The sequence below is a fragment of the Pomacea canaliculata genome, linkage group LG7, assembly GCF_003073045.1.
Source record: "Pomacea canaliculata isolate SZHN2017 linkage group LG7, ASM307304v1, whole genome shotgun sequence".
Classification (NCBI taxonomy): domain Eukaryota; kingdom Metazoa; phylum Mollusca; class Gastropoda; order Architaenioglossa; family Ampullariidae; genus Pomacea; species Pomacea canaliculata.
In genome coordinates, this window is record NC_037596.1 from 27,536,313 (window position 1) to 27,680,491 (window position 144,179).

The following is a 144,179-nucleotide window of genomic DNA, read 5'->3' on the forward strand; positions in this document are numbered from 1 at the left end:
TGGGGATTCTGCATGGCACCGCACCCTCGCCAGGTCAGAGCACCACCCTGGCTGGAAGGCAGGGCTGGGATTCTGGCATGCACCGCCACCCTCGCCAGGTCCAGAGCACCACCCTGGGCTGGAAGGCAGGGCTGGGGATTCTGGCATGGCACCGCACCCTCGCCAGGTCCAGAGCACCACCCTGGCTGGAAGGCAGGGCTGGGGATTCTGGCATGGCACCGCACCCTCGCCAGGTCCAGAGCACCACACCTGGGCTGGAAGCCAGGGCTGGGATTCTGGCATGGCACCGCACCCTCGCCAGGTCCAGAGCACCACCCTGGCTGGAAGGCAGGGCTGGGGATTCTGGCATGGCACCGCACCCTCGCCAGGTCCAGAGCACACCCTGGCTGGAAGGCAGGGCTGGGGATTCTGGCATGGCACCGCACCCTCGCCAGGTCCAGAGCACCACCCTGGCTGGAAGGCAGGGCTGGGGATTCTGCATGGCACCGCACCTCGCCAGGTCCAGAGCACCACCCTGGCTGGCTGGGGGCCAGGTCCAGGGCTGGGATTCTGGCATGCACCGCACCCTCGCCAGGTCCAGAGCACCACCCTGGCTGGAAGGCAGGGCTGGGGATTCTGGCATGGCACCGCACCCTCGCCAGGTCCAGAGCACCACCCTGGCTGGAAGGCAGGGCTGGGATTCTGGCATGGCACCGCACCCTCGCCAGGTCCAGAGCACCACCCTGGCTGGAAGCAGGGCTGGGATTCTGGCATGGCACCGCACCTCGCCAGGTCCAGAGCACCACCCTGGCTGGAAGGCAGGGCTGGGATTCTGGCATGGCACCGCACCCTCGCCAGGTCCAGAGCACCACCCTGGCTGGAAGGCAGGGCTGGGGATTCTGGCATGGCACCGCACCCTCGCCAGGTCCAGAGCACCACCCTGGGCTGGAAGGCAGGGCTGGGGATTCTGGCATGGCACCGCACCCTCGCCAGGTCCAGAGCACCACCTGGCTGGAAGGCAGGGCTGGGGATTCTGGCATGGCACCGCACCCTCGCCAGGTCCAGAGCACCACCCTGGCTGGAAGGCAGGGCTGGGGATTCTGGCATGCACCGCACCCTCGCCAGGTCCAGAGCACCACCCTGGCTGGAAGGCAGGGCTGGATTCTGGCATGGCACCGCACCCTCGCCAGGTCCAGAGCACCCACCCTGGCTGGAAGGCCAGGGCTGGGGATTCTGGCATGGCACCGCACCCTCGCCAGGTCCAGAGCACCACCCTGGCCAGGGCCTGGGATTCTGCATGGCACCGCACCCTCGCCAGGTCCAGAGCACCACCCTGGCTGGAAGGCAGGGCTGGGGATTCTGGCATGCACCGCACCCTCGCCAGGTCCAGAGCACCACCCTGGCTGGAAGGCAGGGCTGGGGATTCTGGCATGGCACCGCACCCTCGCCAGGTCCAGAGCACCACCCTGGCTGGAAGGCAGGGCTGGGGATTCTGGCATGCACCGCACCCTCGCCAGTCCAGAGCACCACCCTGGCTGGAAGGCAGGGCTGGGGATTCTGGCATGGCACCGCACCCTCGCCAGGTCCAGAGCACCACCCTGGCTGGAAGGCAGGGCGGGATTCTGGCATGGCACCGCACCCTCGCCAGGTCCAGAGCACCACCCTGGCTGGAAGGCAGGGCTGGGATTCTGGCATGCACCGCACCCTCGCCAGGTCCAGAGGCACCACCCTGGCTGGAAGGCAGGGCTGGGGATTCTGGCATGGCACCGCACCCTCGCCAGGTCCAGAGCACCACCCTGGCTGGAAGGCAGGGCTGGGATTCTGGCATGCACCGCACCTCGCCAGGTCCAGAGCACCACCCTGGCTGAAGGCAGGGCTGGATCTGGCATGGCACCGCACCCTCGCCAGTTCCAGAGCACCACCCTGGCTCGGAAGGCAGGGCTGGGATCTCTGGCATGGCACCGCACCCCTCGCCAGGGTCCAGAGCACCACCCTGGCTGGAAGCAGGGCTGGGGATTCTGGCATGGCACCGCACCCTCGCCAGGTCCAGAGCACCACCCTGGCTGGAAGGCAGGGCTGGGGATTCTGGCATGGCACCGCACCCTCGCCAGGTCCAGAGCACCACCCTGGCTGGAAGGCAGGGCTGGGGATTCTGGCAGCACCGCACCCTCGCCAGGTCCAGAGCACCACCCTGGCTGGAAGCAGGGCTGGGGATTCTGGCATGGCACCGCACCCTCGCCAGGTCCAGAGCACCACCCTGGCTGGAAGGCAGGCTGGGGATTCTGGCATGGCACCGCACCCTCGCCAGGTCCAGAGCACCACCCTGGCTGGAAGGCAGGGCTGGGGATTCTGGCATGGCACCGCACCCTCGCCAGGTCCAGAGCACCACCCTGGCTGGAAGGCAGGGCTGGGGATTCTGGCATGGCACCGCACCCTCGCCAGGTCCAGAGCACCACCCTGGCTGGAAGGCAGGGCTGGGGATTCTGGCATGGCACCGCACCCTCGCCAGGTCCAGAGCACCACCCTGGCTGGAAGGCAGGGCTGGGGATTCTGGCATGGCACCGCACCCTCGCCAGGTCCAGAGCACCACCCTGGCTGGAAGGCAGGGCTGGGGATTCTGGCATGGCACCGCACCCTCGCCAGGTCCAGAGCACCACCCTGGCTGGAAGGCAGGGCTGGGGATTCTGGCATGGCACCGCACCCTCGCCAGGTCCAGAGCACCACCCTGGCTGGAAGGCAGGGCTGGGGATTCTGGCATGGCACCGCACCCTCGCCAGGTCCAGAGCACCACCCTGGCTGGAAGGCAGGGCTGGGGATTCTGGCATGGCACCGCACCCTCGCCAGGTCCAGAGCACCACCCTGGCTGGAAGCAGGGCTGGGGATTCTGGCATGGCACCGCACCCTCGCCAGGTCCAGAGCACCACCCTGGCTGGAAGGCAGGGCTGGGGATTCTGGCATGGCACCGCACCCTCGCCAGGTCCAGAGCACCACCCTGGCTGGAAGGCAGGCTGGGGATTCTGGCATGGCACCGCACCCTCGCCAGGTCCAGAGCACCACCCTGGCTGGAAGGCAGGGCTGGGGATTCTGGCATGGCACCGCACCCTCGCCAGGTCCAGAGCACCACCCTGGCTGGAAGGCAGGGCTGGGGATTCTGGCATGGCACCGCACCCTCGCCAGGTCCAGAGCACCACCCTGGCTGGAAGGCAGGGCTGGGGATTCTGGCATGCACCGCACCCTCGCCAGGTCCAGAGCACCACCCTGGCTGGAAGGCAGGGCTGGGATTCTGGCATGGCACCGCACCCTCGCCAGGTCCAGAGCACCACCCTGGCTGGAAGGCAGGGCTGGGGATTCTGGCATGGCACCGCACCCTCGCCAGGTCCAGAGCACCACCCTGGCTGGAAGGCAGGGCTGGGGATTCTGGCATGGCACCGCACCCTCGCCAGGTCCAGAGCACCACCCTGGCTGGAAGGCAGGGCTGGGGATTCTGGCATGGCACCGCACCCTCGCCAGGTCCAGAGCACCACCCTGGCTGGAAGGCAGGGCTGGGGATTCTGGCATGGCACCGCACCCTCGCCAGGTCCAGAGCACCACCCTGGCTGGAAGGCAGGGCTGGGGATTCTGGCATGGCACCGCACCCTCGCCAGGTCCAGAGCACCACCCTGGCTGGAAGGCAGGGCTGGGGATTCTGGCATGGCACCGCACCCTCGCCAGGTCCAGAGCACCACCCTGGCTGGAAGGCAGGGCTGGGGATTCTGGCATGGCACCGCACCCTCGCCAGGTCCAGAGCACCACCCTGGCTGGAAGGCAGGGCTGGGATTCTGGCATGGCACCGCACCCTCGCCAGGTCCAGAGCACCACCCTGGCTGGAAGGCAGGGCTGGGGATTCTGGCATGGCACCGCACCCTCGCCAGGTCCAGAGCACCACCCTGGCTGGAAGGCAGGGCTGGGATTCTGGCATGGCACCGCACCCTCGCCAGGTCCAGAGCACCACCCTGGCTGGAAGGCAGGGCTGGGGATTCTGGCATGGCACCGCACCCTCGCCAGGTCCAGAGCACCACCCTGGCTGGAAGGCAGGGCTGGGGATTCTGGCATGGCACCGCACCCTCGCCAGGTCCAGAGCACCACCCTGGCTGGAAGGCAGGGCTGGGGATTCTGGCATGGCACCGCACCCTCGCCAGGTCCAGAGCACCACCCTGGCTGGAAGGCAGGGCTGGGGATTCTGGCATGGCACCGCACCCTCGCCAGGTCCAGAGCACCACCCTGGCTGGAAGGCAGGGCTGGGGATTCTGGCATGGCACCGCACCCTCGCCAGGTCCAGAGCACCACCCTGGCTGGAAGCAGGGCTGGGGATTCTGGCATGGCACCGCACCCTCGCCAGTCCAGAGCACCACCCTGGCTGGAAGGCAGGGCTGGGGATTCTGGCATGGCACCGCACCCTCGCCAGGTCCAGAGCACCACCCTGGCTGGAAGGCAGGGCTGGGGATTCTGGCATGGCACCGCACCCTCGCCAGGTCCAGAGCACCACCCTGGCTGGAAGGCAGGGCTGGGGATTCTGGCATGGCACCGCACCCTCGCCAGGTCCAGAGCACCACCCTGGCTGGAAGGCAGGGCTGGGGATTCTGGCATGGCACCGCACCCTCGCCAGGTCCAGAGCACCACCTGGCTGGAAGGCAGGGCTGGGGATTCTGGCATGGCACCGCACCCTCGCCAGGTCCAGAGCACCACCCTGGCTGGAAGGCAGGGCTGGGGATTCTGGCATGGCACCGCACCCTCGCCAGGTCCAGAGCACCACCCTGGCTGGAAGGCAGGGCTGGGATTCTGGCATGGCACCGCCACCCTCGCCAGGTCCAGAGCACCACCCTGGCTGGAAGCAGGGCTGGGGATTCTGGCATGCACCGCACCCTCGCCAGGTCCAGAGCACCACCCTGGCTGGAAGGCAGGGCTGGGGATTCTGGCATGGCACCGCACCCTCGCCAGGTCCAGAGCACCACCCTGGCTGGAAGGCAGGGCTGGGGATTCTGGCATGGCACCGCACCCTCGCCAGGTCCAGAGCACCACCCTGGCTGGAAGGCAGGGCTGGGGATTCTGGCATGGCACCGCACCCTCGCCAGGTCCAGAGCACCCACCCTGGCTGGAAGCAGGGCTGGGGATTCTGGCATGGCACCGCACCCTCGCCAGGTCCAGAGCACCACCCTGGCTGGAAGGCAGGGCTGGGGATTCTGGCATGGCACCGCACCCTCGCCAGGTCCAGAGCACCACCCTGGCTGGAAGGCAGGGCTGGGATTCTGGCATGGCACCGCACCCTCGCCAGGTCCAGAGCACCACCCTGGCTGGAAGGCAGGGCTGGGATTCTGGCATGGCACCGCACCCTCGCCAGTCCAGAGCACCACCCTGGCTGGAAGGCAGGGCTGGGGATTCTGGCATGGCACCGCACCCTCGCCAGTCCAGAGCACCACCCTGGCTGGAAGGCAGGGCTGGGGATTCTGGCATGGCACCGCACCCTCGCCAGGTCCAGAGCACCACCCTGGCTGGAAGGCAGGGCTGGGGATTCTGGCATGGGCACCGCACCCTCGCCAGGTCCAGAGCACCACCCTGGCTGGAAGGCAGGGCTGGGATTCTGGCATGGCACCGCACCCTCGCCAGGTCCAGAGCACCACCCTGGCTGGAAGGCAGGGCTGGGATTCTGGCATGGCACCGCACCTCGCCAGGTCCAGAGCACCACCCTGGCTGGAAGGCAGGGCTGGGGATTCTGGCATGGCACCGCACCCTCGCCAGGTCCAGAGCACCACCCTGGCTGGAAGGCAGGGCTGGGGATTCTGGCATGGCACCGCACCCTCGCCAGGTCCAGAGCACCACCCTGGCTGGAAGGCAGGGCTGGGGATTCTGGCATGGCACCGGCCAGGTTGGCTGGAGCAGGGCTGGGGATCTCTGGCACCAGGTCCAGAGCACCACCCTGGCTGCAGCTCTTTGGGGCTCTTGGCTCTTGGCTCTTGCTTGGCTCTTGGCTCTTGGCTCTTGGCTCTTGGCTCTTGGCTCTTGGCTCTTGGCTCTTGCTCTTGGCTCTTGGCTCTTGGCTCTTGGCTCTTGGCTCTTGGCTCTTGGCTCTTGGCTCTTGGCTCTTGGCTCTTGGCTCTTGGCTCTTGGCTCTTGGCTCTTGGCTCTTGGCTCTTGGCTCTTGCTCTTGGCTCTTGGCTCTTGGCTCTTGGCTCTTGGCTCTTGCTCTTGCTCTTGGCTCTTGGCTCTTGGCTCTTGGCTCTTGGCTCTTGGCTCTTGGCTCTTGGCTCTTGGCTCTTGGCTCTTGGCTCTTGGCTCTTGGCTCTTGGCTCTTGGCTCTTGGCTCTTGGCTCTTGGCTCTTGGCTCTTGGCTCTTGGCTCTCTTGGCTCTTGGCTCTTGGCTCTTGCTCTTGGCTCTTGGCTCTTGGCTCTTGGCTCTTGGCTCTTGGCTCTTGGCTCTTGGCTCTTGGCTCTTGGCTCTTGGCTCTTGGCTCTTGGCTCTTGGCTCTTGCTCTTGGCTCTTGGCTCTTGGCTCTTGGCTCTTGGCTCTTGGCTCTTGCCTCTTGGCTCTTGGCTCTTGGCTCTTGGCTCTTGGCTCTCTTGGCTCTTGGCTCTTGGCTCTTGGCTCTTGGCTCTTGGCTCTTGGCTCTTGGCTCTTGGCTCTTGGCTCTTGGCTCTTCGCTCTTCGCTCTTCGCTCTTCGCTCTTCATCATCAACATGATAGCTGATGGCCAAAATCACAATCATCATCAATCAATTCATCATCAATCATTATTATCATCAAGTCATCATTAATCATTATTATCATCAAGTCATCATCAACACGTCATCGATCATATCATCAAATCAACATCAAGACGTCATCAACATCAATGCATCATCATAAATGCATCATCAATCATCATCATCAATTATCATCATCACCATCATCATCAAGTCATCATTAATCATTATCAGCAATGCACCATCAGCGTTGCAACACCATCATCAATCATCATCAATCATTATCAGCAATGCATCATCAGCATTGCATCACCATCATCATCAAGTCATCATCATCAATCATCATCATCAATCATTATCAGCAATACATCATCAGCATTGCATCACCATCATCAATGCATCATCATTATCAACACCATTAAGATCAGCACATCATCGTCAACACATCATCAACATATACCATCATGAACAACCCATCATCAGCACCATCATAAACACTATCAACAACACATCATCAACACTTCATCAAGACCCATCTATCAACACCCATCCATCATCAACAATCATCATCATCAACAACGTCAACACAACAATTGCATATCAATGTTATAGATGACTTTGATGTTCTCCGTCATTCAGTTTAATTACACAACTTTTATTTCAATACTTCCCAAAATTCTCATTTATGGTTTCGATTCTGTCCAGGTAGGTTCACACCAATCATGATCATCGATATAAATTATCTTCCATATTTAATCATCATCCATTAATCATCATCACCATCGATATTAATCATCATCCATATTAATCATTATCATCATCCATCAATCATCATGGCAGATGGCAAATGTCTCGGCGCTCGTTTGTTTTTCAAGGTTGGGCAAGAAAGTTTTCATAACTTACATCAAAACACATACATGACTGTAAACCTTAAATAGCACATCAATGTCATAGATGACTGTCAACTTCTCCGTCATTCATTTTATTGAGACAACTGTCATTTTAATAGTTACCCAAATTCCCACTTACGGTTTGGATTCTGTTCAGGGACGTTCACACTAAACACACATCTTCAATTGCTTCAAATCTTTCTTCAAACTTCCTTGAAAAACCTATTTTGAAAACCCTCCTAAGCTGGGGTTGGCGAGACCAACACAACCCCCCCCTTCCCCATCCCACCCCCCACCCCCGGCTGCTGTTTTTTTTTTCCTCAACGTCTCAGTGAAGGGAAAAACTTCAGAAGCGTGACGTCAGCGACTACGATACTTCCGTGCTAAGCGAACGAATGAAACTTAGAATAAAAATTAGAATAAGTCGAAAAACACTTACAATTCATCTGCCATCTGCCATCCCCATGTAGGAGACTCTCACGAACCTCAGCGCCAGGAATGCTCTTCCTCCAACCAATCACTGCCAGGCAGGTGAGGTGCGCTGCCACGCTAGCAACTACACTAACACGTCACTGCACATGTTTCCATGGAAACACAAATGCTGGTAGACACTTCCAGAATCTTTGGCCAGGACATTAGTGGAAATGTCGACAGGATGCTCGATTCCTCGACGACCGACAAGGGAAGAAACTCCAGGTCTACTTCGGTTGACAGTCACCTCTGGGTGGGTCCGGTGTAGGGAGAAGGCTCTCCCGTAGTTAGGAATCCGTCTCAGTGGGTCCTCCTTAACTGCTCCTCCACAATAGTTCCTGAAACTTAATGACTAATGAGACTCTACCATTCACTGCTACTGTTAGTCTCCCTGAGTTAAACTCATCACCACATTAGTTCCTGTAACTTAATGATTAATGAGACTCTACCATTCACTGCTACTATTAGTCTCCCTGAGTTAAACTCATCACGTGATTTCTTATCGAGCGTTAAGATTTTTCCCACGAAACAGTTTAACAATACTTTTGCCGTGAAATCAGAATTTAGGAATTCCTGACATTATAAAAACATATTTGCTTACCTTGACTGGAGAAGGAACGAAAAGCACAGATTCCCCTGTCTGTATTTACACCTGCACAGGTAGGACCAACCGTCTCGGCGCCTGCGGTGGAAATGTCACACACTGTTTACTGAGCGATTTAAAAACCTGGAGGTGAGCTGTCGTCACTAGTGTCACGTGTCATCAGTTATGCTCCTGCACGGCGTTTACGCTTGCACGGGAAACAAGGCCTTCCCCTGACACAACATTATCCTTATCTTGTAATCATCTTGTAACTAGAACTTGTTTTGCTTAGTTTATTTTTTACTCTTTTGCTTATTTTTGTCTGTGAGCACACTTGCCGAGTATAATTGCCCGCTGGGATTAATCCCAATACAGTGAAGACTGGCTGCGCAGAGTTCGCGATCATTTCTCGTCTCGGGCACGCTGTTCTTTCTCTGCCAGTGACATCTGTTTACAGAGCTGGCTGCTTGCCGTGAGATAGCCTCAGTTGCTGACACGGCGTAAAACACCAATCCCCCCCCCCACTCCCGCTGGGTTTAATCAAGTTGGTCATTGTCTCTGTCACTGTGATTGTCATTGTAAGATCCATAACAGTGTCACAGTAATAGCCAAATGAAAATAAATTGCTTTAACTGAAGAAACACTTATATTCTTGCATTGGCCATGAATTTTAAAAAAAAAGTTGTGTGACAGGGTGAGTTCAGATGGTTGTCCCTAGTTTAGACATCACACTTTACACTAAGGACGGTCTTGACCTCATCCATAATTTATTTTCAGAAAAAACATTCAACATTTTCTATCAAACTACATCTTGACAACCATGAGAGGACAAAAGGACCAGAATATAGCAAGTTGTGGTCAAGGGGAGGTAACACTGGGAGAAAACTGTCATTCGGGGCGCCCGGTGGTTAAGACACTCGCTTGTCACCCCTGAACTGAGCGGCTCAGGGTTCAGATCTCGTCTCGGAAAGAAAATGCCTGTCATCATGTGACACGAACTGGTCTGACGAACAACTTGCACTGGCTTGTGTTTATCTTTTATTAACAATAATACACATGGAACAATTAACACAAATGCCCCCACTTGGTAACAGCATCATTAGTAACACTAGGTGCGCACACACAGGGACGAATGGCTGTGAGAAGAATGGTGGGAAAGAGAGTTAGTCTTTACTGACAGATGTCTATATACAGCGTGCAGCATTGGCCTGGGGTAGTTTACTAAATAAACTATAAGATGATCTGAAGGGAGAACAAAATGACCCTTTGACTAAATACACATGTATAAGGTTTGATCCTGGCGCATTCCACTTACTTCCCTACATTGTAGCACACGACGTAAATAAATAAAGAAATGGCACATGGATATTTCAGATGTTTAGACTTCCGATATCCCCAGACTTGTCTAAAAGGTCTGAAAGGCAACATTGGTCATTGGTCATAAACTCATAGGTCATACACTTCAAGCATGTATATCTGGCTATGTTTGTCGAGGTCAGTTCTTAGCCTATCGCCAAGTTGAATACTGCTAGGTCTCGACAAACCATTTAACATTATAATATTTTGAACCACGATAAAAATCTTAGTTAATTATCTCGTTTCCTATTAGGCAGTGGTGGAGGATAAAGGGACTCTCATATTGTTCTCGAGGCGAACAACCTATTCACCCTGTACAGGATTCTTTTTCATCACCGTCTGAGTGCATGAAGCGAGCGTATTACATCCCACTTCTGCACTGGGTTCGCGGTCATTGAAAAATGTATTCATTCATGAATCTGATTTTTTTGTTTGTTTGTTTTTGGTAAGGGGAAAAAAAGTTTTCGAAAATTTTTCATTCAAGTCTTCTGGCGGAGGCACCATTCAATCGCTGGCTTCCTCTCGCGGGCGGCAACTCCTACTGACTCCCGGAGTGGTCGGCCCTTGACGCAGCAGACGTCTGCTTCGCTAACGGTCCCCACTGTAGCAGACGAGAGGCTGCGCCGACGAAGGGGTGAACCTGAGGTCGCGGAAAATGTGTAAGTTTCGTGAATTTTGTTTCCACTGTATTTTTCTCGAGCAGTGTCGATGGCCTGTGTCTGAAAGCATGACTAACACAAGGAATTAAGTTCATGCGATAGATGAGCTTGGAGGTCGATGCCAGGCGCAGAATTATTTCGCCAGCTCGTGCAAACAGAAGATTAAAACCGCATCGTGAAGGAGGATATGCACGTGGGTGTAGGAAGTTCACGATTGTTGCCCTCATCATCGGTGAAAAACAATCTCACAGCATAAAAAATAAACAAACAAAAAAAAAAAAAAGAAAGAAAAACAAGAACGATAGAAGAAAACAATGTGGAGTCTGCCAAGAGGCAGAGGGAACAACACTTACATTGCATCATCAGGGTTGAATGCATAATTTGTGACACACTTATAGGTCTTTGAGGGCGTCTGCTGTGACCTAGTGGAGTTCACTGATTCAGGATGATTGTATATACATTTCAAAGTTGGATTATACTACAGTGCTTGGCTACAGAAACCACAGTTTGTGCTGAAAGCTACTCAAAACACAAGAGGATATACTTCGTACATTCCAGGTAGGACCTCTATCTCACTTATCTAGCGCTTCCTTTATTGAAAAAAAAGTTTGGTGCAATTTAGTTACATATTGGAGATGGTGAAGACTTTGAGAGTGAGAGAGACAGAGAAAGATGTAGTCTTTGCAACTTTGGCTCTCGCCAATGCTGTCAGTGTCATGTGCCATTGTTCTTTGTTTCTCCAACATTCTTCTTTATCTCTCTTTGTTGCGTGTTGAAACGTTTTATACGTTTTGAGAATGTGAAAATCAAATTGCAATACAGTCCAAATGGTTGTATCATGTCTTAAGATGTCATCCCAAAAGACACCTCGAAAAATTAAGAATCGACGTCTACCTGTGCCTGTGGGAAGGGACGTAACTCCATTCAAAAATGTTTTTACCTGGATTGTATTTTGTCTCCAGATTTTGTCAGCTTTTATTTAAATAGTTCAGGAGTAAACATTATTGAATACGGTGCACACACATGTTGAACCCACCGAAGGCAATCGGTCGACAGGAAGGAAACCAAAGGTCGCAACAGATTCCCTCGATGTAACCGCTTTTCCCATTTGTGTTGATGCTTTCATGTATTGACTTCGTTATTGTATAAACAATTATGATGTTCTGGGTATGTGGTCTTAAGTAATAGCAGAGATAGAAATGATCTATAGATTTCCGAAGTATTTGATGTGTGGCAGATAAACCAGTCAGCGTCAATGCTGTAAGAGGCTTTGGTGGAAGTAGTTCTATAAAAGTTGTCCCAAATATTTGTTACAAAATGTCTGACTGCTTTCTTGGCGACTGACTCTTTAACTTCACGATGTTGTTTACGACTTCTGTCATAAAGCCGGCTGACACCAGATGAACTTGAGCAAAATTAAGTATTTGAAGAATAGAAAATCCTAACTTTTATATACAGATTCAATGTGAAAAATAGGGTAAAATATTTGCAGGTGAATCTGAAAATGTAGTAAAAAAGAAAAAAAATTAAAAAGATAATTTTTTCATTATTTCCTGTTGCTGGCACACAAATTTTTTGTGTTAAACATCATTGACATTTAGAAAAAAAGAACCCAAAACCCCACTAGTTCATTGTTAGACCAACAGATCAGCACATCACAATTCCTATTCCACAGCCCACAATTTTTTTAAAACTTTCTACCAAAATCTTAATTTTTTTTTAAAGCAGGGGTTTTATACTCGTGAGTAATCTCTCTGTTGACCGAGCTCTTGCTCTTTTATGTGTGGAACATTGCAACAATGTAGGCAGACGTATGGAAGGAATTTCTTTACTTAACTTTCTTCCTTCATTTCAGAATCTTACTATAATTGTCAGGCTTCATTTAGCCGTATCGAACAATAACACGCGCGTGATGCTGTAGAAACGCTTGTATGTATATACAGGTGCGCAGCATTTAAACTCAAAGTAAATTATATATATATATTGGTAAATAAAAGCGGAAGCAAATAGGAATACACCTCTGTTGACATACCAACAAACTTTCTCAACACACACACACGAATATTATAAAAAGTAATTATTCTCGCTGTTGTATACACTTTGTATAGCTTCAAGATACCAAAGAGATTAAACAAAGTCTATGAAACTGTAGGCAGCACCGATTATGCACACACTCCTCTTGTTATTTTGGATGACAACACCAGTCTCCACGTTTTAGTTGCTTTGCAAGATGTGCTGCGAGGCAGATGACTTGACCTTAGTCGGGAACATGTCCTCCATCTACAATGGCTCTCGACAATTTCAGACCTTGGGTAGTCTCGCTGCTTTCAATAGTTTTCAGGCTTGCGAGACCAATTCCAGAATAGTGCATTGTGGTCTCATGCCTCCTCTTTTCTTCATCGGTGCTCCTGCCAACATCCTCACAATGATCGTCTTTTATCGTCAGGGACTGCGAGACCGGATGAACCTTTGTCTTTTCTCTCTTGCCCTCGTCGATCTCATGTACATCACAGCTCTGTTCATTCCAGCCCTCCACTGCTTCATTGGCATCTTTACACCAGACCAGAAAGAGTTTTGGAGACTTACTTTCATCAAACATGTTGTCAATTTTACCAATGGTTTCGGGTATCCATCAGGACTTCTGACAATGATTATTGCCACGGAGCGGTGCGTGTGTTTTGTTTCCGATGAGGGCCACACGACTGATGAAGACGAAGACGATGGGAATAACTGTGACGATGTCGATGATGTTGATACAGATTCTGTGTGGCGTATATGTTGTCAAAGAAACTCTAGCATGTGTACAAAGCACAACAACTGGACAATATCGTTTCGTTCTTACAACTACCCAGTTGTTTCTCGGCAACAGCTTTTTTAGAATTATCGAGAACATCCTCCTATCATTTATTTCTTTCTTCAGTTTTGCTATTGTGGTTTTGGCCACAACCTTAACTGTGATAAGACTGCGCAGTGCTGCCGTCTGGAGGAAGTCCACTTCAAGGTTAATGCATTTGTAATTTGATAATCTCATTAAAAGTGTTTTTATTTAAACTGTTTTGCTGTGTTTGTAGAATTCTTTCTTGTAGGATTAGAACCTATGTGTATTGTAACACGAAAAACTCAAAGCTTACAATAATTTATTGAACTTCGTGAAGGTAACCATGTTTGAATGATATTCATTGTATTTATCTCATCTGGTGTTATAGTTCTGAGGCCTAGATGACTGTTAAGCCACATGTGAATGACATTTGTCCTTTTTATTAAATTTCTTATTACTTTCTAAAATTCAGCCTGTTCACCGCTCATTGCTCACTCCTTGGTACTCTCTTGTATTGCTTCGTCTTCTCTTTCTCTTCTTATAACATCTCTTCCAAAATATATATGGCAAAACATTTTTGAAAACGCCGTCTCAACGCCCTAGCGAATAATTATTTATTATATTCACAGTGCAGGATCGCACCAGAAAGGTCAGGCGGTGTTGATGAAGATGTTGCTGGCCGTGTCGTGTATCTACATCCTGTGCACGGCTCCTAATGTTTCTCTGGCCCTGACCAGGTACACTGTCCCAGAGTTTCGCGCAGACGGTCTGTACTGCAACATCTTCTCCACCACCCATCTCAACGGTTTTTTGATCAGCATGGTCAACTCCTCCTTCAATTTCTTCGTCTACTTAGCGATGTCGTCCCGCTTTCGCCACGAAGTAAAGATGCTGTTTAGTAGAAAAGGCTTGATGTTCTATACTTATTCCCTAGATTATACTACTTATCATTTTAAACTATAAAGAACGCTGACATCTTATATTTCTGTTTTAAACCAAAAAATTCAGTGCACTTTCAGAGTCACAACTTTCACACACACCTTAAGGTTACATATTAACACAAAGCTGCAATGCTTTGATTGAATATAAGGCAGATTTTATTTCGTATAATAATAACTGTCACATGTCGCTTGCTGCTGAGGTGGTTGAGGTGGGGGGAGCCAGGGCCCAGGTAGGGGTCAGCGTAGCGAGTTATTTCCGCTTGTCTCGCATCAGTGGGCAGAGACCTTTAGTAGGTAACATACCCGTGTGTAGTTCGTCGTAAATCAGGGTCGCTGGGGGGTCGTGTGGGGCACACCTGATAGGGTCTATTGTTGCTGGTTTTGCTGCAGTAATGGGAAAGCTAAAGGCATGTTACAGGTGAACGTTCTCTTTTCTCTCTCTCTCTTCTTCCTCTCGTGTGCGGTGTCGGACTACTAGGGCACCCATTAGTTTATTTGTTTTGCAGGGTATTAACTTGTATGTGTGTTTTATAACATTTCCATTGGCGGAGTGGTTTTCTTCTTTTTTGTTTTTATTATCTGATTTATGAACTATTTTTTCCGTTATCATTTTCCTTTTGAGTTGATGGTTCGCACCTTGTGACCGCTAACAAACTTATGTTCTGTGCTGTTCCTACCTCTGTGTTTATCTGTTCACTGAGGGGCGAAACATTACATTGCTCTCAGAAATATATTTTTACTTTTGTATGTGCGTTATCGTCATGCATTTATTTATACTGCAAAATGCAGCATGCAAACAATATCGCAATGATGTGAGCAGCGCATTAATTGTCATAAATACTGTTTTAACAGTCGACATTTAAAATAGAACGAGGAGGGAAACTCTATCCTCCCTGTTCACTCTACGGTTACCTTTACCGAAGGAAAGGTTGAAACGAAAGTTTGTTCTGTGCCATGAGTGGAGCTGGTGTTACCATGAATTGTGTAGACCTTCAACCATTTCCTAAATATTATACGCTTGTCAAGAAACGAAAAAAGGAATGGAGATATGGAGACTGTGGATGGTGTTCGGCGTTTGCCTACTTTTTATAAAGTCAGCCATTCAGGTAATGCAGTAATTATTCGTTTAACTCACAACGTACATAGCGACAAAGTGTGTGTTGCTAACAGTAGACGAAGCGCTGAATGCCTGCTATAAAATTTCGACCGGTATTTTTCTTTTTTAATTATATCTGTTAACCTACAAAGTTTTCAATTATCGGTGATACTCCCTTTTAAAGATCATTTCTAAACATTTATGTGGTGTAAATTTTAAGACATAGATTTTGTCTACTGGTAGTAAAAAAAAAAAATAAAAGATTGGAAGTGTATGCGACAGAGAATTCACGAATCGGGAAGTAGGTCAACCGTTAGAAATTTTTAAAAATATATTTACACGATATCAACAAAAATACAGTATCAAACAAACATATTTTTTAGAATATGCATTATATTTGAAATAGTAATTACTGTCGTCTTCTTATTTTTAGCTGTTTAAGTACAAATTCTTGTTGAATTGAGTAACCGGTGACCTACTTTAACATGGCGCTTGATGACAGAATCTTTGCCTACTTTTAAATATCACAAAATACCTGATTGGTTAATTTTTTCAGCTGCGAAGGGGACGTAGTCTATAATGAAACAACTCGTAAAGGTTACAGTTCTTGTCCCCCACCCCCTATGTATTCATTTATATACGCACAGAGTGGTGTGTTCTAAGAAGCAAGATTGTGTCCAATTTATAAAATGTAAAGTTGTCATACCTCGCCGCCGACACCAAGCTCACCGGATTTGGATGGGGTCAGCTGGTGACGGTAGCCCAGGACAGGAGGCGTTGGAGGGCGGTCGTCGATGGCCTATGCACCAGGAGGGGCGAAAGGCATAACTGAAAGTTGTCATACTTCAGTTTTTCTGTAAAAGGTGAATGGATAATTTTTTTATTTCACGACGAAGTTTTTATTTCAAGAGAACTGCTAGGTTATATTAACCCTACGCAACTCTCTAACTTTGTCTCCAGTAACCCACACAGTTTATGGATAGCGTAGAATAACATAGGGAATAGTTTCATAAGTTCCTATATAGCAACGGAGAACCTTTCCCACATGGGATTAATAAAGGCCATCGTGATTTTCATGTCAAGCCGTTTACTGAAGATACATAATAATAATAACTAATACTAATAACTAATAATAATCCTCCTCCCTCCTGTTACCGATTTTCTTGACTTAAGAAAACTTTTTCAAAACTATGAAACATCGCATAATTTATTTACAAAAGACAATTTTATAATGTTAATTCTGTAATAGATATTCTGTTTCTTAAAAAGGTTTAGTTAATGATACAACTATGATTGTGATTGTTTGTGTCAGGTTCGACTATCGTAGGCTGTGAGCAGGGCAAAGTGGACGTGGAGGAAGGCACAAACCACTCATTCTCGTGTGTTGAATTGCCAGGGATGATTTATGATAGCAATGGACGTGCTCTCTGTTACTGCAGTAGTTATTATTATTATTATTATTACGGCTACTTGTGTCAGCTTGTAATATATTTTGGTGTATCAGAATATTTATACAGCTGCTATCAAAACTCCTACTTAACTGTGATACCAAGAGACTCGGCTAGCAGGATTATGTGGGATTACTATGGGACACGTGCATATTGCAGTTTAAACATATATGGTATGTAAAAAAACAATTTTTATATACCTTTATATACCTTTTATTTCCATGTAAAATCTATCTCTAATTTTGTATCGTCATACATAACCCTTTTCAATATCCATCTATATTTTTTTTTCCTTTTTTAGTGCACTTAAGCTCAAAATCAAATTTATGTTTGTGATATTGTACACGGTTAGTGATGGTTGGACAGATTTAGATGTTTTAGTAAATCCCTAAACAGTGTAGATTTAAAATGTAAAAACTAACATGTACTATTTTAGTTGCATTCATATGTTATCTATAATGTGTCTGGTCAAGCTACCCCAGTGTACCAGAATGACAGCTGCGATGTAAGTATTTCAGACTGGATGGTTACCGGAAGCTGCAACATAACAGGAATGTATTCTTCCGACAACAATTACACATGCAGCTGGAGAGAGCAAAATAACACCAGGGAGGTAAAACATATTTTTTACATTTTTACCACTCGTCTTTTCTTAGTCTCTGCTATGCATGTGTGCGTGTTTGCGTTAGTAGGCGTGTGTGTGTGTGTGATCACTCATCCAATTAAATATAAAGATACTGTGTTGCATTAATTCATTAAGTTTTATCAAATGAACTATGTTATTCAAACTTAATTTATAACATAGATTGATGTTTAGTGCCTTTTAAACGCTGAAATTGTTTACTACCAAACTATTTTTTCAGGAATTCGGGGGTTGGAATGTGCTGGAAGGTTATAAGTGCGGCTAACACAAGACTCTACATGCGGGGTGTTTGCTCATTTACAAGACCAATTCCTTGTCTCAACGGCTCCTATAACTACACATGAGAGTATCACCCGGCTCTGATGAGTTTTACCATAACACAATAATTATAGGCAAGAAACGCTTTTTGGAAATGGATTTAATCCGAACAGAACAACTGTGTTTACAAATGTAATCTTTAAAGATGACTTTATGAAAAAAAAATAGGAAAGTTATTACTAAACTAGTTTATTAAATCTGTTTTCTAGGAAGCCAAATTAAGGCATTTACGAAATCATTTGCTTGTTATTAAAGAAAAAAAAACAAAAAAAAAAAACAACATACACACAAAAAGTTCCAATCAGAGAGTCGATAAAATGTCGATATACGAGAAAGATCCTTCCTTTTTACCTGTACGATTTGTTATTTAAACTAGCGCAACATGCAATTACTTGAAAAAATCTGTAGGTTAATAAAAAAGGTCAAAGTCAATATAAAAAGTAAATAAAAATTATAAGTTTTAATGACCAATTACTTTTTCTTCTATTTAAAGCTTCACCTGATCAGGTGCAACTCAACCTACAGTTGTCCGAGTTATGTTTCTAGAAGGATCAAGTGTAGTCTGTACATGCAATGCTTCAACAACGGGAAGTCCACCTGGACTTTTGGCTTGGTACGAAATGACAGACGAAACACTATTGCTACTCACAAATGTTAGTAGGAATCACAAGCGGAAAACAATTTACATGTCGATTTGAGTGGGGTTCAAATGGAGCCATCAAAGCATTTATTTCTTACATACCTGACTGTTGCTTGTAAGTAAACTTTTTCGATTGGTTTAATACATACCATCCTTGCAACAATTATATATTTTATCTAATTCATCATTATATGTAACTTCCGAACATTTTCCACAAAAATATATTTTGTCTTGTCAAAAAAGGAATATTAAAAATCCTATTGGAGAAGTAACTTCTGCCATATTTTTTTATATTTATTGATTGAAGAGATAGGTTTCACGCATACTCTCACTCAAATATATATGCAGACAATAATTCATATATTTACTGTATCCCTGAAAGACTATGCTGTGCTCAAAACAACTGTTTCTATGTTTAGATGGACCATCCGATGTGATCATAAACAGAATTGCAGAGACAGCTGATGATCAGTCCGGGAGAATACGTTTTATCTGTTCAGCTATTTCTTTCTATCCTTCGGTTATGTTTCGATGGAACATTACATGTGAAAGTCAGACTGACTATACACACTTCAGTGTGTGCTCCATGAACATCATTCACACAGCGGACCGTGTGGTGATAGAGTGTACAGCCAACAACACCTACTTCCCTGAGGTGTTCTTTTCGACTGTCTATGACTTGACTATTGAAGGTAGATAGTTATTGCTTATTGCATATGGCGTAAAAAAGTTTTTGTACATATTAGAATCAGTAATAACAAAACTAACAAAAGTCTGAAAATTGTGACAATTGTCTATGCTTAGAACTTTCTTTTATAATCGTATTCCTTTTTTGCAAGAATTGTAAAATATCTTGTTTTAGACAACGATGTTATCTGTTATTTATCGAGTCGTGCAAACCGAAGCATCTGTAAGAAAAAAGTTGCGAAAAACAATTGTTGCACTCTCAAATGAACAATATTATAATCGACACATAATAAGTAAAAAGTTGTGTACGTTTCTAATTTTGATCATGATAAAGCTTCTACTGTTATAGAAAACAAGGAATCATCAGCACAAGGTGTAAACACAGCCGTCGTTGGTGGTGTCGGAGCAGCTGCTATTGTGTTACTAATCATCGTCAGCAGTCCTCGTTGTGTTCATCATCAAACGACAAGGTTGTTGGCATGTACATAATTTTTTTTACTGTAGACTAATATGACGGCTGTACTAGTCACGTACCGCTCGAACTTTGTATATCTGCGCAAGCAAACAATAAAACTGAAAATCTTACTTTTACTCCCATCACACGTGCAACATTTAATTGTTCTATCATTTTGTATGATCAATTTACACATTTTGGGTATAGTTTTTTTCCATGTAAAACTTAGTCATATATAATTGCTATAACGTACCCATCTTTACCAATTTTTGTCTCAATTCTTTTAGGACTTTGATCTCAGTCCGGTTATATTATATTTTATATTTGTGTTAACATATTAGACCCCAAAATATGAATCTAAGCATAAAAAAGAAGCAGCACATTTAATAAGTGTGGAAACATCAGCACAAAAATTGTTAATGAAAATTTATGTTGCTTATGAATGGCGAAGAAAAAAAAAAAACCACTAATACTTCTTTATGCAGTCTTCAAGAGACCAAAGTCGCACACTTCAAATGACCATCAGTCAGCTTATTCGGAGGAAATTTACTCTATCCCCGACTTTTACTACTGCTGGCCACGGAGTGGACAATGCAGCATTCAATGAGATGATAGAAAGCAGCGGGACCAGACACGTGACTTACGACAATCGCTGCGTGACACAAGAGATTGCCGGATGTGAGATAGCAAGGAATCCTCTAACAAAGCAAACGCCAGCCATAGCAGGGAAACACAGCTGTGAAGATGTATCTCAGGTAAAAATATTGTTTTGTTTGTCATTACCTATAAATAATTCAACCTTGGAGAGGTACACACCGACCTACATAAGAAAACGAGTCTAAATGCTCTTCCATTATTACTCCCAGGGGATATAAAGCAAGTCAATCCTCAGGTATTGAGTTACTTGCCCTTAGACTCCAGCCAGCTTTTCATACATTAACCCTAATTATTTGGTTAACTGTCTGCTTATTTTACTTTTGAGGCAGTGTTCTCTGTAGTAAGGGTGAGTGAATAAATCGTACTTAATTAATATTGATGTTGTTTTTTAGTTCGTGTTGGTATAGTTTGTAGTGCTTGTAGACAAGCTATCATAATGCTAAACTATTTCTTGGCTCAGATACTTCCTGTGCCCATGTTGCGAAGTGTAACGAAGATGAAAATATTTATGAGAATGTGGGCAACTGAAAGAAGCAAGGGTCTTATATTGCAGGTATGTGAAAATTAATGGTTGTTCTGTTTACAGTGTAAACATCGAAAGAAGTGTAAAAAAATCAGTAATATGATTTTTTCTGCACTGAAACTTTATACAAACTATAGTTTGAAAAAAGCTTTTTAATGACTATATAATGTAAGGAAAAGTTGAAACACAAAAATTTACATCTTTTTTTGGGGAGGCTAAATTTTACATTACTAGAAAACAATTCAAACGCGAGCAAATAAAACTTTATAACGAATAAATTTTTGATGCACTTTGATAGGTATGGGATTGCAGAAATCGTGTTTATATATACATTTAATATATTTTTTCTTTCTCTTCCCTTTATGCAGTTTATGTTGCGACAAAGTCTACTTCCTGTTGGTAAAGGCCGCACACTTGTGTTTATAAAATGTTGCATAATTATGTTACTCATCGAAACTTTTATGATGAAGTAATTAATATTTAGTAACATGCAGGCTCAAAATTAACCAACACTAGTGATTTACTTTGAAACGTTATCGTAATTTTGTTAAAGGCGAATTTGATGTCCTCATCCTTTACATATTGATATCATGATGACCGATAAGAAGCTGCACACTTGCTGAAGAAAGCCACGAGAGAGATCGGGATAGAAACCCACATCCTGTATTAAATTTGATGTTTTTGCATTTAGTAGTAACTCTATTTATGCAGAAGTAGAATTATATTTAAATGTAGGTATCAGTAACAATGTGGATTAGAGTGTTCTACAGAATATGCAGCCTAATATGGTAACATATTTAGAAAAAAATCCTTGTTCATAGACTCTCCTTATTTTCAGCCATGTTAAACCCATTCTCTTCTTTTTTTCTTACACATGTTTATCCAGTGCGTTAGTTCTATTTAATTTTTTAGTCTACAACGAACACTCATATTTTCGTGTACTACTGCCCTTTGGATGTTCTATAAAATATAACAAAATGACACACCTACATGGAGATAAAAATACGACACAAGACAAACATAACACTCATGTTTTGTCTACAATCAAGTGTGATTTTGTAGGCAGGCTTTTAATTTTACCTGCGTGATGATGTAATAATCTTTTAGATGATAGACTTGATGTTGGATCTTTTGCAAAGTAATAAAGTTCGGCCATTAATACCTTTTAGTTGCCTATTTTGTGAGTGTATTGCTTTCTATTTGTCACAATGGTTGTGCATTTGAGAATCATACATATACACACAGATACTCCCTAAACATACATAAGGACCTAGGTGTGCCTTAATAATAATAATTTTACAACTTTTTGTAAACTCATATGTTTGTTCTGTAAATTATGCAAAAATGAAAAAGTTTTTTCTTTAAAGAGCTATAGTTTGGGGCAGACAACATAAACAGGCATACTCTTTCGTCGCTTGATGTAAAAGTGATGGAGACTCCTACGACAGATTAAAAACCACAGCTGCTATAAATAATACTTTCTTGAAGCCGGTGATTTGTAAAGACTTCATGACAAAAAGATGATAAAATAACTGATATAAAGCTGATAATATCAGAAAGAAAAATACAAACTTTATTACAGCTATAGCAGGTACTCATATAATCAATACAAGGCGTCACCTACCCTGACCATGTACTCCGTTAGGACTGGTCAGCGAAAGGGGAGCTCACTTGCTCGTGTCATACACGTCGTTATTCCCTTGACAGCATGCTTTTCTAGAACTATATTTAAGGGCAATAGTTATGTTTTCACCTGGATAATAACTCGCACATGTTATTCATTTGCCTATAAACTACCTTACGGGAACTTGATCTTATAACAGCTGAATAAAAATGGAAGACAGTACAATTTTCATGCTAAAAAGTTGTTAAATGAAATAGTATATGTTACCAAATATATCAATGAAATGTGCTATACTTTGGCAATACATGGCTTTAAAAAATTATAATACATTATAAAATACTTTGCATTGTTTGTAAATGAATAAGTACATAAGGGAGGCAACTATTGTAATCTTTAAGATTTTTCCACTATGGATTACCTTTCTTGCAAATGTCTACATGGTATCAGGTTAAAAGCAAAGCGACTGGAAACTGCAATTTTACAGCAACATCAGTCGGGGATACCCTGATCAATAAGTTAAAGTTGCAGCACGTCTAATAATATCTACAAAACGGAAATTTAATCTCTGTGAAATTAATACACTTATAATTATTTGCATCGAATACTGTGCAGGTGGAAAAGTGTGAATTATGGCTTTAGCTCCCTCTTTCGTTCATAAACAAAAAGAAACTACACCTGTTTTTGCAAGCCTGTGTGTTTTTTTTCATTACAATTATAAATATCGCCGTTTGAAGAGTGGATCAACTGTCAAACCTTACACCTAAAACAGAGCTTTAAATGATTAAGATATTATTGGAATAATGAGGCTTTTTTTTTTTAAAAATAGTTTACTTTCTTGCATTAGGTCAGACGACATGCAATTTAACATGAATGAATCAGATCTTTTTCTGTCTCTGATGACCCATATGATTTTTTTAGTATTCTGTATATTTAAGAGTGCAAAAAGTGGAACGAAATTATCCGCTGTTTCCTCCGTTTCAATAACTCGTTAAACCTATTTAGCAGCCACTGCTAGTCTCTTTGAGAAGTAGAAAAATGAAGTGTCTTAGTGGTTTATAAATGGGTTATACATTTATTAAAGCTCATGTAGACCGACGAAACATTTACAGGAGCATCAATCTTTCAACAACAAAGAGAACAACCTATCTAATGTTTCGGTAATCAGAAAAAGAAAAAAATGTTTTGAAATGAATGAAAAGACAAACAAGTGCCCTATGAAAGTGGAGGTGTGAATAAATGTAATTAATCTAATAAACACCATCTCAGTTCTTTTCAGGTTCCACATGCACTTACAATCTTCAACCACAAAATGTTAACAAAGATAAGACATGGACAATTTAAATTGCTGTCTTAAAAAATTTATTTTTATTTTGCTTGTGTATTATTCGTCATGCATTTACTTTCTTCTGCAAATGCAGCATTCAAGCAATATTGCAAGCAATGTGAGCAGCGCATTAATTGTCATAAATACTGTTTTAAGAGTCGACATTAAAAATAGAACAAGGAAAGAAACTCTACTCTCCCTGTTCAGTCAACGGTTACCCTTGAGGAGGAAGGGTTTAAAGAAGAACGAAATTATGTTCAGTGCTGTGCGAGGAGCTGTTGTCACCATGAACTGTGTAGACAAATTTTAGACAAAGTTACCCATTTATTAAATATTTATTCTCTTGTCAAATAAACAAAAACAGGAATGGAGATATGGAGACTGTGGATGATGTTCGGCGTTTACCTACTTTTTATAGTCGGACATTCAGGTAATGGCGTAATTATTCGTTTTAAGCTTGGCATATTATTTTCATAAGCGACCACGATCTATCTGTTCAGGTGTTTGACTTAGTATCGAGCTTCTTTAAGCGTGTGTTTGTGTTTTTGCTTTGTGCTTATATTTGTTCGCGAACATTGTATTTGCTTTATGTGATGTATTGTATGGTTTGTTTGAAAATTATGGTCCGCTATCCCTTGCTCGTATTTTCAGAAGATCGTGTAGTTGTCATGGTTTGAACTTTGTTATTTAATCTCCTAGATAAGTAAAAGTCACGTGGCAACCAAGTTTTGCTACAAAAAATTATGTTAATGAATCGTATTTGTAATGATAAGAATAAAATCAATATTTTTTGTGAAAAAGGTAATTTATAGATGGACTTATCGAGTTTTCGAACCTACACGACAATGTTTCGTTGTCAAGAACATCGACAAGAGAAATTCAGAGCGCCTTCCTACAACATGCATGAACCCTATGTGACTTTGTCTAATTCTGATCAAGAGTTGTCATCCAGAACTATAGCCAAACATTTTACCAACACCCAAAAGTGGAATATCCACGGGTTCTATGGAGCTTATGGATACCAAGATTGTGTTCAATTTATATAATGGAATGTTGTCATACTTCATAAGTTTTATTCTTCAAATGATTTCAGTAGCCTTTAGGGTGTTATATTTCTGGCTAACTTTGTTCAAGTTACTTGCATAGGTTTTCAAGGGAAACGGAATAGTTAGATAGTTTTTATATAAGGGAGCACCTTTCCCAGATATTTAAATTGCTCAATGGGACTAATAAAAGCCATCGTCATTGCCATTGTCAAGCCGTTTAAAAAAGAACTAATAAAAATAAAAAAAAATAATTCACTTTGTTAGCGACTTTTTCAGAAATGCTGCTTGATTTAAGAAAAAAGCATTTATAAAAATATTGAAGATCACATAGTTCCTTTTCAAAAGGCTATTTTATAATGTCGAAAAGCTTATGAGAAAAAACAAGAAGTAAGCAAAGTTTTTGCAACTGCTTAAACTTTGTAATAATAACTTGTTAATTCTGTAATAGGTGTTCTGTTTCTTACAAAAGGTTTTGTTGATGAGACAACCATGGTTGTGATTGTTTGTGTCAGGTTCGACTATCGTAGGCTGTGAGCAGGGCAAAGTGGACGTGGAGGAAGGCACAAACCACTCATTCTGGTGTTATGGATACACATGGAGGGTTTATGATAACAATGGAAATACCCTCTGTGACTTGAACTATTTCCCTTACTCGTGGTGGAGCTTGTAATATATTTTGGTGTATCAGAATATTCATACAGTTTCTGTAGAAACTGCACAAATGTGACCAGGAGAGACTCACTTCGCGGGATTATTTCGGATTGTTATGGGAGTCCTGGCATATTGCAGTTTAAAAACATCTGGTATTGAAAACCAATCTTTATATACCTGTATGTACCTGATCGTCTTTTTTTCCCTGTTAAAATCTATATCTCTACTTTTGTATCCTCCTTAATCACTGACAGGGATTTAAGTTTCAATATTCATATATAATTTGTTTACTTCTTCTAGTGCACTTAGTAAGATCAAAGTTAAATTTATGTTTGTAATATTGTTTCATGGTTAGTAATGGTTGTACAGATTTATAAGTCTTAGTAAATCCCTAAACAGTGTACATTTATACAAACTAACATGTGCGATTGTAGTTAGATTCATACCTTATCTTAAATTTATTTGGTCAAGCTACCCCAGTGTACAAGAATGACAGCTGCGATGTAAGTATTTACGACTGGACGGTATCCGGAAGCTGCTACATAACAGGAATGTATTCTTCCGACAACAATTACACATGCAGCTGGAGAGAGCAAAATAACATTAAAGAGGTAGAACATATCATTGTTTATATCTCCAATCTTTTTACCACTGCTTTTCTTAGTCTCTGCTACGCATGTGTGCGTGTTTGCGTTAGTAAACGGGCGTGTGTGTGTGTGATCGCTTACTCACTTACACATGAAGATCTTGTGCTCAATCAATTCATTAGTTTTTATCAAAATAATCTTGCTGTTTAAACCCAATGATCGAGGTTTTTAAGTATGTATTATTGTTGTTCAATATCAATAAAAATATAAAACTTCGTTTACTACCAAAATATTGTTTCAGGAATTCGGGGGATGGAATGTGCTGGAAGGTTATACTGCGACTAACAAAAGACTCATGCGAGGCGTTTGCTTATTTACAAGACCAATTCCTTTTCTTACCGGCTTTTATACCTACATTATGAGAGTGTCACCCGGCTCTGATGTGTTTACAATAAAACAATAATTATAGGCAAGAGACGTTTGTTGAAATTAATTTAATCCGATGAGACAACGGCGTTTTTAAAAATGACTCTATGCAATAAAATTTTAGGAGAATTATTACTAAACTAGTTTTTTAAAGCCAAATTAATGCATTTATTAAATCATCTGTTTGTTTTTAAGGAAAAAATACAAAAATTGCCAATCTGAGAGTCGAGAAAATGTTTATTCCCGAGAATGATCCTGTCGTTTTACCATTAAAGATTTTGTTATTCAAACTCGGCAAAATGCAATTAACTGAAAAATAAGCAAATGAATAAAAAAAAGCCAAGGTCAATATAAATAAGAATAAAATGTTATTAGGTTTTAATGACGAATTATTTTTTCTTCTATTTAAAGCTTCACCTGATCAGGTACAACTCAACCACAATTGTCCGAGTTATGTTTTAGAAGGATCAAGTGTAGTCTGTACATGCAATGCTTCAAGAACGGGAAGTCCACCTGGACTTTTGGCTTGGTACGAAATGACAGACGCAACACTTCTACTCACAAATGTTAGTAGAAACACAAGTGGAAAACAATTTATATGTCGATTGGAATGGGGTTCAAATGGAGCCATCAAAGCAGTGATTTCTTATATACTGACTGTTGCCTGTAAGTAAATGTTTTTCGATTGGTTTAATACATACTATTTTTGCAACAACTGAAAATTTTATCTTATTTATCATTATCTGTGACTTCTAACATTTTTCACACAAATAGTTCTTTGTTGTAAAAAAAGCCCGAAATATTTCTAGTAATCGGTGCCCTTTTGTTTGAGATTCCTACACATTATTGCTAGCACTAACCTAATAAGATAATTCTTTCAAAATGCTATTCGATATGCTGCTTTGAACATTTTTTATTAAATATTTATGGATGGAAGAGATAAATTTCATGCATACTCTCTCTCTCTCTCTCTTCTCTCTCTCTCTCACACACACACATACAGATATATCTATGTAGGCAAGAATTAATCTGTTTACTGTATCTCATGGAGCACTATGCTGTACTGTACTATGTCTTATATTTCTAGATGGGCCATCTGATGTGATCATAAACAGAATTGCAGAGACAGCAGACGAGAAGTCCGTGATAATACGTATAACCTGTTCAGCTATTTATTTCTTTCCCTCGGTTAAGTTTCAATGGAACATCACATGTGAAAATGAGACTGACTATACACACTTCAGTGTGTGCTCCATCAACATAACTCACAGAGTGGACCATGTGATGATAGAGTGTACAGCCACCAACACTTACTTCCCTCAGGTCTCCTTTTCACGTGTCTACATGATTTGACTATTGAAGGTAGAGACTTATTGCTTATCGAATGTGGATACTCTACATTTAATCGAATCAATAATAACAAAACCTAACAACAGTCTTAACAAGCTATGACAATTGTTCAGGCTCGGAACTTTCTTTCATAAATTATTAATATCGCAACAGTTGATTTTCGAAAAACATAAACATCTTTAATAAAAATATTAAATAGTAATTGCTGCATGTTAAAAGTAACAAAATAATCGACAAATAATAAGTCAAAGTTGCATAACTTTCTAATTTTGCCAAAGATTACAACTTTCTACTTTATAGAAAGAGAACCGGAAAGCAAGGAATCATCAGCACAATGTGTAAACACAGTCATCGTTGGTGGTGTCGGAGCAGCTGCTATTGTCTTACTAATCAGCGCGGCAGTCCTCGTTGTGTGCATCATCAAACGACGGAGAGGTTTGCATGTCTAGAATTGTTTAATGTAGACTAATCTCTAACCTCACTTTATAGTGTTGGTGGCACTGCAATCTGCAACAATCAAACGATTGTTAGACACACTGCGTTCTAATGAGTTCGTGCTCGTACCGCTAGAATTTTGCATTACTGCTCGAGCAACCGGCGCATCTGTGAAAATTTTAACTCTCATATATCTTTGTTACAGGTGTTTCTTTTATTTCAACCACTGAGAAGAACTATAACAAACAGCTAGTATTAGCCTTCTACATTTAATATTGCTATGGATTTTTCTCTAATTTGTCGGATCATACATTGAACAGCCAAAACATATATTAAGCTTTACACATTTTGTGTAGGATCTTTTTCTTCCTACAAAGTTTAGTCATTTATAATTGCACCAACGAACATTATCTTAACCATTTTTGTCTCCAGCCTTTTAGGATTTCATCTCAGTCCGGTTATATTATATTTTATATTTGTGTTAACTATATTTTAATACTAAAAAATTAAAACCTAGCAATATTAGCGTGAAAACATCACCACAAAAATTGTTTATGAAAATTATGTTGCATGTATGCGTGCCTAACGACAGGAATGGCCAAGAAAAAAGAAAACCCGCTGTCCCATCTTTATGCAATCTTCAAGAGACAAAAGTCGCAGGTTTTTACTGACCATCATTCAGCATCAGTGGATGAGATTTACTCTATCGCCGACTCAACTACTGCTGACCACGGGGTGGACAATGCAGCATTCAATGAGACGATCCATAGCAGCGGGACTAGACACGTGACCTACGACAATAACTACGTGACACAAGAGATTGGTGGACACAAGACAGCAATGAAACCACTAACAAAGCCAATGCCAGTCACAGCAGGAAAACACAACTGTCAAAATTTATCAGGTAAGAATATTGTTTTGTTTGTCATTACCTATACACAATCGGAGAGGTACACACCGACCAACACAAGAAAACGTCTATAAAATGCATTCTGCTAAATATTTCATCATTGCTAACTAAGCGACAGACATGTTTTTGATGAAACTTGTAATTAATCCATCTTTACAACAAGCCAGTGCTTCATCATATTTCAGAATCGATGTATGACTCGGGCCTCATGTCCGCCTGCATGGACCATAATTACGAAGACCTCTCCCCCAAGGGATATAAAGCAAAGTCAATTCTCAGGTACATGAGTGACTCGTACTTAGACTCCAGCCATCGCTTGATACACTAACAAAGATTATTTGATTGACTTTCTGCTTATTTTACTTTTGGATGATTGTTCTGTGTAGTAAGGGCGAGACAATAAATTGTACTAATACTAATACTATATACGATTTGGTGATATTAGTGTTGATATATATCACAGTTAAAATTGTAATGTTTGTACACGATATTGAATGCTAAACTATACATTTCTTTTGGTCAGATACCTCCTATGGCCAAGGCTGAGAGGTGTAACAAAGATGAAAGTATTTATGAGAATGTGGGCAACTAAAATCAGAATGGGTCTTATATTGCAGGTATGTGAAAATTCATGGTTATTCCGCTTACAGTCTAAAAATCGGGGAAAATAAAAATCTCAGTACTAAGATTTTTTGTGCATTGAAATTATTACATACTATATTTTGGAAAATCTTTTTAATGATTCTTGCAATGTGCAGAAAAAATTGTAAACACAAAATATTACATCTTTATTGTGATGGGGCTGAACTTTATATTATTGGAATAAAATTTAAACGCGAGCAAATAACATTTTATAACCAACTAAATGCTATTGGATAGGTATTACAGAAATTGTATTTATATATGTGTTTAAAATATGTATTTCTCCATATATGCAGTTTCGGTTGCAACAAAGTCCATGTTGGTGAAGACAGCACACGTGTGTTTAGTAAATCTTGCACCAATCATGTTACTCATCTCCATCTTATGCTGCATTCAGTATCATTCAGCAACATGCAGGATCAAAATTAACAAACACGGGTTATTTAAAGTTTCCTTACAGGTTAAAAAATAAATTGTAATTTTGTTAAAGCCATAGTTAATGCTCATCCTATGCATAATGATATCACAATGATCACTAATATCCTGCACGCTTTCTGAACAAAGCCACGAGGGAGATCGAGTAAGAAACCTCCTGTATATTTTATTTTTTTTTTTTTTTGCAATGAGTAGTAACCTGATGTATGCGGATGTAGAATTATATCTGAATGTAGCAATAAGTTTTAAAGTAAAAAGGTAGAGTGTCTTTTTCTGTGTAAATAGCTTTTGAATCCTGAGTGTTTTATCAAGATATGCGGCCTAATACGATAACTGAGTTGTCGTTTGAAAAATATTTGTTCATGGACTATTCCTTATTTTCTTGTCATGTTAAACCAATTTTCTTCTTTTTTTCCTAGCAAATGTTTATCCAGCACCTTAGTTCTATTTAATGTTTTAGTCTATACCGAATCCTTATATTTACCTTTACTAGAGCACTTTGATGTTTTATAACAAAAATGAGAGCCACATGCACGCGACAAGAATACAACACAATACAAACATGACACTCATGTTCTGTCATCAAAATGCATGTCATTTTGTTATGTGGTCTGCTTAAATTTTACCTGCGTTTTTCAAGTCATGATCTTTTAAATGACAGACTGATGTTGAATTTTTTTTGTAAAGTAATAAGTTAGGTTGGTTGTATTAGTTCGCCTATTTTAAGAGTATATTTTAGTATATATAGTAGATTTTTTATTTAAAGTTATGACATTCCAATTTGTAAGAAATTTCAATTTTTTTCTCTGTACTGTATACCTTTTTAAAAAAATATTGTGTAAATCCAGACCTCATAACTACTTTGTCTGCCGCAGTGTCTATCAACATAGATGGTAAAAGTGTTTAATTTTAGTTTTGGGCTACTTTAGAATCTCTCGATTTCACAGAGGTTAAATCCCTTCAATCATTCAAAGGTATGGAATTTCTCTCCACCACTGTACTATGTGCTGACATGTCACGTGTGTCATTTCCAAGTAGAACTAGTTTTTATAATCAGCCTCACATTTAATCCTTTGTGTCTATTATGACACTAAATTATGACTAATCACCACACCACATAAAATTATTTTCAGTCTTAACATTACTCACCAAACAGACCCATCATAACATGATTCAGTCTGCTCCTTCAGTCTCTGACAAGGAAATATTCCTCGTATTGAGAAGCATGAAGGATGTGGTGTGACTTTCCTACTTTCAGCGGCTGAACATTTTACCTCATCTCCACTTTTTTCCTTGTCGTTCCTCTAGTGTCTTGTGCAATGAAAATTGTAATTATTAGTGTTCATGATATTTCTTTGTAAATATATTCGCTATTCTACCGGGATGAGATGTAGTGATAGTATGATTGTTTAATTTTTTTTCTGCTGAGCATCTCGCTTACGAAGAAAATTTTCTTTTCAGACTCAAAATATTGTAGGATACTATGGATCAGATGTTTATTAATGGAAAAAATCTAGTTTCAATGACCAATATCCTTTAACAAAATCCCAGGAGGAAGTGACTAACAGTTTCATGACATTCCTTCTGTAATATGACAACTGTTACTCTTTTCCTGCCATGGCCAACACTTCATAGTTTTAGTTTTGTTTTCCTTGGTTTTGTCCTGTTTTGCTTTGCTTTTCCTTGTTCTTCGATGTTAGATCCTCGTTTTCGTCGAGGGCTTGTTTTCCTCGCCTGTGTCCCTTTTGTTCTTGCTGTACGAGTTTTTCATTTGATTAAGACAGAAGGATGTTGTTTCTTGTATACATCGAACCAAATCTTAAAATGAAACGTTTTGATAATCGTCTTTATCATATCATTATTCTATGTTTCCTGTTGTATAACTTCTTGAGGTATGGTTAATGGTTGGGTAAAAGTAATAAATTGAGTATTAAAGGTTCACCTAGAAACTTGTGTATGTTTGCGAGTATATATCTATGCTTCTGTCTGAAATGCACAACCCTTGTGCCTTAAGAACTGTTTAAAATAATATGAAAGCTGATATTTATCCATGCTTGAATATTAAGAGCTGAGGCATAGTGTCGGAGGTAAATTTAAACATGACTGTTTGATGACATTGAGTGTACATACGTATTTAATATACCTAAACGAATTTACATTAGAAATGTTTGTGTCACATAACATGTCAGTCGCTGGGTCTGTAGTTATTGTCAGGTAAACAGGGGGGCGACTGCGTTCAAATGACTACCTACCCAGGAAATAAAGACAACTAAGATGAAGGAATGTAACAAATATTTGTAAAATATGCCTAAATAAAAAAAAGAATATTTTTGTTATTTATTACTTTATGGTCTAAATAAGTCACAGTATGACAGATCACTTTGAGTATGTCTGATAGTGGGTGAGTGTGTGTATGTGTGTGTGTGGGGATTGTATGGAAGCTGAAGCTTGCAGTTAAATAATAGTATACAAAGAGAAATAGAAAGAAAAAATATGTAAAAAGAGTATAGCCACAAACTTGTAAAAAATGATGAAAAAGTATCAAGTAAGATTAACGACGATACGAATTCAACAAGAGGTATAACTCTTGAATGCTTAGCAATTATGTCAAAAAGGGTTATATCCCTTGACTTAATTTTTTTTTTAATTTTTTTTTTAATTAATCCTTTTTCGGACAAAGTGTTTAAACATAGTGCATATACCAGAGCGACGGTAGATTTTCCTTTTGGAACATAAAACATATACTATTGTTCAATGTATTGACAGGAAACAAACTAACAAAATATAAAACAAAGAAACCGAAAAATAAATCGACGCTTTAGCGTGTACTGATCAAACAATGTCACTCAAAGTGATTAAGGACTCAGTTATAATCATTCAACAGCTTTAAATTTTAATTGTTGCTTTTTGACTTAGTTCGCAAAGCTAAAATATTAACATCATTATATAACATTCTAATTTGTTAGCTGTTACTGGTTTACATGTTGAAAGTCTAAGCTTTAATACTAAAAAATGATAAAACGTGTTTTATCAAACTTATTTTAGTCGTATACAAGCGTAGTATAAGCATATTTAAAAACCGCGTTGTTTTTATCGCAAATGTGTGAAAATTTAAAATATGTTTTGAAAATGGGATTTCTTTAATACAGAATACAGTTTGTTTCAGACTTGACGTGCATGTTTGCAATGCTGTCATTTAGCTCAGAGTGTCTGTCTCAAGTCTTTTGACCGAAAGTAGATAATCACGATTTTCAAAATCTTTCATACATCCAAACAAAATATAGTCTGTTTTCTAGAAATAGTAGATTGCACGCAGAGAGTGAACATAATCTCTTAAAATTTGAGAACTTTCACATTTTATTATCAAACGTCCAACAGGACAAAAAATCGAATTCATCCACTGGAGCTAATGAGTTAGTGGTTGTGTCGAGTCCACAAAGCGGTTTCTAAGAACAGCAACAGGAGATGAGAATCTTTTGAGCCGATTATTCTGAATAAACCCATGTAGGACACTTCCTTTTCGGTCGAGTTTGCACACTTACTGTAAGTGGCTGGTTGTGTGACCATGATTTGTAAAAAAAAAAAAAAAAAAAAAAACTACACATGAGCGGACCACATTTATAGACATTTACATTCAAACCACTGTACAATATTTCAGCAAAAAAAAAAAAATTCGGTTACACAGTTTTCGCGTTTCTAATCAATCGACACATTAATTTCAGACATGTGATGATCAAAAATATGCTAATCGTACAGTTTTTTTAATATAATTACCAGTATTGGACCTCATTAAAAAGACAGAAAAAGCTTGAGGCCTATGCTACTATCCAAAGTTACAAAACTGTACTCCAAGATAATATACAGCTCTTAGTTCAGACATCATAGACAGCAACACCAAAAAGCCAAGAACTGTAGATACAAAGTATTAACAGGGATAAAGCTCTTATAATAGAAAGGACAGTTGTACCGGACACGGTATGAGTAGAAGGGAGAGGTTTGTACAAGCAGTTGTAACGATTATTTTGTCATGTATCTATATACATAAAAACTCTCCAATGTATATAAAAAAATTATTTTGAAGAGCTTCCTTGTAGATATCAGGACAATCAATCATATGGTATGGCTTAAATATCGATTCCTTTCGATCTGTGTTAAATTGCATGTGGTATGACTGCTATTGACAAAAGAAATAATGATCAATGTAACTACGACAGTAGGTCTCTATTGACTGACAGTTCGATTTCCAAAGACACGAAGGGTCACCCCACTGTGTAGTTTTAGGAAGGGACGTTTCATCTAGATTTTTCTGCAAACAAGACATAACGAGTGTCAATAAGGCCTGCCATTGTCAACTGCGTAGGAAGGATGATACAGCGAATCAAGGCAATTAAAATGATTTCAGTACACAAGAATAGTGGTATTTATCTACAGGGATACTGTCATTTACAAAGAGGGACTGCCATGGAAATGACAGTATGTCTTAGCCTTAAAAATACAGGATGCAACATGATGATGATGATGATGAGGGAGGAGGAGGAGGAAATTATATTATGATAATAATCGTAAAAAGATACCTAAACCTGTGACTGTGACAAGGCTGTCAACCGCTGCACCACATTTCCACTCGTGTCACGTTGACGTGGCCGTAAACATTTAGCAATGAAAAGAAAGACAAGGGCCGTTGTATGGTTTGGCGAGCAAAGAATACCCCGTTATTGAAGATCTGAAGCAAAAATCACAAAGACTGTTAGTCTGTGGGACACACCTAACAAAGCACGACTGTTTTAAACGATATTTTACTTCTGAGGCGGTAGTTGTGAAGCGAGGGGAGGTAGGGCAACGGGAACTAAAGGACAAGAGGTTTGTTTACAAAACTCGTACAGATCTCACAGATGTTGTTTTAGAAATATTTTTCAGTGACAAGGGTGCTTGTAGTAAATTAATATGAATGTAGTGTCCGCGGTGTCTGGAAGTCGCTTTCGAACTCGGCAACAAGACGCTTTTTGTTTTTTGTTTTTCCTATTTACCCCTAAGTAGCGACTTTTCTCTCACTCCTTACCTCCAGTACAAGATTTTTTTTTTAAAACACAGTATGATACTGTAGGATACAAAACCATAAAATACATCAACAAAACATTTTAAGATCTCATAACATATTGTACAAGCGTGTTTGCAGATATTTATACCATAATGATTCGTCAGTACATTGCTTACGTCAACTGTGGTAGGGAGCTCACTCCCAGCCTGAAGGAGAAGGGCTGCCCGGCCACCATGCTTGCGGACGGTAGATAAACATGAGTTTCTGTACCCCATACCCCATTCAGGAGTACATTGATGGAGAGAAAAGACGGATCGGAAGGAGAGGAAAATCGCCAGGCTGTGTGAATTGGAATTTCAAGACCGTTAGGTGTGTGGACTTCAAAACAAACACGTGACTGGAAAAGAGAAATGCACCGAAAATTAAAGATAAATATTGTTATGTGTTTCTTTGTATTGTGTCATTTTAAAAAAATATTGTTATTTTGTTGCAACCGCTGACACCTTTTTAGATGTAGAAATAATAAATAAACACACGCTAGCCAATTGGTATTTATACTTAAAACACTTTATTGAGGAAATATCATATGCTAAGTTTTCAACCGGATATCAAAAAACATTACTCAGCAAAATAATATTAGGAAGCAAATATATTTAAACCATAGGCAGTATTTATGCAAAACAGAAGTGTTCACAATAAGATACGGCATTGACTTTATCTCAAAGTGAAGCAAGAGTTAGAAGCACACACCACAACAGTCACTTACCTCGCATTCTGTAAAGGACTGCCTTCGATGCATAACGAAAAATTTACATTCACTGTAGAAGGTATTTTAAAAGATATATTGTCGGCTGTCTTCTTGGTCTGTAAGAATATAAACTCAAATTTAAAAAAAAAAATTTTCTTACTGATGAACTGCAGTAAATCCTTCCTCCCCCAACACACACACACACACACACACGTATGCGAGCATACATACGCATACACCTAAAGCTGAAGCATGCAGGCACCAGAGTATATATATATAAGCATTGCGTTGCATTAATATAATAAATTACAAGATATAACACCTATTGACAAACTTGAAATCCTTTCTATTTGATTTTAGTAAACATGGCGGCGCGTCGTAGTAAATGTGTCTTACTTGTGCTAAAAGATAATCATGGCCCGTTTTTTTCATGTATGAGAATACGAATAAATGTACAGAATGGATCATGGTAGCTTATGTATATCTTACGACTCAATATCTTGCACTAAACTTTATTTCATCGTTTCACACTACTCGGTCAATGCTACTTGTCTAAATAAATGTTTCTTTGTCTTCATTCACGCAGTTCTTTGAAGCTGATTGCTAAGTACTTATTGAAGACAACACAGATAGCATACTGATGAAGAAGGATCGTACCTCTGGGTATCGCCAGACTCGTTTCTCACACTGTCCATCACTCCACAACCATCACCAGAGCAGGTTACCTGCAGGACAGGTGGAAAGTAGTCGTCGTCACAGGTGACGTTGGCTGTCACACTCCAGAGTGTTCGTTGAATCGTCACTGAGTGGAGAGATTCATTGATGTCGAGATGACTACACTCCGGATCTGAAAATGGACAGAAATTGCTACTAAGTCGATTTCAGATTATTTAGGTAGAATATTTTTACCATTTCAAGACATAAAATGTATCTGGTATAAAATGCTATTTTTCAGCTTAGCGACGTATACCATTATATATTTAATATTTTCTTTATTTTTAAAAATATTTATAAGTATAAAATATTAATTCCAAACTGCATAAAATATTAATGTATCTTTTTATGAAGTATTAAAAACTATGAAAGGTAATTTGATAATTAAATGTAGGGAAAAGGTAAACAAAATCAGACCTTACCTACCCCCCAGTAAACGGACAAATTCTTGATATCGTCTCCTGTTGAAGACATAAATGGATGAAGTAAACACCTAGAAAACTCATCATCAAAGGCGAATGAAATGCAGTGAGGGTATTCTCGACACTTTCTGGCGCAGTCGAGCTTTGACCGAGCAGAAACCTCCATCTCGCAATCGTTTATAGATGTTTGTGCAGTTCTACGGAAAGTCTTCAACGTTAGAGCAGCCAAGGGTCATGTGACTAGCCATCCATAGGCACGCAGAAATCATGATTCGTGTAAGGCTCATGGCTGAAACAACAACAACGACAACAACAACAGCAGCAGCAGCAACAACAACGACAACAACAACAACAACAACAACAGCAACAAATGGTCAGCATCTTTATATCTCGCTGCTTACTTTTCGCTCTTGTCAACAGGAGGAAATGTTTTCTAATTATATCCATGTTCCTAAAAAAGTATCACTAAGACTTTTCTGCAAATTCTAAGTATGTAAGTGCTTACCTCTCTAAATAAATTTACTCGACATAAAATATAAATTATATTCTTACCTCATTGACTGATTACTAGTCGGAAGATGTAGAACGGAGAGGTCGCTTTTTCTTCAGCCTTTCGGAGAAATGTCTTCGAAATAAATAACAAGCTCCTAGCGGTAAGATATTTGTTTGTGGAACACATGCGCTGCCATGGAAACGTTGCGCGTGCGAAAAATATTCTGCTTTCCCAAGGTCTAGAAAATTGATCCCCAGGATGTCGCAAGGGAAAATTTTTCCCAATCTTTCAGCAAATCATTCTATCTATCTTTTGCAAACATGTAATTCAATAAATCATTACCTTGTCTTTAACAGTAAACTTTTCTTTGACACATCCGGTAGTTTCATCTTCGCCACAAAAGAAAGAAAACACAGCGTCTCCTGTTCTGTTGTCTGTTAAAAAGTAGATATGTATCTTTGGTAAACATCGACCTGGCAGGTAAATACACTTATTGAAGAGAGAAAATCTGATAGCACAGAACATTGTCTTGAAATCATTAAAACCGCTTTAGTTTTCTATTGAAATCTTTCTCGCCGTATATATTATTTTTAATTTTTAAAACTGGTAACAGGACACCCCCAGAGATTAAGTTTTCGGATCCGGTCTAGACTGTAAACAAACCGGGTCCAAACCACCACGTCGACACTTTTCAAACGATAATTTCTGCATCTTCAGTTGTGTATATTTTTTTTTTGGGTAAATAGTGGGTACCCAGATATATTATTATTATCCTGGAGGTCGATGCAAGATGTGGACATGCCCTTAGGAAAGTTCCAGTGTTGAATGGATGTAAATAAACATTTGATCCTATCATGTCTACCATTCCGACAAACACAATCTGAAGTATTTCATGGGTGTGATTAACTTTGGTGCTTGTTCTATACCCGTATATTGCGACCTACTTCCGTCAGTCGATCCAGCTGTCAGGTAGATACCTATTCTAATGTTGATAACAAATTTTAAAAAGAATTTTTAGATAAAGAAAAGATCTTAAAAAATCTAAGAAAAGTACATAGCTAAACCAGGATAGCTTATATAATAACAATACAAATAATTACCAACATTGCAAAAATCACATTATTTTGCCAATACGAATCCACTAAGACACAGAGAAAGATATCGACACTCCTTTCATTCATTCCAATACAGTTTTCACCCTCAATCACTCCAACATTACAGCTGAAGAAGGAGGATGATAATCCATGCTGAGTTTTAACACATGACTTTGTATTATATTTAATATCTTTTATTAATTAATCAATCCATATTTCTTGTCTGTATCAGGCACAATCCAGGTCAATTACTTTTACGTTTGTTTACAAAATAATTTAACACTTTACTACCTATGTCATAGCAGAGCAGTTTTCCTACAGACATAGTGAAAGGCCTTCATGTAATCAATGAAAGTTCACATCAGTCTTTTCTTGCGCTTTAAACAAATATCAATTAGGCAGTGCACCGAAAAAAAGGGTTGACAGGTTTCATCTTGGATGTTATCATAGCCGTTATTATTGCCTACATCATCTAGCGATTAATATGTTAGCATGTACACATCAGGAACTTTAAAAATATGTAAAAATCAGTAAAGTCAATCACATAAAATGTATATGAATGACGGCAGCAAAAGTGTTTTTTTTTCCTATACTCTACATATTACACTTATATTCAAACAGGAACCTACTGTCTCAGTGATTGCTAATGACAAATATATGTTTCTAAATGTCCGAGTCCATTATTATGTACATTAACATCATCAAACATTGTACAGCGACCTTGGTCTAAATAACAAATATAATGACACTCTCTAATGTCCTTTAGTCTGCACTAAACAATGGAGATATTGTATAGAAAACTTAAAGCCTTAAGAGGAAATATTTCCTGTCTGTCACCGTTAATTAATCCTGATTAAATTGCCAGTGTGAATACATGTAAGTGGTGGCACACGTCCACATAGCTGTCTGCCAAAGGTTTTACACGAGGAAGTGAAGACTATCAGATGGTTGGTGGCTGCAAGGTTTGAAGTTCTCTACTCTAGACACATTTCAAAATTGTGATAGCAAATTAATCTTAAAAACATTCTTTTCCCTTTCCATGGAATATTCTGAAGTGTCTAGAAAACGTGTGGTGTTCATAAAAGCGACAGAAGACAGTGATGGCGTGTAGACAGTGGATATTATGTTGCGCTGCTCTGCTCACTGCAGTTGGTTATTCAGGTACCAAAGCTCTTAAAATATTCTTGTTGATGCTATTTTTCAGTGCAAAAAATTCTTGCTTCGATGTATTTACATATTCCCTATGCTTGTGTTTACCATAATTGATATGGAGGTTTTTCATTATGGGCTAGCAGTTTTTAATAGTATACTTAGGTTTCTCTTCTTGTTGTGGCTTTGGGCGTTTACAAAGTGTACCAAGGTTAGTATTAATAAGATAATTATAGACACATTTTCAGTTTTTATTTCTTAAGATACATAGCTGTAGAAAAAAATGATGAGAGCTAATCAACTTTAAAGATAAACTCATTAGTTTGTTTATCGACTTTGTTTATCGAAGGTACATTTAGGTAATCATCTGAGGTACTATAGTTTTATATCAGTATCGGTCAATTTACAGCTCTGGAAATCGAAAACTGTCCATCTGGAGAGAGAAAAGTCCTTGAATACACAACTGTGAGAGTAGCCTGCGGTCAGTGCAAAGATTCGATGGCTTGGTATGTTGGTGATGACAAAGACAAGAAATACGTCGGCAACTGCACGGAAACAAACTGTGAAGTTCAAGATAAGTCTCCCTTTAATTTAAAAGCCAACAAACCAACTAATCCATACCACAGTACTCTAATTATTTTAAACATTTCAAGAATGGACGAAATCGTCGTTTCGTGCAAGTGTGACGAATTAAACAACAAAGACAGTAAATCGTGCAAGCTGATAATTAAAGGTGAGCTAATGATGATGGACATGTGAGGACTCATCGAAGCATGTGTTAGCTAAGTTCATTTAAACGTCCAGCTCTTGTCTTATGTCTCTGTCATATCTTTTGTCTTGCTGTCCATAAAGAATTACATTTTTTTTGTTTTATTATATACTTTGTTTAAATCGGCGCTAAAAGCAGTTCTACCAAAAACTTAGCATAAAGGAGATAGACAATAAAACATATGAATTATTTGTCAAATCACCGCCAACGCTTCATGGCATTATATTTTTGTATAAATTTCGTTGAAGTTTTATAATAATAACTGCATTATAAAAAGTCATCTATGTTCCAGTAGCAAATGCAGTGAGCTTCTTACCTTTGCATTAGACATGTCACAACACAGTATTTACATTCAGCGTCTTTGTTTACACAAAGTTCAAATGTCCACAACTTGCAGTGTTATTTTAATACCATTGAAAACTGATTGTTTCAGTTTCTTATAATCCACATCATAAAATCTTTCTTTTAAGTTATGATATTATTATTCTTTTACATCAGTTCCAATCAGCATAGTTCCAGGAAGTTGCAGTGTGCATCTGTCAGGCTCGAAGGTTTATGGTGTGTGTACAATTCAGTGGCTGCATCATCGAGATAATAATACTTTTATGTGCAATTGGCGCTTAACTTACAAGGTATGATCAACAGTTACAATTAATCTAATTTTCTCTATTTCTTCTTTTACACTTGCAACTATTATTTATGTATGTATTTATTAAGTATGTTAACAAAATTTATTTTCTCTTTTATCAGTATTTGCGTCAAATATAAGTTGCTTCAAAACAGTTAAAAATTTTTAAACAAATGAGTTTTTTATATGAGAAAGTTATTTTATTTTCTTTCATAATCGTATAACATTTCCTTTTAAGCATTGTCTTCCTTAAATAATAATTGTGTGCAGAATAAAACACAGGACATACCTCATTTCCAAGACCCTACAACATCTACCACTCACGATTTTGATCGTTACAAAAGAAGAAGCTGCAAGTTTGTGGCCGAGATGCCTGGTGATGAGGGTGATTATACCTACAGCATCCGAGTGTCTTCACATCCAGAAAATCACTTCTCAAAGACATTTTACATTGGTAACATCGTAATTTAAATACTGATTATAAATGATCAAGGAGACCCAGAGGTGCAAATAAGTGCTTCTCAAATTATGTGAAACATTTTTGCCGACTTGAAGAGGTTTATAAAGCATACAAGTGTCAACAAGTCAGAGTTAATAAACTTTGCTCCAAGAGCGTGGTTTCTTTATATTTCCTGCAGGCAGCCCACAGACTCACAGGACTGGAGTATCATACGGCATTGCTGCAGCAGCAGTCATCTTGCCTCTCATTGCAGCTGTTATCATTGTCTGTATTGTCAAGCGACGAACAGGTTAGTATGTATACATCTTGTATTATAAAAATAAGAGCTGACAAATATAAATAGGTATAAACAATTAATACTCTTATTTGCAATAATGATGATGATGATGATGATGATGATGATGACAACAATAACAGCAATAATATAATTTATTTATGTATGAATGCAAATTTCACGTAAACACCTTTCCATTGTTCTTTGCTTTGTATCATCATTTTAAGGCAAAGGTTACTAGATTGCTTTTGTTGATATTGAATGAAACTTTGTGTCTGTAAATGTGTGTATCTTCTGCTTATTTTATTATGGTCGAACTATACTATAGATCAGATCAGGAAGAACACAAATCACATTTTCTATGGATAGGAACTCGTTTGCAATAAATATCAGCTCGAGTATATAAAAAAGAGTCATGATCTTGGGTTGTCTTCGATGCCATAAACGTTTGGGATTTGTGTTTATAGGAAACAGTACATGAAAAGATATAACACTTCGTTACTAAATAACCTGATTCACGATTATTTCACCGCCACAAAATGGTTTTGTGCAGTCAAGCACACTCGCTGTCAAGTTATAGAGCATCATTCATTGCAGTCGCAAAACACCAGTCAACAAATTGCACACCCTATTTATACCTTTCTTGTCGACGAAGTTTTATCATTTTTATTGATATTTACCGTGCAATTTCTTTTATAAGACCATTTGTTGTATCCATCTTTTATGCAAAAATATCAGGTAAAATTGTTTTACTTTTTCATCATTAAAGAGTCTTACTGAATTGATTTTTTTTCTTGTGGTAATGCTTATGCAATATAATATGAGATACAAAAGCAGTCATCTAGAATTCGAAAAATTAAATGTATGCTGATATTAAGGATTTCCTACCACTGCGTTAGATAGATAAGCTTGTTATTACTCTTTTATAATCATAAAGAATACTTTTGTATTCACATTATCTCATTCTATAAAGCACATTCCTTATAAAAGTTGGGTAGCATGCAGATAGTTCCTATAAAAACTGAGAAATAAGCATGGCGAAAAAAGAACAGTTATAAACCTGTATATATATTATTAGGTTCTATTAGCTCCTATAATAACTGCTTCAATTATAATGGTTTCAAAACTGTATGTAGACATCAGAAATTGGAAGACACAGACTCCGAGTGTAGGCTATGCTGTGCCATCAGACAATCTGTACACCATCGCCGCTACAACAATAGAAAACCACGATGAAGATGATTATGTCACATTGCCTGAGACAATTGAAAACGATGTTTGTGGACCGGGGAGCAGTAAGTCTCCTGAAGCTGGTACAGCAGCTCAACAGGCAAGTGAAGAAAGAAAATCGTTGCCATCGAAAATAACATCCAGCAGAGGTAAAACACATAGTCAACAATGTTTCCATGTGTGTGTGTGGAATAAAAAAAAGGAACAAACTAGAAAAAAAATAAGAATCTTGAAGTTGCTCTTTCAAATACATAAAAGGTAAGATTTGCAGAACATTGTTCTAAATACATGTATAATGTTCAAAATATCTAGGTCTTTCGAGATTTGACGAGAGTGAGAAAAGGTGACGTAAAGCTGACTTTTAATTAACCGATTCGGAGGTTAAGCCACAGCATATGTAATTTCCAAGGGAGACAACGTGAAGAGTTTTCACTTGTACCAGCATGTTCCTGATATTATTGTTTACTTAAACAAAGCCAGTAGGTCACACACTGAGCGAGCTAATGGACTGTTGAGAGCATTCACGAGTATCTAGTTACACATTTGATTTTCCTTTTTTAATCAATTTCTTTTTAACTTCAGATGATTGCTATACGAATGTCACTGGAATGCAAACGGGATCTGGGTTTGGTATACACGAGGGTCCTTTGAGACCAGGATATGGAGACCCGGAACCTGATACAAGAGTAAGATTTTTTCAATTAATGCATAAAGATGATTATTATCATTGACGTCATAGATAGATAATATATTTTTCAAAAGAAGATAGTATTTTAGATAGAATCATGACCTCTTCTAACAAAGGTAGTGGCTAACAATTTAGTACTATAATGATATATTATATAAAGTTTTTTGTTTATCTGCTTTATTAAAGTTTGTGTAGCACACGCTGGTGTATAATTTTTGTAAAGTAAGAAACAAATGTTAAAACAGGTAGATTATGCAGGAGTGGATTCCGAAGACGAATACAACATCCTACATGTTCAAGTGCATTGTTCCACGCATGAGGATCACGACAACAACTACAGCCGTATTCACCTTAAATAACATCTTTCTTCATTTCTTTCTGAACGTCTGTTGAGGTCTACCAGAGTTGTGTCTCTGTGTAGTACCTCGATGAACTAAAAACCACTGTTGTGAAATATTCTATCGCTAATTTGCATAATTGTTTTTGGTAAATAAAAAAGTGTAAACTTGCTAGTTCCTTTGTCAAAATAAAGCAAACGGGACTTTTAAACTGTTTACATGTTAAAATCACCTTAATAATTATATTTACACCATTTATAATGTGTGTTTAATGAAGGTGTAAATTACAAGGAGAGAGAACTCTTGCATGCCTAGTAATTATCGTGCACTGTCAAAATAGGTTAATTCCCTTGATTAAAAAGGAAACATTCGCGCATTATTCACTTTATGGGAACAGTGCTTACAAATAGTGAGTATACGAAAGAGATGGTCAAACTCGTCTATGAAATGTAAAACTGCAAAACTGTTCTTAAACTTATATCCCACCGAAATATAAGTTTAAGAACAGTTTTGTAGTTTAACTTAAGCGCGCGCACACACAAAGAGAAAGACAAAATATAAAGGTAAACTATTCAGCGTAATTAAGTTTAACAAATCCATAGTTAGTATTTCGCAAACGTGGTGTTAATTACGGTCAGCAAGAAAGCAAATGAGCATTATCACACAATAGCATCATGGACATTTCCTTAAGACGACTTCAATTGAATGCATTCATGTACATCTCTAGTGCAAACACATTTTATAAAACAAACCCCTTAGATTGAAAAAGGACTGAACAAGTTTTTGTCAATCAAGAATACAAGTTTCAGCCCTTCAAGGGAAGTCCGTATTGGTATCAGCAACATAGGAAAGTGAAGTGTTGACATCGGAACCTTTTATCTGTCTAAGCTGAGAGCCAGGGATGATGAGAAGCAGGGACTCACTGTGCAGAACTACAAATATCACAATCACTTAAATGAACTTATTAAGTAGGGTGGTACGAGAGAGAGAGAGGGAGCTTGAGTATGGTCGCACCTACGAGCGATAGACTTGCAAATAAAATTAGTCTTTGACCATAAAACTTCACATATTACAAATGTCGGATGAGACAGTTTAATCTTTTACATTTTAAGTATTAATAAGATTGTTAATTTCTGAGAAAGCAGCCCAAGCACTATCTCGGGCAATATACATTAACAACAAGGTAAACAATACAGCGTCATGCACGTGTGATATCACAGCAAGGGACTGTAACAGGAATCTAGTGGCGTCTTATATAACAGTACGTATGCATGCCACATTTTTAATTAGGCTGCAACAATAATAAAACACATTTAACAGTTAACATACAACATCGTGCAACTATGCTAATTGCGGAATATTTAACTTTCCTACTGACCGCCTGGATATCACTTCGCCAGAGTTTCACTCAATGGAGGAAATAAATCCAAGTTAGAGAAAATTGTACTGAGTCTGTCGCGAGCATACAATAAGTGTCTTAAATATACAACTGGAACACATACTACATTGAAGCTTCCAACGTTCGGCCGCCATTGAAACCTGTAGACGTCTATCTAGTCTCATGTGTCAATACAAATTGTTGATAGACAGAAGAAGGATAGAAAAAGATACCATTCAAAGTGTGACAGTGTACTTCATTCTTCTACTGTCTGGTTGGTTTCAGGTAACTGAGTTATTTATATGATTATTGTGAGTATAATAATATTTTCAAATAAATTTTATAGTATAAACTCTGGTTTACTTATTATTATGTTCTTAGAATAAAACACTTATTAGGATATTTGAGCTTCTTATAAAATTAAAAGGAACTTTTTAGTAACTAATTGTCTTTCAAGTTTGAATCAGATCATTAAAAAGTTATATACTGATGTTTTAAAAGAGCATGTTACAATTGGTTTGTGATTATAACGTAACTCAGTTCAATCAATGTGTTTTAAGTTTAATATTTTTTTACACAGGAGCTTTAACGAGATAAGAGACATCGCTAAGCTATTTAAAATTGACAGCTCGACTGCCAGTTAGGTAAATTTTGCCTATGGTCTTCGTTCGTGTTGTGTTTTGCTGTTGACATGTGATTATTTGTCATGTTTACAGCGTCAGTACCATCAGCAGTGTTCTATCCTGGACAACCACGACGTTTATGAAAACAAACATGCCACCTCAGGTGTGGTGCAGTGCAGGCGATAAGATACAATGGTTTGTTGAGGCGCGACAACAGAAGTAAGAAATAGTTTGGCGAGTGCAAATCTAAAATTACGTGCAACGTTGAAGACAACTTCGCTTTCAGTTGCAGCAGACACGAGAAGTAACCTTACAGCAGTGTACTTGACATTATTAACATCCAACGAGTGACACACTTCACGTATAGTCGTGCAGCAGTGTTACCGACTTCGAACACGTAGTTACTCATACAGGTAACGCTTGAAGCCATGCTTCGTGCAAGCTTATAGCGCACAGGGTACGCGCGGATCTGACAGTGATCAATAATAATTATACATTTTTCAGCTGTTAGAATTTACTGATCTTGCAATAATATCTTCCCTCCTAATGTATTGCATTTTGACTGTCTTTATGACTACTCCTAGGGAGTATGCAAAATAACCTAAAATCTATTCTAGTGACAGATAGACTTAAATCCTTTTTAAAGATTACCTATCCATGGGATTGTCCTAGGTTATTATTTAATGAACACTAAAGAATCCTCTGAAAAAGTTCACCGATTATAATTGCTTTGTTTAGAAACTTCTGTTATAAGACTTCTTCCATTACTGTACAACAACCTCAAAAATTTCCCTCACGTTAGTCACCAGGTTTTGATAAGCAAGTCCCATTATAACAGCTATACAAACCTTTTCTGTTTATTATTGTCGTGCACTTGACGTACAGCACCATGTTGTTTACAAATGTAACATAGTCGCTGTTATGGTTAACTTTAACTTGTCATTAAATACAGTGGGCTGGCTTTGAGAGACGTTTTTAGATAGTGTCTTCAGCATATTTTTGTAACTTCAGACGTACATGATTTCAGTGATGTTTTATTATTAAATAACTTAATTCACCTACCACCCTTGGTTTCATCACAAGAAAATTAGACCTCTTCAACTACTGCAAATCCAAGCAATGAAATTTGACAATGTTTTGAAGGCTTCATACGCATGTGTCAATTTAATTCTTTCTGGATTACATTATGAGCTCAACTAAGTGCCTATCAGCCATTGTCCATGGGAGCTGGTAGATGTACCAGCTGCATGATGAAAAGTAAAAGTTCGTCCAAGTGTGCACAGTTCAATGGCTGGTAAAAATCCCGGTGAACGAATTGTACTTAATAGCCTACGTGCAATGGAGTTTGAACTACATCTAGTTGTGTGAGCTTACTAGGGCCTTTTGATCTTCTCAATGTAGCTTTGTTTTTGAACCAAACTTTATTTTGTACATGTTAGAAACAAAGTAACAACTCAGTATAGTTTCTCTCCCCAGTAACTTTACTTATGGTAATACTGTGTAATCAGTAAAAAAGAAGTCTTTATTTTGTGCTGGATCTTTTCGATATTGACTTGCTGGTTTTAATGTTTCTGTGTTTTAATAATTTTATGTCTTTGTAAAAAATATATGTTTATAAAAGTAGATATGAATGCGTTAAAGGAGGCCAGTAATGTGCTCAAAAGTATGTTGTTTAAGCAGCTTGGAGAATCTACTTTTTAAGATAATTACGAATACTATTGTAGTATAGAGTGTTTCTTTGAAATAAAATCCTATGAGAGTGGAGCACGTGACTACCGATTTACAAGGCCCAACGACATCTGACCAGCGTAGGGTCTACAACCGTACAATACAGAACTGTACGTTCAGAGGCGATATGCCTGTGGATGATGGCGATTTTACCTACAGGTCACAGTACCCCTCCCACCCAGCGGATCGTTTCTCAAAGACACTTTTATATTGGTAACTATCTATTTCAAAACATTAAAGCACGTAATTCTGCAGCCAAATGTTTATATTAGATAATATCTATGAATACCAACATGAATATATGAATGTCAAACAAAGCTTTATATTACTCAAATGTATATAAATCTTGCGCAGTGCAGCAGATGGAACCCAAGCACAACTGTCCAGAAATGGTTCTTGAAGGGTCCAGTATCAACTGCACGTGCTATACATCAAAAATTGGGAATCCTCCTGCACACATTGGGTGGTCTGAATCAAATGACGAGTATCTGGTTGTGGAAAATATTGGTAGAGGAAGAAGTGGCGCCAATTTTACTTGCAAGCTTTTGTGGGGAGTCATCAGTAAGGAAACGATATACACCGTTAGAGTAATGAGTAAGTAACGTTTTTTTTGGGGGGGGTTTACTTACTGCTCCATTGTTTGGCAATTATTTTAGTTTCGATGTCACCATGTATATCTTTTTCTTTTGTTCTGTCAGTTATACATCTACGCGATAGATTTTACTATTGCATATGAAAAAAAATGTCCGACGTTTTCGAATATGCTGCCATTTTTTTTAAGTATTTTTTTTTACTTTTAAACAAAAAAAATCAAAGAATCAAACTAAATGCCTTGATTTCCCCATCCTCCATGTTAGCAAAGTAAAATTACGAAATGGATTTACAACTGTTTTTAAGTGGTCCATCGGGAATGGACATCAGAAGCTACACGGGGACATCGGAAGAAAGTACAGAGATTGTGTTAGTATGTACTGCAATAGATGTTTACCCTTCAGCCGTGTTTGTCTGGAACATCACGTGTGACAACACGACTGACAGCACGAATACCAGCACGTGTACTTTCTTTACAAAGACTGAAGAAGTCGAGATGATAGTCGAGTGCACAGCAAGCAACAGTGTGTTTGAGAATGTGTCTTTATCGGCGATTTACGTGGTACATATTTCAGGTATGTAATATTTTACTGGTGTAAGACAAAACTGATTGAAACTACATTTTCACAGAAATAAAATAAGGATTTTTTTACAACATTATCACAAGTATGTTTGCAAAAGCATTATCGTTTAGCACAGTAATTAACAAACTCATAATTACATTAAAAAGAATATAAAACAAAAACATTGTTTACTTTTTATTAGACGGGCATGCTGGCTATGGAATCTGTGCAGGAAAAAAACAGTTTGATGATATATTGATAATAAGCGGGATTTCTGCTGCCGTTGTTGTCGTCATTGGAGCTGTTATCTTCGTCTGCATCATCAAGCAGAGGCGAGGTTAGCATGTTTTCCTTTTGTGCGTATACATGATTAAAATCAATTGAGTTCTGTCCCTCCCGACAAAATAGAAAGCGATCTGGGTGTTACACTTAGCTTTTTCACAATAAGCTGAAGTTGCCTCCATTTTCATTGCTCAGGCCACAGCTATAGTATCATAGAGTTTACTAGTCTCACTTGTAATCCTCAGTTAGGACGTCCGTTGGCTTAGTAACATAGTTCCTGTGACCCGCACAGTGAGTATGGTAGAATGTGTTGTTTAGAATTTGAGTTTAACAAGTTATTGTTTCTCATATCAGGGCTAAATAATATTCTGATACGAGATAAGTTCATTTGTCCTGCTTATGTCGTGAAAGTATTTAAATATACATATACAGTGGAACCTCGGTTAGCGAACGCCTCGGATAGCGAATATTTTGGATAACGAACAAAAAACTAAAAGCATGTCATCATTTGCGCTCGAGACACAGTTACGATCAGTCGTGCCTTATCTAAGAGCATCCTTCTTATTTAGTGATTTATGTGTTTTATTTTAATAAGATAATCCTCAATCATGGTTCCAAAGAAGATTAAGATCACTTAATAGTAATGAGGTAATGACAAGGAAGCGGCCAACAAATGAATTGAAAAAGAAAATGATTTCAAAGTATGAAGGTGGCATGCGTCTGTCGGATATGTGATGTCGTATTACCGAAGAGTTTTACAAAAAAGTCAGAAGGAACAGACACTGGACAAGTTTTGTCCTTTAACCTCAAAGCTACAGAAAAGGGAAGTCACCGCCGATTGTATAATGTCACGTGTGCTCATGGAGGGAATCCAAGCAGTAATTCCACCTTCCTCCCCACACCTGCTTCCAACCACGCCGTCAAAACGACAAGTTTCTGATGTTTAATGCTTTCGTTAATGTTTTTATGTTTATTTAACTCCATTTATATTGCATTATAACTGTTCTCATTAAAACAAATACTATATAGCCTGTAACTTTTAAATATTAGCGAGTCAACAGGGGCTGGGAACCAATTAAATCTATTTCCTTTATTTCTTATGGAAAAAAATTGTTTCGGATAACGAACATTTTGGATAACCAACAGCTTTCCAGAACGGATTAAGTTCGTTAACCGAGGTTCCACTGTATACAAATTCCCTTTTGTTAGAATGTTGTCGCAGTGGCTTTGAAATAGTAAAGGAATTTTTAAAATAATGACACAAAAACGACAAAATTACGCAGAATCATAAAAAGATTCAGGAAATAAATGTATATTCAGTATCTATTGATAATGCTCGGGTAGAGTTTGTCGGAGTCGCACTGTGTTTTGAGTTTTCATACAGTCTTCAGCAAGCGTAAGACAACAACTCCTGTTGTACACTACACCGCGCCATCGGGTGACCTGTACACGATCGTTGGTACAAGGATAAGAAACCACGGCGATAATGAGAATATCGCAATTTGTGAAACAATCGAGACTCGACTATCTAGAACAGAGCATATTGGGTGTGATGAGGCTAGGTCACAACCTCACAAGACGGACGAAACAAGAAAACCTCTAAAACCAAAAAGAAACCTAAAGCCAATCAGAACAGGTAAACCAATTCCAGGATTTACTAGGTAAAACAATGACACCTATTTAAAAGGCAGCATTGTGGAAATAAAAAATCTTTTATTAAAAATGCTTTAGTCTTAATAGAGTTGTTGTAGTGTCCAGTAGTAAAAAAGGTCATTAAAGGTCATTAAAGAACTTTTGTTTGTAGCAGTGTAATGTTTCCTTTCCTCAAAACCTTGAAAGCCTTACCTCCTAAACAAGTTTACGAAGCGTATTAAAAGAAAGGAAAAAATAAAAAAATCCAAGTTTAAATTTAAACGGTGAAGACTTTGAACTATATTAAACATATCAAAGAGGATGATAAATTTAGACAAAGGGAGAGAACGTAGACAGACCTCTTGTGCCACGGGAAAATAATATTTCAAGAGGAGGAAACATGGTGGCACAAAAAACATTTGGTGAGTTGAAGAAAAATCGTGTGTTTGTCTATTGCTTTTTCTTTTCTATTCATTATGAATTCCAGAGGTTACCTATTCGAATGTCCCTGAAATGTCAGCTCATTCTTGTGTGGACGTTTATCATGACGATCTCTGGACGACCTCTGGGTCGACTGAACCTGATACAACCGTAAGTTATGTTTCTGTTCAGTCTGTCAGATATTTATAATCCAAGAGACTAGTAATGATAAAGATTTAATAATAAAGAAAAAATTCTAATGAAAGTACAATCACAATCTTCTTAGAACTAAGTAATTTCATTTCTTTTTTTGCCGACAAAATATTTCACTTACAATATCAGTAATTTGTCGATATCGTGTATGTTTTTTTGTATCAAAACCAAAATTTTTAAACTCTACAATTTAATTTTAACTTCTGTTTTCTTTATATGTCACATGTGTTCAAATAGAAAACTACTGCAGCAGAGATTGCAAATGACGAATATAATGCCCTACATTTCCATGTGAACTGTTCAGAACATCAACAGGACGACACTTACTACAGCCACCTTAACCTTTAGTAGCAACTACATTGATTCGCGCTATCATCGCTTAGTTTGGATTATTTCTACCGAAATTGTGACAAGGAAAAACATCGTATAGCTTGTTAACAGCCAATGATAAGCAAATTATTTGCTTTCTTCACAGTGTTTGTTAAAATGGAAGCAAACTAACAAAGAAAAGTAAATAAATGTACCATATGCATTGAAAAAGTTCATTTTAAAATCATCAGCTTTTGTTTGTCTCTAATTGTGTGTGTGTGTGTGGTTTCAATCTTCTTTAATATTTTCTTCTTTATTTTTTATTTATTTACTGTTAAATATACGGTTACTGCTAGTTTGAACTTTATATATATAGATATATAACTGTTTCATTAAAATTATATTGTTTTCTTATGGTAATTGTGAGTCCGTGTATATATAAATGATACGTGAATAAATGATGTAAGTATGCGTTAGTGTGAGTGTTTGTTTGAGTAAATTTAGTAGGACTTGCTGTTAATTTATGGTAAAATATCTCTCTCAGTCACACGCGCGTGCGCAGATACACACACACGGGCGGGACTACATACACATCTTAGTCATTGACATCACAGAACGACAGAAAAAATGCAATATGGATTTTATCTGGTGTTATCAATTTCTATAATTATATGCACACAAGTTTTTTTTTTCTGTTTAATACTATGTAAGTAATAAAAAGAGGAAGAACTCTTACACGCTTAGCATTTCTGGTAGATTGTCAAACGCGGTTTTCTCCCTTGATTAATCGCTCTGCAAGCAAAGTGCTTGAAAATAGTGCATGCTAACTACAGATGTATATCTTACAGTGAAATATGACATTGTTTTTAAATGTACATATTTTTTCTTAGAAAGAATGAATGTAAGAAAATTTACACTCGTTTCAAACACATGTAACTTACTATGCTGCCCACATAGATCTTCTCCCCTCTGATGCTGGGTGTCACGTGTGGCCTCATGTGTATTCAAAGCAGCCAGGAAGCTGAACAACTCAGGTATTTTTGCTTTGCTCGCGGCGTGGTGTTACCTGTCTAAATATGTCGCCGTCTATGATTTGTGTGTGCGTATGACTTACTCTTTAGCTAATAATAAGTGGGAAATAGAAGAGATGCTAAAAGAAGTTAAAATGTTTCCTTCAAGTAAGCAGTTGAACTCACAGCAGACGACATGTACAGGTGAAGTCAGACACAAGTAGATGACACACTGTTTGTTCACTTGCCTGTCACACCTACACACTGGTGGAATGACTAGGCAGCAACAATGTCAACACCTTCAAGATTTCAGAGCAAGTCCTAGATACCAAGAGATGCCTCAGCTGTCATTTATTTCATTAAGTTAAGAATTAAAAGGGAAAAACTAAAAATATATACGAAACATATTTTTCCATTAAACCCAGCGTGAAATATTGTTTTGATATATATATATACCCATAAAATATCTCTTTATAGATATACATGGATTTCAAATAAATCGGAATTTTAAATGCAAAATATTAAAAGGTTTACAAATGAAAGAGTTTTCTTTTAACTGTGATTGTCATTAAATCTTACAATATAAACTCCAAAAAAAAAAGAAAAAAAATCTTTTCCTTTCATCTGGCAGTTAATAAATACGGTCATCAATAAAGCAAATGAACATTATCACACAATAGCATCATAGTGCGAGCACATTTTATAAAACAAACCCCTTCGATTGTAGAAGTTTGTGTCAATCAAGAATACAAGTTTCAGCCCTTCAAGCGACGTCCGTATTGGTATCAGCCACATAGGAAAGTGAAATTAATATTAACACCGGAACCTTTTATCTGTCTAAGTTGAGAACCAGGGATGATGAGAAGTATGGACACACTGTCCAGAACTACAAATCTCACAATCACTTAAATAAGCTTATTAAGTACGGTGGTACCAGAGAGAGAGAGAGCTTGAGTATGGTCGCACCCACAAAGGATAGGCTTGCAAATAAAATAAAGCCTTTGACAATGAAACTTCACACATGTACAAATGTCAGTTTAATCATTTGACATTTTAAGCATTTAATAAAACTAAGTTAATTTTCTAATAAAGCGGCCGACACACCATCTGTCAAATTATTTCCTGTATTCTCGTCTAGTAGTAAGCAACTGCGTATTAAAAACAAACAACTGAACAACGCAGTTCATTGCATGTGATCAACATAGACTTATTGTACTGGTGTCTACGGCTTTGTATACGTTTGTATGTATGTACATTTTTGTAATTAGACTGCAATGGTAAAAACGTATTTAAGAAATTAATACGCACTACGTTAATTGTGCAAGTGCAAGTGTTTAACTTTTTACTGACAGCCCGGTATTATTTCGCCAGACTTTCAAACAAGGAGGAAGGTATTCAGTATATTTTGCTGGCTATCGGAAGATAACGAGGTCTTACATTGTGAACTGTACACGGACTACATTCCAGGTTTTGACCTTTGTCATAGCATCGAAAACCAGTTCTCTAGTCCCTTCTTATGTGTGAAAATCTACATTGTGTGACAGAAAAGTAAAGAAGAAAGATGACACTCATAGTGTGGACAGTGTACTGTGTTCTTCTACTTTCTGGTTGTTCGGGTAACTGAGTATTTTATGTTATTATCATGCGTATAATATTATAATAGTTTAAAACAAATACATTTTAATTTAATCGTATGAACTTAGTACTTATTTGTTCTTACAAATTATAAGGAAACTTTTAGAAAACTAATTTGTATGTCTTGCTTTGGTTTCAGATATTAAAGTATACCAATATTTTAAAACACTGGTGCAAGCGCTGTAGACTAAGAGTTAGTACACACGATCCAATTGGAATTTAAGATGACTATGTACACCGACTTTAACAAAGAAAAGTGTGATTATTTGGTCATTTTACAGCTCTCAGTATTCAGCAGTGTTCATCTGGAAAACAGTACGTTTATGAACAAAGCACTGTACACCTCAGTTGCGGTCAGTGCAGCGATAAGATACAATGGTTTGTTAGGGGCAACAACGATCAACGTGATAAATACGTTGGCGAGTGCACTGAAATCACGTGCAACGTTGAAGACAACTCTGCCTTTCGTTTAGCAGCAGATACGAGCAACAAACTTTACAGCAGTAAGCTTGACATTATTAACATCCAACGACTGGATCCACTTCATGTATCGTGCTGGTGTTACCGCTTGTACACAAATAATTTTTATGGAAGTTATTACTCCAAAGCCAGTGATTCGTGCAAGCTTATCACAGGTACGCGGAATCTGAGAGAGATGCAGAAATGTATAAAATCATTTCTTTTTAAATTTTACTGATTTGCAGAATTATCTTTCCCTCCTATTGCATTGACTGTATGAGTATCCTGAGTGTGTGCAAAATAAACCTAAAATCATTGTAGTGGTCAGATGACTTAAAGTTTAATCATGGGGATTGCCTCTATATTTCATGAAGCACTAAAGAAGCCTTTGAAAAGGTTTTTAGATAGCGTCACAGGCACTTTTTTCCTTCAGACTGTACAGGTTTACAGTGAGGTTGTTTTTGGTAATATAACAATTCACAATAAACGAGATGCCATACCGCGGTTTTCCAAAGGCAATGAAATTTGAGTGTGTTTAAAGGCTTCTTACGCATGTTTTAATTCTTTTATTACATTGTGAGCTCAGTGCCTATCAGCATTGTCCAGGGGAGCTGCAGTGTACAGCTGTCAGGATGGAAAGTGTCCGGAGTGTGTACAGTTCAATGGCTGGATGGTCAAACTACTCCTATGTGCAAATGGAGTTTGAACTACAAGGTGTGAATATTTAAAGATTGTATATTTTCTCAAATGTGTTTCTTTTTAACCAAACTTTATTTTGTACATGTAAGAACAAAGTATGGTCTCTCTAGTTCTTTAAACCGAAGTTAAACATCGAAATGAAAAAAAAAATATCCTTAACATATATATATATAAGTAATACTGAGAAATCTGTATAGAAATTAATTTTATTCTGCGTTGCATCTTTTCCAATGATTTACTGGTTTCAACTGTTTCTGCGTTTTAATAATTTTGTGTCTTTGTAAAAAATAATATGTTTATTAAAAGTAGTTATAAATGCGTTGAAAGAGACCGAGTACATGTGCTCAGAAGTATGTCGTCTAAACAGCGCGTGGAGTAATTTAATCGTTACTTTTTAAGATGATTACGAATAATATAGTAGTTAAAGTGTTTCTTTAAATTAAAATCCTATGCAGAGCGGAGAACGTGAACTACACCATTTACAAGGCCCAACGACATCTGACCAGCGTGGGTCATCCTCGTACAATACAAGAAACTGTACGCTGGAGGTCGACATGCCTGTGGATGATGGTGATTATACCTACAGTGTCACAGTGCCCTCCCACCCAGCGGATCGTTTCTCAAAGACACTTCGCATTGGTAACTAAATACTTTTAAAACATTAAAACACGAATTCTTGAAGCCGAGTGTTTCTAATAGATATGAATATCAAACAATAGATTTTATATCTTCAAAATGTATATAATTTGCGCAGAGCAGCCAGAGGGACCCAAGCACAACTGTCCAGAAATGGTTCTTGAAGGTTTCGGCATCAACTGCACATGCTATACATCAAAAATTGGGAATCCTCCTGCACACATTGTGTTTATTACATCTAATTCTAACGATGTTAGTACTGTACTCAATTATTAACTCAAATCTTGCGTGAAAGTTTTGTATCTCTTGTGAGCTCTACCTCTGTGCCGTACATTGATGATCTCAAAACCACTGGATTGAAATATTCTATCGCCTTATTTACATAACTATTTTTGGAAAATGAAAAAAGTGTAAGCTTGCTAGTTTATTTATCAAAATAAAGCAAACGGGAAATTACCTGTTAAAATCGCCTAAATAATTATATTTACACAATTTATCATGTGTGCTTAATGAAGACGTAAATTACAATAAAAAGAAAACTCTTACATGCCTAGTAATTATTGTGCAATGTCAAAATATGTTAATTCCCTTGTGTAGCATTGTGTTGATATATATATATACCCATACAATACCTCTGTTTTATATAATATATATATGTACAAGGATTTCAAATAAATCGGAATTTCAACTGCAAAATATTAAAAGCTTTACAAATGAAACATTTTTCTTTTAACTGAGATTGTCATTAAATCTTACAATATAAACTCCAAAAAATGAAAGAAAATCTTGTCTTTTCATCTGCCAGTTAAATACGGTCAGCAATAAAGAAAATTAACATTATCACACAATAGCATCATAGACATTTCCATAAAGGGATACTCAAGGCTTGTGATAAGGCTGTGATGACGGTCAAACGTTTCAAAAATATATTTAGTTACAATGACAGACCACGAGAGCGATACAGGAGAAATGAAAGATGCTTTTCTCCCTTCATTACCACTTATTAGCACTATTTCGGTTGCCGATGTTTATAAAAATCGAAAAAATCGTGTGAAATCGACCCTTGTGTCCTTCCGAAAAAAAAAAGAGTCCCGTGTAATTTCTCTTATTAAACACAACATTCTACTAAAAACCTTCAACGTTTTCCACATGAACACACATATAAATAGACGAGATTCAAATTTATCCTACTCTTTACGAGATTCTAAGCAGTTTTATTTTGCCTTTAGAATCCCTTTAAGACAATTTTAATTGAAAGCATTCCTGGACATCTCTTATGCAAACACATTTTATAAAACAAACCCATTAGATTGTAAAAATTTTTGCAATCAGGAATACAAGTTTCAGCCCTTCAAGCGACGTCCATATTGGTATCAGCAACATAGGGAAGTGAAGTGTTGACATCGGAACCTTTTATCTGTCTAAGATGGGAAACAGGCATGATGACAAGTAGAGACACGTTGCGCAGAACTGCAAATCTCACAATCACTTAAATGAGCTTATTAAGTACGGTGGTACGAGAGAGAGAGATAGCTTGGTGTTTGCAATATGTTTGCAAATAAAATAAAGCCTTTGACTATAAAACTTCACAAATGTACAAATGTCAGCATGCGACAGTTTAATTTTTTGACATTTTAAGTATTTAATAACACTAAGTTAATTTTCTAATAAAGCGGCCGACACACCATCTGTCAAATTATTTCCTGTATTCTCGTCTAGTAGTACAGTGAGCAGTGCAGGTCATTGCATGTGATCAACATAAACTTATTGTACAGTTGTCTACGGTTTTGTATACGTTAGTATGGATGTGCATTTGTGTAATTAGACTGCGATAGTAAAAACTTATTTAACAAATTAACACGCACTACGTTAATTGCGCAAGTGTTTAACTTTCTACTGACAGCCGGGTATTATTTCGCCAGAGTTTTACACAAGGAGGAAGGTATTCAGTATATTTCATGGCTATCTGAAAAGAAAGTGTCTCACATTGTGAACTGTACACGGACTACACTCCAAGTTTCGACCTTTCTCAGAGCATCGAAAACCACTTCTCTAGTCTCTTCTTATCTGTGAAAATTCAAACAGAAAAGCGACAGAAGAAAGATGACAATCAGAGTATGGACAGTGTATTGTGTTCTTCTACTTTCTCTTTGTTCGGGTAACTGAGTTTTTATGTTATAATCATGACTATCATATTATAATAATTAATACATTTTAATCTAATTGTATGAGTTTGTACTTATTTGTTCTTACAAGAAATGCTAAGATGATATTTGATCAGGTTTTGATATCAAATGATAAGAAAACTTTCAGAACACTAATTTGTGTTTCTTGCTTTGGTTTCAGATATTAACAAGTATACCAATGTTTTAAAACACTGTTACAAGTGCTATAGACGTAACGTTAGTACACACATTCCAATTGGAATTTAAGATAAATATGTATACAGACTTTAAACAAAAAGATAAGTGTGATTCTTTGATCATTTTCCAGCTCTAAGTATTCAGCAGTGCTCATCTGGACAGATGTACGTTAATGAAGAAACTACTGAACACCTAAGTTGCGGTGAGTGCATGTATAACATACGATGGTTTGTTACGGGCGACAATGATCAAAGTGAGAAATTCGTTGGCGAGTGCTTTCAAACCAAGTGCTACGTTAACGACAACTCTGCCTTTCGTTTAGCCGCAGAAATGAGAAACGAAGTTTTCAGCAGTGTACTTGACATTATCAAGATCCAACAACGTGAGCCACTTCACGTATCGTGCAGGTGTCACGAATTTCATATTTATGTAGGGAATTACATGGATGGCATTGCTTCGTGCAACCTTATCACGGGTAAGCAGAATCTGACAGAGATGCAGAAATGTATAAACTTTTTCTGTTTATATTTTACTGTTTTGCAGAATAATCTTTCAATCTTTTAATCCCATTTCTGTTTTCTTTTTAGGAATTGGCTATATGAATGTCACTGATATGCCAAATGGATCTGGGTTTGGAGTGGATGATGATCTTTTGAGTCCAGGATTTGGAGATACAGAGCCTGATTCAAGAGTAAGATTTGTTCAGTTAAATCATAGGAAAGATGAATATTATCAATGACGTCATATCTATATATATTTAATTACAATAAAATTATTTGCATACAGTCACGACCTCTTCTAACAAACGAAGTGATAAATAAATTGCGTACTTTTACGTATAAATAATCTCTCATGTAAAGATGTTTTTGTCAATCTGTTTTTTTTAAAGTTTGTTAGCAGAGCCTGACATTTTTTTAACGTACAAATGTTGAAACAGGTAAAGTCTGCAGAGTGAATAAAGAATACAACATACTACATTTTCAAGTAGATTGTTGCTGGCATGAGGATCACGACAACAACTACAACCGTTTTGACCTGAAATAACATTTGTCTTCATGCATCCTGCTTTGTGAAATGTGTCGAGGTCTGCCAGAGTTGTTTAGTCTCATGTAGAGATTACTTCTTTTGACATTCTGAGGTGTGAAACATACTGTTGAGATTGTAGACAAATGGACTTTATTGGTAACACTGTTGTGAATTTGTATTGAAATATAGTCACTTTAATAATATAATAAAATAAATTTAAAAGCTTTACAAATGAAAGTTTTCTTTTAACTGAGATTGTCATTAAATCTTACAATATAAACTCCAAAAAATTGAAAGAAAATCTTTTCCTTTCATCTGGCAGTTACAGACGGTTACACAATAGCATCATAGACATTTCCTTAAGACGACTTTAATTGAATGCATTCATGTTCATCTCTAGTGCAAACACATTTTATAAAACAAACGCCTTAGACTATAAGACTTTGTGTCAATCAAGAATACAAGTTTCAGCTCTTCAAGTGACGTCTGTATTGGTATGAGCACCATAGGGAAGTGAAGTATTAGCATCGGAAAATTTTATTTGTCTAAGCTGGGAAACAGGGATGATGAGAAGTAGGGACACACTACACAGAACTACAAATCTCACAATCACTTAAATAAATTTATTAAGTAATGTGGTACGAGGGAGAGAGGGAGCTTGAGTATGGTCGCACCTACGAGTGATAGACTTACAAATAAAATTAGGCCCTTGACCATAAAACTTCATATATTTACAAATGTCGGGATGAGACAGTTTAATCTTTTGACATTTTAAGTATTTAATAACATTAAATTAATTTTCTGAGAAAGCAGCCCACGCACTATCGGCCAGATTGTTTCCTGTATTCTCGTCTAGTAAACATACTCGTATTAAGAGAACAACAAGTAAACAATGCAGGTCATTGTGTGAGATCAACAACAAACTATTGTACAGGAATCTACTGTGTTGTATGCTTTTGTATGAATGCACATTTTTAAATTAGGCTGCAATAATAAAAACACATTTAACAGGTTAACACGCTCTATGTTAATTGCGGAAGTATTTAACGTTCTACTGACAGCCGGATATCACTTCGCCAGAGTTTCATACAAGGAGGAAATAATTCAGTTTAGTGTACTATCTGTGGGAGAACAAAGTGTTCTTAAATTATCAACTACACCCTACTGCATTGCAAGTTTTGAACTTTGTCAGGGCATTGAAACCCTGTTGTCTATCTAGTCTCATGTGTCAATAGCAAAATTGTATGACAGAAAAAGGATAGAAAAAAGATGACATTCAAAGTGTGGACAGTGTACTTCATTCTGCTACTGTCTGGTTGTTCAGGTAACTGAGTTATTTATATTATTATTGTAAGTATATAATAATAGTTTTCAACAAGTAAGTTATAGTATAAGCTCCGTACTTATTTGTTCTTAGAAGAAATAGAGGATATTTGAGCTTCATATATAAAATTAAAAGGAAACTTTTAGTAACTAATTTGTCTTTCCTGTTTTGATTTCAGACATTAAAAAGTATACTGATGTTTTAAAGCACTGTTACAAGTGGTATAGACGTAACTCAATCATTTTCAATTTTAAGATAAATATTTACACAGACTTTAACGGAGATAAGAGACACTAAGCTATTTTAAAATTGACAGGCTCGACATGCCATTTAGGTAAATGTTTGCCTATGGTCTTCGTTGGTGTTGGTGTTGTTAATGTGATTATTTGGTCATTTTACAGCTCTCAGTATTCAGCAGTGTACATCTGGAGAGAAGTACATTAATGAACAAACCACTGTACACCTCAGGTGCGGTCAGTGTAGCGATAAGATACAATGGTATGTTAGGGGCGACAACGATCAACGTGATAAATACGTTGGCGAGTGCACTAAAGTCACGTGCAACGTTGAAGACAACTCTGCCTTTCGGTTAGCAGCAAACATGAGAAAAAAATTTTACAGCAGTGAACTTGACATTATTAACATCCAACGACGGAACCCACTTCACGTATCCTGCTGGTGTTACCGCTTCTACACAAATCTTTTTTATACAAAGTACTACTTCGAAGCCAGTGCTTCATGCAAGCTTATCACAGGTACGCGGAATCTGACAGAGATGCAGAAATGTATACAATTTTTCTGTTTAAATTTTACTGATCTGCATAATTATATTTCCCTCCTATTGCATTGACTGTATGAGTATCCTGAGTGTGTGCAAAATAAACCTAAAATCATTGTAGTGGTCAGATGACTTAAAGATTAATCATGGGGATTGCCTGGTATATCTAATGAAGCACTAAAGAAGCCTTTGAAAAAGTTTGATTATAATACTTTGTATAGAAACTTCTGTATAAAGACATTAATGTAAACAGCCTCAAAAATGTCCCCATAACAAATACAAACCTTTCTGTTTTATTATTGTAGTGCACTGTGACGTCACAGCACCATGTTGTTTAAATGTAACTTGCTGCTGCTGCTGATGATGATATCGGTTTGTAATGCGCAGGTATCCATTCAGAAGAATGCTCATTTGCTCACAAAAAAACCCCACAAAAAAAAAACCAAAAGTGAAAAAATAAAGTGAACAAATATATAAAACACCAAGAAAGTAAAACACTAGAGACAGAAGTGTTTCTTGGTTGTTTAAGACTGTTTTGAAAAGAAATTTCCATCTTATTGGTGGCGCAATGGTTAACGCTTGTCATGATTGCAGTGGGGCTGTTAGACGTTTTCAGAAAGTGTCACAGGCACTTTTTTTTCCTTCAGACTGTACATGTTTACAGTGAGGTTGTTTTTGGTGAAATAACAATTCACCTCCGCCCTTGGTTTAACACATTAAATTAGACCTGAGTTCTTCCAAAGGCAATGAAATGTGAGTATGTTTAAAGGCTTCTTACGCATGTTTTAATTCTTTTATTACATTGTGAGCTCAGTGCCTATCAGCATTGTCCATGGGAGCTGCAGTGTACAGCTGTCAGGATGGAAAGTGTCCGGAGTGTGTACAGTTCAATGGCTGGATGGTCAAACTACTCCTACGTGCAAATGGAGTTTGAAATACAAGGTGGGAATCTTTACAGATTTTATATCTTCTCAAATGTGTTTCTTTTTAACCAAACTTTATTTTGTACATGTCAGAGCAGAGTAAAAACTCATAATAGTCTCTCTAGTTCTTTAAACCGAAGTTAAACATTTAAATGAAAAAAATATCCTTTCCATCTATATATATATAAAGGTAATACTGAGAAATCAGTAAATAAGTTAATTTTATTTGGTGTTGCACCTTTTCGATTGTTTTACTGGTTTTAGCTGTTTCTGCGTTTTAATAATTTTATGTGTTTGTAAAAAATATGTTTTCTAAAAGTTATAAAGAGACCGAGTGCGTGTGCCCAAAAGTATGTCGTTTACGCAACGCGTGGAGTAATTTAATCGTTACTTTTTAAGATGATTACGAATACTATTGTAGTTAAAGAGTTTCTTTAAAGTAAACTCCTATGCAGAGTGGAGAAAGTGGCCTACATCATTTACAAGGCCCAACGTCATCTGTCCAGCGTGGGTCTACATGGTACAATACAAGAAACTGTACGTTCGAGGTCGACATGCCTGTGGATGATGGCGATTATACCTACAGTGTCACAGTGCCCTCCCACCCAGCGGATCGTTTCTCAAAGACACTTCGCATTGGTAACTATTTACTTTCAAAACTTTAAAACACCAATTCTTGAATCCGAATGTTTCTATGAGATATGAATGTCAAACAAAAGCTTTTATATACCCAAAATGTATAATTTGCGCAGAGCAGCCAGAGGTACCGCAGCACAACTGTCCAGAAATGGTTCTTGAAGGGTCCAGTATCAACTGCACATGCTATACATCGAAGATTGGGAAACCACCTGCACACATTGCGTGGTCTGAATCAAATAACGAGCATCTGGCTGTGGAAAATATATATAGAGGAGGAAGCGGCGCCCTTTTTACTTGCAAGCTTTTGTGGGGAGCCATCAGTAAAGAAACGATATACACCGTTAGAGTAATGAGTAAGTAACGTTTTACTTACTGCTTCATTTGTATGGCAATCATTTCAGTTTCAATGTCAGCATGTGTTTCTTCTTCTCTTGCTTTGCCAGTCTCACAACTAAGTAATGGATTTTACTATTGTATATACAAAAATGTCCTAAGTTTTCAAATATAATGCCAATTTTAGTATTTTCTTACTTTTAAACAGAGGAATTAAAGAATCAAACTAAATGCCTTTATTTTCTCATCCTCCATGTAACCATGTAACTCCGAGGACCGTTCACGCGCACAGGCACCCTAGTGGTAACGGCCGTACGCTACGTTGCGGTTTTTAAATTTTTTAAGACGTAAATGAAAGAATATATAAGGGAGAAAACACGGAATCCCTTACGAATTGTTTCTCTTTCCATTACTTCCCTTTAAAGGCTAAAAAAATCAACCAATCAGGTATTTTGTTTTGTTTGAGCGAACACGACGTTTTGTTTATCAATCGCCATATTGACATTTATTACCTGTCGCTCAATTCGACGTGGATTGTGTACTCAAACAACCAAAAATGAGAAAACAAACAGTAAGTAATATTGAAATTCATTTGTATATTCTAATAAAACATATGTCTGTTTTGTACTTTTGTGTATGTATCTATTTCATAATTTTTTTTTTATTGTCAAATGTTTGACCTACATCCCGCTTTGTGAATTCTCCGTCCTATACACTCTTTCAGTTGATTTTACTACAAGACAACAACACGTATGTTTGTTAAAAGTTACACCACGTAAATGTCTTTTAAATTATCTTTAAAATGGAGTATCGCAGATAGCTGTTTTTATTCATGGTTAAATATAATTTAAAAAAGAATACCGGTCAAAGTTCATTCACCGGGTTTCGCCGCTTAGTTTCTGTGTGTCAAACCGCCTCTAGCCTAAATGTCCTCAAAGAGTAAAATACGTAATTTGTGAGTTTCTATGGACAAGAACAATGTATGTGCATTTCTTATTGTTTTTAAACATCAATTTCTGTCTCCTAAAAGTCTAACTTCTTGTTAGCTGACATAACCTGTGTCAACATGTGTCGGAACAACTTTTAAGTTTCAAGTAGATTGTTCCTTTTCTACACGTTGTAATCTATCATTATCAGTTTGAATTTTTCTTCTACCTCTTTTATGTACTTTTTTATGATTTTTTGAAAAACGGTAATAATCATGCGTACCAGTGGGTCAAACTGCCTCTAACCTAGCCATCTTCAATGAGTTAAAATTACGACATGGATTTACAACTGTTTTTAAGATGGTCCCTCTGGAATAGACATCAGAAGCTACACGAGAACATCTGGAGACAGTACAGAGATTGTGTTAGTATGTACTGCAATAGATGTTTACCCTTCAGCTGTGTTTGTCTGGAACATCACGTGTGACAACATTACTGACAGCTCGAATACCAGCACGTGTACCTTTACTACAACGAGTGAAGAAGCCGAGATGATAGTCGAGTGCACAGCAAGCAACAGTGTGTTTGAGAATGTGTCTTCATCGGCGATTTACGTGGTACATATCTCAGGTACGTAATATTTTACTGGTGTAAAACAAAACTGATTGAAACTACATTTTCACAGAAATAAAATAATGATATTGTTTACATCATCACAAGTATGTTTGCGAAAGCATTAACGTTTTAAACAATAATTAACAAACTCATAATTGCAGTAAGAAGAGTATAAAACGAATACATTGTTTACTTTTTTAGACGGGCATGATGGCTTTCAAATCTGTACAGGAAACAAACAGTCTCATGACATATTGATAATAAGCGGGATCTCTGCTACCGTTGTTATCGTCATTGGAGCTGTTATCTTCGTCTGCATCATCAACAAGTGGCGAGGTTAGCATGTTTTCATTTTGTAAAGTGCGTATAGATGATTAGAATCAATTGGGTTCTGTCCCTCCCGACAAAATAGAAAGTGCAATGTGAATTGGGTGTTGCATTCAGCTCTTTTACAATAAGCTGAAGTTGTCTCCATTTTCATTGCTCAGACCACAGCTATAGTATCATAGAGTTTACTATTCTCACTTGTAATCCTCAGTTAGGACATCCGGTGGCTTAGTAACATAGTTTCTGTGACCTGCACAGTGAGTATTATAGGATGAATTGTTTAGAATTTGAGTACGATATTGTTTCTCATATCAGGGCTAAATAATACTGTCATACAACATAAGTTCATCTGTCGCATTCATGTCGTGATAGGAATTAATATATATTTAATTCTAAATATATATTAATTCCTTTTTGACTTGTTCTTAGAATGCTGTCGCAGTGGCTTTAAATCAGTAAAGGAAATTTGAAAGTAATTACTTGTAGTACACAGGATGATAAACAGATTCAGGAAATAAATGTAAATTCAGTATATGTTAATAATGCTCGGTTAGAGGTTGTCGGAGTCAGTGTTTTAAGTTTTCATACAGTCTTCAGCAAGCGTGGGACACCGACTCCTGTTGTACACTACACCGCGCCGTCAGGTGACCTGTACACCATCGCTGGTACAACGATAAGAAACCACGGCGATAATGAGAATATGGTAATTTGTGAAACAATCGAGAATCGACTATCTAGAACAGAGCGTATTGGGTTTGATCAGGCTTGGTCAAAACCTGACAAGAGGGACGAAAGAAGAAAACCTTTAAAGCCAAAAAGAAACCCAAAGCCAATCAGAACAGGTAAACAAATTCCATGATTTACTAGGTAAAACAATGACACCTATTTAAAAGGCAGCATTGTGGTAATAAAAAATCTTTTATTAAAAATACTTTAGTCTTAATAGAGTTGTTGTAGTGTCCAGTAGTAAAAAAGGTCATTAAAGGTCATTAAATAACTTTTGTTTGTAGCAATGCAATGTTACCTTTCCTTGAAACCTTGAATGCCTTACCTCCTAAACAAGTTTACGAAGCGTATTGAAAAAAGGAAAACATAAAAAAAAATCCAATTTTTAATCTAGACGGTAAAGACTTTAAATTAAAAATATCAAAGAGGATGATAAATTTAGACAAAGGGAGAGAACTTACACAAACCTCTTGTGCCACGGGAAAATAATATTTCAAGTTAAGGAAACATGGTGGAACAAATAACATACTGACTTCTTTGAATAATAATTATGTGTTTGTCTATTGCTTTTTCTTTTCTATTTATTATGAATTCCAGAGGTTAACTCCGCGAATGTCACTGAACTGTCAGCTGATTCTTGTGTGGACGTTTATCATGACCTTTCCTGGACAACCTCTGGATTGACTGAACCTGATACAATCGTAAGATATGTTTCTGTTAAATCTGTTAGATATTTATAATCCAAGAGACCAATAATGATAAAGATTTAATAATAAATAGCAAATTCTAATGAAAGTACAATCTTAATCTTAGAACTAAGTAATTTCATCCCTTTTGTTGCCGACAAAACATTTCACATACAATAGAAGTAATTTGTCGCTATCATTTTTTTTATCAAACCCAAAAGTTTTAAACTGTACAATTTAATTTTAACTTTTGTTTTCTTTATATGTTGCATGTGTTGAAATAGAAAACTACTGCAGCAGAGATTGGAAATGACGAATATAATGCCCTACATTTCCATGTGAACTGTTCAGAACATCAACAGGACGACACTGACTACAGCCACCTTAACCTTTAGTAGCAACTACAGTGATTCGCACTTGGATTATTTCTCCCGAAATGTGACAAGGAAAAACATTGTATAGCTTGTTAACTGCCAATGATAAGCAAATTGTTTGCTTTCTTCACAGTGTTTGTTAAAATGGAAGGAAACAAACAAAGAAAAAGTAAATACATGTACCATATAATTTTGAATAATTTATTTTTGTTTGTCTCTAATTTTGTTTGTGTGTGTGTGTGCGTGGTTTCAGTCTCCTTTGATATTTTATTTTTTTATTTTTTTGAATTTACTGTTAAATATGTGATTACTGCTAGTTCAAACTTTACATATATATATATAGAAACATGTGTATTATTAATGTATTATTAAAAAAAATTATTTTCTTATGGTAATTGTGAGTTCGTGTATATAAGAGTGATACATGTGTAAATGATGTAAGTATGCGTTAGTGTGAGTGTTTATTTGAGTAAAATTTGTAGGACTTGCTGCTAATTTATGGTAAAATCTCTCTCTCAGTCACACGCGCATGCGCGCACACACACACGGTCGGGCAGACATACACATCTTAATGATTGACATCACACACCAACAAAAGAAAAAAAATACAATATGGATTTTATCTGGTGACATCAATTTCTATAATAATATGCACCCAAGTTTTTATTTAATACTATGGAAGTAATTAAAGAGGAAGAACTCTTACACGCTTAGCTTTTCTGGTAAATTGTCAAACACGGTTCTCTCCCTTGATTAAGAACCCATTTGCGATTTAATCACTTTAAAGTGCTTGAAAACAGTGCATGCTAGTTGGGGACGGTATATCTTCAAGTAAAATACGACATTGTTTTTAATTGTCTCCCCTAATTTTTCGTAAGAAAGAATGAATGAAAGAAAATTTACACTCGTTTCAAACACATGTAACTTACTATGCTGCCCACATAGATCTTCTCCCCCCTGATGCTGGGTGTCACGTGTGGCCTCATTTGTATTAAAAGTAACCAGGAAGCTGAACAACTCAGGTATCTTTGCTTTGATGGGGGCTTGCTGTTATCTGTCTAAATGTGTCGGTGTCTTTGATGTGTGTGTGTGTGTGGCATACTTTTAAGCTAAAAATAAGTGGGAAATAGAGGAGATACTAAAAGATAGTGGTTCCTTCAAATAAGCAGTTAAACTCACAGCAGACGACATGTACAGGTGAAGTCAGACACAAGTAGATGACACACTGTTTGTTTACTTGGCTGTCACACCTACACACTGAAGGAATGTCAACACCTTCAAGATTTCAGAGCAAGTCCTAGATACCAAGAGATGCCTCCGCTGTTATTTATTTGATCGTTTCTTTTTAATTTTATCGCTCTCTTTTCTTTCCTTATCAAGCTCTTTTTTCTTACACCTGCTTTCCGTTTATAGTGCTGTCTGTACAAAAAGAACGAATTTAATGACATTTATGACAAAAACTATCTGCTTGAGACCATCGAGCGTAAAATTTCTTCAATACAATAAAAAAGAAAGAAATAAAAAAGAAGAAAAGACTGTTGCTCTTTATAACTTGGGTCCATTAAAACTGTCAATCCTACCCTACTTACTCGACACGAGAATGTAGACCACCTTTGCGACCCGATTTTTTTCACGAGACTAGGAAGTCAACGACTGGATATTTTACTCCCTTGATAACCCGACTTTATCTTTTGTCCTTAAACGAGTCACAAGTCAGTCACTCATTTACGCAAAATCAATTTAGCTCAACACCTTTATTCATAGAACTTTCTATTTGTCTATGTGTTTGTATGTTTTTGTAGTCTATGTATACTTGTGCAATTTTTTAGAAGTGTTTATTTGTGCCCCCGTTTCTTTCTTTGTGTGTATGTTCGTGTGCCTGCTGTAACTAAACTAAATTAAGAATGAAAACAACCATCGAACTTCACCTTTTGTTTCTTACAGCCAAATCCCAAAACGATAAGTAAGTACGAAAGAGCGAGAGATACAAGGGAGGTAAGAAAACATCTCACTTGCTCCAATATCCCACACATATGATGCTCTGCACTTTTCTCTATGATAGCTGTACCTTTCTCTTGATATTGTTCTTTCTTCTCAACTCAGTTAAAAAGAGCGCAACGTAAACATGTTTTTAATGTTTTATTTTAATTTGTTGGCAAAAAAGCTATTCAGCAGTCACAGAAAATTAGAGAAAGCTGTAAATAAAGCACTTCATTAGATATATTCGTAAAAATCTCTAAAGATTTATGAATGTACAAATTTTAGTTTCCTGATTAGAATCAAGAAATAACTCTCCTAAAAATAGTTGTTCTAAAGCCTAGTTGTCTCTTATTTGAAAAAAAACAACCCAAGATGTATTAAATTAATTTGAAGAAAATATTTCTTATTTTTTTCCTTGTCTGCTCGACTTCTAAGTCTGAAAAAAAGCGATATAAAGGTGTGCGAGCCCTTATGTGTGAAATTCTTACTTCTCTACAAACCGACGACGATAGATGAGGATGCTCTGTGTCCAGCAACGAATGAATTCCGCCTTCCTTCTAGGCTGCTTACCTTCTAATTCCGAAACGACAGGACAAAGAGGAACATAATTTCTACTGTAGAATTCTGTCTCTACATTTTGGTGTTGCTTGAAACTGAAGTGACAGTATGTATCTAGGTACGCAGAAAGAAGTGGATGTACCTGTGAATCCTGTTGGATACAGCATTTGTCCTAACTTCTGATATTCTGAACTGGAGATAGAAATGATGAGACCGACGATTTTGATATTATATGGACTTATACTTATGGAGGTAAAACTTCAATCAGGCAAGTAAACTTTTATTAAACCATGTATTTATGAAATTAAAACCTTTATTTATTGAGCTGTAATAACATGTATGGCAATGGAATTTTTTTAATCATTTTTTTCTAATTCTTGTAAAAGAGCGCGTGTACACATACACACACACGCGAACACAATTAAAATGTTTAAAAATTTATTGATGGGCGATGATAGAAACGGACGAAAAATAGACAGGACATATTTGTGTAATTAATATACAAAAATAGTGTGAAAAGTATATATATAATATATATATAATATATATATGTTTTTAAATCTATTACTTGTTTGCATAGCTCTGAATATTATGAATGCTCGTCGTGGAACGATAACTGTAACGGAGGGCAGTAACATCAGCCTCACTTGCAGTCTGTATAAACGACAACTAGAGTGGGACTTTTCTCCTGACTACCCATCACGATTCTACATCGGAAAGTGCAATAGAAGGTTGTGTTACATCCCAAAACACCGACAGTTTAGGATGTATGCCTCGTTAGCTCAGCGGCATTTTCCTTTCTACAAAGGCACGCTTGAAATTGTGAATGTCACAAGACAGGATCCTTCCATCTTCCGGTGCTCGGACCCCGACACAAAGGAGATCGCCTCGTGTAGGATTCAAGTCACATGTGAGTAGAGTGCACTTTACATTCCTTGGAGCATGACCTATGTCGTAGTCTGACAACATTGGCATGTAAAACCTACACAGTTCCGAACGAAAGCATGGCTTAGAAAGGGAAGTAATCTATAGTATAACAACTTCTGATGGCTCCAGTGCTTGTCTCCCTTTATGTTTTCATTCATTTACGCACAGAGAGATTTTTTTTTCTAAGATAATACTCCCGGTAGGATATATCTTTTTCTTACTCGTGTAAGGCGGCTGTGCGCGGGGTAGGTTACATTTGAGCTTTTTGTCGTTATTGAGTTTAATTCAATCTTTTCTTTCTTCGGTAAAACAAGCAACAAAATGTGTTTTTTTTTTTTTTTTGATACATGATATTTCTATTTTATAGCTTCTGCTAGCATCGTTCCCGGCACCTGCTACGTGACGATACACAGCTGGCACGTGCACGGCACATGCGCTGTAGAAGGAATGTTGGCTTCAAACGTTGTTCACAAGTGCTCTTGGCTATTAAACAATGGTGACCAGGTAGCCATTCACGATGTTTATAACCTTCTGCGCAAGTATATCTAAAGACTTTCCCAAAAAGTTTTGAATTACTACCAAAAACATATTTGCACTTTATGTCAAACACAAAGTGCTTATTCTTTGTAAACGCTTTTTTTATTTAATAAAAGTAAATTTAATTCAGCAATATGAGAAATAAGAAAGCATAATCAACAAAAAGAAATAAACTTAAACATCCTTGTCTTTATCAGCCTACTCATAATCCTAAGTACAGTATTATATAATTGTTCTAAGCCTTAATGGAACTGAAAATAAACATTCTGCATCTTATGTTTCGAAATCTTTTTCAAAGTCAAATGACATAAGATTTAAAATAATCATTCAGCTTCAGAATGGTGACTGTTAGATGTGCAAAAAACGCTTAACAGTCTATCGACCATTGACCAACTGTATTGCAGATCGAAAGTGGGTTTGGAGATTCTCTGAGTCAATACATATTTGACAATATTAATTATTGGAGAGGAAGCTGCTCTTTCAACACGATAATGCCAGTTGTCCGAGGATGGTATACCTACAGCTTTGCTATAAATCCACCCCAACCAAATTTTTTCGCAGGAACCATTGAAGTAGGTAAGATGATGTTTTTATACCTATGTAGCTTACGGTCACGCTCGTGAGGGGCTGCTCTTAGAATTTAAGGCAAGAACGAGACAAAAGCAGCATATAGAGGAACTACAAACAACACTAGTAAAATATAACATAAAAGACATCTACAGATTAATTAAAACGGAAGAGGATATTAACAACTGATTGTATGTGATTTTGCAGTGGTGTAAAATGGGTAGGGGAGTAGCAGACAGACAAAAATAGGTAAAGAAGGGGTCAAAATGGACAAGAATTGTGTGGACTGTTTTCAGAAGTAAGACTCAAGGAAATGTACAATTTACGAAGGTTATACATCTCTAAAGAGTTACAGCATTTAATAACTATTGTACATTGTGCAGTGCCTCCAGGAGAACCTCACCACGATTGTCCAGAAGTTGTAAATGAACAATCTACAGTCAGCTGCAAATGCACCTCCTTAAACCCAGGAACGCCACCAGCGGAAATTGTTTGGGATGGAATGTTTGATAATAGTAATACTTTACTTATTCAAACTGTGGAACAGCAAAGTACAGTCAACAGTTATACATGTCGACTGACATGGGGTCCAAAAGGATTTATCAACCGAACAGTTGTTTATACCTTTAAAATAGTAGGTAAGTATAAGTTATATTATTGAACAAATACCTGTACATTAGTACGTAAGTATTATAAGGTTTACTTTTTGTGTCATAAAATGTGTAACCGAGAGCTGGGGTTCAGGACTGACGACAACAACCGTCCAACACTCAGATAAAAGCAGGAACCGTCAGCAGGTGTGACACTTGAATTCACGGGCGACAACAATGCGACGGCTGCGGCGCCACACGTTGATGCCCTTCCCGATCCACTGATCTGATCGACTGATTATATTTCTAAGTAATTACTGCGGGGGCACGATGTGTGTAGAAGGGCCGGCATTCTGTCAATCTGCCCCGTGTGTGATTGTCCAGTCATAATTACATTTCATAGGCGCAGCCGTGGAAAAACGAAAAGAAAATGAACAAAATAGTAAGATAAACAAACTAATCAATGCTTAAACCACATCTACGTGTTATCTACAGTGTCAATGAATAGTGTCACACAAAACAGTTTTCTACACATGTGAGTTTTATGCCTGTCTAACAGCAAACAGCTGCGAATTTTGTGCCTGGGGTACTACAGGCACTGCCACTTCTCGTATCACAGGTCCTGTCACTTCTGGTACCACAGACACTGTCATATCTGGCACCACAGCCACTGTCATCTCTGGCACCACAGGCACTCTCATCTCTGGCACCACAGGCACTGCCACTTCTGGAACGACAGGCACTGTCATATCTGGCACCACAGGTCCTGTCACTTCTGGCACAATAGGCACTGTCATCTCTGGGACCACAGGTACTGCCACTCCTGGAACTACAGGTACTGCCACTTCTGGCACAACAGCCACTGTCATATCTGGCACCAAAGGTACTGTCACTTTTGGTATCACTATAGTTCTGGCATGACGGGGTGGGACAGTACCATACCAAAACGGAGTTTCTTCGTCACTGTCGCAGTCCTGACAATCCTGTGTCTTCGGCAGTTGACTGTCCTCTAACAGCAGAGACGGCTATATATACATATATATATATATAAAAGAAGTATCGTTGAGCTATCTTTCATTATATATATATATAATTATAGTATATAAGTCCTTGTGTCACAATGTGATACTTTTTCATCTTACAATACTTTTGACAATAACGGAATAAAATTGTTAATCTGTTCCTATGCATATTTATTTCACGCAGAAAACAAACCTAGTGCTGGGTCGGCAGTTCTAATAGGAACAACTGTGGGTGTTCTTGCTGCTCTGGTTATTATCATTTTCATTATATTGATGATCATACGTCTAAAATGTAAGTGCATTCACATGTAAACTTTCATATCTATTTGCAACATGGGATAGATCACAGTGTCATTTGGATGTTTGAATATACATCTGTTTAAATTACTTGCGTTCAGGTATTTTGCTATTTTTGAAAGTAGACAAAGATTCTGTTATCTTCAATTCGTTTACCAGTTACTCAATTCAACATGGATTTGTACTCAAACCACTGACAATAAGTACAATTAACACCACGCAAATGTCTTTACAATGCTCTTTTAAAGGGTGTATCACAGATAGTTGTCTTAATTATAGGTTAATAGAAATAATTTTATTTTTAAAATACCGGTAAAAATTTCACTTTTTGCCTCGCCAGCTGAAAGCAAAGCGCACATTATTAACTATGGAGCATTTCAAGTTTAAAAAATGTTTTTTTTTGAAAGATATAAGTGTGAGATGCAATAAAATATGCAAGTTTCTCATTTAGTAAAATAAAAGCAGAATGAGCCGCGCTCGCTTAAATAACAATCATGTACCTGTTTCATCCAGAATCTGCCAGGTAATAGTACAACTGGTATTTAGCACTTTAATTTATAATTCTTTAACACCACTATGTGCATAGATGTTGTCATAACACAAATTTCCCTTTAATATGTCAGGTCCAGTATACTGCAAGGCGAAAAGGCCTTTTAGCGAAGAACACACTTACGACGACATCGCAGGTATATTATAGTCACGTGGTCCTTAACAGGCAATATTTTTAATCATTTAAAGCAAACGACTTATTATGTTTACTTGTATTTCTTACTTACAATACAAAAATGTAAGTGACGATAGCTACACTGTGCCTAGTGCAAGGAAGAGAAAATAAAGTAAGGTGTGCTGTTATGGCAGAGATTGTTGTTTATGTTGCTTGAAATGTGAGATCAAATGTTAGGAATGTTTGTAACAGATGTTGAACAAAGTCCACACTATGACAGACTCACAAGACAAGAGACAGGTGAACATCACTACGAGACTGCTGCCAATGGAGGCGGGAATTGTTCTCAAACTGCAGGCAAGCAACTAAGTATTTAAAGCATTACTAATTAAACCATCAGAGAGGAAGTTAACAATTCTTACTAAAAATAGAGATTTTATTTTTGAGAAAACAATTGTTATACATATTTACCATGGAGCGTTACATCTCGAAATTTCTAATAAGAAATTTAATAATAAATCTTACATTATGAACTATACATTTTCAATACTACTTATATCTGGATCTTTAAAATTTTACTTAGTTTTATTTTCCTTTAGATGGAGTGTTTGTTGTACCTGCAACATATTTGACAGTTTGCAGTCCTGAGAGATAGCACATGGCTGCTCTACACAGCCACAGTACATATGCCTGACAACTTTTGTATGTTCTTAAGGAAATAAAAGTTTTCTTGATTCTTTCTGTGTTTATCTTGGGTAATAAGGAATTGTCCACAGCATAGCTGTCTTTTTTTCAGGGTCTCCAAAAAATAAAGTATATGGTTATGCATTAGAAAGTAGAAATGAGAATAGTGCCTACTCACATTGGTAAGGATCATGTTTTTTTCTCTAAAAAACAAGAAAGAGGCATGGACAGCATATGAGGGACAGGAAAGGAAAGTACATACCGACAACATATGAATAAAAATGGTAGCAATGTAGAATGTATCAAAACTAAGTCACGCTCACTTAAACGTGTCTTCACGGGATTAAATCATTTCTTGGTACATCAACAGTATGTCATGAGGGCTTTTACTTGTCTAAAGACTTGTAAAAGATGTAGAAATCGTGTGAAAGTGTATTAACAGGAACAAAACCAAGAAAAAAATTGGGTTGGAAAATAATATAAAACAATGAAATAATAAGCATTTGATTTAAATCAAAATCTTCATGTCGTCTGATGTGTTTGTTGTTATAAAGTATATATTAACAGCCTGTACTTTGTGTAAGCTACTAATTTAATCAAAAGCTAAGACTGTGTGTGCTTTACTGTAATTATTAGCCGAAGTGTCTACACTAAAAGTAAAGTGAACAAATTTATATTGTCGTCTATGTTTTTTCCTATTTCTTTCCTTCTGTTTTCTTCTTTTTTTATGCAATCTGACTAGAGGTGTCTATATTGTTTTATTTAATCGGGATATATTTGACTATTTGGTTGCAAACTTATTCATTCAAGAATTGGAAAATCATAGAAATGCATTTTTAAGTCGAAAATGAAAATTGTTTTCCTGTGATCAGCGATATCACACACTTAAATTTTTCAACTCACTGGCCGAACAAGTATAATAAGTCTCTGAGAAAAAAAATCCTGGTCGACATCGACACTTGTCCACGTAGCACAAAGTGTTTGTGTCATCGCACTCCTCGTCAGTCACACAGCTTGTGGTCGACCAGTCGTGTGGCTTGCTAGAGTTGCCATGGCGTCCAGACTTTTCACTTTTGAAAATTATTAATAATAATTTTATGTTATTAGCATTATTCATTTTTCGTTTGAAGTTTAACAAAGACTGTTGGTTTCCGACCGCTTAAATATAACAGAATGAAAAAAATAACAAATTAAACAGAAACAAAACACAATTGAAAATGCATTTGCCGAACAAGCTTGTGTATTACATAACATTTTCCTCCCTCAAAAATATGACCTGCATACGATCTATCAATCTGTAATTTTCATTAGTGAATGCAATAACATCAGATTTACTACCAAGTAGAAGCTGTAAAATCTGTTGTAGTAACTATTCTTCTTCATAGATGTGAAGTGTGGATTCTGCTTATCTATATGGAGAGGGAAATAAGAGAATACTTTCTGCAGAAGTCAAGAAGAGCTAACACATCTCACCTCTCTGTAGTCTGTGTCAGCAGACAAGGAGACACACACAGGAGAAAAAAGAAAAATCGTAGCATTTCCATTCACCTGTTAAACACCTGAAACCTCGTAAATTGCAAATGTCATTTATATTTATCGCATGTTTGGTTACAGTAATACCCATAAGTAGAAATGACTGCAATAGATTCTACTAACAACAAAATTTAATGATAACAGAACTTGCATAGAGAAACGTGCTCTACGCTTTACACAAAACCCGGGCAAATGTGTCTGACATACAGAAATAGAGACAGAAAATATGTTCAAAGGACACAGTGACAGTCTTAAAGGGATATTCAAGTCTTATGATAAGGCTCTGGCGACGGTCAAACGTTTCAAAATATATTTAGTTACAATTAGAGAGCACGAGAGCAACACAGGAGAAATAAAGGATTCGTTTCTCACTTAATTACCATATATTAGCACTATTTCGGTTGCCGATATTTAAAAAAATCGGTAAAAAATCCAGTGAAATCGACCCTTGTGTCCTTCCGCCGAGTAACCACGATAGCTACCCGAGATGATCAAGCAGACGAGTCTGGGTGTGACGTCAGTCAGAGACGGACAACAAGTGTTAGTGATCATTTTTAGGATTTGAACTCGTCATCGGTGGTGTCTCGTCTCATCAATGATGGAATAATGCGTTTTGATGAAATGAGATTGACAAAGTTTAAGGAAAAGGGAAAGAAGAAATGCAAAAGGTGAATTAGAATTTGGAACTGTTTTGATCAGCGGTTTTTCTACAATTAATCCATTTATAAATGGAAACATTTTTGAAAATATTATCATAGGAAGAAAGTTCAAGATGGGACGATAAATCTCGTGCTTGTTTGTGACAAGACTGTCCTCAAGACTGTTGGTGTCCTTCCAGATACGTATATCAACAACCAGAAAAGACATTTAACAAGACAAACAAAAACAAAACTTTTTTTATTAACTCTATTATAAAAGTTAAATAAACGAGCTAGAATGTTTCGCTACTTAAATTTTGAGTTATGGTACTTACCTATATATAAAAAGTTGTGTTTTCTGTCAGGCTCCACGGCCCAGCAGTCATATTCTTTGACTGGTTATAAATGTTGATGATAGGATTAGTCGTATACAGCAGACATCGTTTCTCTTATCACCCTCCATTGGAGTAAATCCTGTTGTTGACAAGAAGGACAAACAAGATCCTTATCATAAACAACGGATGCTAGCCGCCACACAAATACGGACACTGTAATTCCTGTTAATCCAAGTTTTGCGATAAAATTTAGGTGTATGTGTTATTTTGGCATTGTGTTATCTCAAATCTTTGAAAGACTATGCCATACGGAACGTCCAACTATTTTCACTCTGTCTTCTGTGTCGTCACGTGTTCTCTCACTCGTGTTTTCATTGGCTTTTATTGCCGCTGTGTCGTGAGACTGATCTGACAAACGACTTATACTATCACTTTTCAGAGTTTCGACAGCAATCATGCAGGAGACAAAATATGTTTTTGTAACTGATGATCGATACGAGTGACGAATCCCCATGTAACGAAGAGAACTTGTCACTTTGAACCGGAGCTTCACAGTCCAATGCGTTTTATAAATAATAGGCAATAGCTTATGGAAACAACAGATTGCCCTTTAAAACAAACATCTCAAATACAAAAAGTCTTAATGTTAACGTAAATCCGTGATTCAACAGTTGTCAAACGTTTTTCAAACAAGGAACAGATAATTCCCATCTCCCCCTCACTAAGTACCTTACCGCTGTTTAAAGAGTCAGGCAAGCGTTTGTTCACCTGCAATGTTTTGATGGTCTTAGTTCCACTCTACATCCCTTAACACTGATAGACACCAGATATTCCGGAAAAATAAAACCGATCTGAACAAAGGATAAAGGAAAGATAGACAGAAAGAAAGAAAGATCATCTACACTCGTTGAATCACATGCAACTTGGCATGCTGCCCAGCCATAGATATATATCAGTCGCACGAACACACACAGGCGGGCCACCACGTACCTGTCGAACCTTTGATGAACGTACACTAAAACCAAGACGAAATGAACGATACAAAAATGAAGTTTAATAAAAATGTAAATAAATATGAAAAAAAAAATATCGAAATACACTTACACGTACACGAACACGCAAGAAAACCGGGCACTATAGTCGGTATACCCCACGCACAAAAAAGAAAACGTAACGAGGGATGTTAGTAAGGGAACATCACCAATGGAAAACAAAAACAAAAACAGTCAAACACTCGCATACACTGCGCCACAATACTGTTAGAGATCTTGCCCTTAAGGCTTTTAGACCTGACGTCAGATGTAGACACTGTATACTCTGTTGATACTGTCTCCTTCACTTTCTGTGGTCATACTGACGCTTTCGCGCTGACCACCATCACACTGTCTGACTTGCTTACTACACGACGCAGGACCGAATGACGAAGAAGACGGAACGAAGAAATGAAGGGAGGACAAAACTAGAGCGGTTTAGGTTCCGCACACGCTGGGGCAGAAAGGGCGAAGACGAAGATGTGACGAAATAGAAGAAATCAGGGACGACAAGAACCTGGACGAGGCTGACAAGATGACACTGACGATAAAAATGGCAGTGAATTTTCAATTAACTGTGATAATCTGTTGATGTCAAAATTCAATTTCAGACAACATGGTACTAATTATTTCTTGTGAGAACCTCTTGGAATAAGCATAAACGTGTTAAGAAATATATAAATCGTTAACATAATTATAACCTCGGAGCGAAAGTTATATATATATATAACTATATACATCCACGCTTGACTTATATAATACATAGCATTAGGTATATATAAGCTTTGACACCCCTTTACAGAAGTCAACATATACGTTTGACAAAATTATTATTAAGCGAGGAAGTTAAAACTAGAACTCATTTAAATAAGGCTTAGGAACGATGATCGGGATACTTGTAGCGAGGATAGCTTAGTTTGTAACATGGCAGGTGACTGGCAGCCAGTCAAAAAACAGATAGTTGGAGGGGGACGTGATCGGTTTTATTTTTCCGGAATATTTGTTTTCTATCAGTGTTAAGGGATGTATAGTGGAATTAAGGCCATCAAAACATTGCAGGTGAACAGATGCTTGCCTGACTCAGCAACGGTACGGTGCTTAGCGAGGGAGGGGGATATGCGTTATCAGTTCCTTGTGTAAAAAAACGTTTGACAACTGATGAATCATGAATTTCAATTAACATTAAGACTATTTGTATTTGAAAACTTTTTATTAAAAGGGCAATCTGTTGTTTTCAGAGCTCAAACGTCTTTTAGTAGATCGGTCGTCGTATCCTAGAGACGGTTACTACTGTGGTTTTGGAGTAACACGTGTTTTAATATTGTGTTGTATTACAGTGACTATTATTTCCGACTCCTAGAGAATTCACACATTAGTTCACGTGATTAATGAATGCTACTAAATGTAGTTCATGAATGTTAGCATGAGTTGAATATTACCAGAATGTAATGCTAAATGTTATTTTCTACAGACCTTTGTGAAAGAACGTCAGTACAAAACGATCCGGAAGGAAAAATGATCACCGTTTCATGTTATTAAAACAATTAAAACAAAAGGTGTGATTGAACACTAACAATTCTTTTTAGGAGATACAATTTATACTTGACAAGAGCAAATATGCATACGCATATTTTCTTTTTAAATTACTTGTTTTGAAAGCGAATGCAAACATAACCTTTGTGACATTAACCATAGAACTTTCTCTTTTTCCTGCTTTCTACGTTATTAATAGTATATATATATATATAGAAACATACAGACATGATTTAAATTATTCACAGAGAGGAAAAGGAATAATATATCGCTGGGGTGTTTTAAGCTATTGCCCATTGTTTATAAAACGCAAATGAACGGTCAGGTTTCGCTCTAAAGTGACAAACTCTATTCTTACACGAGGATTTGTCTCTCGTATGGTTTATCAGTTACAAATGTATATCTTGTCTCCTGACAGATTACTGTTGGTACGCTGAAAGTTGATAGTATAAGTCATCGGTCGTATCAGTCTCACGATACAACGGCAATAAAAGCCAATGAAAACACGAGTGAGAGAACACGTGACGACACAGAATACAAAGTGAAAACAGTTGGACGATCAGTATCGCAAAGTCTTTCAAAGATTTGAGATAAGGCAATGCCAAAATAACACATACACCTAAGTTTTATCGCAAATCTTGGATTATAAGGAATTACAGTGTCCATATATGTGGCGGCTAACATCCGTTGTTTATGATAATACTCTTGTTTGTCCTCCTTGTCAAGAACAGGATTTACTCCAATGGTGGGTGTTTAGAGAAACGATGCCTGCTGTATACGACTAATCCTATCATCAACATTCATAACCAGTCAGAGAGTATTTAAGTGACTGCCGGGCCGTGGAGCCTAACAGAAAATATCACAGCTTTTTACATATCGGTAAGTACCATAACTAAAAATTTAAGTAGCGAAACATTCTAGCACGTTTGTTTAAAATTTATAGTAGAGTTAATAGAACAATTTAATTTACAAGCTCACTTATTTAATGTTTTTTCAATAAAATAACAGCTTTGTGTGTTTTTTTTGTTTTTTTTTTTTTGTTTTTTTTTTTTTTTGTCTTGTTAAATGTCATTTCTAGTTGCTGATATATGTATCCGGCAGGAAGCTATCGTGGTTACTCGGCGGAAGGACACAAGGGTCGATTTCACTGAATTTTTTCGATTTTTATAAACATCGGCAACCGAAATAGTGCTAATATATGGTAATTAAGTGAGGAACGAATCCTTTATTTCTCCTGTATCGCTCCCGTGCTCTGTAATTGTGACTAAATATATTTTTGAAACGTTTGACCGTCGCCACAGCATTATCACAACCCGTGTCTCTATTTCTGCATGTCAGACACATTAGAGCGCGTTTTGTGCAAAGCGTAGAACGCGTTTCTCGATGCAACTTTTGTTATTAAATTTTATTTTTAGTAGAATCTATTGCAGTAATTTCTACTTATTGGAATTACTGTAACAAAACATGCGATAAATATAAATGACATTTGCACTTTACATGGTTACAGGTGTTTAACAGGTGAATGGAAATGCTACGATTTTTCTTGTTACTCTTGTGTGTGTCTCCTTGTCTACTGACACAAACAACAGAGAGGTGAGATGTGTTAGCTCTTCTTGATTTCTTAAGAAAGTATCGTCGTATTCTCCTCTCCATATAGATAAGCAGAGTCCACACTTCACATCTATGAAGAATGATATATAGTTACTACAACAGATTTTACAGCTTCTACTTTGTAGTAAATCTGATGTTTTTGTTTTCACTAATGGAAATTACAGATTGATGGATCGTATGCAGATCATATTTTTGAGGGAGGAAAATGTTATGTAATACACAAGCTTGCTCGACAAATACATTTTCAATTTCTTTGTGTTTTGTTTCTGTTTAAATTGTTAATTTTTTTATTCTGTTATATTTAAACTGTCGGTAACCAACAGTCTTTGTTAAACTTCAAACGAAAACTGAATAATGCTAATAATATAAAATTATTGTTAATAATTTTCAAAAGTGAAAAGTCTGGATGCCATGGCAACTCTAGCAAGCCACACGACTGGTCGACCACAAGCTGTGTGACTGACGACGAGTGCGATGACACAAACGCTGTGTGCTACGTGGACAAGTGTCGATGTCGACCAGGATTGTTTTTCTCAGCGACTTATACTTGCTCTGACAGTGAGTGGAAAAATTTAAGCGTGTGATATCGCTGATCACAGGAAAACAATTTTCATTTTCGACTTAAAAATGCATTTGTATGATTTTCCAATTCTTGAATGAACACGTTTTGTTACCAAATAGTCAAATATATCCCGATTAAATAAAACAATATAAACACCTCTAGTCAGATTGCATAAAAAAGAAGAAAACAGAGGAAAAGAAATAGGAAAAAAGATAAACGACACTATAAATTTGTTCACTTTACTTTTAATGTTTCCTTAAAAACTTCAGAAAGTAGAGATTTTTCCTTTGAAACCGAAAATATTTTGTAAATATTTGTTGATTACGTTTGTTTATATTAGCATGCAGCACAGAAGACTTGCACAACACCTTCATGGAGTATCCAAACAGCGGCTTAAAGGGTCACATTCTTGAGGTGAGGGCTGGACTTTGTTTGGAAGACTGCAAGAAACTGTGCCTGAAGAATCAACGCTGCCTCACCTTTGATTACAGAGGTTTGTATGAAAATATTTTTCATAGGTATACTTCAGTAATAATAAAAATCGAAGGATGCTGTTTAATGAAGAATAGTTACAAACACAAATTTAGAGTTTGCTTTAAAGGCAAGCTTACAGGAACACAATAGTAGAATGGAAACTACATCCTTCAACTTTTATTAAAAACTCGTCAGTAATAGACGAACCTTTTGATACATGTCAGGATAACTCGCTTTTAGACATTATCTATAGTATTTGTATTACATTCAGTAAAGGTTCATCATTTTTTACCTCCTGTTTCAGCCGTACGAGGGCTCTGTGTGCTTCATGACGTCACGGCGCTTGAGTCGCCCTCAGAGTGGTATCCTAAGACGAGTAAAGGATGGACCCACTACCAGAGATCCTGTCTTACACAGTTCGCCTCATACCCTGTCTGGCACAACTTGCTGTGTAACAACGACCTGGACTGTCCTGACCCCTACAGTCACTGCTTGACAGGCAGATGTGTCTGTTCTTCTGGTACAGTCTTCAGAAAAAACGAGGCTGCTTGTCGTGTTACAGGTATGTCAAAAGACAATTATTAGAATTGTTATTAGTGCTCAGATTTCCCACTAAGTCACATAGCCACAGGATTTTAAGTTAGTGTGCAGCGAAACAATCGAACTAATTTTCTTCCCATACAAGCAGCCTACCCACAATGGAATCTGTTAAAAGTGCACTGAAAACGCGCTTCTTCCCTTATTAACCATTCCTCCTAACAAACTTTCCCACAGTGCTAGTTCTTTTTCCCACTCTTTCTTGCTCGTCTTTATCATGATACTCTCAGTTCTTGTTATTTTTTTCTTTGCATTTGCTGTACTTGTTTTATTCATCATTAGTACTGCTTCTTATTTATTCTTAATTCCTATGTCATTTGTTTGTTTTCCTGTCTGTCGTGTGTTGTCCATGTTTCGTTCTTGTTCTTAAGCGGTAAGAACATACTCCGTAAGAATGTGAGTGTGCGCTTTACAAATCTTGCAGTTATTATTATTAAATTGTCTGTGCCGCCAACATAGTTCATTGTATTTTACAAGTGCAAACGTTTTACTTGGCTGTATCAAAAAGTCTAGAAAACATTCTTCACAATGTTTATATATCTCACTTAGCAGATAAATTATTGAGTGTTTATATATGTCCACATGCTGTGTTGATTTTTTTCCTAATGATATAAGAGGGTAATTAACCTAAGCAGCATTAGTTTAGGAGATAATGTGCTAGTTTTCCATAGCTTTGCTGCAGAAATTCTAGTTAAAAGTCGTTATCAGCTGGAATTTCATTACTTGAAACAAAAAAATCTCATTGTCAAGATAATAAAAAAAAAAATAGCAATTACTCGTAGACATAGGTAGAGCTAAAGAAAAAAGGGGGTGGGTCGTGTTTTTCGCAGAGTCAGCAGGTATGGCTCCATTGTGTCACACAAGTATAAAATATATTGTGCATGTGCAGTCATGTAATCAGTGTTCCAGAAATGAGATCTGAGCTCTAAATACATTGCTACTAATTACGCATTGGTAATGGAGTTCTTTTTCTGCTCTGGCTGCCCATCGATGCAAGCTGTATCTGTTGTATTTTAATTTTTGTGTACCATCCTGCCCTAACCAATGTTACAACACAAGTAAATAACTCCTCACATCATTCGTAACAAGATATCGTGACAGGATTTTTTCCTGCTTTCAACGAAGTGAATTTAATCACCTTCAATGTCCACCACCTACCCACCATAAGGTCCTTAAAAGGTGAAACATAGTTTTCATATACATGATGCCTAACAACAGTCTGAAAAATGTCGGTCCTGATATTTGTGACCTATTCATTAACATCTAATTACTGATTGAAATAGCAGGATATGGGTAAAGAAAAAGCAGGAGTTTAGTAGAGCTGTAATATTACCGTTATCTACATTTCAGTCAGTCATCAAAAGCACCTTTACACAAAGTGAATGGCAAAAAACAGATCTCGACTACTTTTTTCTTGCCTGTGTCGGAAACATTTATTAAAATCGATAAGAAATAAGTTTGCGCTGTGACTAGTACTTCCTGTAAATAATTATTTATACACAATAAAGGAAATTTACGTTAATGGGTCGAAGAGTGGCTCTTGGATATGGGAAAAAGACAAATACCTAACCAGAATTGCCAAGTAGTTCACTTCCTTGACAGGTATACTGCGGGGAGGTGTAGGTAAATCTACCCAGTCTCTCCTTACAGCAGATGAAGGACGCGGGGGTGAAGACTATACCCAATCCTTCAGATTGCAGAGTGGTGTGCTTGACGTGTTTTAGTCTTTTCCTTGACTATTGCACGATTGGCCACTTTAGATATTATAATCATTACAGTACTGACAACTACTCAGATGTTTGTTTCTGATATTTAGCTTCTTGTGTTGGGCACCTTATAAAAAAATCTTACAAGCAAATGATTTTATGTGTAAAAGAAGAGTCATGCCAAAGTTGGAAGGAGGATGGAGGAGAGACCGGTGTTCACTCCATTCAGATGGCAGACAACAAAGAAAACCTGACAGTGTGGTGCGACATGGACTCTAACGGCGGCGGTTGGCTGGTACATGTGTTTGTCACTGTGTATAACTCAGGTGTTCATGTCTGTCTGTTCATGACTCGGCTGCACTCTACACACTGCTCACAAGAGTGTGACCCCATTAATATCCAGGGTCACACACTGACAGCTCATAGCATTAAAGAATGTTTTCTTCCTTATCTTATAACACTCCTGATATAAACTATGAGGAAATTTTCTAAATGTGTCTGTCTCTGGGTGGTACAGTCCGGCATGTGAGGTAGACATTAGACACGCCTTCGGTTAGCGTGCGTGTATCGGTTGTTTGCAAATCCTCTTCATCATTTCTTTTATAATCCAGAACTTTTTTTTTTGACAGTGAGCTTGGAAGATGCTATTTGCGGAGTTTATTATGTAACCTTTTGTTTATTGTGCATCCCAATGTTCAATCACAGCTACTTAAAGTCACGTAATCACAAATTTTATCAGAATCAACGAATTGTATATGTTCACATTAATGTCACATTAATGAGAGGTTCACATTCTTTATCATTACCAAGAGATTTTGTTGTGCCTTAAAAATGATTATAATCACAGCTGATAAAACTTCTTCACGGTATATGTAATCAATCATCCTCTATGACTAGTGTCAGAGCCGATTCCTTGGTTTTAGTATCCCTGGTAACGGCTGATGGACTTGTGTGTCATGGTCAGGTTTTCCAAAGACGCCGCGATGGTTCAGTTGACTTCTACAGGAACTGGACAGACTATGAAAACGGCTTTGGTGACGTCACTGGGAAGTTCTGGCTGGGTGAGGATGTTTCTCTCGCATTCTCTTGCATTATCTCCTTTGCTATAGCTTACTTATCACTTACATGAAAAAAAAGGCTTGATCCAGGAATTTTGTTTTACTATGAATTTTTCCCAACATCTGATCTTTCATACTCTTTCTCTGAAGAAACATATTGCTTTATTACGAGTACAGTTTTGCTCCTTTCATGAATCTTCATCCAGACATGTTCTATGTTTGCTCAGGTATATCCTCTGATAGCTATTTACGATTGACTGTCGGTCTGTAGTCTTTTGCACCCAGTGTCTGGTCGACGTGTCCACATTGAGAATGTGCTGTAAAAATTATTATTATTAATAGTAGTAATAGTTCTGGTAGTAGTAGGAAGGGTGGAAGTAGTGGTAGTATACAGGTTGTTTTTAGAGGTCAATAAAGTAATGAACTAAGAGATATTCTCTGTAAATTTTTTTGACAAAAGCCTAAGAAATATCTCTAAAGTTTAAAATTAGCTTGATACAGGTACTCACCTACTAGACTTCTGGGTGTTTAAAGTAAAGTACTTCACTGCCTGATTTATCTGTTTACATGAGATAATGTCCTTGTCTTCCCTCAGGCTTGTCCAGGTTGCACAGACTGACCAAAGACAAACCTGCCCGACTGCGTGTTGACCTCAGGGATGTGAATGGCGAGAGTTACTATGCTGAGTATTCATCATTCAGTGTGGGTGGTCCTGAGACAAACTACAGACTGACTGTGTCCACCTACTCGCCTGAAGCAATGAGATTTTTAAGTATGTCACTTTCCATAGCATAATCTAAGTGAGAGATTATTTTCTACATCTAAGTTTTTATTGCAGTTTTTTTATTATTGTTTGGTGTTTCGTAAAATATGCGCCATGTCAGTTCCAGCAAAGTTAACAGTAAATATTACACATCAAATGACATAGACTTACAAAAAAATGCACATTTTCAAGCGGTGCACGTAGAGTGTTTTCTTTAAAACACAAACCTGTTTACAGTCTATATATATTTTGCAAAAGGATCTTTTCTACACCATTCAATTTCTTAGCTGTAGTTGTTTACATCTGAGGCCCAACGAGATATAACCTCCCCAAGAGAGCGATCATTAAATAAATCAACCAATCATGCCTACATGAACTATAAAGAGAGGCTTTCAAATCGTCGTCCAATGATTTTATCAATATCCTAAGGCAACTCAGGTTGCGACTTCATGAGTATCAGCCAATCTACATCTTTAAAGTCCATCTCCCACTTAAACAAAAAAAAAAGACCCCTTGTAGTTAAATAAAAAAACGCAAATATCAGACGGCTTTAAGTATTATTCTATGTATGGTTCAATTTTCCGTATCTTAAAAGCACAAAGTGGAAATCAAACATATCATTTTCCACGTCCTAAAAATTAGAAATTTCTCTCCAACTTTTTTTTTTAAAAAAAGCAAGCATCAAATTCTATATTTTGAAAGCTGTTAACATACCTGTAATATGCCGTACTCGGTAATATGAACAGTGTACTTCAATGTGGTAGCTATGATGTGTACACTTAATTTTTGCTGCAGGCTGTCTTAGTGTGACTATTTTGTAAATGTTCATTAAAAAAATCTGTCTTTATAGGGCAATGGTGTATTGCTACTATTTTCTGTAGGTTTGGCTTTTGGCTTAAGATTGAAACTAGAATTAATTGCTTGTTTATTTTCATGTGTCGTGTGTAGCTCCGTCATTATGAGTAACACAGACTTTGACTTTGACATTTTTTAATGCCAATGAATCATGGTCGTTTTGAGATGGGGGAAAAATATGAAGCCATATTTACAATACAAGACAGCATGATCAACAACAATCTAGAGGCAAATGGACATTTTCATAAAATTTGAACATAAGCGTAATATGGTCATCAGACATATTTTTTTTTACCAAAGTGGCTTGACTAAATATGTATATATATGTATGTGTTCATTATACTTCCAACCATCGATATACTTGTATAAGTAGTTGGAACATTGCCTGTTGAATAGCATGGTATGTACAGCAGCATCTAAATATACAGAAGCAAGCTACTTATAATCCAAAGGATAGGGCTCCTATAAACTTCCATAGTTTTTACCCAAAGGGGCTTCATCTGCCTTAAAAAAATGAGCCATACCATCCTAGTTCAACTGGAAGGTGCCAGGAATGAAGTTCATTACTGAAATGGAGATTACAGCGGTCTGTAAAGTTCTCTGAGACAATAAAATAGTCTATAACACTATTACCTTGTGAAGATAAAAATGTAAATTCTCCTTCAATATCATCATTACAAGTTCCATTCACTATAACTAGGTCGTAAGTAAAACATAAGTTTAGAAGTGATCTGCCAAAGCTGTTAATGGTAAGGTCTTTATAGATCCTTTTGCATATTTTGTTTGTCTCATCCATGTCAAAAGGAAAATAATTTACAATATCATCTGTACTAACTTGTTCAAACCCTGTCCTTGCATTAAGGTCTCCTCACAAAAACGTCCGAGTCCGAAACGTCCGGCGGCGAAAAGTCCGTGTACCGTAAAAAGGCACCACATAGTATGATATCAAGATAACATCTTTGTCAGAGTTCATTAATTCTTTATCAATTTTTAATGTGTCTATGCTGGCTGAATGAAATCTTACTTCCTTTACATATTGTGACCAACAGCTTTTTACCATAAGAAGAACCCCAGCTTACCATCGGCCCTGCTTAGACAATTTTCTTGCAGGGGCATAAATCTTAGTGTATTCTGGCAGGGTGATAGGAGCATCTTTACTTCTTTCCATGTGCGTCTCTGTTAGACAAATAAAGTCAAATTGCGTGATATAAGATACAAACGAGTTGTCTCCCATTTTACTGAGTAAGCACTCTACATTATTGTTATCAAAAGTCAAACGCCTTGCCTGACGGCCAGTTTTTTCCTATTTCCACTTGGGTTGTGATCTTTTTGCACTATCTGAGGTGTTCTTGTCACTTATGTAACTGTCCAGAGCCTTGTTTCTTTCCCTTCCCGCTTGCTCCTCTGTTCTTGTTCTTGCGCCGTTTGGGTGTGCATGTGCTGTCATCTCGCATCGGCAGTTGTGTCCCTTTGGCCTTTTCAGCATATCTGGCCGCAGTGCTCCTTGTGTCTACCCGACTAGTCCTCACGGGTACCCCGTGCGTGGTTTCTAGGTCGCGGCTAGGTGGGGACACCGATGCGGGGTGTGGGGACGATACTTGTACACTGCTGTTAGGTGGACACTCGCTGACATCGGCTGTCTGGCTGTTGTTGGCTTCTGTTGCACTGGTGTATAGAAGCGTGTCCTTCCCCTTTGTATTATCGCCGGTAGATGTCTTGGTAGTGTTGGATTCAGCAAGGCATTTAGTGGGCAAGATAGCATTCGAAATTATCTGTAGGTTATTGCTAATGTTGCCTAAAGTGTGTATTGTTGTGGTCGGTGTGTGCTGGATTCTCTTAGAATGTCGGTTTTCCATTGTTGCCCCTCTGCGCGTAGCAGCATTCGTGTCAATTAGCTCCTCATCAGCCTGTAATCTGCTGGTATCTTCTTCCTCGTCTCCTGATTGCAGAGGTAGATAGCAGTTCCGCAGAGGTAGAGGTAAGTAAGACAGGCTGCTCTGATGCTGTCGGACTCCGTTGTTCCGCTGCGCTGTTACTAGTGTGTATTCATCAGTCTGTTGCTGTAGGGCTGCCTGGTGCTGAGAGGGGGATCTGTTGGTTCGAGGATTCTCCCTCTCTTCCTGTTGTCTGTTCGTATTTTGATGTAAGGGTCCTCCAACGACGAGCCGGTCTCCTCTGTAGAACGCACGCACCCCGCTATTTCTGTAACACTTTATGATCGACTGTTGTCTTTCTGTAAGATCACTGGCCACAGATACACCTTTTGCTCTCAGTTTCTCTCGTGCTTTGGTAAGTATATCCAACTTGTCAGACCATCGAGTGAACTTAGCGATTATGGGACGTGGTTTGATTTCCCTGTTTCAGGTATGTCCTGCTGGCAAAATTTTCTTACCGACTCGCACGATGTCAATAGTTTGCCACACTTTCCCTGGAATTTTTTCTTGCAGGAGGTGTATTATCGTAGCAGCACAGGTTTCGTATGAATCCTCTTCAGTTTCTGATATCCCGAAGAACTTCAGGTTGTCTCTGCGTGAGAAACCCTCGAGCTTGTCGAGCTTGTCTTCAAAGACATGGAGAGACTGGTCTACATGATCTTTTAGTCTCTCAGTGTTTTGCTCGAGCGACTCTTGTCTTTGTTTAACTTGCTGTAACTCCATAAACAGTTTATCAATGGCCGATTTGAAAAATCTCAGTTCATCTCTAACTTCATCTATGTGGTGTTTAATGTTTACCTCTTGTTTGTTAGACAATGTCAGGAGATCAGTTAAGACTTCACGCTCGTTGGAGCGGGCCTTAGCTTCCAGTGGAGGTACACACAAGGCTACCGCCGTGCTGTTCACGCTCCGTTGAACACTGTAGTCTCCGGGCTTCTTTCGTAAACTTTTTTAAAATTCAACTATTTTGATTGAATATTCGCATAAAATTTACTTTTCTATGTAGCTATTAATTGAGAGGTCAGTATTTTCTCCAAAATACACCACAAAGATGAGGAACTTCCATAAAACTAGGTAAAATGCACCTTTGCATTGAAGAGCGTGGAAAAAAGAGTCCGCACAGTTCAACCCCACTATGAGTAACACAGACATAAGTTATAAGAATTATTAGGCATATTTTTTTCACTGATATGTTTGTTGTGGAGCTTTGTGTTTCCAATGCAACACTAATAAAGCTTGTGTGTGTGCGTGCGTGTGTGTGCATGTGTGTGTCTGTGTGTTTACAGGTGATGGCATGGCGTATCACAACAGCCAAAGTTTTTCAACCTATGACCGAGACAACGACAAATACCCTGGCAACTGTGCTGCTGAGTTTCACGGCGCCTGGTGGTTCAACACCTGTTTCAACTCTGACCTCAACGGCCGGTACAAGGCTAACGGAGCCACGGGTACCGACGGCATCACCTGGACTAACATCCATTACGACGATAGAAGCTTCACATTCAGCGAGATGAAACTCAGACCAGCCTAACATCACCTTGTCCCCTGTACTCTCACTGTTTAAAACCCTAGTCTACTATACAGGGCAGTTTCATAGTAGTTTCATTGGCTACTTTGATGGTATTGCTAATTCTTGTCTAACATTGAAATAAAATTACGAAACGGTTTCTCTTTGACTTTACTTTCCATGAATAAATAAATGTGTTTCAAATGTAAACAATTTTGATAATAACTGATAATAATTTCAAATAGTAAATGTAAGTTAAAGTACTAACTCCTCAGACATTTCAAAAAAATTATCTTGATATTTAAAATCGCGTCAAAGAAAATAATAAACGCATACTTTTTTAAAATAATACAGAACAAAACAGATTGCTTTTATCAAACATTGTTCATTGTTTTCCTTACACATGACAGTTATGCATTTACCGTATTAAAATAAGCTTAAGTAAACTTTCGTTACTTTTATATTTTTAAGCATTCAAAAACAAATATCTCAGACAAGAACAGAGAGGACAGGATCTTTCTTTATATCAAAGTTATTAAATTTATATTTTGTAATGTAAGTTAATTACCATTTTTTACACATTTAGTAATAGATCTTTACATTATTTTTTCTTGCTATTTAATGTTTTCTTTAACTAATGATAATATTAGTGAAGATAACATATTTAATGCACACATGTAGGAAACAAAAACATTTCAACTCAAGTGTACAAACATCAGGTACACTGACTAAAGGAGAAAGGAGCAAGACAGTACCTGAGCTTTCCTTTTGCCTTTACATGTCTCTTTCTCTCTTCAGAATATATCACCCCAAATCAGGATTTCAAACACATTTATATTAAAATTTGTGATTACTAACAGAGACCATCTATTTAACGAATCACCTATTGCTAAAAATAAAAAAATATAAATAATATCATATCATTGGATAATCAAAAATCCATGACAAAGGAAGTAACAACGATATTTGTACATTATTATAATTTTCCCTCTTAGATAGATTTGATTTATAGTTATTCAGTGTTTCAGTTCCTTTTCTTTAAATCGAGGCCTAAATGTGGAAACAAAAAACTAAGCTCCTCCTGTTACCTTCGTAAACAAAGTTTTCATATTTTATTTGTTCCTCTGTGCCCACTCCGTCAGTCTTTTCTTGTTTCTCTTAACTCGCCACAAACTTTGAGGGTTCATATACAATTTCAAGGAAATTCTGTAAAAGATTTTTTTTACCACTTACATAAAAACAAAAGGAGAAGTCGGGCGGGTCAAGGAGTGACACAAGAAAGGGGCTTTAGCTGTAGTGTCGGGTATTTTACTTATCGCAACTTTAGTGAAGAGATCTGCGTTCAGATCTTGCCTTGAGTTGCCTCTGCGAACAGTTTCTCGATTTGGGCTCCTTTCCCCATACATCACACTGCAGGTCACACACATTCACACACAGTACTCATCACATCACACTATTACATCACACTGCGCACACGCGAAGTTCAACTCGGTAAGAGCTCGACTACAAACAATAACAAGGCGCCACCGCAGTAGTTCAAACATTCGTTCCCTATCGCTGCAAGTGGAAATGTTTATGGTTCAGACCTTGTCTGGGGACTTTGACAAAACTCAGAACGTCACATAGAGACAGAGTCCAAAGACAAGATGTGAACCATCTTGCAGCCATGGGGAGTGAGTGTTTGAACGATCGGCGTGGCGCCCTGTCCAGGGTAGGGGACATGTAGGCGACAATTCTAACATTCTTCTGACCACCCACATAAACACAGTCCTGAGACACAGTGTCAACATGTCAACCTGAGCTCAAAGGCTTGCAGAGACACTTCACTAAGGACCAAACACGGAGCCCTCGCACGTATTAAATGTTGGAACTCATTTTTTAAAGATGATTAAGGATATATCTTTGCACAATTATGTGGTTTCACAAATGAACTACAAAACAGAAAACTTTGCTTTACCTTGTGCCATTATCTCGGATAATTTTTCTCACTCAAGTTTATTTATTTGTGCACTATGACTCTCTTAAGTATAAAAAAGAGGCTGAACTCGTTTAAGCTTGGCAGTTATTGAACACTGTTAAAAGGCTTTTTTCTCTTGATTTCAATACATTTCACTACACGGTGCAGTGCTACGCCATACCAGCAAAGTTTGTTTCGTTATGCGATCTAAAACTCTTTTTAAACCTTCTTTTTTCTCACATATATTGAAACTAAGGATACTAATACAATATAAAAGAAAGGAACAGAAACATAAATAGAATCGTAGGAGTGTTACCGTCTCCACAGGTGTTAGATATCGGATGTACACATCGGCAGTGTCATCTTCATCTCAGAATACCTTCCTGCAGGTTTATTCAGAAACATTTAATGTCAAACTGTCCCAGCAAGGTTTTTGTGAAGTACATGCAAGTATGACATTACTGATATAAGGAATCTCTGGGTATCTTAGCTTACAATGACCGTTAGCGTGTTGCTCTCACAATACTTGTGCTGATAGAAAAAAAGTTCTGATATAGTTGGGCAAAAATACCGAAGATATTGTAAGGTATATTGACATCAAAGATTCCGTGTAATGGCGAGGATGCATTCAGCGCATCTGATCAGTGTGCTTAACCTTCCATTGTCTTCCTTTTATCATCACTGGTCAGCGCAGAGTGCAACTTATGTCTGCTTTAATGTTTTGTGTAACAAATGCACTCATGCATAAAGTCTGTATATTTACCTTTGCTGTCACTTCCAATTTTTTAACAGGACTACTACCGTCTTGAATATATAACAATCACCATCCTGAAGCACTATAAAATAGCAAATTTTAAGTAAACAAAAATATAGAAAGCAAGCCAAGCCACGTTAGCCATACCAACGGATTTTACATGAAAGCGAGAGACCAATATAAAGCCAAAATGACAACACTTCAGTAATTGTAGTATATTCACACTTATATTTGTTTGTAATAAATACCATGTAAAGAATAAAAGGAGGAAGAACTCTTACACGCTTAGAATTTATTGTGAACTGTCAAATAAGGTTTTCTCCCTTGATTAAGAACCTTCTCATTAATCGCTGTGCAAGCAAAGTGTTTAAAAATAGTTCATGTTAGCGAGAGAAGGTATATCTTCCAGTGAAATGTAAAACTGTTCTTTAATGTACATATTTGTCTCAATAAGGATAGAAAGATCATCTACACTCTTTTCAAACACATGTAACTTGTCATGCTGCTCACTCATAGATATTCTCCCCTCTAATGATGGTTGTCACCTGTTGCCTCAATTGTATTGAAAGGGACCAGGAAGTTTAATAACTCAGGTTTTTTTTTGTTTTTTGTTTTTTTTGCTTTGCGTGCTGTTATCTGTGTGTATCAGACTCATAACAAATTATCATTTTCATCTAGAGAAAAAGAAGGAATGAAATAATGCCTACAATAAAAGGAAGAATGTGTGTGTCCTTTGCACACACACACACACACAAAACTAGCTTAGGTTCTCTGGTGTAGTTTAGCAAATTTTTCTTCTGCGCATGAAAGTAATATTTTTAGTGTAGTGGGTGAGTGTATTCGATTCGTCTGTAAACGTGAGCTGATATATCCGGGTCGTTCAGATTGTTAGCCAAAGCAAACAAACAGCAAGAAAACGAAAGCAGCAACTCTGTCGACGGTGGAGTCCACAGCTCAACATCCTTTCCCACTGAAGACCGCCGTGTTGTTTATCCTGTTAGCATCGTAAGTAAGGACATTAACTGTTTTAAATCTCTATCTTTAGGTTTGATTACCTGTCTCCATTCCTATTTCTGTGTCTATATTCCTTTATCTCTCCATCTTGTTATCTTTCCCTTTTTTTTAAATCTTCTTGTGCGACACTACATAGCTTTTTTGTGTCTTTTTTAACCTGCATTGATACTTTTGTCTCTTTCTCCCGTTTTCAGCAGATGAATCATATAAACACTGGGATAATTATTGTCATCTCAAAAATGTTTGCTCATAAATGACGAATACGAATAAGTAAGGAAAAGAACAACAGATTTTTCACATTACACCTTACAGTCTTGGGGTCTTTGAAGCTTTGGTCTCCTTTCCCAGATTTTCCAAAACTCGTAAAAAAAAGAAAACACACAAAATACCCCCAACGCATACCTATTATTTCTTTCATATAATTATAGTCAGGCTGTCACAAGTTTGTTATCTTTGTGGGTGTGTGTGTGTGTCTGTTTGTGAAAGTTATGGCTTACACTTAAGAAGTGGGAAAGAAGAGAGATACAAAGAGAGGTTATAGTATTTCCTTCAAAAAAGCAGTTGAGTCACAGCAGACGACGTGTACAGGTGAAGTCAGACACAAGCAGGTGACACACTGTTTGTTTACGTGGCTGTCACACCCACACACTGGCGTAATGACTAGGCAGCAACAATGTCAACACCTGGAACAAGATTTATGACCAGTTGTCCTAGATACCAAGCGATGCATGATCTGTTATTTATTTCCTAGTTTTTTTATTCTATCACCTGCTTTTCTTTCCTTACCAGCTGTTATATTTGCTTGATTCATATAATACATAGTTTTCAGGATATAATTCACTACATAAAGTACATATAAGCTTTGACACCCCTTGTCAACATAGATATTTGACAAAGGTTTCCTAATAACAGGAAGTGAAAGCTAAAACTCGTTGAAATAAGGTTCAGGGCCGGTCACTAGGATACTTGTAGCCACGATAGCTTAGTTTGTAACAAGGCGGGTGGCTGGCAGCCAGTCAAAAAACGGCGGGGAAGTAGTAGATGGAGGTGATCGGTTTTATTTTTTCAGGATATCTGGCGTTTATCAGTATTAAGGGATGCAGAGTGTAATTAAAGCCATCAAAATATTGCAGGTAAACACACGCCTAGCTGACTCTTTCAGCAGCGGTAAGGTGCTTAGCGACGGTGACATGGTCTATCAGTTCATTGTGTAAGAAATGTTTTACAACTGTTGAATCACGGATTTAAATTAACATTAAGACTATTTGTATTTGGGAATTTTTTTATTTAAAGAGCAATCTGTGGTTTTGATATTGCAAACGCCTTAGAGGAGATCGGTCGTCGTACCACAGAGACGGTTGTTATTGCGGTTTGCGAGTAGCACGTTTGAATATTGTGTTTACCTTAATGTTGTTTGTATTATCCACTCTGACTATTATTTCGAAAGTCTAAGGAATTCACACTTCGTGATTAATGAAAATGATAAATGTATTTAATGAACGAAGACATGGGTTAAATATTACGAGACTGTTATGCTACAGGTCATTATTTCAAGACAATTGTAAAAGAATGTCTGTAGAGAACGACCCGAAAAGATAAAATGACTGCGATTTGTTTATATTAAAATATGTGAATTAATTACATGCAAAAGTGTGATTAAAGATCAACAACAGTTATTAAGAGGCACAACTTATACTTGACAAGAGCAAATAAGAATAAGTGTATTACTTTTTTTAAAATTACTTGTTTTGAGAGCAAAGGCAACCATAAGCTTCTATCATATATCTCCTATGCCCGCACCCGCGCATACTCATTGCCACGCTGCGGGCGTACAGGACCGTCGTGTTTTTAATTTATTTTTTTTTTTTTTTTTTTTTTTTTTTTTTTTGTGCGTTTACAGCGCATTTTTTGGTAAAGAAATCGCTTAGTTACGATAGTTTGGGCATTTCTGAACACAGTTATTTCCCTTGGAAAGGGAGGGTACTCTGTCTTGACTTAACTATCGTCAGTTTTCCAGAGTAACCTTTCTTTTTTCTTGAAAAAAAAATGGCGAGACGATGTATATTAAAAATTCGGGCTAGCTCCTCGGATTTTCAGAATTCTGGCATCATTTGTGAATTTCTATGGACAAGAACAATTGTGTGTGCATTTCTTTTTGCTTTTCAAAGATCAAAATGTGTTCCTATAAGTCATCTTTGTGTTAGACTTCTTGTACGGTGACAACTGTGTAACCACGTGTAGACAAAATTTCTATTTCATCTACCCGATTCTGTATGGATTACAATAATAAAAGTGGGCTCTCAAGCAAGTTTCAGGTAGGATTGTTCAAATTGTACACATTTTGATCTATCATTATCAATTGGAATTATTATTCTAGCTCTTTTAGTTATTTTTTAAAAAATTTTCAAAACCGGTAAAATTCTGTGTACCGGTGGGTCGAACGCCCTGTAGCCTAGTCCGTCGCCAGTGATGATACACGTACATCCAAAAATATTTTGATTTATAACTGGACTACTTGTAGACAAACCGCTATGCAAAACAGCTGCAAACTCTAATTTATCTTTTTTTTAATGTCGTCTTTCCCTTTTTCTCAAACTTTGTCAATCTTTTTTTCCTCAAAACTCATTCTTCCGTTATTTATGATATAAGTTTTTGATTTGAAAACCTGCTTTATAAATAGTTAATTTGTTGGCACAATTATATTGCACATCTAATACATAATAAACAATTCGTATTTTGTTTTAAAAAAATTGTTACCGCTTTTACTTACCCTGACTCCGATCAAATTCACTTAATTATGTAGAACACATGTGACATAGAACTAATATATTTCGATTCCAGTCCGACTTAAGCTATGTTTATTGATGTTGGTCAGTCACGGTTTGCTTCCTTTTTATATACATTTTTTTAAAGATTGTCACTCCGTCCTTTGAACATATTTCCTGTCTCTATTTCTGTTTGTCAGAGAAATTAGCCCGGGTTTTGTGTAAAGTGTCGAGTGTGTTTCTCTATGCAAGTTATGTTATCATTACATTTTGTTGGTAATACAACCTATTGTAGTAATATATGTACTTACTGCTAATACGATCATAAAAATGTGATAAATATAAATGAAATTTCAACTTTACGTGGTTTCAGGTGTTTAACAGGTGAATGGAAATGCTACGATTTTTCTTTTTTCTCCTGTGTGTATCTCCTTGTCTGCTGACACAAACTACAGAGAGGTGAGATGTGTTAGCTCTTCTTTACTTCTCAAGCACATGTTCTCATGTTCTTTTCTTCATATAGATAAGCAGAGTATACACTTCACATCTATAAGAAAGATATAAATAGTTACTACGAAAGATTTTACACCTTCTACTTTGTAGTAAACCTGTTTTTACTAATACCAATACCAATTGACATTGACAATGCTTTTTTTAGGAGAGCTGAAATAAGCATGAAAATGTTTTTTTCCCATTTAACCTCGCTCTTTAGAGGGAATGAAATTAACTACTTAAATGAAGTAAATAAGAATTATAGAATAATTTGTAGTGTATATAAAATAAGGTTTGTGAGGTGGGGAGGAATCTCTAGAGGCCTCACCTATTTGTTTAGAAATAATTTAGACAGATGGCGTCAAAATGAGTTCAGGGAGTTCAACTGCTTCAGATGGAGAGCGAGGCTGTTTCATAGCATGCTTCCTGAGTATTTCAGACTTGTTTTAAAAAGGTTTAGTCTAGGAATGGAAATATTCGGTTTTGGAGAGATTTTACAGTCATTGGAGGAGAATAGTAGAGAGAGTCTTGGGGATAGTTACCCGTCAGTATTTTATGCATTAAAAAAGTCTGTCTTTGAGAGAAAGGACGCCAAGACAGGGGAGGTCATTCCGGTCAATTTTCGGTTTTATCAGAACGGATTTGATATCTCTCCTCTGAACACTTGCTAGAGCTTTCATGGAAGCTCCACTAGCGGAGTCCCAGAGGGTGGAGGCGAAGTCATTGATTGACTGAATGTGGCTGGCATATAAGAGTTTTTTTTGTGTGGGGGTCTAGGACATGTTTAATTCTTTACAGCTGGTAGATTTTCTGGGAGATATTTTCTCTTGTGGTTGAGATGTGCTGGGACCACGATAAGTTATTGTCAACGGTAACACCCATGCGTTTGTGAAACTGTACTTCCATGATTGATTGAGCGCTGATATGGGTACTTGTAAAAGGGGTGGCTAGGTTTTGTCTTTTTTGTCTGGTTGTTAGAAGCATTACTTAAGTTGTCTGTGGGTTGAGTGAAATGTGGTTTAAATCAGTCCAAGCCTGAATTTCATTTAATGAAAATTAAATAGTGATGAGTACTATTCAGGTCGTATTTTTAGAGGAGAGGTTGTTACGTAATTTACAAGTTTGTTCAACAAATGCATTTTGAATGCCTTTGTGTTTTGTTTTTCTGTTTGTTTTGTTAATTTTTTCTAAAATATCTATCTGGTAGGACACCAACAGTCTTCGTTAAACTTGAAAAAAATTAAATTTTAATTAATAACATAAAATTATTAATAATTTTCAAAAGGGAAAAGTCTGGACACCCTGGCAACTCTAGCAAGCCACACGACTGGTCGTCCACAAACTGTGTGACTGACGAGGAGTGCGATGACACAAACGCTGTGTGCTACCTGGACAAGTGTCGATGTCGACCTGGATTGTTTTTCTCAACGACTTATTACATTTGTTCTGCCAGTGAGTGGACAATTTAATCGCATGATATGGCTGTCGACAAGAGAACAATCTTTGTTTTTGCCTTGAAAATGCTTTTGTATGAACTTCGCATTCTTGAAGGGATAACTTTTAAAACCAAGTAGTAACATCTAAACAGATTAAATAAAAGAACATAAACAACTCTAGTCAGATTGTATAAAAAAAGAAGAAAGCATAGAAGAAAACAAATGGGCAAAGAGAAAGACAACAATATAAATTTGTTCACTTTAATCTAAGAGTTGTTTTAACTATGTCAGACCTTAGAACTTTTATTTAAATTTAATTTTTTTTTTGTAAAAACTTGTTGATCACAGTTGTTTATATCAGCATGCAGCACAGAAGACTTGCACAACACCTTCATGGAATATCCAAACAGCGGTTTAAAGGGTCACATTCTTGAGATCAGGGATGGACTCAGTTTGGAAGACTGCAAGAAGCTGTGTCTGAATAATAATCGCTGCCTCACCTATGATTTCAGAGGTTTGTATGAAAAAAAAATTTCAACCGTAAATATACTTCAGCCATATGTAATTCAAAGGATGCTGTTTTAGAAAGAATTTCTACAGACTTTAATTTTGAGTTTGCTTCATGTGTCTCTAACACATTTGAAAGCTGATTTTTTTGTTTCTGGAGAAATATGTAAAGTTATAATTGCTAGTAAGGTTAAAGAATTTCAGAAATAGGGAAAAGGAAGACCGGACACTGTATTTTACAAATAACGTTTCCAACTTCTGGCCCTACAAACAGGACTCAGATACAGACAATTCCCGAATCCAGTACCAATTTGTTTTATTGCACAGAAGTATAATTCCATTACACTACCTTTGGAGAGAAATTTTTGTTTCACTACAGTCTTGCAAAACTAAATCATTAGGAGATTTTTACTTCTGAGTCACATATATCAATGAAAGAAAATAATAAATACACAAATAGAGCAATCATCAGCTTACAAATGAGTTTGACTTTGGCGTACATAGTTTTATTTGCATCAACATTTAATGAAACATACTTTATGTAGGCAAGAGACCTTTTGAGCACGTCCCTCAGCTCTGCACACTGAGAAACAAACACAGAGAGAACTGTAGCATCAGGATTCTGGACTAGCAAAATTTGGGCTCCCAAACACGAATGGATAAAACAGCTCCCTATATAATCATTCTAAAATCAATGTCTTGAAGGAAAGCTTACAGGAACATAAAAGGAGAATTAAAACTGCATCCCGCACATTTTGTCAACACGCTTGAGTAATAGGTTTTTTGATACATCTTGCAAAAACTTGCTTTTAGTCTTGTCTAAAGTATTTATATCACATTCAGTTACTGTTCATTTCTTACCTACAGATTCAGCCGTAAGAGGGCTCTGTGTTCTGCATGACGTCACGGCGCATGAGTCGCCCTCAGAGTGGTATCCTAAGACGGGTAAAGGATGGACCCACTACCAAAGATCCTGTCTTACAAAGTTCGCCTCATACCCAGTCTGGTACAATTTATTGTGTTACAACGACCTGGACTGTCCTGACCCCTACAGTCAGTGTTTGACAGGCAGATGTGTCTGTCCTTATGGTACAGTCTTCAGCAAAAACGAGGCTGCATGTCGTTTTACAGGTAATTCAGAAGACAATGAAAATGTATTACAATTGTGAGCAGTACTCAGATTTTCCACGTAATAACATATGGCCACAGGATGTTTAGTTATTGTGCTACAAGATAATAATCTCTATTTCCATTTCCGCCACCTACCCATTATTGACTCCTTTACACGTGCACTGAATACTCACCTCTTCGGTAAACATCACTACTAACAACCTTAGATAATCTAAGTCTTTTTTCACACCCGTCCTTCATCGCCTTTATCATGAACCTCGCAGTTTTTGTTTTTTTATTTTCTCTTTGCATTTTTATTTTTTAGTTGTTTTACTCATCACTAGTACTGTTGTTTATTTATTTATTTTTTTGTTCATATTTTATTTCTTTGTTTTCCCGTGCCTCGTTTGCCATTCATGTCTCGTTCTTGTTCTTAAGCGCTAAGAGAATGATATAAAGATATTATATTCTCCCAACATTTATATATCTGCTTTTTAAAGCTGACTCATTCAGTGTTTATTCATGTCCACGAGCTAACTATTTTGATTGTCCGAATAATGTCATTCCCGATTTTTCTGCCCGAGTCATTAACATCTAATTACTGATTGAAATAGCTTGATGTTAGGAAAGCAAACATCTGGAGAATGGTTCAGCTCTAATCTTACTTTCATCTATATTTCATTTAGTCATTAAATGCACCTCTACACACGGTGAATGACAAAGGACAGATGTCAGTTGTCTCGACTACTTTGTCTTGCCTGTGTCGGAAACACTTCGATAAAAAAAAAAAGAAGTTTGCGCTATTACTAATAATTCTTGTACATAATAATTTATACATAGTAGACGGGATTAACATTAATTGGTAAGATACTGGTTCATGGATACGAAAAAAGGACAAATATCTAAATGGAATCGATAAGTAATTAACTTCACAGGTATACAGAGTGGAGGTGTAGGTAAATCATATCCAGTCTCTCTGTACAGCAGCTGAAGGACATAATGATGAAGAGTATATCCAATCCTTTAAATTGCAACATAATGAGGGTCGGTTGAAATGTTTTCATTCTTTTCCTTGACTATTGCACGATGAGTCACTTTAGTTGTTATAATCAATACAGTACTGACAACTACTCAGATGTTTGTTTCTATCATTTACATTATTGTTTTGCGACCTTATACAAATCTCTTACAAGCAAAATGATTTTTATGTGTAAAAATAGATTCGTGCCAAGACTGGCAGGACTTTGGAGGAAAGACTGGTGTTTACCCCATTCAGATGGCAGACAACAAGGAGAACCTGACAGTGTGGTGTGACATGGACACTAACGGCGGTGGTTGGCTGGTACATGTGTTTGTGTTTGTCAGTGTGTACGACTCAGGTAGCGACTCTCCTGCTAACAAGTGTGACCTCACTAACACCCAGGGTCACACATTGACAGTTCGTAGAATCAAAGAATGTTTTCTTCCTTGTCTTATAACACTACTGAGACAAAGTAGGAGAGAATAAATTTCCACTAATTTTGTTTTCAAATGTGTCTGTCTCTGCGTTGTACAGTCCATCATGTGAGGTTGACATTAGACAAGTCTTAGGTGTGCGTGTGTCAGTTGTTTACAAATTTCTTACATCCTTTTATAGTTAATAAAGATCACTCCCATTGGCAGGGAGTTTGAAAATGTTATCTGTGTCGTTTATTTCGCAACCTTTCGGTATACTATGTATCCCATTGCTTACTCACAACAACTTAAAGACACGTAATTTTAAACTTATTTGATCAGAATCAACGAATAGTATACGTTTACATGAATGTCAGCTTATTATATGTTTACAGACTTTACCATTACCTGGAGATGTTGTTGTGCCTTAAAAAGTGATTATGACCACAGCTGATAAAACTCCTTAACTATATATGTAATCAATTATCCTCTGTGATTAGTGTCCGATCCTCCTTTTGCGTTTTAGTATCCATCGTAATGACTGATGGACTTGTGTGTGATGCTCAGGTTTTCCAAAGACGCCGCGATGGTTCAGTTGACTTTAACAGGAACTGGGTGGACTATGAAAACGGCTTCGGTGACGTCAGTGGGGAGTTCTGGCTGGGTGAGGATGTTTCTCTCACATTCTCCTGCGTTATCTTGTTTGCTATTGCATATTTATCATCTCCTCATTTAGTATTTAATGTAAAATATAGTGTTATGTTTTTTAAAGACATCTGATCTCCTACTTTCTCTAAACCAGTGATGCCCAACCTTTTTCGGCCTGCGGGCCATATCCATTTCGGACAGCCGTGCCGCGGGCCACTTCACCGCAAAAATACAAAAAGGAAAAAAAATAGAGCAGATACCATTTTTTATTAGAAACAAGATGTACTTACCATTAATTATGTAGTAATTAGTGGGATATTTGAAGTTGTTTTCCGGAAACCAACTTCTGAATGTCCGGCCTCATCGTAGAGACACCAAGTCGGAGTACTGAATCGAAATGTTCGTCCATCGAAAAAAAGATTGAGAGACGCACCTATGTGGGGATAAATACTTCTTCCTTTTTTTTTTCGTTTCTTTAAAGTCTTCTTTTATTACTAACATGCAGATTTCCTGCACTGTGGGCAGAAGTTTCGCGGGACGGATGGCACCGCGTCGCGGGCCATATCCGGCCCGCGGGCCGTAGGTTGTGCATCCCTGCTCTAAACAAACATCTTGCTTTATCAAAAGATCTCTTCCCTTCATAAATCTTCATCCAGACATATTATATGTTTGCTCAGGCATATGTTTTTGTATAGTTTCTGATGTTTATAAATGACTGACTGTCAGTCTGTTTATTGTCTTTCGCACCCAGTGCCTGGAGTACTTGTCTACATGGGCAACATGGTGTAAAATAATTTTTAGTAGTAGTAAAAGTAGTAGCAGTAGTGGAAGTAGTAGTATAATACAGACTTTCGTAAGAAGTAAATAAAGTGATGCACTAAGAGATCTTTTTAACATTTCATAAATTCTTGTGACAAAAGACTAAGAATGATCTCAAAAGTTTAAAATTGGCCTGATGAAGGTACTGACCTAGAAGACTACTGTGGTTCACGAGATCTCTTACGCAAGATAAAGACAAATATTTCACTGTCAGGGTTATCCATTAACATAAAATAATTGCCATGTCTTACCCCAGGCTTGTCCAGGTTGTACAGATTGACCAAAGACAAACCTGTCCGACTGCGTGTTGACCTTAGAGATGCGAATGGCGAGAGTGACTACGCTGAGTATTCATCATTCAGTGTGGGTGGTCCTGAGACAGACTACAGACTGAACGTGTCCGGCTACTCGGGTAACGCAGGTACGTGACCACCGAACAGTAAGATAAAGACGTAGATTAACTGGCAGGCTGTCATGGTGGATGAGGGATCACTATATAAGTTAGTGTAGGTGGGCGTGAAAGAGCGCAGATGTGTGCGTGGGTGAGACCGGGTGGGTGAGATGTAGCAGAGCAAGTGAGTGGATCCATTAAAAACAGTACAAAGTTTTTCATGAGATTTTTTGGTTAAATTTGTAGAAATCTGACATATTTTTCAGTGTTTTATTGGCTTCAATTTTGGTCTTGACTAGATTTGTAGTAGTGTGAGAAGGTATGGTATCTCTGTCATTCCATTCCCCAAATAATATGGCTATAAGCGCAGATGTCAAGTTGTGTGCAAAATTACAATAATTTGAAAATACTGTTCTTTTCAGTTTCACAGTATTTAGCGCAAATAAGACTGAAGAGACTGCACAGTTTCTGATGTCGGGTACCTTCTGTCTTACAACCATTATTTTGGCAAGAGCGTCTGTGACATCAACAATGCAAATAATGACTATGTATATCCCCTTCCATTAGTTAGTTAGTTAGTTATGCCCTTCGCCCCTCCTGGTGCATAGGCCATCGACGACCGCCCTCCAACGCCTCCTGTCCTGGGCTACCATCACCAGCTGACCCCATCCAAATCCGGTGAGCTTGGTGTCGGCGGCGAGGTCCCGTCTCCAGGTGTTTCTCGGCCTTCCTCGCTTTCTCTTTCCCTGGGGGTTCCATGTCAGCGACTGTTTTGTGACATTGGATGTTGGTCCACGTGCCCATGGAAAGTGTTTTCCTGGTCGATAGAAGGGTGGTCGGTGTTGTAGCTTCCGAAGATCGGCTTTCACCGCAACACGTCATACTCCCTCTAGATGAAGACCCTTCCTCTTCCAGGACTGTTGGCCATTGTTTTGCTGTTGTCGATGTTTTTGTAGCAAGGGTTTGTTTTACGGGGTGGGGGTGCTAGCCCCACGCCCAACCCTCCTCCTTTTTCAGCCGGGCTTGGGACCGTCCTTGGCGGAGTTTGGTCCCGCGAGGCGGATCCCCTTCCATAGCATACTCTAAATAAGAGATTCGTGTGTGTACTTAATTTTTCAATGAAGTTTTTACTATCACCGGGTTTTTGTTACAATTTGCAATAAATTTTAGGTCCATCAATGCTAACATAAAAAATCAACCGTCATCCACAAAGACTATTGTAAAATAATGGTTAATGTAGAGAGTTTTCTCAAATAAACAAAACTATACAATTTGTCTATACTTGGCAAAAGGATCTTGTCTACACAATTCGCTGTCTTAGATATGGCTGTTTTTGTCTGAGGCCTAACAAAAGATTTAACTTGCTCATGAGAGGGATCCCTCAATGAATGCAAGGATCATGCCTTCATTAACCATAAGAAGGATGGATACAAATCGACGGCCAAGAAGGTTGTCAGTACCTTAAGGCAACTCAGGTTGGGACTTCATGAGTATCAGCTAACCTACATTAGCAAAGTCCATGTCACACTTAGAGTAAAACATCCTTGTAGTGGAACAAAAGAAAAAATAACAGACGGATGCAAGTTTTATTCTATGTAAGCTTTATTACCAGTATTTTAAAAACTAACTGGTGAAATCAAACAAGTCTTGGTCGGGTCTTCCGGGATCTAAAAATGAGAAATTTATCTTAGTCTTCTGTTTTACAAAAAGAACCAAATTCTATTCAATTAAAGATTTTAACGGTTGTGTTGACATACCTGTACCATGCGGTACTCGGTAATAAGAGAAGTGTACCTCAATGTGGTAGCTATGATGTGTACACTTAACTTTTGCTGCAGGGCTTTCTTAGTGTGACTATAATTTAAATGTTCTTTATAGACTTTCTTAATAGGGCAATGGTGTATTGATATTATTATCTGTAGGGTTTTCTTAAGATGGACTAGAATTGTTTGCTGTTTTATCATCATGTGTAGTGCGTGGCTTTGTCATAATGAGCAACACAGACATAGCTAATAAGAATTAATAGCAACATCTTGTAGACTGATAATATGTGTGTTGTAGAGCTTCCTAATGCCCATGCAACCCTATTAAAGCTTGGGTGTGTATGTGTGTGCATGCGTTTGAACATGCATGTGTGTGTCTGTTTACAGGTGACAGCATGGAGTATCACAACACCATGAGTTTTACAACCTATGACCGAGACGACAAATACTTTGACAACTGGGTCGGTATGTTTCACGGCGCCTGGTGGTACAACGACCGTCACCACTCTCACCTCAACGGCGTGTACAAGGTTGACGGGTTCGTTGATTATACTGGCATCAACTGGTACCACGCCAATAACGACTTTAGGAGCTTCACGTTCAGCGAGATGAAACTCAAACCAGCCTAACATCGCCTTGTCTCCTGTACTCTCACTGTTGACACTACTAGTCAACTATACACCGCAGTTTTATTGTAGTTTGATCGGTTACTTTGGTGATGATAACCATGATACTAATTCTTGCTTAACATTGTAATAAAATTACACAATTGCTTTTCACAGACTTGACTTTCTATAAGTAAATTTGTTTAAAATTTAACCAATAATGATAATATTTGGATTTAAAATATTAATTCTAAGTTAAATTACTAACTCCTCAGATATTTAAAAAATTCCCTGGATATTTAACATCGTGTTAAAAATGCAACAATAAACACGTACATTTTCAAATAATACAGACTAATGATTGCCTTTATAAAACATTGTTTATTGTTTTCATTACATATGGCAGTTATCCATTTTCCGAATTAACAAAAGTGTCAGTAGACTTTGGTTACTTTTATGGATTGAAGCTTCACTGCGTCTGTCTCTTAGACACACTCAAATAAAAAATATCAAATGACAGTATCGAAGAGAAATAATCTACCTTTATATCAAAGCTATAAATTTATACGTTGTAATGTAATGTAATTACCAATTTTTTTTACACATTTCTTAATATATCTATTCTTTATTTTGTAATTACTACCCTTTTAATGCTTCCTTTGAATGATGATAATAGGAGCCTTCCATCTGTCTTTTTCTTTCTCTTTCTCTTCATAATACACCACCTCAAACCAGGATTTCAAACACATCTTATTTTAAATCTTTGATCGCTGACAGAGACAATCCATTTAGCGTGATCCCCCATTTCTAACAATAAAAACAAATAATATGTTAATTACTCGCTTATCAAAAACTCTTTTAAAATAAGATAACGATATTTGTAAATTATTTTATTTGTCCTTTTGAGATTTGATTTATAGTTATGCATTGTTTCAGGTCCCTTTACGGAAATCGAGGGCTAAATGTCGAAAAACATAACTAAGTCTCTCTTGTAATAGTCGTAAAGAAAGATTTGTCTTTTTTATTTTTCCCTCTTCGCCCACTCCCTGTCAGTCTTTCTTTGTTTCTCTTAACTATCCACTAACTTTGAGGGTTCATTTAAAATTTCAATGAAAACTCTAGACACGTTTTTCAACAGTTACATACAAGCAAAAGGATAAGTCGGGCGGGTCAAGGGGTGACACCAGCAAGGGACTTTACCTGTAGTGTCAGGTATTTTACTCGTCACAACTTTGGTGAAAAGCTCTGAGTTCAGATCTTGCCTTGAGTTGCCTCTGCGGAAACTTTTTTGGTTTTTGCTCCTTTCCCCATACATCACACTGCACGTCACACACATTCACACACAGTACTCATCACATCACACTCTTACATCACACTGCGCACACGCGAAGTTCAACTCGGTAAGAGCTCGACTACAAACAATAACAGGGCGCCACCGCAGTAGTTCAAACATTCGTTCCCTATCGCTGCAAGTGAAAATGTTTATGGTTCAGATCTTGTCTTGGGACTCTGACAAAACTCAGAACGTCACATAGAGACAGAGGCCAAAGACAAGATGTGGCTGTACAAATGAACTACAACACAGAAAACTTTGCTTTACCTTGTGCCATCATCTCGGATAATTTTTCTCACCCAGGTTTATTTATTTGTGCATTATGACTCCCTAAAGTATAAAAAAGAGGCAAAACTCGTTCAAGATTCGCAATTATTGAACACTGCTGTCACCTTCGATTAATTTAACAGGACTACCACTATTTTGAATATGTAGCAAACACCCTCCTGAAAGCACAAAAATAGCAAACTTTGATTAAAAATAAATATAGTAAACAAGCTAAGGTATGTTACCCTTACAAGCGTATTTGATATACAAGTGAGAGACTGAGGTGAAGCATATATGCGAACACTCCAGTGATTGTACATCTCCGTGTTTATGTGTGATTCATATTATTTATCATTTCATAAGAAAAATTTCAGACTAGCGAAGCAAATACTTTTGTGTTCTATGTCGGCAAAAGTTTGTTAATAGTGCAACAAAGCAATACATTTAAAGTAATTATCTTGTTGTGTTCAAAATTTTCAGTAAATTCTAATTTTTGGCGGCGGAGAACTTCGCAAGAGGCCAATACCTAGTCTTGGTAGACAGACATCAGTCGACCTATCTACATCCGTGCTCTGTGCGTGAATGAATAAGTACATAGGGGAGACAACTTCGAGAACCTTTAGTTGTTTCACTATAGATTACTTCGCTTTAACAGCTAACAAGTCAACCAATCAGACATTACATTTTAACATGGATTTGTACTTAAACAACCGAAAATAAGACGAAGAAATGCATGTTTAAATTCTAACGTATGTTTAATGAATTATATATTTGTTTGGTACTTTATATTTATTTCAATCGTGTTTTTTTTTTTTTAATTTTAACGTTTAATATAAATATATAAATAAATATAAACTTTTATTCTCATTGAAGATGTCAAGTTTCTAAATAGCTATTTTTCTTTACCTCTTAATTTTTTTCTTATGTGCCCTGGTTTACCAACACTTGATAAGTTTTATCTCTCCTGTTTTGTTTTCCTATGTCGATAATTTTTTTTCTGTATTTTTCTTTTTGAGTAGGCTCTTGAGAGGAAGGGCTGGATAATTATTGTCAGAACTAAAACTGAAATAAACATTCATTTCCTTATTAATTAAATGAAACATTATTAACCCATTTCACTGTAACAATCATTTTAACAAGAATTTTAGTTTGGATTTAGATTTGTGACAATTGACTTTATTTCATATAACATAAAAATGTATACATCTATATACAATAAAAGCTATAGACATCATCACTCATATTTTTTTTATTTATATCATTTTCTTTCGAGTATTAGTGTTTACATTTTTTCTCTTTGTTGTATTCAAAAATGTCTGATTTAACCACGCATCAAATCAAGATAAACATAAATTATTTTAATATACCATAATTTCATAATAACTCGTACTAAAATTATATAAAATGATTTCCGTGCAATTAATTAGATTCAATGATGAAATGTCATCAATATTAAATACTTATCTTTTTTGATCGAAATAAAGTTTAGTGACGAAAGAGGAAAGGTGTGGTTTAAAAAGGTCATTGTATGAGGAAGAATTAGACAGAATGGCAGTGCATGTTAAGTATCATATCCAAATTCCAACTTTCTTTAGATGGTCACTCTTTGGTCCTCCTTAACAGCACCTTAAACTGAAGGGAAAGGGAATCAAAGATAATAAGTTTTACCTGCACAACGATTGATGTGTACCCATAATGCTGTTTTTAGCTGGAACACCACCTGTCATAAACAAACAGACAACATCAATACCAGCACCTGTATTTTTAAATTAACCAAACACGATTGACAGCTGGCAGTCACGTGTAAACCTAGAAACGCAGTTTTCTCCAGTGTGTTTCTCTCACAAACCGTCCTTTCTATTTTAAGTACAGTAATACTTTTGTTACCAAAACTAACAAGTAGGACACAAGCCGGCTGATAATCAGATGGAGATTGGCAATAGCCAGGGATGGGGAGTAGCTGTAGCTAGGCTACAGCTACTGTAGCCGGCTACAAATTTTGTAGCTTGTAGCTTAGCCGGCTACAAATTTAAAAAAGTAGCTTGTAGCCGTAGCTACATTTTAGAAAGTAGCTGTAGCTTGGCTACATGTTGGCTACTTTCACGACTGTAGCACTCTAGTAGTGTACAAAGTATAATGTCTTTGGGTTATAGATTTGCATCTATATTCCAGAATGTTCAGCACGGCAGCAATGTAAAAGATAGAATGTCTTTGTGCGAGGGAGGAAATGATGTTCAACAATGTAGCAATGTTCACAGTAAAATGTCTTTGCGTGAGGGAGGAAATGATGTTCAACAATGTAGCAATGTTCAAAGTAAAAATGTTTTGTCTTTGCGCGAGGGAGGAAATGATGATCAACAATGTAGCGATGTTCAAAAATGTCTTTATTGCGACGAAATAGCATGTCTGTGCTAGAATGTTCGAGGGGAGGGAGAATAAATAGCAGGGCTGACAGTGGTGTGGGACCTCTTTGTGAATTGGAGAGAGAGAGAAGTTAGGCCAGCTGCTGAGAAAAAGATACTGAATTAAAGAAAACTTCAGTGTGGAATTCAATCTCTGTGTTATTTCTGGTACGACAGCCCACTACGTAGCCATTTGACGTGTTGGTTACACGACCATTGGTCGACAGCGTGTCAGCAAGACGACGACAGCCACTGCTCTCACTGCTCGGTGTCTTGACAGCCAGACACCACGTGTCTCGCACGCTCAGTAACCGGAAGTACCGGGTCGTCCATGTGGCGGGAGCGATTTGAAAAACGAAGATGGACGTACCCATCAATTTCCAGCCTTATTTGAAATTTTTTACATTTTGCGAAGCCACAAAATGTGGGTATAGTTTCAAATGCAAGAATGGGTGCGGCAGCACGAAAAAGTACTCAACGAACAAGACGTTACCGGCACCCCTGAGACAACTACCTTCCTGATGTCTGGATTGTCACAGAATGTCAGTGAACTGGACAAATAGCCCACGATCAAACAACTCTATCTGCGCACCAACACCGTCTTGCCAAGCAGTGCTGCGGTTGAGAGATAGTTCAGTCTGGCAGGACTTATCATGACAAAGCTGCGCACTAGGGTGACAGACAACAACTTCGAGGCCAAAGTTCTGGTCAAGTTCAATTCCATGAAGGACTAAAAGAATGTAGATTTGTTTTAAGGTTACCGGTACACTCCAAAAATTAAAATCCATATTTTAAATATCTTTAAGGGTTTTTAAATATAGAGTAACAAAATAACATAAATATAGCACTTTAAAACTGTTTTTGAGTACCTAAAGTGAAAATTGTGACTTTAATCAACGTTTTTGTTTCAAAACGTACAAGCATTTAAAAAACAAATTTACACAATACCATAAGTCATATACCAAAGGTTTTTTGTAAACTAGAGGCACTGATAAGAAAACTGATGCATACGGCGTTTTGATATCTCAAGATTTCTAGGAGATATAAAAAATCAGACATGGTACCCCCCGACTCAGTGTGAATGTGGCAATTAAATATTAAGAAAAATGTTAATTTTATCAAAAGTAATGTTTATATCATATTTTCAAATGCATCACTTTGTAGCTTATGCATTTCTAAACAAAATTGCAAAATTGTACTGCTGTAGCACAAGCCAATCTTGAGAAATATGTTTTTATAGTTTAGGACTGGATGTCAAAAACGACAACAGAGAAATTCAGCTTAAAGATTTAAAATAAATATATTCTTGTATCAGATCATTTTTGAAAAATATATTTCAGTGTTTATATGCTACATTTGACATCCTACTATATAATTAAAGTCTATTCTAGTATGCCAGGACTATACTTTTCACCCTATCAGCTTTTGGAAACAATTAGTTTTGTGTTCCTTTCTTTGTTTTCAGTGTCAGTGTTAGAAAAAAATGCCTTATGATCTGCTTGCCTAAATTAGATTAAGCAGTGTTTTACTTATATTCCATGCAAACTCATTTATTTCAATGGTCTGTTGTTCATTGTCACAGTATTGATAAGAGGTTGACATTTTTCATCACCAATAACCTAACTTATTGAAAATTCCACCAGGTACCTGATACTTAAGCATCTGTTTAGTTTTCATTTCTAAGTAATAGGGAACAAATAGTTATAGAAAACAAATGTTTATCGGAAACTTATATAATTTCTTTTGTCACTAAAACAGGATGAGGAAAAAGATCCAGAAATGTTTAATATAATCGTAAAATACGTGTACTTATTGTGTGAAAAAGGCCGGGGGAGGAAGGGTGCAAGGAATGAATGAAAGCATTTATGGATTCACTAAATAAATTGTCAGTATATCGCAGTTCTCCGTTTCATTATTATAATAAAAACTTTGTAAAGCAAGTAATAGTGTTTTGTGTGTATGTTTGATGTTTGTGTATGTTGCTACAACCAGCTGGCTACAGCTAACTTGTTATAACATCACGCTTTTAAAAGTAGCCAAAAGAAGCTGGCTACATTTTAAAAGTAGCCCAAAGTAGCTGGCTACTTTTTGGAAAATTGTAGCTGTAGTGTAGCCGGCTACATTTTGAAAAAAAGTAGCTGTAGCGTAGCCGGCTACAAATTAAAAGTAGCTTGCCCATCCCTGGCAATAGCTATAATAAGTGTAATTATTCAAAACACATTCAGTTGCTATATTCTAGCATTAGAATAGCAGTTAACTGAAAAAGCAAGAATATCTAAAGCATATCAAGCATTTAATCAGTGTCATTTTTATTGTTTACTTAGCTTTCTCTTTAAAGGTAGTATTTATATTTCTGTGCCTTTACATATCTCCCATATAGAACAAGCATTGTATGAAACAGCCCTCTGACCATAAGTTTTTGTAAAGAGGACCTACCTGTGAAAGTTATTAAATGAATTTTATATTTCCCTTTACATATTTTGTGTGTGTGCGTGTGTGTGTTTGTATGTGTGATATTTGTCTATCATTTTTTAGTAGGGCCCTTTCGTAGTTACCAACAAAACTTTATTTATATAGACACAAACTAGCAGTGTCGTCCGGTTTCACATAAGACCATTTGTAGTTTTCTTGACTGATTACTTAATTGGAGTCATCGAGATTGAATTCCATGTCTTTATGTGATAGAACAAGTCAACGTATATGAATATTTGATAGCGTTGATGCGTGAGAGTGTATGTTTGAGTGCGTGTTTGTGAATGTGTGTGTTTATGTGTGTAGTGTTATTCGGGTGTAGTTTCTAGAAAACAAACGACCAGCTCCTAAGCGCTATTAGCAGTTACAATAGGTCCCTGTTTGTAGAAACAGAGGTAAAGGTTAAGAAATATCAGAACAATAAGACGGCCATTTCATGATTATCTTACATTAGTTAACAAAATCTTAACTCTTCAACACGCATTTTTAAGAAGTTGTAAAAAGCTAACTTTAAAATTTTTGGTTGAGATATGAGAGAGATACCCCTAACACAATCACATTGTCGAGAAACAGTAAAATGGAGTTGGGACCTGATGGGTTTTATTTTTTTCAGAATACCTCGTAGTGTTAAGGGATGTCGAATGTATTTGAAGCCATCAAAACATTGATTGCCTGACTCTGTAAGCGAGGGGGGAAGATGCGTGATCACTTACTTCTGTAAGAAACATTTTACAAATGTATCATTGAATCAAATTAACATTAAAATTACTTGCTTGTAATAGTTTGTCTTTTTCGTGGTAGATACGTTACCTTTATTAATGATATATCTGTATATACACACAGATATGATCTAAAAATTATTAACAGACAGGCAGAAAAAAGTAAGAATATGTGACTGGTGTATAATAAACTTGTGCCAATTATTTATAAAACGCATATGAACTGCGAAGTTCCGGTCCAAAGTGACAAGTTATTTTCGTTACAGGAGGATTCGTCACACGTATTGTTCATTAGTTTTAAAAACATATTTTGACTCCTGAATGATTGCTGTCAAAATGTTGAAAACTGATAGTATAAGCCATTGATAACATCAGTCTCACGATACACCGGCAATAAACCCCAATGAAAACACGAGCGAGAGAACACGGGATGGAGCGAAAACAGTTGGATGCTCAGTATTTTTCAGAGTCTTTCAAAGATTTGAATTAACATGATGTCAAAATAACACATACGCCTTCATGTTATTGCAAAAACTGGATCAACAGGGATTATAGAGAGTGTCCTTATGTGCATGACACCTGAAATCCGTTGTTTCTCATAATGCTCTTGTTTGTCCTCCTTGTCAACAGCAGGTTTTACTCCAATGGTGGGTGTGGAAAGAACGGTTGCCTGCTATATACGACTAATCCTATCATCAACATGCATTATTAGCCAAACAATATTTAAGCGGCTGTTTCACGACGACATCCAATCCGTGGAGCCTGATAGAAGATATCACAACGTTTTACATACCGGTAAGAACTATAACTGAACATTTGAGTAGTGAAGCATTTAGCTCTTTTTTTTTTTTTTTTAGAAAAGAGTCAATGAAGAGTTATGTAATTTACACACTTATTTAGGAAAAGTGATCCTTTTTATAATGCCTAGTCTTTAATTAAAAAAAAAAATGTTACCTTGTGTACTTACCCGAACTGTCTGCCTAAGGCTATGATTATTGATGTTGATCAGACACTTTTGAACCCTTTTATTAGATGCTTTTTTACGACTGTGACTGTGTCTTTTGAACATATATTTCCTGCCTCTATTTATGTATGTCAGACACATTAGCTTGAGTTTAGCGTCAAGCGCGTTTCTCCATGCAAGTTATGTTATTATGAAATTCTATTGCTAGTAGAGCTTATTGTAGTAATTTGTACTTTATGCTATTACTTTAACAAAGAAACACACGTTAAAGATAAATTAAATTTGCACTTTACATGGTTACAGATATTTAACAGGTGAATACAAATGCTACGATTTTTCTTTTTTCTCCTGTGTGCGTCTCCTTGTCTGCTGACACAAACTACAGAGAGGTGAGATATGTTAGCTCTTCTTGACTTATTAACCACGTGTTTCTGTATTCTACTCTCCGTATAGATTAGCATAGTCCACTCTTCACATCTATAAGATAAATACTGTAGTTACTACGAAAGATTTTACAGGTTATACTTTGTAGTAAACCTGATTTTATTATTCTCGCCAATGAAAATTAAAGAGTGATGGGTCCTATACAGGTTATATTTTTAGGGTTAAGGGCTTGTAATGTAATTTAAGGCTTGTTCAACAACTGCATTTTCAATACCTTTTTGTTATGTTTCTGTTTATTTTATTAATTTTTTTTTGGTATATGTATCCGGCAAGACATTAACAGTCTTTGTTCAACTTAAAACAAAAAAAAAAAAGAATAATGCTAGTTAATAACATAAAATTATTAATAATTTTCACAAGTGGAAAGTCTGGATGTCCTGGCAACTCTAGCAAGCCACACGACTGGTCGACGGGAAGATGTGTGACTGACGAGGAGTGTGATGACACAAACGCTGTGTGCTACATGAACAAGTGTCGATGTCGACCAGGATTTTTTTTCTCAGAGAATTATTACATTTGTTCTGCCAGTGAGTGGACAATTTTAATCATGTGATATGGCTGACCGCAAGAAAAAACTTTGTTTTCATCTCAAAAATGATTTTGTAGATTTTTCGCGTTCTTAAAGAAATAATTTTTAAAACCAAATATCCACCTATAACCAAATTCAATAAACTAATATAAACACCTCTAGTCAGACTGAGTAAGAAAGAAGAAAGCATAAAAGAATACAACTGGGAAAAGAGATAGACAGCATGATTAATTTGTTTACTTTAATCTTAGTGTGGATTTAAATACGTCAGAATGAGGAGCTCTTTGTTGAATATTAAAAATGTTTTCTAAATATTTGTTGATCACAGTTGTTTATATTAGCATGCAGCACAGTAGACTTGCACAACACCTTCATGGAATATCCAAACAGCGGTTTATGGGGTCACAGTCTTGAGGTCAGGGATGGACTATGTTTGGAAGACTGCAAGAAACTGTGTCTGAATACTAAACGTTGCCTCACCTTTGATTTTAGAGGTTTGTATGAATAAAATCTTTGAATTGTAGACATACTTCAGTAGTAATTGAAATCGAAGGATGCTACAGACTTAAATTTAGAGTTATCTGTATGTGTCTTCTGCTCTCTCTCTTTCCTTGTTATTTTATTATTAATACGCTTTATAAATATTTTTTTATAATCAGTGGTACGAAACAGCATTAATATTAGATAAGTCAATATATCGTGCGTTTGTATTTCATTTTTTACAATACGTATAGTCTTAAAAAAAGAAAACAGAAAAATACTTCAAAGCATTACAAATTTACAAACATTTTCTAAAACTCCTTTGTTGCAAAAATAGATATTGAGTACATTTAATCAGGATCAAACAAATTATGTGATATTGCGTGGAAATAAGACATCTCTCGCATGAAAACACATTTGATAGTTGTTTGTTTATTTCAGGAGAAATATGCAGTGTTATAATTACTAGTTAGGTGAAAGGATGTTAGAGATTGAGAAAAGAAACACCGGAAACCGTATGATCTAAATAACATTTTTAACTGCTGGCCCTACAAACACGACTCACATACAAACAAGACTACACCTGAATCCACTATCATTTTTATCATTGCAAGGAAGTGTGATTCTAATACACTGCCTTAAGAGATAAACTTTAATTTACTATTATCTTACAAAACTACATCTCAGGAAGATTTTCGTTTTACTTCCGGGTCGGATGTATGATTCAATGAAAATAAAAAATACAATATAGAGCAAAAATCAGCTAATAAATTTGTTTGACTTTTACGTAACGATCCTGTACTTTAATGATTTACCATACAAGAAATTACTAAGCCAAGTCATAATAATCAATGATAATGGAAATTTAGTCATGCATAATAAATGGTACTGTTCAAGTAGGCTCTTTTTTTACTTGAATAAGTGTACTAAACCTACCTAAAACTTGTATTAGTGTTCACCATTTTAGAACTTCTTACACAGTTTTATTTGCATGAACGTTTGATAAAACATACTTTATGTAGCCAAGAGACCTTTGAGAACGTCCCTTAGCTCATCACATTAAGAAACAAACAAACACAGAACTCTAGCATCAGGATTTTAGACTTGCAAAACTGAAGCTCCCCAACACGAATGGATAAAACAGCTTTCGTTATACTCATTGTACAATTAATGCCTTGAAGGCAAGCTTCCAAAAACACAAAAGTAGAATTAAAACTACATTCCGCGCGTTTACACGCATGATTAATAGACTAATGTTTTTATACATGTTAAGATAACTCGCTTTTAGTTTTCTCTATAGTGTTTGTATTATATTCATTTATGGTTCATTTTTACCTCTCGTTTCAGCCGTACGAGGGCTCTGTGTGCTGCATGACGTCACGGCGCGTGAGTCGCCATCAGAGTGGTATCCTAAGACGAGTAAAGGGTGGACACACTACCAGAGATCCTGCAGATCAAATTTCGCCTCATACCCAGACTGGTACAACTTGCTGTGTAACAACAAACTGGACTGTCCTGACCCCTACAGTCAGTGTTTGACAGGCAGATGTGTCTGTCCTTCTGGTACAATCGTCAGTGAGAACAAGGTTACGTGTCGTCCTCCAGGCAAGTAAAAAGAAAATTAACATGTATTAGAATTGTGAGTAGTAATCCGATTTTCCACAAAACAAAATATAGCCCAAAATGTGTTTAGTTAGTGTGCAGCAAAGCAATGGTTTTCTTTCCCTTTCCATACTCGCCACCTACCCACTACTGAATGCTTTTAAACTTAAACTGAAAACACACCTCTTCCGTAAACATTACTCCCTTTTTTGCTCGTGCTGATCATGATACTTTCAAATCTCGGTTTTTATTTCTCTTGTCGTTTTCTGTTAGTGTTTTTATTCACCAGCAACACAGTTCTTTTTTTTTCTCATTTAGTTATTTCTTTTCCTGTCCCTCGTATACTGTCCATGTCTCGTTCCTGTTCTTAAGCGCCACGAACATGCTCCTGAAGAGTGTAAGTTTGCGCTTTACAATTCTTGTATTTATTATTATTAAATTATCGATGCCGTCAACTGTTATGTCTTTTTCAAATACAAATACTTTACTTTACACACGGAGAATGACAAAGGACAGATGTTAGTTCTCTCGACTACTTTTTCTTTCTTGTGTCGGAAACATTTATCAAGATCGATCAGAAAAAAGTTTGCACTTTTACTAGTAATTCTTGTAAATATTTACACATAGTGGAGGGGATCTACGTTAGTGGGTCAGAGAGTGGCTCTTGGATATCAAAAAAAGGAATACCTAACTGGAATCGATAAGTAATTAACTACACAGGTATACTGAGTCGAGTAAATCATACCCAGTCTCTTTGTACAGCAGCTGAAGGAGACGGTGGCGAAGTGTATTCCCAATCCTTCAGATTGCAACATGGTGAGGAGTGGTTGACGTGTTTTAGTCTTTTCCTTGACTATTGCACGATGAGCCACTTTAGTTGTTATAATCATTACAGTACTGAAAGTTACTTAGATATTTTTTCTATTATTGAGGTTTTTTGTTGCCCACCTTATACAAATTTCTTACAAGTGAAATGCTTTTTATGTGTAAAAGAAGAGTCATGCCGAAAGTGGCAGGAGAATGGAGGGAAGACTGGTGTTCACTACATTCAGATGACAGACAACAAGGAGAACCTGACAGTGTGGTGTGACATGGACTCTGGCAGTGGTGGTTGGCTGGTACATGTGTTTGTGTTTGTCAGTGTCAATGACTCTGGTAGCGACTCTTCTGCACACTGCACACTGCTCACACGAGTGTGACCCCACTAATACCCAGGGTCACACACGGACAGTTCGTAGTAGTAAAGTTATTTCTCTTCCATTTGTTATAACACTACTGACACAAAGTATTAGAGAAAAATATTTCATTTCTTTTTTAAACGTATTTGTCTGTGGGTTTTAATGTCCGGCATGTAAGATTCACATTCGACAATACTTCGGTTACCACGATCACTTGCGTGTGTTGGTTTGTTGCAAATTTCATTCTTTCATTTATAATCGAGAACACTACGTTTGACAGGGAGTTTGAATGATGTTATTTGCGTCGTTTTTTTTTACCCTTTGGTAGACTGTGTATCCCAATGTTTAGTCATAACTACTTAAAGTCACGTAATGTTACACTTATTTCATTAGCAAAAACTAATTTATATGTTTACATGAATGTCAGCTCTACTATATGTTTACATACTTTACCGTTACCAGGAGATGTTGTTGTGCCTTAAAAAGTGGTTATGACCACAGCTGATAAAACTCCTTAACTAAATGTAATCAATCATTCTCTATCATTAGTTTCCGATCCTATTACTGTATTTTAGTATCCGTGGTAACAACTGATGGACTTGTGTGTGATGGTCAGGTTATCCAGAGACGTCGCGATGGTTCAGTTGACTTCTACAGGAACTGGGTGGACTATGAAAACGGCTTCGGTGACGTCAGTGGGGAGTTCTGGCTGGGTGAGGGTGTTTCTCTCCCATTCGCTGGCGTTACATTCTTTGCTATTGCATATTTATCACCTAAATGTAAAACATAGGTTTTAGCCAGGTATTTTATTGTACTTTGTCTTTTACAATCGTATCTCCCTCTCTCTCCCTCTGTAAAGAAACATCTTTCTTTATCAAGAGTACAGATCTGTTCCATTCCTGAATCTTCATCCAGACATAGGTTACATGTTTGGTCAGGCATATGTTTTTTCTATAGTTTCTGACATTTATGTATAATTGATTGTCGGCGTGTTTTTTGTTTTTCGGACCCAGTGCCTGGTGGACGTGTCCACATGGGCAATATGCTGTAAAATTATTATTATCAGTAGTAGAAGCTGGAAGTAGTGGAAGTAGTAGTTCTATACAGACTTAGATACGAAGTCAATAAAGTGAAGCACTAAGTAATCTTATTCATTGCTCGTTAATTCTTATTACAAAAGCCTAAGAATTATCTCTAAAGTTTCAAATTAGCTTGATAAATGTACTGACTAAGGAGACAATGGTTGACAAAATCTGTAAAGCAAAGTAACATGAGATAACTGCAATGTCTTACCTCAGGCTTGTCCAGGTTGTACAGACTGACCAAAGATAAACCTGTCCGACTGCGTGTTGACCTCAGGGAGGTGAATGGCGAGAGTCACTATGCTGAGTATTCATCATTCAGTGTGGGTGGTCCTGAGACAAACTACAGACTGAACGTGTCCGGCTACTCGGGTAATGCAGGTACGTGAACACTGATTAGTAAAATAAAGACATAGATTAACTGACAGGCTGTCTGGCTGGTTAAGGTATGAGGGGATCACTAGATATGTTAACGTGTAGGAGTGCGTGAAAGTGCGTAGATGTGTTAGTGGGTGAGAGCGTCTCCTACCGAACGCTTTTTGTTTGATGTTGCAATGTGCCCACCAAAAGATGTAACTTGCTTTCGAGAGGGTTGACCAAATGATTACACCCATCATGCCTACATTAACTATAAAAAGGATGCACTCAAATCGCCTTCCAATGATGTTATCAGTATCCAACTCAGGTTGGCACTTGACGAGTATCAGCGAACCTACATAATAAAACTCCATGTCACACCGAGAGTAAAACAGCCTTGTAGTTAAACAAAACAAATATCAGACGGATGCAAATTTTATTCTATGTAAAGTTTATTCGCCAATATCTTAAAAACAAAATGGTAAAATCAAACAAGTCTTGGTCGGGTCTTCCGTGATCTAAAACTGAAAAAAATATCTTAAATTTCTTTTTAATATTTTTTTTACAAAAATTACCAAATTCTATTAAAAAATTTTTGAACGTTATGTTAACATACCTGTAACATGCGGTACTCGGTAATAAGAGTAGTATACCTCGGTGTGGTAGGTAACATGTGTAAGCTTAATTTTTGCTGCAGGGCTGTCTTAGTGTGACTAGTATGTAAATGTTTGTTAAAAGACTGTCTAAATAGAGCAATGGTGTATTGGTAGTATTTTCTGTAGGTTGTCAAATGGACTAGAATTGTTTGTTGCTTTATTGTCATATGTAGTGTGTGGCTCCGTCATAATTAGTAACACAAACATAACTAAAAAGAATCACTAGTAACATTTTTAACACCGATAATATGTGTGTTGTGGAGCTTAGTGTTTCCAATGCAATCTTATTAAAGCTTGTGTGTGTGTTTGTTTACAGGTGACAGCATGGAGTATCACAGCACCCTGAGTTTTTCAACGTATGACCGAGACAACGACAAGGACTCTAACAACTGTGCCGCTCTGTTTCACGGCGCCTGGTGGTACAAGACGTGTCACTACGCTAACCTCAACGGCCTGTACAAGGCTGACGGGGTCGTGGGAGGTGACGGCATCAGCTGGCATCGCGCCCATATCGACTACAGGAGCTTCACGTTCAGCGAGATGAAACTCAAACCAGCCTAACATCGCCTTGTCTCCTGTACTCTCACTGTTTAACCCCCAAAGTCTACTATTCACCGCAGTTTACTTGTAGTTTGAATTACTACTTTGATGATGATGATGATGTTAATTACTGTCTTTTATTGAAATAAAATTACGCAACTGTTGATCTTGACTTTATATGAATAAACATGGCGCGTGATTAACCAAAACGTCACCTACTTTCAGACAACAAAATACCTGATTGGTTGGTTTTTTCAGTCTTTAAAGGAAATTAATCCATAGAGGAATAATTCCTACAGGTTACAGTGCTGCCTGCCTTATATATTCATTGATTTACGCACAGGTTACAAATTCAAACTCTAGTGTGGTTACAGTGGTTATTCGCCAACACCTGATCGGTATTTTTTTCTCTCTCTCTCCTGTTTTGTGTGCCTTTCTCAGTATTTTTTTCTCTGTCTTTTTCTTTTCGAGTAGGTACATTTAAGAGGAACGACTGGATAATTATTGTCAAAACCAAAAATGCTTTACTCGTAGGTCAAAAATTTTGAACATAAGGAAAGAAGAGGACACTAGGTATTACCGCTTGCAATATTACACCAAGTTAGTTCAAATGGTGTTTAGTGCTTTAAGCTTTTACATTCTACAACACCATTAGGTGCATTTCTAAATCACATAGATGTTGTTACGACACACCTTTACCTTTTGTATTCTTTGTTTACTTCCTTTTTATGTTTTCATTTAATAATAATACTAGTAATGAAAATATTACATCTAATACACACATGTAAAAAAAAAACATTTTAAAATATTTTTTTTTTAACTCAAGCGTACAAACAACAGACGCTGAGTAAAGTCGACACGAACCTGGCGATGCTATCACGCTCCTTCTGTTTTTCTTATCTCTCTCTGTCTTTTCAGACTTTACCACCTAAAATCAGGACTCCAAACACATCTAGTTTAAAATTCGTGATTGTGGGCAGACACCATCGATTTAACGCAAACATCCATTGTTAACAATAAATTAGAAGGCTAATATGTTAATCATTCGCTTATAAATATTCCAAGTCAATAGGCATCGGTTGTTGTACGTTTTTCAATTTGTTTTAGATACATTTGTTTTCTAGTTAATTAGTAATTCAGCTCCCTTTCCTTGAGACGAGGGCTAAATGTAGAAAAGCATAACTGAGTTTATTTTGTTACCTTCTTAATTGTTTATTTGTTTCTCTGCGCTGACTCCCTGTCAGTCTTTTTTTTTTGTTCCTTTTCACTCGCCACACACTTTGCGGATTCATATAGAAATTCAAGGGAAAGCTAGAAACGTCTTTAGTAACTCACTCATACACACACCACAAAGGTTAAATCGGGGCGAGTCAAAGTCACCCGCTGAGGGTTTACCTGTAACATCAGGGTTCAAACACTCACCTGTCATCACTCTCGTGAAAAGCTCTGGGTTCAGCTCTCGTCTGGAGCCTCTGTATGTGACATCTATTCCCACAGCTAGGCATCGGGAAGTTTTATGTGGTGCTGTGATTCCCCCCTCCCCATACATCACTCATTATTTTAGTTATTTTTTTAGAATTAGAGCGTATTGAAAATGATTGCAACACATTTTAAGAAAGACAAGTAAACCACTGTGTACGCAGTTATGTCGCTGCGCAGCTGAACGCCAATATTTTTAGGGGCAAAAAAAGTGACTTTGCCTGGTGATCTCATCCTTTATAATTATATGCAACCATTTAAAAAAAAAAATTATAATGACTACCTAAAGTATATGTCTAATAGGTAAAGAGGCAAAACTCTTCCATGCTTAAGTATTATTGCACAGTAGTTTTCTCCCTTGATCTAGAGCTCATCTGCGCATTAATCTCTACACGGGCGTAGAGATTTAAAAAAAATAGTTATTACAAGCGACAGGATGCAGATATTACTATAAACTATCAAATTCTTTTTAAACCTACATTTTTCTCCAATATAGTGATATTAAAGGGGACTAGAACATATGAAAGAAAAACACAGCAAAGCATTACTTGAATGAGAGAAGTGTCGCCGTCTAAAGCATTGCTAAATTTACCACCAGCTCCATTTTACTTCCCAGTCCAGAGGCGATACAATTTTTAATACATAACATCTGATTCTTTCTAATTTATATCTTTATTCAGTCATAAAGATGACATATAACGTCATTTCACAAAAAAACCCTCTCCATCCCATCTTTAAGCTGCTGCCCTCGTAAGGTGCTACAAAGTGCTACGTTTGCGATAACCTGTCTACTATACATACATGGGTCGTCAAAATGGCCGCTCCTCGTTGTGCGACGTCTGCAGCTCTCTCAACTCGAATTCGCATTTTCTTCATTTTTCATCGTTTTTCGTCTGTCCCTGTGTCGGGCGGTTCGTTGAGTGATAGACTTGGGTATCGAACTGTGTGTAGTGATGATGATCCTACGCTCCAGGGCAAATGTTTGCAACGCGTTACAGTGCATCGCAGATGTGACACAAAATCCCGACTCGATTTGTCCTGATGCTCCTAAGTTTATTTTCGGAGATTTTGGAATGAATGAGACATAAATAGTTTTGTGCATGCAATTATGAATTTTTATTTTAATCGAGCTGACACAGAATTGCCCTCTGGGACAAATAAAGTCTTATCTTACCTTATTGCTTTAACAAGCAGCAGACTCAGCATCAAGCAGACGACGCGTGACGTAGCATGGACATGACGTCAGGCGTTCCTACAGTCAGCGACAAAAGGCCTTGACCTTTCCCTTTGCAAACCAGATAAAAATAGCCTGGAATATGACGTCAGACGTCGTCTGCTGTCAGCCTTTCTATTGCTGGTGCGTCCTCATCACTGAAGGAAATACAAACTATCTGCTTCGAACCATCGAAGTAAGATGGATTAGGGTTAGAGTGAAAGAAACGGAGAGAGAGAGAGAGACTTTGCTTTGTGGTTTACTAGAGACAGACATTTTAAGGTCTATAATCTGTAAAAGTTATTTCCCTTCTCCAAATAAAACCCTACACCAAAAATACTTCTTGACTTTGGCTCTGAATTACCTGTGAATAATCTGTTGATGTCAAAATTAAATTTCAAGCAACACGGTGCCAATTTTGTCTTGTATATATCTTTTGGATTAGCATCAACGTGTTAAGAAAGATATAAGTCGTGAACATAATTACAGTCTCGTAGCTGACGTTGTATATATATATTATTCAAAGCTTGATTCATATAACACATAATCTTCAGTATATAATTCAATACATTAAGTACATTGGAAGCTTTGACATCCGTTTACAGACGTCAACATAGATATTTGATAAAATTTCAATAAAACGAGGAAGTGAAAGCTAGAACTCGTTGAAATAAGGTTTAGGGCCTGTCACTAGGATACTTGTAGCCGCGATAGCTTAGTTTGTAATATGGCGGGTGACTGGCAACCAGTCAAAAAAACAAAAACAAAAAAAAAAAAAACATGGAGGTGGAGGGAGGACTTGACTGGTTTTATTTTTCCGTAATATCTGGTGTCTATCAGTAGTGAGGGATGTAGAGTGTAACTAAGACTATCAAAACATTGCAGGTAAACACACGCCTACCTGACTTTCAGCAGCGGTAAGGTGCTTAGCGAGTGGGACATGCGTTATCTGTTCCTTGTGTAACAAACGTTTGACAACTGTTTAATCATGGATTTAAATTAACATTAAGACTACTTGTATTTGGGAACTTTTTATTAAAAGGGCAACCTGTTGTTTCCATATTGCAAACGCCTTTAATGAGATCGGTCGTCGTATCACATTTTATTATTGTGGTTTTAGAATAACACGTGTTTAAATATTGTGTTTACCTTAATGTTGTTTGTATTACTCACTGTGACTATGATAAACACCGCCTGGAGAATTCACACTCCGTGATTAGAGAATATTACTAAAGGTATGTTATGAATGTAGACATGAGTTTAACAGCTAAATGTCATTTTCCTAAGCTCTTTGTGAAAGAGATTCAGTACAGAACGACCCAGGGAGATAAAATGACTGCCATTTGTTGACATTAATAGAAACTAATTCATTACAAACATAAATGAGATTAAACACTATGAAAACTTTGTAGGAGACACACGTATACTTTAAAACAGGCATGTGTAAAAATGACTTGTTTTGAGAGCAAAATGTAGACATAAGCTGTTGTGATATAAATTGTAATACTTTTTCTTTTCCTAATAGCTACGTTATCATTAGTAATGATATATCTGTATAAACAAACAGATTTCATCTAAAAATTTTCACATACAGAAAAAAGAAATAATATGTGGCTGGTGTATTCTAACCTGTTGCTTACTATTTACAAAACACATATGAACTGTGAAGTTCCTGTTCCAAGTGACAAGTTATTTACTTACATGAGGACTCGTCACACGTATCTATTATCAGTTACAAAAACATATTTTGCCGCCTGAAAGATTTCTGTCGAAACGCTGAAAGTTGATAGTATAAGTCCTTGTCGAGATCAGTCTCACGACACAGCGGCAATAAAACCCAATGACAACACGAGTGAGAGAACACGTGACGACACAAGAGACAGAGTGAAAACAGTTGGACGATCCGTATTGTAGTGTTTTTCAAAGATTTGAGATAAGGCAATGCCAAAATAACACACACGCCTCAATTTTTTCGCAAAACTTGGATTAAAGGGAATTATAGACAGTGTATTTATGTTGCGGCTAGCATTCGATGTTTCTCATAATGCTCTTGTTTGTCCTCCTTGTCAACAACAGCATATTTTACTCGAATGATGGATGTTAAAAGAAACGATGTCTGCTGTATACGACTAATCCTATCATCAACATTCATAATCAGTCAAAAGGTATTTAAGTTGCTAACGATCCTTGGAGTCTGATAGAAAATATCACAACTTTTTGCATAACGGTAAGTAACATAACTGTAAATTTAATTAGCAAACATTCTAGCTCGTTTGTTTAAAATTTATAATAGAGTTGACAAAAAGTTTCAAATTTACGAGATCGCTTAACATAATCTTTTAAAGTAAAATAACAGCTTTTTGATTTGTGTATGCTTGTCTTGTTAAATGTCTTTGTAGTTGCTCATATTTGTATCTGGCAGGACACCAATAGTCTTTAGGACAGGATTGACACAAACAAGCTCTAGAATTATGGTTTATTAATGATGACATATCTAACAATGTTTTGATTTATAAATGGACTTCTTGTAGACAAACCTCTGAGCAAAACACCTGCAAATTCTAATTTATCTTTTTAAATGTCTTCTTTCCCTTTTTCTCAAAGCTGTCAATCTCATTTCCTCAAAACTCATTCTTCCGTCATTGATAATAGCAGTTTTTTAAAATTTGGAAACATGATTTTTAAATAGTTAATTTGTTGACATACTTTAATTGCACAGCTAATACCCAATAACCATTGCGTATTTTGTTTTCAATAAAAAATAGTGTTACCGCTTTAGCTTACTGTGACTTCAATCAAATTCACTTAATTCTGTATAACACCTGTGACATAGAACTAACATGGTTCAATTCCAGTCCGCCTCTATGTTTATTGATGTTGATCAGTCACTCTTTGCATCCTTTTTATGGATGTTTCTTAAGTATCACTGTGTCTTTTGAACATATTTCATGTCTCTATTTCTCTTTGTCAGAGATATTAGCCTGGGTTTTGTGTAAAGTGTCGAGCAGGTTTCTCTACGAAAGTTATTTTATCATAAAATTTTTCTGGTAGCGGAACCTATTGTAGTAATTTAGACTTACTGCTAATACGATCACACAAATGCGATAAATATAAATAACATTTGCACTTTACGTGGTTACAGGTGTTTAACAGGTGAATACAAATGCTACGATTCTTCTTTTTTCTCCTGTGTGTGTCTCCTTGTCTGCTGACACAAACTACAGAGAGGTGAGATGTCTGAGCTCTTCTTCACTTCTCAAGCACGTGTTCTCGTGTTCTTTTCTTCACTTAGATAAGCAGAGTCTACACATCCATAATGAAGACAAATAGTTACTAGGAAAGATTTTACAACTTCTACTTTGTAGTAAACCTGTTTTTACCAATGCCAATGACAATTGACAATGACAATGCTTTATTTAGGAGAGCTGAAATAAGCATGAAAAAGCTTTTTTCCGTTTAACCCTCGCTCTTTAGAGGGAATGAAATTAACTACTTAAATGAAGTAATTAAGATTTATAGAATAATTTGTACTATATATAAAATAAGGTGGATAGGTACAAAAGTGGTGGTTAAGAAAAAAATTGTATTTATTTACAAGGTTTCCTAAAGTTGGGAGGAATCTCTAGAGGCCTCATCTATTTGTCTAGAAAGAATTTAGATAGATGGCGTTGAAAGCAGTTCAGGGAGCTCAATTGCTTACAATGGAGAGGGAGGCTGTTTCATAGCACGCTTCCTGAGTATTTCAAACTTGATTTAAAAAAGGTCTTGTCTAGGAATGGGAATATTCAGTTTTGGAGAGGTTCTACGGTCTTTGGAGGAAAATAGTTGAGACATAGTCTTAGTGAGAGTTTACCCGTCAGTATTTCATACATGAAAATGCATTTATTAACTTTAGGTCTGTCTTTTAGAGAAAGGACGCCAAGAGAGGGATAGACATTCTGGTCTATTTTTGGTTCTAGCAAAAGAGCTTTGATAGCTCGCTTCTCAACACTTGCTAGAAGTTTCATGGAAGCTCCACTAGCGATATAGTCAATGACTGACTGGATGTGGGTGGTATAGAAGAGTTTTCTTGTGTTGTGGGTCTAGGAAATGTTTAATTCTTGACAGCTGGTAGACTTTCTTGGAGATGTTTTTGCTTGTGGTTGAGATGGTAACACTCATGATTTTCTGTACATCCATTATTAACTGAGCGCTGATATGGGTACTTGGAAAAGGGGTGACTAGGTTTGTCTTTTTTGTCTGGTTGTTAGAAGCATGACTTGACTTCAGTTTTCTGTGGTTTGAGTGAAATGTGGTTTGAATCAGTCCAAGCCTGAATCTCGTTTAATGAAAATCAAAGAGTGATGACTACTATACAGGTCTATTTTATTTAGAGGGAAGGTTGTTACATAATTTACAAGCTTGTTAAACAAATGCATTTTCAATGGCTTTCCGTTTTGTTTTTCTGTATGTTTTGTTAATTTTTTTCTAAAATATCTATCAGGTAGGGCATCAACAGTCTTTGTTAAATTTGAAACGAAAAATAAATCATGCTAATTAATAACATAAAATTATTCATAACTTTCAAAAGTGAAAAGTCTAGACACCACGGCAACTCTAGCAAGCCACACGACTGGTCGACATCAAGCTGTGTGACTGACGAGGAGTGCGATAACACAAACGCTGTGTGCTACGTGAACAAGTGTCGATGTCGACCAGGATTGTTTTTCTCAGCGACTTATTACATTTGTTCTGCCAGTGAGTGGACAATTTAATCGCATGATATGGCTGTCGACAAGAAAACAATCTTTGTTTTCGCATCGAAAATGCTTTTGTATGAATTTCACTTTCTTGAAGGAATAACCAAGTACCAACCTCTAAACAGATTAAATAAAATAACATAAACAACTCTACTCAGATTGTATAAAAAAGAAGAAAAAAACAGAAGAAAACAAATTTGTTCACTTTATTCTTAGTGTTGTTTTAACTATGTCAGACCGTAAAACTTTTCATTTAAATTTAATTTCTTCTGTAAATACTTGTTGATCAAAGTTTTTTTATATATTAGCATGCAGCACAGAAGACTTGCACAACACCTTCATGGAGTATCCAGACAGCGGTTTAAAGGGTCACATTCTTGAGATCAGGGATGGACTCAGTTTGGAAGACTGCAAGAAACTGTGTCTGAGTACTAAACGTTGCCTCACATTTGATTTTAGAGGTTTGTATGAAAAAAAATTTCAACTGTAAATATACTTCAGCAATATAAATATTCAAATGATGCTGTTTTAGATAGAATTTCTACAGTCTTTAATTTCGAGTTTGCTTCATGTGTCTTCTGCTCTCTCTATCTCCGTTTTTTTTTAGTATTACAACGCTTAATAATTATAGTCATGGGTACGAAAGGGCATAAATAGTAGTTATGTCGAGATATTGTGCGTTTGTATTTAATTTTTTGCAATATGGATAGTCTTAAAAACGACAATTTTAAAACATAAAAATTCTTTGAAGCATAATAAAGTTACAAACAAGTTCTAAAAAGCATTTGTTAGAAAAGAGATATCAAGTACATTTAATTAGTATCAAACAAATTATGTTATATTGCATGAAAATAAGAAATCGCGCTCGTGCAAACACATTAGATAGCTGAATTGTTTGTTTCTGGAGAAATATGTAAAGTTCTAATTACTAGTAAGGTTAAAGAATTTCAGAAATAGGGAAAAGGAAAACAGGACTCTGTTTTATATGAACAACATTTCCAACTTCTGGCCCTACAAACAGGACTCAGATACAGACAATTCCCGAATCCAGTACCAACTTTTATCATTGCACAGAAGTATAATTCCATTACACTACCTTTTGAGAGAAAGTTTTGTTTCACTACAGTCTTACAAAACTAAATCATAAGGAGTTTTTTACTTTTGGGTCACATGTATCAATGACTGAAAATAATAAATACAAAAATAGAGCAATCATCAGCTTACAAATCTGTTTGACTTTGGTGTACATAGTTTTAGTTACATCAACATTTAATGAAACATACTTTATGTAGGCAAGAGACCTTTTAAGCACGTCCCTCAGCTCTGCACACTGAGAAACAAAAACATAGAGAACTGTAGCATCAGGATTCAGGACTAGCAAAATTTGGGCTCCCCAACACGAATGGATAAAACAGCTCCCTATATAATCATTCTAAAATCAATGTCTTGAAGGAAAGCTTACAGGAACATAAAAGGAGAATTAAAACTGCATCCCACACATTTTGTCAACACGCTTGAGTAATAGACCTTTTGATACATGTTACGAAAACTTGCTTTTAGTCTTGTCTAAATTATTTATATCACATTCAGTTTGGGTTCATGTCTTACCTACAGATTCAGCCGTACGAGGGCTCTGTGTTCTGCATGACGTCACGGCGCGTGAGTCGCCCTCAGAGTGGTATCCTAAGACGGGTAAAGGGTGGACCCACTACCAGAGATCCTGTCTTACAAAGTTCGCCTCATACCCAGTCTGGTACAACTTATTGTGTTACAACGACCTGGACTGTCCTGACCCCTACAGTCAGTGTTTGACAGGCAGATGTGTCTGTTCTTCTGGTAAAGTCTTCAGCAAAAACGAGGCTTCGTGTCGTCTTAGAGGTCAGTCAGAAGACAAGTAAAATGTATTACAATTGTGAGCAGTATTCAGATTTTCCACGTAATAACATATGGCCACATGATGTTTAGTCATTCTGCTACAAGATAATAATCTCTCTTTCCATTTCTGCCACCTACCCAGTATGGACTCCTTTACACGTGCACTGAAAACACACCTCTTCGGTAAACATTACTACTAACAACCTTAGATAATCTAAGTCTTTTTTCACACCCGTCCTTCATCGCCTTTATCACGAACCTCTCAGTTTTTGTTTTTTTTTATTTTCTCTTTGCATTTTTATGTTTTACTTGTTTTAGTCATCACTAGTACTGCTGTTTATTTATTTTTTTTTTGTTCATATTTTATTTCTTTGTTTTCCCGTGCCTTGTTTGCCATTCATGTCTTGTTCTTGTTCTTAAGGGCTAAGAGAATGATAGAAAGATGTAAGATTCTCCTAAAATTTATATATCTGCTTTTTAAAGCTGACTCATTCAGTGTTTATTCATGTCCACGAGCTAACTATTTTGCTTGTGCGAATAATGTCATTCCCGATTTTTCGGCCAGAGTCATTAACATCTAATTACTGATTGAAATAGCTTGATGTTAGGAAAGCAAACATCCGGAGAATGGTTCAGCTCTAATCTTACTTTCATCTATATTTCATTTAGTCATTAAATGCACCTCTACACACGGTGAATGACAAAGGACAGATGTCAGTTGTCTCGACTACTTTGTCTTGCTTGTGTCGGAGACACTTCGATAAAAAAAATAAGTTTGCGCTATTACTAATAATTCTTGTACATAATAATTTATACATAGTAGACGCGATTAACATAAACTGGTAAGATACTGGCTCATGGATACGAAAAAAAGACAAATACCTAACTGGAATCGATAAGTAATTAACTTCACAGGTATACTGAGTGGAGGTGTAGGTAATCATATCCAGTGTCTCTGTACAGCAGCTGAAGGACATAATGATGAAGAGTATATCCAATCCTTTAAATTGCAACATAATGAGGGTCGGTTGAAATGTTTTCATTCTTTTCCTTGACGGTTTCAGGATGAGCCACTTTCAGTTTTAGGATCATTATTGTAGTAATAATTACTCAGATGCTTGTTTCTATCATTTAGGTTATTATGTTGCTCATCTTATACAAATTTATTACAAACCAAATGATTTTTGTATGTGTAAAAGGAGAGTCATGCCAAACCTGGCAGGAAAACGGAGGAAAGACTGGTGTTTACTCCATTCAGCCTGCAGACAACAAGGAGAACCTGACAGTGTGGTGTGACATGGACTCTGGCGACGGTGGTTGGCTGGTACATGTGTTTGTGTTTGTCAGTGTGTACGACTCAGGTGTTCGTGTTTGTCAGTGTGTATGACTCAGGTAGCGACTCTCCTGCTAACAAGTGTGACCTCACTAACACCCAGGGTAACACACTGACAGTTCGTAGAATCAAAGAATTTGTTTCTTCCTTATCTTATAACACTACTGAGACAAAGTAGGAGAACATTAATTCTTTTTCAGAGGTGTCTGTCTCTGTGTTGTACATTCCGGCATGTGTGGTTGACATTAGACAAGTCTTAGATTATCGCCCTGGCGTGCTTGTGTTGGTTGTTTACAAATTTCTTACATAGTTAATAGAGATCACTATGCTTGGCAGGGAGTTTGATAGATGTTATTGGCAGCGTTTACTTTGTAACCTTTTGGCTTAATGTGTATACCAATGTTTAATCATAACAACTTAAAGACACGTAATTTTAAACATACTTTAGTAGAATCAACGAATGGTATATGTTCACATGAATGTCAGCTTTATTACATGTTTACATACTTTACCATTACCTGGAGATGTTGTGCCTTCAAAAAGTGATTATGACCACAGCTGATCAAACTCCTTAACTAAATATGTAATCAATTATCCTCTGTAATTAGTGTCTGATCCTATTTTTGGATTTTAGTATCCATTGTAAATACTGATGGACTTGTGTGTGATGGTCAGGTTTTCCAAAGACGTCGTGATGGTTCAGTTGACTTCTACAGGAACTGGACAGACTATGAAAACGGTTTCGGTGACGTCACTGGGGAGTTCTGGCTGGGTGAGGGTGTTTCTCTCCCATTCTCTTGCGTTATATTCTTTGCTATTGCATATTGATCATCTCCTCATTTAGTATTTGATGTAAAAAATATGTGTTATGTTTTTAACAACATCTGATCTCCTACTTTCTCTAAACAAACACCTTGCTTTATCAAAAGTTATCTTCCCTTCATAAATCTTCATCCAGATATATTATATGTTTGCTCAGGCATATGTTTTTGTATAGTTTCTGATGTTTATGAATGACTGACTGCCAGTCTGTTTATTGTCTTTCGCACCCAGTCCCTGGAGCACTTGTCTACATGGGCAACATGGTGTAAAATAATTTTTAGTAGTACCAAAAGTAGTAGCAGTAGTGGAAGTAGTAGTAGTAGTAGTGCAAGTAGTAGTAGTATACAGACTTTCATAAGAAGTAAATAAAGTAATGTACTAAGAGATCTTATTAGCTGTTCGTAAATTCTTGTGACAAAAGCCTAAGAATTATCTCAAAAGTTTAAAATTGGCCTGATTAAGGTACTGACCTACAAGACTACTGTGGTTCACGAAATCTCTTAAGCAAGATAAAGACAAATATTTCACTGTCAGGGTTATCCGTTAACTTAAGATAATTGTAATGTCTTACCTCAGGCTTGTCCAGGTTGTACAGACTGACCAAAGATAAACCTGTCCGACTGCGTGTTGACCTCAGGGAGGTGAATGGCGAGAGTCACTATGCTGAGTATTCATCATTCAGTGTGGGTGGTCCTGAGACAAACTACAGACTGAATGTGTCCGGCTACTCGGGTACCGCAGGTATGTGACCACTGAACAGTAAGATAAAGACGTAGATTGACTGGCAGGCTGTCATGGTGGATGAGGTATGAGGGGATCACTATATACGTTAGTGTAGGTGGGCATGACAGTGCGTAGATGTGTGCGTGGGTGAGACCGTCTCCTCCTACCCAACGCTTTTCGTTTGATGTAGCAGAGCAAGTGAGTGGATCCATTAAAAACAGTACAAAGTTTTCCATAGGATTTTTTGGTGAAATTTGTAGAAATCTGACATATTTTTCAGTGTTTTTTTGGCTTCAATTTTGGTCTTGACTAGATTTGTAGTAGTGTGAGAAAGTATGGTATCTCTGTCATTCCATTCCCCAAATAATATGGCTATAAGCTCAGATGTCAAGTTGTGTGCAAAATTACAATAATTTGAAAATACTGTTCTTTTCAGTTTCACAGTATTTAGCGCAAATAAGACTGAAGAGACTGCACAATTTCTCATATCGGGTACCTTCTGTCTTACAACCATTATTTTGGCAAGAGCGCCTGTGACATCAAAAATGCAAATAATGACTATTTATATCTCTTTCCATAGCACACTCTAAGTAAGAGATTGGTGTGTGCACTTAATTTTTCAATGAAGTTTTTACTATCACCGGGTGTTTGTTACAATTTGCAATAAATTTTAGGTCCATCAATGCTTACATTAAAAATCAACCGTCAGCCACAAAGGCTATTGTAAAATACACATCTTCTAATGGTCAATGTAGAGAGTTTTCTCAAATAAACAAAACTATACAATTTGTCTATACTTGGCAAAAGGATCTTGTCTACACAATTCGCTGTCTTAGATAGGGCTGTTTTCGTCTGATGCCTAACAAAAGATTTAACTTGCTCATGAGAGGGATCCCTTAATGAATACAAGGATCATGCCTACATTAACTATAAAAAGGGATGGATACAAATCGACGGCCAATAAGGTTGTCAGTACCTTAAGGCAACTCAGGTTGGGACTTCATGAGTATCATCTAACCTACATTAGCAAAGTTCATGTCACACTTAGAGTAAAACATCCTTGTAGTGGAACAAAAGAAAAAATAACAGACGGATGCAAGTTTTATTCTATGTAAGCTTTATTACCAGTATTTTAAAAACTAAATGGTGAAATCAAACAAGTCTTGGTCGGGTCTTCCGTGATCTAAAAATGAGAAATTTATCTTAGTCTTCTGTTTTACAAAAACAACCAAATTCTATTAAATTAAAGATTTTAATGGTTGTGTTAACATACCTGTAACATGCGGTACTCGGTAATAAGAGAAGTGTACCTCAGTGTGGTAGTTATGATGTGTACACTTAACTTTTGCTGCAGGGCTGTCTTAGTGTGACTATAATTTAAATGTTCTTTATAGACTTTCTTAATAGGGCAATGGTGTGTTGATATTATTATCTGTAGGTTTGTCTTAAGATGGACTAGAATTGTTTTCTGCTTTATTATTATATGTAGTGCGTGGCTTCGTCATAATGAGCAACACAGACATAGCTAATAAGAATTAATAGCCACATCTTGTAGACTGATATTATGTGTGTTGTAGAGCTTCGTAATGCCAATGCAACCCTACTAAAGGTTGGGTTGCATGTGTGTGCGTGCGTTTGAATATACACGTGTGTGTCTGTTTACAGGTGACAGCATGGAGTATCAGAACACCCTGAGTTTTACAACCAATGACCGAGACAACGACAAATACCCTGACAACTGTGCCGCTGTGTTTCACGGCGCCTGGTGGTACAACGACTGTCACACCTCTCACCTCAACGGTCTGTACAAGGTTGACGGGGCCGTGGGTTATGATGCCATCATCTGGTATTACGTCCATAACGACTGGAGGAGCTTCACGTTCAGCGAGATGAAACTCAAACCAGCCTAACATCGCCTTGTCTCCTGTACTCTCACTGTTGACACTACTAGTCAGCTATACACAGCAGTTTCATTGTAGTTCGATCGGTTACTTTGATGATGATAACCATGATACTAATTCTTGCCTAACATTGTAATAAAATTGCACAATTGCTTTTCACAGACTTGACTCTCTATGAATAAGTAAATGTGTTTAAAATTTAACCAATAATGATAATATTTGGATTTCAAATATTAATTCTAAGTTAAATTACTAACTCCTCAGATATTAAAAAAATTATATGGATATTTAACATCGTGTTAAAAAGGCAACAATAAACACGTACTTTTTCAAATAATACCGAACGATGATTGCCTTTATAAAACATTGTTTATTGTTTTCATTACATATGGCAGTTATCCATTTTCCGAATTAAAAAAAGTTTCAGTAGACTTTCGTTACTTTTATGTATTGAAACTTTACTGCGTCTGTCTGTTAGACGTATTCAAATAAAAAACAATATCAAATACCAGTATCCTAGAGAAATAATCGACCTTTCAGATTTTCCAAAACTCGCAAAATAAAGAAAAAAACAAAACGCACCCCCCTTTTTTCTTATGTATCATAGTCTCGTTGTCGCAAGTTAATAATCTGTGTGTATGTGTGTGTGTGAAAGACATGGTTAACACTTCAAGTAATAAGAAGTAGGAAAGATAAGAGATACAAAGAGAATTTGTACTATTGCCTCCAAAAAAGCCATTAAGCCACAGCAGACGACGTGTACAGGTGAAATCAGACACAAGCAGGTGACACACTGTTTGTTTACTTGGCTGTCACACCTACACACTGGCAGGGTCTTTGTATTCTATCACATACTTTCCTTTCCTTATCAAGCACTTATATTTAAGAAAGAAAGAATGACTGTTATGCTCTAAGTCCATTAAAATTGTTAATCCTACCCTCACCAGTAGACACGATAATGTAAACAAATTTAATTAAAAACTTAAACCCTAATTGTCTACGAGACTAGTAAGTGTCAACGACTAGATATTTTACTTTCTTCATATGCCGCCATTACCTTTTGCAGTTAAACGAGTCAGACGCTCGCTCACTCATATTGTTAAAGTAATATATATATATTTGCGTGCTCCTTGTTACTGAGGAGAACAAAGAAGTAAGACAGATTAGAGTGAAAACAATGGAGAGAGAAAAAGAGAGACTGTCCTGTGTGGTTTACGAGAGAGAAATTTCAAGGTCTGTAATCTGTAAAAGTTATTTCCCTTCTCCAAATAAAATCCTACACAGAAAATACTTCCTGACGGTGGGTCTGAATAAACCCTCAATAATCAGTTTATGTGAAAATTTAATTTCAAACAACACGATGCCAATTATTTCTTGTATATACCTCTTGCAATGAACATCAACTTGTTAAAAAATACATAAATCGTTAACATAAATGAAACCTCGTTGTATATTTATTTTCATTTTAATCCACGCTTGTTTCAAATAAATATTTTAGTCTTTAGGATATAATATACTACATTAAGTACGTAATAGCTTTGAAAACTCTTTACAGGCATCAACAAAGATATTTGACAAAGTTTTCATAAATTGAGGATGTGAAAACGAGAACTTGTTTAAATAAGGTTTAGGGCCTGTCACTAGGATACTTGTAGCCACGATAGCTTAGTTTGTAACATGGCAGGTGACTGGCAGCCAGCCAAAAACCAGTGAGGTGGAGGGGGGACGTGATCGATTTTATTTTTCTGGAATATCTGGTGTCTATCAATAGTAAGGGATGTAGAGTGGAATTAAGGCCATCAAAACATTGCAGGTGAATGCACACTTCCCTGACTCAGCGGTAAGGTGCTTAGCGAGGGGGACACTCTGACTATTATTTGGAAAGTCTAAAGAATTCATTCTCCGTGATTAATGAATGTTACTAAATGTGTTTAATGAACGAAGACATGAGTTAAATATTACGCGAAGGTTATGCTACAGGTCATTATTTCAAAACAATTGTGAAAGAATGTCAGTAGAAAACGACCCGAAAAGATAAAATGACTGTCATTTATTTATATTAAAATATGTTAAGTAATTACAAGCAAAAGTGTGATTAAAGATCAACAACAGTCTTGAAGTGGCACAACTCATACTTGAGAAAAGCAAATAGGCTTAAGTGTATTACATTTTTTTTTAAATTACTTGTTTTGAGAGCAAATGCACACATAAACTTTTGTTACATAAATTGTAATATTTTCTTTTTCCTGGTAGGTGTATTATTAACCCTAACAACCTTTTCCATAATGCGATTCGTATTTTACATCCTTCGTTGATAGTCTTATATTATGTGGGGTTTAAATGTGAGAAAAGGACTAATACCTAGCTGGAATCGATAAGTAGTTAACTTCACAGGTATAATGAGAGGATCTGCAGGTAAATCGCACCCAGTCTTTCTGTATTACAGCTGAAGGACAAGGTGATGAAGAGTAAGCCCTATCCTTCAGATTACATCTTGGTGAGGAGTTGTTGAAGTGTTTTACTCTTTTCTTTGACTGGTGCACGATGACACACTTTAGTTGTTATGATCATAACATTACTGACAGTTACTCAGAAGTTTGTTTGGATCATTTTGGTTATTACGTTGCGATACCTTATACAAATTTCTTACCATCAAAATGATTTTTATGTGTGAAAATAGAGTCATACCGAAAGTTGCAGAAAAACGGAGGAAAGACTGGTGTTTACTCCATTCAGATGGCAGACAACAAGGAGAACCTGAAAGTGTGGTGTGATAGACTTGTGTGTCGAATTGTGTGTAGTGATGATGATCCTACGCTCCAGGGCAAATGTTTCCAACGCGATACATTGCATCGCAGATGTGACTCACAATCTCGACTCGATTTGTCCTGATGCTCTAAGTTTATTTTAAGAGATTTTTGAATGAATGAGATATAAATAGTTTTGTGCATGCAATTATGAATTTTAATTTTAATCGAGCTGCAACAGAATTTCCCTCTGGGACAAATAAAGTCTTATCTTACCTTATTGCTATAACAAGCAGCAGACTCAGCATCAAGCAGACGACGCGTGACGTAGCATGGACATGACGTCAGGCGTTCCTACAGCCAGCAAAAAAAGGCCTTGACCTTTCCCTTTGCAAACCAGATAAAAATAGCCTGGAATATGACGTCAGGCGTCGTCTGCTGTCTGCCTTTCTATTGCCGGTGCGTCCCTATCACTGAAGGAAATACAAACTATCTGCTTCGAATCATTGAAGTAAGATGGATTAGGGTTATGTCACGGACCGTCCGCAGACATGCGCATTCTTTCCACAAACCAAAATATCCTGATCGCTTGAGGGTGGGCGTACCTTCTTAGAGGCACAAATAATTATTCAAATCAAATACAAAGTCAAATGAAACAAAGGCAAAATCCACACTCATAGATTCACTCCTTCATTCGCCACACAAGATGTATTACCAATATGTTATCATTCATCCCACATAATATTAAAGGTAACAATAAAATCGACTCTCCTAAATTATTGTCACTGATGAAGAACCCAATGTTCGCTCCCGATGAAACATCAACCTCTTATTTTAAAGTCTTTGAGACCCTCCCAAGTCCTCTATTCCAATTAATCCCACTGATCTTCTTTCCACGAAGTCTATTTATGATTGAAAATAAATGGTTTTCACAGTACCCACAGTTTATAAGCAGACGTCTCGATCTTGCGCATGCGGCCGCCTCCTAGATGTTTGGCCGGATGATGTTAGATTCGCTGAAGGCCGGGAGGAAACCTTTCCTCCACCGGCGCTTACTCTCAGGCTGTGAAGAGCTGCCCCTTCCAGGCGACAGATGGAAGTCGGTGCCCCAGTCTTGCACCAAGTTTTCTGTTCTTTTCTCGCTGATACCAGTGTTTAGTTTCTTGACCCCGCCAAGAAACTGGATGCCCAAGCCACAGAGCTCCCCCACGGTGCGAACACGGACTACAGTGACTCACGACCTGTGAAGTACATCCACCTGTAGTTTACCCACGGTATTACTTCCCGTAATACTTTTTCCGCTGTCGCAGCAGTTGCGAGAAAGTCCCGAGAAAAATCCACCAGCTCCAACTTTTGTTTCGCCGTCTGCTCTCTGCCCACCGTTATTTTTTTCTAACGTTAATTTCCTCTATCTTTTACGTCACCTTATTTTGACGTCCCAGTTTACGTCATTTGCTCAAGGGCAAACAACTTCCAGCCCACTACGCTAAATCAGATCAACCACGGTTGTCGATCTTCCCTCCTAACCCCCTCTACTAAGTACTTATCCGTTACAGGTTAGAGTGAGAGAAACGGAGAAAGAGAGAGTGACTTTGCTTTGTGGTTTACTAGAGACAGACATTTTAAGGTCTATAATCTGTAAAAGTTATTTCCCTTCTCCAAATAAAACCCTACACCAAAAATACTTCCTGACGGTGGCTCTGAATTACCTGTGAATAATCTGTTGATGTCAAAATTAAATTTCAAGCAACACGGTGCCAATTTTGTCTTGTATATACCTTTTGGATTAGCATCAACGTGTTAAGAAAAATATAAGTCGTTAACATAATTACAACCTCGTAGCTGACGTTGTATATATATATATTATTCAAAGCTTGATTCATATAACACATAGTCTTCAGTATATAATTCACTACATTAAGTACATTGGAAGCTTCGACATCCGTTTACAGACGTGAACATAGATATTTGATAAAAATTTCATAAAACCAGGAAGTGAAAACTAGAACTTGTTGAAATAAGGTTTAGGGCCAGTCACTAGGACACTTGTAGCCACGATAACTTAGTTTGTAACATGGCGGGTGACTGGCAACCAGTCAAAAAAAAAAAAAAAGCAAAAAAAAAAAAAAAAAACTAAAAAAACAGGGAGGTGGAGGGAGGACGTGATCGGTTTGATTTTTCCGTAATATCTGGTGTCTGTCAGTAGTAAGTGATGTAGAGTGTAACTAAGGTCATCAAAACATTGCAGGTGAACACACGCTTGTCTCACTCTTTAAACAGCGGTACAGTGCCTAGCGTGTGGGACATGGCCTATCTGTTCCTTGTGTAAGAAACGTTTTACAACTGTTTAATCATGGATTTAAATTAACATTAAGACTGTATTTGGGAACTTTTTAATTAAAGGGCAACCTGTTGTTTCCATATTGCAAACGCCTTTAATGAGATCGGTCGTCGTATCACAGAGAATGTTATTATTGTGGTTTTAGAATAACACGTGTTTAAATATTGTGTTTACACATACACTACGCAGCTGCGGTAGCCCGTTCGACCGCGGTGTACGCAGCAGAGAATGACCGCGAATGAAATCTCGACTGGTATTTTTAAAAAAATTATATTTAATATCCTACATTAACAACAACTATCTGTGATACTCCGTTTTAAAGATCATTTAAAATAGATTTACGTGGTATACATTTTAACAAATATACGTTTTGTTGTCTTGTAGTAAAATCAACTGAAAGACTGTAACTGTATCGGACCGAGAACTCACAAAATGGGCCCGTAGGTCAAAAGTACGACAATCAGAAAAAATATTTATAAAATATATACACACACAAAAGCACAAAACAGGCATATATTTAATGAGAATATACCTTTCAATTTTAATATTACTTACTGATTTCTTCTCATTTTCGGTTGTTTGAGTACAAATCCACGTCGAATTGAGTAACCTGCTACGAATGTCAATATGGCGCTGAAGTAAACAAACCTTCGCGTGGTTTTAACATGGAGAAAATACCTGATTGGTTGATTTTTTCAGACTTTAAAGGGAAGTAATCGAAAGAGGAACAATTCCTTACGGTTCCCGTATTTTCTCCCCTTATGTATTCGTTCATTTACGCACAGAACTAAACACTCAGACTTTACTGTGGTACAACAGTGCGTCGCCTGTATACGCGCGACGCGGGACCTTTAACAAGTAGCGTTGTCGCATGACTGCTTACTACGCGTGGCGATTGTTTGCATTAATCACTGTGACTATGATATACACCGCCTAGAGAATTCACACTACGTGATTAGTGAATATTACTAAATGTATGTTATGGATGTAGACAAAAGTTTAACAGCTAAATGTCATTTCCCTAAGACTTTGTGAAAGAGATTCAGTACAGAACTACCTAGACAGATAAAGTGACCGCCGTTTGTTGACATTACTAGAAATTAATTCATTACAAACATAAATGAGATTAAACACTATGAAACCTTTGTAGGAGACACATGTATACTTTAAAACAGGCATGTGTAAAAATGACTTGTTTTGAGAGCAAAATGTTCACAAAAGCTGTTCTGACATAAATTGTAATACTTTTTCTTTTCCTAATAGCTACGTTATCATTAGTAATGATATATCTATATATACATACAGATTTCCTCTAAAAATTTTCACATACAGAAAAAAGAAATAATATGTGGCTGGTGTATTCTAACCTATTGCTTACTATTTATAAAACACATATGAACTGTGAAGTTCCTGTTCCTCACTCGTTTCGTTCATCAGTTACAAAAACACATTTTGTCTCCTGCATGATTGCTGTCGAAGCTCTGAAAAATGATAGTATAAGTCGTTGGTCAGATCAGTCTCACGACACAGCGGCAATAAAAGCCAATAAAAACACGAGTGAGAGACCACGTGACGACACAGAAGACGGAGTTTAAACAGTTGGACGTTCTGTATCGCATAGTCTTTCAAAGATTTGAGATAAGGCAATGCCAAAATAACACATACGCCTAAATTTTATCGCAAAACTTGGATTAACAGGAATTACAGACAGTGTCCGTATTTATGTGGCGGTTGTCATCCGTTGTTTCTGATAATGCTCTTGTTTGTCATCCTTGTCAAGAACAGGATTTACTCCAATGGTGGGTGTTAAAAGAAACGATGTCTGCTGTATACGACTAATCCTATCATCAACATTCATGATCAGTCAAAGAGTATTTAAGGGGCAGCAGATCCGTGGAGCCTGATAGAAAATTGCACAAGCTTTTACATACCGGTAAGTACCATAAAAGAAAATTTAAGTAGCACAGTGTTTTAGCTGGTTTGTTTAAAATTTATGAAAGAGTTAATAAAAATTTTGTAAGTTAAAAGCTAATATTTTCAATAACTTAACAGCTTTGTGTTTTGTTTATATTTGTCTGTTTAAATGTCTTTTGTAGTTCTTGAGATATGTATCTGGCAGGACACCAAACTCTTGATGAGAGTCTTAACCCAACAAGCTCGGGAATTATCGCCTTATCTCTAAGTTTTTCTCCAAGTGATGATACGTCAAAAAATATTTTGATTTATAAATGGACTGCTTTTAGGCAAACATGCTTCTTAGACATTTAATTCATTGACACAATTGTATTGCACAGCTACTGCCTGATATCCAATTCGTATTTGGTCTCTAAAGAAATTAAGAAAACTTTAAAAACAAGTTTTGATTCCTGTGCTAGTTTTCAAATTCATTCCTATTACCTTATCAAAGTGAATCCTTTGACAATAACTATAGTTTTTTTCAATAAAAATAATGTTACCACTTTTGCCTACCCTGACTGCGATACACTTCACTTAATTGTGTATAACACCTGTGACATAGAACTAACATGTTTCAGTTCCTGTCCGCTAAGGCTATGTTTATTGATGTTAATAAGTCACATTTTGATACTTTTTATAGATGAGTGACTGTCACTGTGTTCCTTGTAGATATTTCCTGTTTCTATTTCTGCATGATAAAGACAATAACCCGGATTTTGAGTAGAGAGTTGAGTGCGTTTTTCTACGCAAGTTATGTTACCATTAATTTTTATTTCTAGTAGAACCTATTGTAG

At 37.5% G+C, this 144,179-nt stretch overlaps 10 protein-coding genes and 2 long non-coding RNA genes across 16 annotated transcripts in view; all 12 read left to right on the forward strand.

The window, feature by feature from the left end:
• Window positions 1–16,719: 16,719 nt before the first annotated feature.
• Window positions 16,720–17,993, forward strand: LOC112568928. The gene is made up of 3 exons (XR_003100254.1): window positions 16,720–17,131; window positions 17,432–17,571; window positions 17,822–17,993. It is a non-coding gene; the product is annotated as an uncharacterized LOC112568928 (long non-coding RNA).
• A 594-nt stretch (window positions 17,994–18,587) lies between these two features.
• Window positions 18,588–20,588, forward strand: LOC112568927. The gene is made up of 4 exons (XM_025246503.1): window positions 18,588–18,674; window positions 18,979–19,251; window positions 19,596–19,716; window positions 20,186–20,588. The coding sequence occupies exons 1-4, from the start codon at window positions 18,629–18,631 to the stop codon at window positions 20,217–20,219; spliced, it is 474 nt and encodes a 157-aa protein (XP_025102288.1). The 5' UTR covers window positions 18,588–18,628; the 3' UTR covers window positions 20,220–20,588.
• Window positions 20,589–24,071: 3,483 nt separating this feature from the next.
• On the forward strand, window positions 24,072–26,575 carry LOC112568929. The gene is made up of 4 exons (XR_003100255.1): window positions 24,072–24,258; window positions 25,387–25,677; window positions 25,997–26,136; window positions 26,414–26,575. It is a non-coding gene; the product is annotated as an uncharacterized LOC112568929 (long non-coding RNA).
• Window positions 26,576–26,950: 375 nt separating this feature from the next.
• On the forward strand, window positions 26,951–31,102 carry LOC112568926. The gene is made up of 7 exons (XM_025246502.1): window positions 26,951–27,204; window positions 27,626–27,900; window positions 28,189–28,323; window positions 28,916–29,227; window positions 29,419–29,512; window positions 29,757–29,850; window positions 30,172–31,102. The coding sequence occupies exons 4-7, from the start codon at window positions 28,918–28,920 to the stop codon at window positions 30,199–30,201; spliced, it is 528 nt and encodes a 175-aa protein (XP_025102287.1). The 5' UTR covers window positions 26,951–27,204; window positions 27,626–27,900; window positions 28,189–28,323; window positions 28,916–28,917; the 3' UTR covers window positions 30,202–31,102.
• An 8,657-nt stretch (window positions 31,103–39,759) lies between these two features.
• Window positions 39,760–44,471, forward strand: LOC112568919. Its single transcript, XM_025246485.1, has 8 exons — window positions 39,760–39,980; window positions 40,378–40,701; window positions 41,236–41,369; window positions 41,636–41,819; window positions 42,004–42,114; window positions 43,236–43,478; window positions 43,912–44,015; window positions 44,263–44,471. Exons 1-8 carry the CDS (start codon window positions 39,920–39,922, stop codon window positions 44,374–44,376), a joined length of 1,275 nt encoding a protein of 424 aa, XP_025102270.1. The 5' UTR covers window positions 39,760–39,919; the 3' UTR covers window positions 44,377–44,471.
• Window positions 44,472–48,449: 3,978 nt separating this feature from the next.
• LOC112568925 lies at window positions 48,450–52,337 on the forward strand. Its single transcript, XM_025246501.1, has 5 exons — window positions 48,450–49,250; window positions 49,441–49,575; window positions 50,905–51,156; window positions 51,640–51,743; window positions 52,023–52,337. Exons 1-5 carry the CDS (start codon window positions 48,959–48,961, stop codon window positions 52,131–52,133), a joined length of 894 nt encoding a protein of 297 aa, XP_025102286.1. The 5' UTR covers window positions 48,450–48,958; the 3' UTR covers window positions 52,134–52,337.
• A 2,113-nt stretch (window positions 52,338–54,450) lies between these two features.
• On the forward strand, window positions 54,451–60,147 carry LOC112568924. The gene is made up of 9 exons (XM_025246499.1): window positions 54,451–54,720; window positions 55,021–55,374; window positions 55,785–55,912; window positions 56,353–56,536; window positions 56,652–56,785; window positions 58,456–58,691; window positions 59,027–59,098; window positions 59,484–59,587; window positions 59,834–60,147. The coding sequence occupies exons 1-6, from the start codon at window positions 54,666–54,668 to the stop codon at window positions 58,501–58,503; spliced, it is 903 nt and encodes a 300-aa protein (XP_025102284.1). The 5' UTR covers window positions 54,451–54,665; the 3' UTR covers window positions 58,504–58,691; window positions 59,027–59,098; window positions 59,484–59,587; window positions 59,834–60,147.
• Window positions 60,148–61,031: 884 nt separating this feature from the next.
• LOC112568911 lies at window positions 61,032–67,914 on the forward strand. The gene is made up of 10 exons (XM_025246470.1): window positions 61,032–61,246; window positions 61,648–62,001; window positions 62,839–62,966; window positions 63,403–63,586; window positions 63,700–63,939; window positions 65,206–65,475; window positions 65,692–65,796; window positions 66,378–66,629; window positions 67,111–67,214; window positions 67,484–67,914. The coding sequence occupies exons 1-10, from the start codon at window positions 61,192–61,194 to the stop codon at window positions 67,592–67,594; spliced, it is 1,803 nt and encodes a 600-aa protein (XP_025102255.1). The 5' UTR covers window positions 61,032–61,191; the 3' UTR covers window positions 67,595–67,914.
• A 4,095-nt stretch (window positions 67,915–72,009) lies between these two features.
• On the forward strand, window positions 72,010–75,465 carry LOC112568923 (galactose-specific cell agglutination protein gsf2-like). Its single transcript, XM_025246498.1, has 7 exons — window positions 72,010–72,151; window positions 72,526–72,780; window positions 73,352–73,615; window positions 73,939–74,046; window positions 74,675–74,737; window positions 74,968–75,072; window positions 75,315–75,465. The coding sequence occupies exons 1-7, from the start codon at window positions 72,067–72,069 to the stop codon at window positions 75,368–75,370; spliced, it is 936 nt and encodes a 311-aa protein (XP_025102283.1). The 5' UTR covers window positions 72,010–72,066; the 3' UTR covers window positions 75,371–75,465.
• Window positions 75,466–81,226: 5,761 nt separating this feature from the next.
• LOC112568914 (ficolin-1-like) lies at window positions 81,227–91,689 on the forward strand. Its single transcript, XM_025246474.1, has 9 exons — window positions 81,227–81,348; window positions 81,977–82,062; window positions 82,475–82,638; window positions 82,983–83,135; window positions 83,421–83,678; window positions 85,590–85,714; window positions 86,384–86,480; window positions 87,073–87,249; window positions 91,316–91,689. The coding sequence occupies exons 2-9, from the start codon at window positions 81,992–81,994 to the stop codon at window positions 91,558–91,560; spliced, it is 1,290 nt and encodes a 429-aa protein (XP_025102259.1). The 5' UTR covers window positions 81,227–81,348; window positions 81,977–81,991; the 3' UTR covers window positions 91,561–91,689.
• A 3,188-nt stretch (window positions 91,690–94,877) lies between these two features.
• On the forward strand, window positions 94,878–107,695 carry LOC112568917 (tenascin-like). Its single transcript, XM_025246483.1, has 9 exons — window positions 94,878–95,252; window positions 98,400–98,485; window positions 99,804–99,970; window positions 100,316–100,468; window positions 101,329–101,592; window positions 102,792–102,913; window positions 103,573–103,669; window positions 104,729–104,893; window positions 107,014–107,695. The coding sequence occupies exons 2-9, from the start codon at window positions 98,415–98,417 to the stop codon at window positions 107,253–107,255; spliced, it is 1,281 nt and encodes a 426-aa protein (XP_025102268.1). The 5' UTR covers window positions 94,878–95,252; window positions 98,400–98,414; the 3' UTR covers window positions 107,256–107,695.
• A 7,489-nt stretch (window positions 107,696–115,184) lies between these two features.
• Window positions 115,185–144,179, forward strand: part of LOC112568915 (ficolin-2-like) — a 127,187-nt gene continuing 98,192 nt past the window's right edge. For 2 of the 5 annotated variants that reach the window (XM_025246479.1, XM_025246482.1), the window contains exons 1-7: window positions 115,185–115,219; window positions 115,692–115,777; window positions 116,193–116,359; window positions 116,703–116,855; window positions 118,189–118,446; window positions 119,437–119,561; window positions 120,238–120,334. In XM_025246479.1, the coding sequence (XP_025102264.1) occupies window positions 115,713–115,777; window positions 116,193–116,359; window positions 116,703–116,855; window positions 118,189–118,446; window positions 119,437–119,561; window positions 120,238–120,334 (865 nt within the window). In that variant the 5' untranslated portion in view covers window positions 115,185–115,219; window positions 115,692–115,712. Of the gene's footprint in view, window positions 115,220–115,691; window positions 115,778–116,192; window positions 116,360–116,702; window positions 116,856–118,188; window positions 118,447–119,436; window positions 119,562–120,237; window positions 120,335–120,919; window positions 121,085–122,032; window positions 122,408–127,047; window positions 127,176–128,090; window positions 128,177–129,518; window positions 129,686–129,995; window positions 130,149–131,301; window positions 131,566–132,761; window positions 132,887–133,570; window positions 133,668–134,293; window positions 134,459–136,105; window positions 136,906–144,179 lie in introns of those variants that run through there. The other 3 variants (XM_025246480.1, XM_025246476.1, XM_025246477.1) reach the window with 3 other exon arrangements.

Excerpts from the sequence above, each read along its gene's own strand:
- LOC112568911 (XM_025246470.1), top strand. The coding sequence starts at position 61,192 with ATGACATTCAAAGTGTGGACAGTGTACTTCATTCTGCTACTGTCTGGT. Across the intron at positions 62,002-62,838 it reads TTCATGCAAGCTTATCACAG|TGCCTATCAGCATTGTCCAT; the intron begins GTACGCGGAATC and ends TTGTGAGCTCAG. Across the intron at positions 66,630-67,110 it reads CCCAAAGCCAATCAGAACAG|AGGTTAACTCCGCGAATGTC; the intron begins GTAAACAAATTC and ends TATGAATTCCAG.
- LOC112568926 (XM_025246502.1), top strand. The coding sequence starts at position 28,918 with ATGGCCAAGAAAAAAGAAAACCCGCTGTCCCATCTTTATGCAATCTTC. Across the intron at positions 29,513-29,756 it reads AAAGCAAAGTCAATTCTCAG|ATACCTCCTATGGCCAAGGC; the intron begins GTACATGAGTGA and ends TCTTTTGGTCAG. Across the intron at positions 29,851-30,171 it reads GAATGGGTCTTATATTGCAG|TTTCGGTTGCAACAAAGTCC; the intron begins GTATGTGAAAAT and ends CCATATATGCAG.
- LOC112568917 (XM_025246483.1), top strand. The coding sequence starts at position 98,415 with ATGGAAATGCTACGATTTTTCTTTTTTCTCCTGTGTGTATCTCCTTGT. Across the intron at positions 103,670-104,728 it reads CAGTGGGGAGTTCTGGCTGG|GCTTGTCCAGGTTGTACAGA; the intron begins GTGAGGATGTTT and ends GTCTTACCCCAG. Across the intron at positions 104,894-107,013 it reads CGGCTACTCGGGTAACGCAG|GTGACAGCATGGAGTATCAC; the intron begins GTACGTGACCAC and ends GTCTGTTTACAG.
- LOC112568919 (XM_025246485.1), top strand. The coding sequence starts at position 39,920 with ATGGCGTGTAGACAGTGGATATTATGTTGCGCTGCTCTGCTCACTGCA. Across the intron at positions 41,370-41,635 it reads ATTGGCGCTTAACTTACAAG|AATAAAACACAGGACATACC; the intron begins GTATGATCAACA and ends AATTGTGTGCAG. Across the intron at positions 42,115-43,235 it reads TATTGTCAAGCGACGAACAG|ACATCAGAAATTGGAAGACA; the intron begins GTTAGTATGTAT and ends AACTGTATGTAG.
- LOC112568924 (XM_025246499.1), top strand. The coding sequence starts at position 54,666 with ATGACACTCATAGTGTGGACAGTGTACTGTGTTCTTCTACTTTCTGGT. Across the intron at positions 56,537-56,651 it reads CTCAAAGACACTTCGCATTG|AGCAGCCAGAGGGACCCAAG; the intron begins GTAACTAAATAC and ends TAATTTGCGCAG. Across the intron at positions 56,786-58,455 it reads TTACATCTAATTCTAACGAT|AGTTTTACACAAGGAGGAAG; the intron begins GTTAGTACTGTA and ends TTATTTCGCCAG.
- LOC112568914 (XM_025246474.1), top strand. The coding sequence starts at position 81,992 with ATGGAAATGCTACGATTTTTCTTGTTACTCTTGTGTGTGTCTCCTTGT. Across the intron at positions 83,136-83,420 it reads CCTCACCTTTGATTACAGAG|CCGTACGAGGGCTCTGTGTG; the intron begins GTTTGTATGAAA and ends CTCCTGTTTCAG. Across the intron at positions 86,481-87,072 it reads CACTGGGAAGTTCTGGCTGG|GCTTGTCCAGGTTGCACAGA; the intron begins GTGAGGATGTTT and ends GTCTTCCCTCAG.
- LOC112568927 (XM_025246503.1), top strand. The coding sequence starts at position 18,629 with ATGGAGCCATCAAAGCATTTATTTCTTACATACCTGACTGTTGCTT. Across the intron at positions 18,675-18,978 it reads TACATACCTGACTGTTGCTT|ATGGACCATCCGATGTGATC; the intron begins GTAAGTAAACTT and ends TTCTATGTTTAG. Across the intron at positions 19,252-19,595 it reads CTATGACTTGACTATTGAAG|AAAACAAGGAATCATCAGCA; the intron begins GTAGATAGTTAT and ends CTACTGTTATAG.
- LOC112568923 (XM_025246498.1), top strand. The coding sequence starts at position 72,067 with ATGCCAGTTGTCCGAGGATGGTATACCTACAGCTTTGCTATAAATCCA. Across the intron at positions 72,781-73,351 it reads TTATACCTTTAAAATAGTAG|GTCCTGTCACTTCTGGTACC; the intron begins GTAAGTATAAGT and ends CTCGTATCACAG. Across the intron at positions 74,738-74,967 it reads CACTTACGACGACATCGCAG|ATGTTGAACAAAGTCCACAC; the intron begins GTATATTATAGT and ends TGTTTGTAACAG.
- LOC112568925 (XM_025246501.1), top strand. The coding sequence starts at position 48,959 with ATGGATTTACAACTGTTTTTAAGTGGTCCATCGGGAATGGACATCAGA. Across the intron at positions 51,157-51,639 it reads CCTAAAGCCAATCAGAACAG|AGGTTACCTATTCGAATGTC; the intron begins GTAAACCAATTC and ends TATGAATTCCAG. Across the intron at positions 51,744-52,022 it reads CGACTGAACCTGATACAACC|AAAACTACTGCAGCAGAGAT; the intron begins GTAAGTTATGTT and ends GTGTTCAAATAG.